General features: G+C 36.8%; 6 protein-coding genes and 1 non-coding gene across 7 annotated transcripts; 3 read left to right on the top strand and 4 right to left on the bottom strand.

Moving 5' to 3' along the window:
- Window positions 1-9,619: 9,619 nt before the first annotated feature.
- Window positions 9,620-10,018, top strand: LOC140058204 (uncharacterized). The gene has a single exon (XM_072103768.1). It carries the CDS (start codon window positions 9,620-9,622, stop codon window positions 10,016-10,018), a length of 399 nt encoding a protein of 132 aa, XP_071959869.1.
- Window positions 10,019-12,261: 2,243 nt separating this feature from the next.
- Window positions 12,262-52,475, bottom strand: LOC140058872 (uncharacterized). Its single transcript, XM_072104641.1, has 11 exons — window positions 52,463-52,475; window positions 47,656-47,726; window positions 47,446-47,533; window positions 46,775-46,899; window positions 46,352-46,456; window positions 45,548-45,652; window positions 44,564-44,668; window positions 39,941-40,045; window positions 39,192-39,296; window positions 37,923-38,027; window positions 12,262-12,508 (listed from the first exon to the last, which is right to left on the bottom strand). The coding sequence occupies exons 6-11, from the start codon at window positions 45,629-45,631 to the stop codon at window positions 12,383-12,385; spliced, it is 630 nt and encodes a 209-aa protein (XP_071960742.1). The 5' UTR covers window positions 45,632-45,652; window positions 46,352-46,456; window positions 46,775-46,899; window positions 47,446-47,533; window positions 47,656-47,726; window positions 52,463-52,475; the 3' UTR covers window positions 12,262-12,382.
- Window positions 32,369-32,440, bottom strand: Trnad-auc (transfer RNA aspartic acid (anticodon AUC)). The gene has a single exon. It is a non-coding gene; the product is annotated as a tRNA-Asp (tRNA).
- A 1,375-nt stretch (window positions 52,476-53,850) lies between the features above and the next one.
- LOC140059093 (uncharacterized) lies at window positions 53,851-56,925 on the bottom strand. The gene is made up of 5 exons (XM_072104930.1): window positions 56,675-56,925; window positions 55,227-55,391; window positions 54,925-55,004; window positions 54,619-54,752; window positions 53,851-54,308 (listed from the first exon to the last, which is right to left on the bottom strand). Exons 3-5 carry the CDS (start codon window positions 54,977-54,979, stop codon window positions 54,051-54,053), a joined length of 447 nt encoding a protein of 148 aa, XP_071961031.1. The 5' UTR covers window positions 54,980-55,004; window positions 55,227-55,391; window positions 56,675-56,925; the 3' UTR covers window positions 53,851-54,050.
- A 21,599-nt stretch (window positions 56,926-78,524) lies between these two features.
- LOC140058203 (DNA oxidative demethylase ALKBH2-like) lies at window positions 78,525-79,567 on the top strand. Its single transcript, XM_072103767.1, has 2 exons — window positions 78,525-79,159; window positions 79,525-79,567. The coding sequence occupies exons 1-2, from the start codon at window positions 78,525-78,527 to the stop codon at window positions 79,565-79,567; spliced, it is 678 nt and encodes a 225-aa protein (XP_071959868.1).
- A 10,518-nt stretch (window positions 79,568-90,085) lies between these two features.
- LOC140058202 (baculoviral IAP repeat-containing protein 8-like) lies at window positions 90,086-91,303 on the top strand. The gene has a single exon (XM_072103766.1). The coding sequence runs from the start codon at window positions 90,086-90,088 to the stop codon at window positions 91,301-91,303; it is 1,218 nt and encodes a 405-aa protein (XP_071959867.1).
- Window positions 91,304-97,586: 6,283 nt separating this feature from the next.
- On the bottom strand, window positions 97,587-98,312 carry LOC140058200 (caspase-7-like). Its single transcript, XM_072103765.1, has one exon. The coding sequence runs from the start codon at window positions 98,310-98,312 to the stop codon at window positions 97,587-97,589; it is 726 nt and encodes a 241-aa protein (XP_071959866.1).
- Window positions 98,313-129,857: the final 31,545 nt, after the last annotated feature.

Raw genomic sequence — 129,857 nt, 5'->3', positions numbered from 1 at the left:
CTTGTTATAAGTCCGAACGAACCTTCTGCAGGGTTTCCTAAACGCCCTAAAATCATCCGAAGGTAGAGTCATTTGTGTTGAAATGACCAAGTCTGCAGGTAGACAAAATTTGTGATGTCCCCTTCGGGCCATTGCCGTTGATTGCTTACGGCAATTCATTGGCGATAATCCTGAGTTTGTTTTGAAACTCGGATGCAGGAAGTTCTCATATATATATATATGTTTTGAAACTCGGATGCAGGAAGTTCTCATATATATATATATATATATATATATATATGAGAACTTCCTGCATCCGAGTTTCAAAACAAACTCAGGATTATCGCCAATGAATTGCCGTAAGCAATCAACGGCAATGGCCCGAAGGGGACATCACAAATTTTGTATATATATATATATATATTTATATATATGTATATATATATATATATATATAACTTCTTTCCCGAGGACTTAAATTCTGTCCAAAACCAAGGCAGGTCGGCGCACAACAACTATCTTTGGATATGGAGTCTTTCTCCAGAAGATTACGATTACGTGAACATTTTGCTGATTCAGATAGCAGCACCACGCAAAACGAAGGCAACGCTAACACATTTAAACCAAAAAGTTCCTGGAATCCACCTAAAAATCGTTGTCCCGCTTTAGAAACATTTATTCAGGCTATTGAGGAGGATGTACAAAACTACGTCCCGAGTCCAGATAAACGTGACAATCTCTCAAAACAAGAGAGGCAGGCCATTGCCAAATTGCGTCAGCGTAATGATATTATCATTAAACCAGCTGATAAAGGTTCTGCCACTGTTGCCATGGACATCATATTTTATGAAGAGGAGTCCTTAAGACAGCTAAACAATCCTCTTCATTATCGTAAACTTACAACGGATCCCACCCCGGAAATTGCGGATAAGGTGGCCAAATCTGTTTCTGTGATGGTAAAAAAACACTCCATCGATCCTAAGATTGGACCTCATTTAGCACAGGTCAATCCAGTTCCAGGCAGATTTTATTTCCTACCTAAAATCCACAAAGCAGGCAATCCTGGTAGACCCATTATTTCGGGCAATGGCACTGCTACAGAGAAAATTTCTGAATATGTGGATGATTTACTAAGACCATATGTGACTGATCTCCCTTCATACATTCAGGACTCCACGGACTTTATCCGCAAAATTAACCAAATTCAAAATTTACCTAATAATTCTCTTCTGGCTACATTAGATGTTTCATCATTGTATACTAATATCCCTCACGAAGAAGGAGCCGACGCATGTATTTTAAATTACATACAAATTCCAGGCAAAACGCCTACTAAAGCTCATTTACGAGAACTGATCATGTTGATTTTAACCAACAACAATTTTATTTTTGGAAATGACCATTACCTTCAAATTCATGGCACAGCGATGGGCAGAAAAATGGCGCCATCTTTTGCAAATTTATTTATGGGACAATTTGAGGCCAATTTTCTGTCCCTCCAACCAAATAAACCACTTGTTTGGTTTAGATACATTGACGACATCTTCATGATCTGGACCCATGGTGAAGATAATTTGGAATCTTTTCTTCTCAATATTAATTCAGCCCACCCAACTATCAAATTTACAGCTACCAAATCCACTAGTAGCGTTGATTTTGTGGACACTGTAGTGACCATAGAAAATGGTACACTCAAAACTGACCTATTCCGTAAACCCACGGATAAAAATATGTACCTGCTCCCTAGCAGTTGTCACCCCCGACACTGTACTAAAAACATACCGTACAGTCAAGCATTACGTATCAGACGTACTGTATCTGTTCTTCAGATTTAGATTTTCAGAATCGTACCGAAGAACTAACCGTACATCTCCGGAATATAAATTACAAGAAGGAATACATCGACACTGCTATAAAGAAAGCAAAAGATATTCCTCTATGTCAAACACTGACGTACAAACCACGTCAGCCAAAAAAATCGACCAGAGTGCCATTGGTCACAACCTACCACCCTAGGTTGCCTCCATTACGGGCTATTATTGAGAAACATATGCCCATTCTACAGTCCACAGAACGTCTCAGGACTGTTTTTCCGGAACCACCCATTATTGCATTTCGTAGATCTCCCAACCTTCGTGATATATTAGTCAGATCCAAATTTAAGAGTGAAATTAACTCTCATGACAGCCAAAATTTGTGCAGTCACCTTTGCGGCAAATCTTGCAAAACTTGTTCATTGGTTGATTCTACTGAAAAATTTGAGAGTAACCAAACTGGCCGCATTTTTCGGATAAGACAATCAATTAATTGTCTAACCAAAAACGTCATTTATCTCATATACTGTAATATTTGTGGCAAACAGTACGTCGGAGAAACAAAAAACACTCTCCGTATGAGAATGACACAACATAGATCAGCTATCAAAACATTAAAGCTTGATCAACCTGTAGCCGAACATTTTAATTCAGCTGGTCACTCGATTGCAAATTTCAGAGTTATTGCAATAGACCACAATGTCAAATGGAGCGACAAAACTCGCAAAGACAAAGAAAACCACTGGGAATTACTACTTAAAACCACAAAACCTTTTGGACTTAACATTAGGAACATACTCCCAGATCGGTAAAATTATTCCATTGACTACCAACATTTAAGTTTCAATATTAACCACCTTTTAAGCTGTTTTTTAGTCTCATTCCAAAATTGTTTATATCTCTACCAAGCTACCTTCTTTGTTTTCCACTCTTATTCAGACTCCACCCTGGCTCCCTTTGTTATATTTCTTTTTTTCCTGTCCACCCAGGCAGCACCTGCCAGCTTTATACTATGACGTTATCCAAATTCCTTCACTTGTACTGATGAATGGCTAGTGTTGCCCAAAAGCTCTGCTAACTTTTCTGGCTGTTTACTTTATCGTTTTGATTTAGCTTTTCGCTTTTTATTTTTGTATCTCCATTGAGATCCAGCCACTGATACCCACAGCATTGTCATTTTTTTCAGTAATTTGCCTTTGGATTTATATATATATATATATAATCCTCCATCTATTATCCGAAACATCCCACTTGCTATAAATAAACGCCTTTCTGACATCTCATCAGACAAAGATATATTTCATGCATCTGCACCCCTATACCAGGAAGCCCTCAAAGAAAGTGGATACAATCATCAACTTGAGTTCAATGCTGAACAGCAGAAGCACAAAAAATCACGTACCAGAAACATAATTTGGTTTAACCCACCATTCAGCAAAAACGTAGCAACCAACATCGGCCACAAGTTTTTAGCTATAGTAGAAGATTGTTTTCCTGCCGGCAACAAGCTCAGAAAAATATTTAACAAAAATACCTTGAAACTAAGCTACAGTTGCATGCCCAGCGTAGACAAAGTAATTAACGCACACAACAAATATGTGATAGCCAAAGAAAAGTCTACTGAAACCAACGCGAAAAAAAGCGGATGTAACTGCCGCAATCCCAATGAATGCCCGAAAAGTTAGCAGAGCTTTCGAGCAACACAAGCCCTTATATTTCTGATATATTTATATATATATATATATATATGTTTTAAATGTCCTGCTTTATAAGCAACCATTCCTGCTTTGTACCCTACAGATTTTGGAGGCGTGCCTTTATAACTATGCCTTATATAGGCATATATATATATATATATATATATATATATATATATATATGTGTATATATATATATATATATATATATATATAAATAAAATAACAGCAGAAACCTTGGTTACTTCATTGTTTTAATCACTACAAATTTGTTTCGTACGACCAGCATGTAGCTAGCCGCACTCTTCAGGTGAAATATAAAACATAAGTGACACAGTTGTCTCATAGTGCTTAATAGAAGTGAGTCATCAGGAAGTCGTATACAATAGACTATTGTTTTAGATAAACTGTTTGGATCTGCAATTTAGTAAAAAATTTTTCATATGTCTACAAGTAGAGACTAACTCGTTCTTACGATTCAGTGAGCATAGCTCTGGTTGACATATAATAACATACTTTTCATATATACATAAATTACATCCTTTATTAATATTTGAGTAAGGTTTGCATTTCTTTATAATTTTCCATTTAATTGAGTAATTTGTTTTAGAGTCTTTAAGTGTCCATATATATTTACTGAGTTCCGTTGCATTTCTTAGTTTTTCGTTCCGGAATGAAGACGTATGATTTCTGTATCTGGTTTTAAACTGGTTTTCAGTTAGTCCGACATATGTTTCTTCTTTTGATGAATCTTCTCTCTTTATTGTAGCTTGGTAAACTACACCTTTTGTTAGGCAGTTACCTGGGAGCGGGCATTCATTGGGATTGCGGCAGTTATAATAATATATAATAATATATATATATATATATATATATGTATATATAATTTGAAACGATAAAGATGAGGAAATCTGTGAGAATGAGAAAAAGACGCCCCAACCGAGACTCGAACTCGGACCGCCTGCTTGATATACAGATGTCCTAACCATTAGACAACTGGGGCTTTCATGGTATTGTTCAAACTCGATTGGATAGCGACTCTTTAACATTCTCAGCGTGGTACGGTGGAACATCACTAGTCCTCGGTTGTACGCACGCGCACCAGAGAACAAATTGATACGCCCTCATCTTTCAGTATTTTTATTCACGAGGCGGGATCTCCGAAGAGATGCTTTTATATATATAAACAAATCAGGCAATGAACATTAATTCTAAACCGCCCTGTGATATACTGAAATTTAATTAATTAATTTGAAACGATAAAGATGAGGAAATCTGTGAGAATGAGAAAAAGTCGCCCCAACCGAGACTCGAACTCGGTTGGCTGCACATTATGCAGATGTCCTAACCATTAGACCACTGGGGCTTTCATGGTATTGTTCAAACTCGATTGGATAGCGACTCTTTAATATTCTCGGCGTGGTACGGTGGAACAGCACTAGTCCTCAGTTGTACGCACGCGCACCAGAGATAAAAAATACTGAAAGATGAGGGTGTATCAATAAAACATTATATGTATATTACCTTATTTAGTGCTGTTAATGATGCACCTTGGTTCGTGAGATACTTCACTATTTCTAAAGTAGGTTCTTTTGAACGCATGTATTCACACAGTGGGGTGTTTTCGTCCTATAAAGAATTAATAATAATAAAGTTTATACAGTACATATAGCTTGTATTTTTTGATTGCGTAATTGTGCCATATTCACTTTGACGTGTGGCTGCTATATTTTATTCTGGCCAAACTACATTTTCTCCGCATGGTACTGTTAATACACTGTAAAACAATAATTCGGAATACACCATTGACCAATTACACCATATTGTCGTGACAATTTCTTTGGTATGTAAGTGTTAAAGATTGCGAGTACACCACAATTGAAAACAATATTCCTTTCTTTTGAGGTAATCTATTAAGGTTACACAATCGACATGGGTAAATTCCGACTTCCGATATAGAATTACATTACCCTCAATTTACAAGTTAGTGCGGAAGACATACGATGTGATTGTCGCGTTGCACAAATTTATTTTAATATTTTGATTTTGCATATAATGCCTAGTTTTGTATCAGAAAAGCCTACTGTTATGTTATCAGCCATGTGCTAAAAGAGAGGAAAATGTAACCTACAAATTTGGCCCCATGCAAGCCTAAACCGATGGGCTAACTGATGTACACGTAGATGAAGTGAAAATCATCAATAGCAGGATCACCACATAGTCCACAGAGTCAACACCGGTAGTCAATGGATCAACTTGGAACTCAGAAACTTGATAATCATCGTCACTGTCCCAGTCCTCTTAGTAACATAACAATTGAAGCTGGTGCGATAAAAAGTACATTTGACTTTGTATGCCGACATATTATTACGTAACTGAGATATGATACACTTTCGTTTTCGTTTTAGTGCACAAACTACTACTACTACTACTACTACTACTATTGACGTACGAGATAACGATGACGGGTATTTGACTTATTGCAACCGGCTTAAGCTCTGTCTACTATAGCAAACTTTATGTGACAAAAAAAAACACGTTATGTACACATTTATGGACGTGATGATGCCTTTAACTTGTGTATGATTGGCTAAACGACGTTTGTGCTGTGATATAAAGGACAGAGGAATTTGGTCATTAATAAATGGGTCGCGTAGCAGCCACATCTCTCTAGACGAGAAGCCACCTGAGCGTATTGGAAAATTTAAGCGAGCCATGGTAATTGACTTGACCGACCATTCGCTTCTTATGGAAGGAGTTCGTTCGACTTTACGGAACGCTATATCGATGAAATGGGTTGTTAATTTTATTCTTTTTTTGTTCTTCCATTTTCTATAGTTATTCTCTGGTGTGCTAACAACTTATCACTAACCAACAGAGTGCATATAGGAGCAGGGTGTGGATTACAAAGCATGGGCCAACAAGAGGCCATAGCTAAATACAAAGACAGATTCAGTAAACACACCCTTATCAACATCACCAATTGAACTGAATAACTCGTTAGAGTGTCTAGGCGAATCATCTTCCAAATCTGAATCTAATGGTATGAAAAGTAGACATAATAAGAAGTTCACTGTTGAACATAAGCAAAAAAAAAAAAACATGCCGCTAATACCATAAATCTAATCAATGAACCTAAAATCTAAGAGAAACAAGCAGAAAATTCTGAAAACAGGAATGCAAAATCAACCTCTCAACACTGATTCATAGAAAAAGCTTATTAATAGGATACTCTATGTTGAAGCACATAAAACAAGAGGACTTCAAAATATATCAGTTATTACAATGACAAGGGCAGTGATAACTTAAGTAAGAATATAGTCTAGACCTAAGCCATGTGGAAAATGTAGTTACAAATGATTGCAGTAATATTAATATTGATAATTTTGAAATTTCATCCCACTTTCAAGATACTGTATATGCACGGAAACCTAGGATATCCGTTAATGTATACCCAGCATTTGTCTTCAATATGGAATGTGTGTTATTAAAATAAACAATCCTACAGTTTACGAGACATGACTTCATCTTAATTTAGGTGGAGCTGCAATCCACCTCCGAAGCATACACATAACATTATCTATTCTTCACAACCCATGATTTATGAACATACACAACTACATGGACATCAAAACACTTACAAGTCTCTCAGCAGCAGGAAGCGGTTGCACATACTTATCAACGCTGTGAGTGATGCCGTAGAACCCAATGAGGGTGTCATAAGTGACAGATAATACTGCGTGAAGTATACTCAGAGCTCTGTCCACTTTTGAATGTGGTTGAAAGAGAAGAATACACTAATATGTCGGAGTTGTCGCATTATGAAGTGACAAAAGAGTTGCATCCACGAGGTTAAGTTGCCGAAGCTGAGAATATTTTGTAAGTCCTCGCATTCATTAGACAAACGTGAATCCTTTAATGTCCAGCCAGTGTATACAAAGAAAAAATATTTCCATCAAAATTATGCTTTAGGTGTTGTACTGGTGGTCATTTTTCAGCGCACTTCAAGACTGAAGTGAAATGTCATCACTGTAATAGCAAAGGACATGTATCCTGCCTTCCCTTCGACAAGCTAGCGAGTGTAGATGGCAAATGCACTGTGGTAGGCGGAGATGAAACCGTATGCAATGACAACTCTATGATTTTACCAGCATGGGTTAGAGGTAGAGGTAGTATATCCGAAAGATTGGTTTACTGTATCTTAGACTCACAAAGCAATACCTGCTTTATTAAAGAAGATATGGTTTGGTAAACTGGGTGTAAAATCTCATCTCACACAACTTATACTTTCTACCATGCATGCTTCATGTTCTTTAATAGATTGTATAAGGGTAGCTGATCTCGAAATAGTAAGCTTTGACAGAAAAAAGCAGACATAGCATACCACCTAAAAGGTCACAGATACCGACACCAGAGGTAGCGAAAAAGTGGGATCACCTAAACCAAATTGCTGATAAAATTGTGCCTCATATGCAAGATGTTCCAGTTGCCTTGTTGATAGGAAATAATGTGCCCTGTGTACTACGACCTCAGAACATTATTGCTGGTGAAGAAAACCATCCATATGTTCAACAATCTATACTTGACTGGGGAATAATTAGCACCCTTTTTAAACAGGAGGATATTATGTCTCATCATTTGGTTTCCTACATTACTAACACTGTTAAACATAAAGAATAAAATCACCAATTCACATTAAAGAAATGATGGAAGTTGATTTTTCAGATAGAAGTGTTGGTGTTCCCATGTCAGTTGACGAAAGACGGTTGATGAGTGAGTGAGTGGCAGAGCGGTTAAGACAGTGGAACCGTAATTACGTAGCCATAACATCGGCAGGGGTTCGAGGCTCACTCACTCCATGGTTCTGGTGGTAGAACGAGTCTTCTCGGATAAGGACTATAAACTGTAGGTCCAGTGTACACATCTAGCTCGTGTGCACTTTAAAGAACCTAGTACATCTTTCGAGACGAGTAGGGGGTTACCCCGGTGTATTAGTACATCACATCCACTGATCACCAACTGGGCCATCTGGGAGACCAGTCTTTGACTGAAGAGGTTACCCAGTATAAATATAAATTTCAATCAATCATTCTGAACATCCTGAGTGGTAATATTTGTCAGAGAAGTGACGGACATTACGAGATGCCCTTACCACTCCGTTCACCGAATGTAGTAAATCTTCCTGATAATAAACCATTGACTGTTAAACGATTCAACGGTCTGAGAAAACGATTTACAAAGCAACCAGAGTTCATGAAAGATTATTTTGGTTTCATGAAGGATGTACTGACGGATGTAGCGGAGTAAGTTCCTAAAGACACAAAGCCTGTTATCGGAAGAATAAACTATGTACCACACGGGAATATATCACCCAAAAAAACCTGGTCAAATTAGAGTGGTATTTGACTGTTCTGCCATGTATCAAGGTACATCATTGAATGAACGTTTGTTGCCCGGACCGAACCAAATTAACAGTCTACTTGGAATTTTGCTGAGGTTTAGACAGGATAAAGTCGCAATAATGGCTGACATCAAGGGAATGTTTCATCAATTCTTTGTTGCTAATGCGGATAGAGATCTCGTGCGGTTCCTGTGGTTTAAAGAAATTAATCTAAAAAAAGAAGTAATTTAATATAGAATGATGGTTCATCTGCTCGGAGCAACTAGCTCACCGGGTTGCTCTAATTTTGGTTTGAAAAGAGCTGCTGACGATGGTGAAGAATTATATGGAAAAGAAGCAGCAAACTTAAAAAAGAATGATGTCTACGTCGATGATGGTTTAAAGTTCCTGTCTACAGCTGATGAAGCAATAAGCTTAATAAAAAAAATAGTACAGGTATATGTGCTGAAGCCGGTTTGGGACTACATAAATGGATCTCAAATGATAGGAAAGTTCTTAGCTGTATTCCAGAAGGACAACGAGGGAAGTCATTATATAACATCAATGTGAAGTCGGACACTCTACCAATTGAAAGAGTGTTAGGCATATCGTGGTACATCGAAAGTGATGAGTTAAAATTTAGAGTGCAACTAAATGATTATCTCCTTACCAGACAAACTGTTCTCAAGACCGTAAGCTCCATTTACGATCCGTTAGGATTTATCAATCCTGTCCTCATTGTTGCAAAGATGGTTCTGCAAAGTTTATGTGCACAGAATCTTTATTGGGACGATCCTTTGGGTCCCGAAGAGCAGAGCAAATGGAAGAGATGGTGCAAAGACATAAATAACTTAAATACACTAGGCATACCACGTTGTTATAAACCAATCAATTTAGCAGTGACCGCAGAATGTCATCACATTTCAGATGCAAGTGAAGCTGCGTACGGTCAATGCTCCTACTTGCGATTAATTGATGGAGATGGAAAGACAGTTTTCTCATTTTTGCTTGGCAAGGCCAGGGTAACTCCTGCTAATAAGAAGATTACGATACCTCACCTTGAGTTGAATGCAGCAGTGTTATCAGCTCGAGTTAGTCATATCCTGAAGAATGAGATGGATATTAAAGGATTTCTTTTGGACCGATAGTAAAGTTGTACTAGGGTACATAAAGAATGTGGCTACACGGTATCAAATGTTGGTTGGCAATCGATTGCAACAAATTCATGACCAAACTAATGTTGATGATTGGCACTAAATCAATTCTTTAGATAACTCAAGTGATGAGGAAAGTCGATGGCTGACAACTCTCAATATTACTTCTAAGTGGATCAGTGGACCTAATTTTCTGAAGCAGGATGGCGAATTAAAATGTTTGAGACAAAATGCCGTCGAAGAAGAAGCAACAAAACTTGTTTCCACAGAATTTAAACGTTCATTTGCTGTCACAGCTGTAATTGCAAGTCAGAATGATGTGATTGGTAGAATAATTAAGACGTTCTCTAAATGGAAAATGTTAAATATTGTGTTTGCTCGACTTTTAAACCTTAAGACAAGATCAATGACCGCAGCAAAAATCAAACTTGAAACCAATGGTGTCATGAACAAGTTTTCTGGATACTTCATACCGACTGTTGACGATTTGCAGCTAGCAGAGACAATAATCATTCGTTCTCTTCAACGTGAACATTACTTGCAAAACTTTAATGTTGACTTACCGGACCGAGATGTGGCTAAAAGCAAGACATTTGCACTCAAGAATTCCCGTTTGTGTAAATTACATCTCATTCTAGACGAATCTGAAATTCTGAGAGTTGGGGGTCGAATACATTATTAATCTATGCCTATGGAAATAAAACATCCTATAATCATACCAAAATACTCACATTTAATGACTTCTCCTGTTGATCACCACCACAAGAAAGTAAACCATATGGGCAGAAGTGCCACGTTAAACACTCTAAGACAAGGTGGTTTCTGGTTTATCGGCGATCGAAGTATCCGCTGTCTCACAATACTTACGGAAATGTGTGACATGTAGACGATCCAGAGGTCAACTAGGTGCCCAAAAAATGGCCGACTTACCTATTGATAGACTGTCTGAATCGCTTTCATTTACATATTGTGAAGTTGATTTATTTGGGCCATTTATTATCAAAGAGAGAAGGAGCCGAGTCAAGAGATACGGTGTATTATTTACTTGTATGGCGTCTAGGGCTATACACCTGGAATAAGTCAACTAACTAGAAACAAATTCATTCATAAACTCCTTACGACGCTTCTTAAGCATAAGAGGTCCAGTGTACCAGATGCGATCTGACCAGGGAAAAAAATTTGTTGGGGCGATCAACGAGTTCTCCAAAGTGCAAAACTTTCTACGTGACCGGCAATGCAGATGGATACTTAACGTTCCCTTAGCAAGTCACATGGGAGGCGTATAAGAGCGTCAAATAAGGACTGTGCGCAGTGCGTTGACACCGTTATTGAGCAGCTGTACAGATCATCTGTGTGATGAAATATTTTAACTAAAAAATAGCATTAATAAAACTTACATTTACAATATTTATCTTAGTTTTGACACTTTTTGAATGTTTGTAATCAAATGTATAATGATGCGTCCGTACGATGTATGTGTTTGGGCGAGTTTTTGCCGTGATGTTTTACTTTGATATTAATCAAAGATGAATGATTTATAATTCGTGTAGGCCTAATGTTACAAAGAAGTTCAATTGGTCAAAGATACATGGTATTTTTTCAAGGGGCGAAAGCCTTTTTCTTCTTCACCTCTTAAACTTATTTGTAACATCGCACTCATAAACATTAATTATGTGCATACTAAAAGCTCGCCATGTGCCACATAATTGTCCATACAAATGAAATTAATTTATTTAGGTGTTGTTAGTGCGTTATTGAACAATTAGTAATGCAAACAATTATGCAGCAACTAATTATGATAGAAATAGTAAGTGACAATAAATAATAAACAGATGGTTTGAAATGTTTTGGTTCATGATATGCTGCAGACGTAGATCTATTTTTATGAATTGTCTGCGCATTATCTTACGGATCATGATTCTAAATCCAATCCTGTTATTATGGCTGTCTACATAAAACATAGTTCAGTCAATACAGTTCCATTAAATCATAATTTTAAGTAGTGTTCTTAGTTTGTATTTAATATGTTATTGTACAGACGTTTACTCTACTCTGGCGTATTTTGTACATTTGAGAATATTTGCGACAAAAATTCTCGGTGGGGACTCGAACTAAAACAGAACCCCCAAGCAGGGAGTTGTAAAATAAATACAATTATTTTAAAACTCCCTGCCCCAAGTTAGCAGGAGATAATGCACCAACAGAGTTGTAATTGCATGCAACTAATGTGGAGTAGCTTTGCGTCATAGAGTAATTGGTCAGATGTTTTGCACTACTCTGACGTAATTTATAATTTGAGAATACTTGTAATTCTCGGGGAAATATGTGCATGTCATGTGAATGTTAAATCTAAACATATCAATATTTTATGTGTATTACCGTATTTAATGCTGTTACTGATGCACATTTCTTCGTGAGGTACGTTACTATTTCTAAAGTAGCTTGATCTGTACTCAAATATACATGCAGCGGGGTGTTTCCGTTCTAAAAAACATAATCATAACGTTTATAGTTACACAATGTTTGTTTGATTTTGTTTTTTCATGTATTACTGATTCTTCTTATTGTATTTATTGTAGTAAAAGGAAATACAACATTCGGTCTGAAGTCTGAAATGTTTGTACTGTAGACAAAGTGTAATATATTTTAACATAATATAGAAATATAATCACATTATAATAATATTGGGGAATCTAATGTAATTCCGTGAGATTTTAATGCTCAAGTTGAGTTGACCCGACCCTATTTTGGCCGCCATCTTGGATTTCAAAATGGCCCCCAAATTTTACTCAAAACTGATAGTAGCTCCTATTTTAAACCACGTATGAACGTCATTTGTGTGATAACTCTTACAATAATATGATAAATCAGTCCAATGGTACAATTTATAATAATAGCATATGGCAGCCATATTGAATACCAAGATAGCCGCCATTATAACGAATATAATCCATGCATTTTATAGTCAGATTCCTCGTATATTTCCATAGGATTTTTGTGCCCAAAGTGAGATTTCACTTCTTTAATATGGTGCTAGGATACCAAAAATGCTAGGTAACAAATGTTCACGATTCCGTAACCATGGTAACAGCCCCAATATCAAAATGGCGCCCAATTGGCCCTATCTCCGTATCCATTTGGTCTATCAACAAGATATTGGTATCAAAATACTCGGAGCGTATATACTTATATTCATTGTAATGGAACATTTTGACGAAATGTAATACGAAATGCTATTTTTTCTGCACTATTGACCTTTGACCTTGACTTGCATTGTATCTAAAAAACGGCTGTTCATTCAAATTTAAAAATGGTCTCAAATTGCTGAGACCATACATATTTATATTTATTGTAATGAAACATTTTGTTAGAAAATGACCGGAAGTAAAGTTATTGACCTTTGACCTAATAAACATGAACTTGATGTATACAATGAGCATTTACAATACATTTATGATAAAGAATAAATTAATAGTATACAATCAGTTGTTTTTTTTTTGGCGTTGGTCGTGTCGATAAACCGAACTCATTTATTCAACATCAACAGATAGTTTACATAGTTTATGGTCAAGACACACAGAAGGCAAAGTGGCTTCTCTTTGTATTCCCTGAGCATAAAACATGAAACATAGACGGACGCATTACAATTACAAAAATGAAAAAAAAAAAAACAAAAAAAAACAAACAAAAAAACAAACAAAACAAAAACCAACAACAATGTGTTCCGAATATGAGCACTGTTTCTATAATTTACAGTATGATTCTATATATAAATTTACGTAAGGGCAAAATTCGGTAAATCGCGCGTTATTTCTAGAATGTTTACTCGATGGTATGTAAAGTTGGTTCGTACTTTCGGTACTGATTTTAACCACCTGATGTAACCCTGTTTACTAATTAAATTGAGTTTGATAATTAGTTATTGACGATTAAAACGAATTTAGGTTCAACGATTTGCCCCAAATAGGGGAGTTTTTAGATCGTGGTATACACTGTCTAATGGATGTCCGTCTTGAAAAATACCCGCAGACAATAATACAAGGATGCTTCGCATTTTCCTATCTCCTCCTACGATAGTTGCTTTTAATGACTGAAAACCGGTTGAACAGCTCGAGTACAGCATCATAATGTTGAAGACAGGCCGATTTTCTTTAACAAATTCTATTTTGATAGATTTAATATACATTTATACAAATGTATTTATTTGCGATGAATGAAAAATTCCAATCTCTGTTCCACAAGTGTCTATTCATTCAGGCGTCGTAAAGGCAAGTACTGTATACTCATAACAGAAATTCGATCCATTTTTTTTTTCAATCTGTGCTGCAGAGGTTGGATATAATTTTTTTTTTAACGGATAATGAGCTAGCGTTTTCAGTCGCCGTATATTATGTACAACTCTTTATTATTGCAGTTAAACCACCCACATCATCATCCTTCCCTCACTGGTGGCATGAGTAGCGTTGTAAAACCAGTAGAGGATATGCCTACGGTACATCACATGCCTTAAACGCAGAACAACTTTGTTGGGTAGGGTTGGAACCAACTTAAGTATGAATTGACTCTAAGAAACAATTGAAACTCATTAGGCCTACTAATTAAGTTGAGTTAGATAATTTAATATTTATTGACGATTAAATCGAATTTATGATTTTCCCTGAATAGAGGTGGTTTTCACAAATTGTTTTTGTCGTAGTCGTAGTGATGTATCGTTACATGTACTGTACTATTTCAATCGACTAGGACGGTGATAGTTTCAACAAAGTATTACATCGCAATATTTTACTGTGTTAGTGGTATATTATTTGTAAAACATGACAATAATAATAATAATAATAATAACTGGTACTTGATATAGCGCATGCATTATGCTGAAAGCCTCAATGCGCTTTACAAAGACAGAACAATTTAGAAAATTACAAATAAAAAAAGGTGGGTTTTGAGAGAGATTTGAAGATACTGGTGGAAGTAGCCTATTTCAATAGGCAACGTATTACGGATGCCGAAGAAAATGAACGATTTCCATAAAAGTTCGTTGAAGGATGAAACATATGGGCAAGAAGAGACTCAGATCTAGATATCATATAAAGTTGAATAAGTTCAATTAATATTTCGTTACTAAATGGATAAAGAATATATTTAAAAATTGTTCCTCTTTGCACCCATCCTCTTCCCCATCCCACCCTAATGTTACATACAAAACACAAATTAAGTTTGTTTAAATTTGACTTAAACAATTGGTCTCATTTTGTGACAAGTTTCTCTTTCGGAAGTAATTCCCAGGGTGCTAATTTTAGTTGAGTACATAAATCACAGTGTCTATTTATTCGTTCCTGTAAACGACATGTATTATTGTCCTGCGGTACGTACATTTGAAATCGCCAGTTTTTTAACGCTGACATTATTATGTATTCGAGAACCATTTGTGGGCACGACCTAGATGGTACGCGAGCGAAGCAGGAAATGGCGAGCGAAGCGAGCGTACCATCTAGTTATTTATAATTTACACAGTGCTACGCAACATCATTGATATATATATATATATATATATTTATATATATATATATATATATATATATATATATATATATATATATATATATATATATATATATATGCCTATATAAGGCATAGTTATAAAGGCACGCCTCCAAAATCTATAGGGTACAAAGCAGGAATGGTTGCTTATAAAGCAGGACATTTAAAACATATATATATATATATAAATATATCAGAAATATAAAGCAAATCAGGTAATGCAACATAGTTTCAATTACATGATGCAGTGTACCGCTCCAATTTGGACCACCGTCGGGTAAAAGCAGAGATCTCGCTCCTGATGTATACGGCTGACTTTGGCACCCAGCCGTCAGTCAGTCCCGGACATCCCCGGCGTCCATCTAGTCTGTACTGTGTGTGTATATCGATAGGATGTGGAGTGGACTGGTCCACAATTAGAGGGGTCATGCGTCTTAAGCGTTAAATCTAAAATATAATATAAGCATAATATGCATGCACTAGGTAACAATAATTTAAATGATCTTATGAGCTAGCAATATGTTTTAAATTATCATCTTTTTTGTATTATTGTAATTTAGTGTAGGGAGCGAGGTTATGTGATTTTGTTCTAGAGTAGACTGGAGTTTATTCCAGTAAGATGGTCCTTCAATGAAAATTGATATTTTACTTATTTCTAGTCTACGGTGTGGTATATATGTCTTATTTGCGTTTCTTAATGTCTTCAAACGATCAGTTTTAGGGTTTAAATCAATCAAGTTGTTTATAGGGACGGGAAGTTCATAGAGATGATATTTGAACATAAAGCATGCAATTTTAATTTTATATATATCGTATATATTTAACATTTATAAACTGTGTAATAGTGGTTTGGAGGCTGTTCTCATCGGTGAGTTTGTAATCGTTCTAGCTATACGTTGTTGTAATTTATGTATTTGTTCAAATTTTGTTCGATATTCATTTCCCCATATTATATTGCAGTAATAGAGGTATGGTAGGCTACATGCATTGTACAAATTTAAAAGAATATGTTTAGGAAAGACGTGTTTTACCTTGTAGATGATACAATGGATTTACCGATTTTATTTGAGATGTAGTTTATATTGGGTTTCCAACAAAAATGTTCGTTTATATGTATTCCGAGGAACATGACTGTGTGTTCTCTTTGTAATATTGAATTGCTAATTTGGATTTGGAAGGTAATTTCAGGGGTCATTTTTTGTCGTCGTCTACAAATAATGTAGTTAGTCTTATCGATATTTAAAATAAGTTTGTTTGTCATAAACAATTTATTCAGTTTTAAAGTTCTCATGAAAACAGTGGTATCATCTGCAAAGGAAATCACGTTTATTTTATCACTTACTATAATAATATCGTTGACATAGATAAGAAATAACAAGGGTCCAAGAATGGACCCTTGCCGTACTCCACATTTAATATGTTGGAGTGATGATTTGGTTTGATTTATTTGTACAAATTGTTTTCGTTCTTGTAAATAGCTTTGAATCCATTTGTAACCAGTTCCTCGAATACCATAGTGATGCATCTTTTTAAGCAAAATATCATGATTCATTACATCGAATGCCTTTGATAGGTCCATAAATACGCTAATTAAGTATTTCTTGTTCCCGAATGATGTGATTATGTGTTTTGTTAGTTCAAGTATGGCGTGGGACGTTGAGTGCTTAGCTCGAAATCCGTATTCATGGGGGTTTAAGAGTGCATATTTTGTTAAGTAGGTGTATAGTTTATTATACATTGCTCTTTTAAGATTTTGGAAAGGACTGAAAGGATTGATATAGGACGAAAATTTTTTAATTTCGTTGATTTTACCCTTTTTATATATTACCATATCAATTTTAAGTTTGTTTGGCACAGTACCAGAAACGAAAGAACAGTTGATATGAGTAAGGGGAACAGTTATATATTCTGTAATGGCTTTAACAATGCGAAGGGATATGTCATCGTACCCTTGACTTTTATTGCCGTATATGTTATTTATGATGTCAACTATATCTTGTTCCGTTAGGTGTGGTGAAAACTAAATTTGACTGGCTCTTACCCATATATTATAATGGATCAGTCGAACAGTTTATTTGTTTAATTTAGTTATTTCCAATGTTAACGAAATGCTTGTTAAATGAAGAGGTGATATTATCTTCCCCTGAAATGTCTTCCCCATCATGTATCAGGAAGGATGGAATATTTTGCTTGACCTTCTTATTTGAAATCACACTCGTTTTGAACTCCTCGACATCAAAATATTTACATTGTTTAAGAGTGTCAAGTCACATTTGTATTCTATATTAAATAAAGTATTATTAATAATAATAATTTATTTGGAAAACGTTTTTTGAACAGCGGCACACATAATAATGGTGCATCCTTAAAACAATTAAACATACAATATAAAAATATATGAGTATAAAAATAAAGGTAGACTAGATTAAAACAGATAATACTCAGATAAGACGGAAGTTCGATAAAACCAAATTAAAAATAAACTGTAATACTAATACCAATTAAATGCAACCCACATACATAACCTTGGACACTGAATTAGCATATCAATTAGTATATGAACAAAGGATCGATATACAGTACTTAGAATCTATGTTAATATGTACACACTCTTGATACACAGTGTCTACAAGCAAAACTAATAAGGAACAATAGGAACCCAAATTAGGGACATCGATAAACAGGAAAGCATAGATTAAATTATTTAAGCTGTGGTGAATTATTTGATGACTGTAAACAGAATTGATAAAAAACACAGTAAGATAACTAAACCAAATTACATACAATATAAAATATAAAAATCATTCAATAATGTTAGACTTTATACATTGTCTAAAGGCCCATGCTTTCTTAAGATATGATTTGCAGAATTTATCAAGAATGTTATGGGCTTTGTTTACCATATTAATCGCCATTGTTGGAATGAGAACAGAACAATCACCACCAAGTATAATCATTAAGATAACCTCTAAATTATTTAACTGGAGTGAATTCCATAAATCTGAAAGACCAGAATCATTAAGGTTTTGTTCCAATCATTCAAATTCTGAAATTCGCACTTTTTTTAGTACATTACAATTTAAAATAAAATGATATAAATCTTCAGATTCATCCTTACATAACATACAATTACCAGTATTATTCATATCCCATTTACTTAATCTACTTTCAAGTTGAAGAGTACCGTATTTGATCTTGCCTTAAATTTCAATTAAGCACCATGAAAATCAGTTTTAACAGTAAGATAAGTATGGAAGAACTAATGTGCGATATAAAGAAAATAAAATATTCGGTGCGAGAGCATGTTTTAGTCTAAATAAAATGCCAGTACTATACTATTGGATATATATTCTGTGTGATTAAACCATGTTAGTGTTTCATCTATAATTACGCCTAAACATTTAGTATTAGAGACCTGTGAAATAGTAGTATTGTCATGAAGGGGTTAAGAAAGACTGCGTATTATCACCGACCTTATTCTGTATTTTTATAAATGAACTCTCCAAAATGTTATATAATGAAAATGTCGGATGTCATACTTACGTTAGGCACAACAATTAGCTCTCTTTTTTGGACTGACGACGTTGTCTTGATTGCTAAAGATGAAAATAATCTGAAGAAAATGTTATCTATCGCTGAAATTTTCTCCAAAAAATGGAAACTTAACTTTAATTATGCTGACAAATCAAATGTTTTGGTTGTTGGTAAACGTTGGTAAACGTACTAATAAAAGTAAACATTGGCCTCTTGCAAACCACTTCATCAAAGAAGTAGATAGGTACAAATACTTGGGAGTGAATATTTCAAGAAACTTCTTCGAAAGTATACATGTTAATGATGTAGTTAGAAAAGGGAATATCTAATTGGATATATATATAGTTTATTATTAATGAGCAAAAAGATTTTAATAGGATTTATTTTGGTAATATCTTGTGGAAAACTATAGCACTACCATCAATTAACTGGCATTTTATTTAGACTAAAACATGCTCTCGCACCGAATATTTTATTTTCTTTATATCGCACATTAGTTCTTCCATACTTATATTATTGTAATCTTATTTGGGCAGATGCAAACAACTGCAATTTAAAAACCATTCATTTAAAACAAAAGAAAATAATTAGACTCTGTACAAACTCATCCTGGCTGGCCCATACTGCACCCTTATCTTTAAAATTAAAAACTTTTAACAATCTATGATATTCATAAATTACAAAAAGCAATTTTTATGTTAAATTTTGCTAATAATAATCTACCAAGTAATTTCAATACTTTTTAGGCTAGGGTAAAAAAAACACATTGTCATAGTACAAGAACATTAAATGATTTGCGACCGCATAATTTCAGAACAGACATGGGAATGAATACCATTAAACGGCAAGGACCTATATTGTGGAATGATATAAGTAATTTTATTTAGAACAAATGTACCTTAAGTTTATTTGAGAAGAAATTTATTCACAGTTTATTATCAACGTATCAGTAATATTATGTTATATTATTTAATTAGTAGAGTAACATTATTTAAGTTTACTTAAACAATATATATATATGTATATATATATATATATATATATATAAATCATACTGTAAATTATAGAAACAGTGCTCATATTCGGAACATGATCTCATAATCGCGTCGAGCATAGCTCATTGGCGAAAGTTCCATATTTTTTAGTTGTATGAAAAAATGTCTCTGGCTGGATTCGAACCTGCAACCTCTCGCTTACAGGGCGAGTATCATACCACTAGACCACAGAGCCATGTATGGTATTATCACAGATTTTCACCCACCAGATACATTCTCTCATACAACAAACGCCCTCACAATCAGTGGAGGCTTAACAAGTCAGAATAAATTCCAACTTTAATTCGCAACGGTTTTTTAAATAATATTGTCAGGCCCGTAGCCAGGGGGGGTTTTTATGGTTCGGGCGAACCCCCCCCCCCTTTACAGCGAACCCCCCTTAACCAACTGCGAACCCCCATCCCCGACATGCCCAATACCTCACCCTCATCTCCAAAAATCCTCCAAATACGTGCCCCACAGTACAAAAAGTTGTTTGTAAATTGAAAAATTCGTAAACTTGTTCGTGAACCTTCTTCTCTGTATGAGCGTCAACTAGTGATACGTGTCTGTAAATTTCTAAAAGCTGCAAATGAATTGCCGATTTTAACCTGAAAAATAAATGTTTGGTCCAGTGGTGGCGCCAGCAGGGGGGCTATTATGCACTTTTATGCATTCATTATTGCCAGCGATCTAACTTACTACTAAACATTAGCTAGGTACGCACTTGTCTGGCGGTATCCCTTTGTACAAATCGTTCAACGTTGGGTCGAGACGCGTGATATCAAGTTCCATCCAGGGACCAAAATGTGTAATGTAGTTATTTTCCAGGCGAAGTTTACCGACGGTTACCGAAGGGAAATACCGAAGGGAACACGGGTACTTTTGTCGGGGAATATAATATACAGTACCGTGGGGCACCTAAAATAAATTTTTCATCCATTTACTAAACAAAAAAACATGCCATTTTCGCTTAGCCAACATCTTATTTTAGCTAAGTTATTACAATGTCCTGTATTTCATGAATTTCTCACCACTCGGAGGTCCAGATGGTACGCACGCATACACTTGGGAAGAATAAACTTATTTCCCCGACTGAAAAAGGTCTACGCTTGCGTTTTTTAAGCCTCTAGGCCTGATGTTTCCAAAGTATAAAATGCAATTTTTTGAAGACCTGCAGCCTCTAGTTTTAAACATTTTCTTAGCTCAGCCCCAACAATAAAGCTGGTCATATTTCGAAGTACAAGAAGTGCATTTTCCGGGACCTAACATCTCTATTTTTCAAACATTTCTTAGCTCAGTCACAACCATGATAGGGACTTATATATTTTGTTTCATGTTTTGAAGTATAATAAGTCCAATTTCCGGGACCTCCAACTCTATTTTTCTAAATTTTCTTTCAACTTTTATTTTTTAAATTGAAAAATATGGATTGAAACAGTCATCGCGCATCGTTTTTTTGGACGCAGTATTTTATTTAGGCCTTATGCATTATAAAAAATGGAAAAAATGGCTACCCTAGATCTGATTAAAATGACCTCAAATGACGCTAGAACGCGTTGCTTCCGGGGGCTTCGCTCCCCCCCCCCCTCGACCCCCACCGGGGGCCCTTGGCGGCCCCAGCCTAGTGATGCTCGCTTCGCTCGCATAGCCCCCTCGTCGGGGAATGTAGCCCCCGCGTCGGGAAGATCCTGGTGCCACCCCTGGTTTGGTCCCTGCATGTAACATGATATTGACGCGTCTCATAGCGAGCTGGCGCACGAACGATTCGTACAAAGGACACCGCCAGACAACTGCGTACCTATTGTTTAGATCACTGGCAGTCAGGCAGCATGCATAAAGTATAGCCTTCCGACGTACATCAGTATTTATGTGCGACTATGAAGTATAATGTATCATAGAGGATAGTGAATATTAATATTTTACACTATAATATCTATGGTATCAAGTACTGTAGTTCACATTATGGCATCCGATTATTTTTTTCTAGACCACCAGCCGATACGTACTAAAATGTATCAATATCACCTATTTACATATTTATATTCCTCAACAAATTGCTGTAAATAAATATTATAGATAGAGCTAGCAAATAGCATTTGCCTTTACCCAGTGTGCTTTTTTCGGGGCTGCTCCTAGATATACGTTCGCATTGAACTTGAACGCAAAACAAAATACGGAGTAAATGATCAAACAATCGGCGGTTCCGCACAGAGCACGCGCATCTAACATACGGCAACAAAGAGTTATCGTCATTTAAATTATCGACGTGTTTGAGGAGGAGGAAAAAAGTACGATCTTTTTGCTCATTGGTTATATAGCATGCTGCACGAGAGTGTCTTTTCCGGCCATCTAGGGGTGTCATTTAACAAAATTCGCTTCGCATCAGGCTGGGGGGGGGGGTGTTGACCCAAATATTTAGTGTCCGAACCCCCCCTTGACAGATCCTGGCTACGGCCCTGATTGTGTATATGTAAATCAATGATGTTGCGTAGCACTGTGTAAATTATATATAAATCATACTGTAAATTATAGAAACAGTGCTCATATTCGGAACATGATGATGATACTCGCCCTGTAAGCGAGAGGTTGCAGGTTCGAATCCAGCCAGAGACATTTTTTCATACAACTAAAAAATATGGAACTTTCGCCAATGAGCTATGCTCGACGCGATTATGAGATCATGTTCCGAATATGAGCACTGTTTCTATAATTTACAGTATGATTTATATATAATTTACACAGTGCTACGCAACATCATTGATTTATATATATATATATATATATATATATATATATATATATATATATATATATATATATATACATATATATGTGTGTGTATGTAAATCTATTACATTTTTTATCTAAAAGATGATATTGAGATTTTATTACCATGTACTAGTAAAAATAAAAATAACTATATGTAATCTTCATGTTAACCTTCTTAAGAAGTAAGTTAAAAATTATCATTTTATGATCAAAAAGAAATATAATATCTAATTTTCTCCTTTATATAAATATATTATTTTATCCAAGGGGTTGCAAACACAAGTGTTCACATGTCTTGTTATGTATTGCACCTTTGTCTTGTCTTTATGTTGTCTGTAATGTCACTACACTAACGGGTGACCGGCTAACGAGCTTCGCTCTTACGGTTATCCATCCATATAAGTTGTTTATCTTATGTTCATAAATTGAAATGGAAAATAAACTGAAACAAACTGAAACTAAACATCAAAATAATCAGTTATAATAAGTTTATAAAATAATTTTCCAGACTTTACCACGGATACCAGTATTCCATGCTATTGACAAAAGACCATTACGCCAAACCGTGTCAATCGCCTTACGGAAATCCAGAAAGCCTAAGTATGCTAACTTATTTTCTGCATTACGCGTAGCCAATATGCTTTTAAGTTTAAATATATGGTCCTCACATCTATGATTTTTCCTAAAGCCTCTCTTGATTTCCGTAAGAATACTATTACTCTCACAACATTTTGAGAAATGATCACAAATAATATGATTGAAAATGTTAGCAACACATGACATAGTTATTTAAATCGTTCTTACTATCTTTTTTTATGGATAGGTATAATGATTCCTTTATTCCACTCAGTGGGAATTTTCTCTGATTTAACAAACTAGTTAAAAAGATCGTTTTAAAGACCGTTGGTGGCGCTCAATGTACATGTACATAAAAAACAAACGCTAAAAACTATAGATCAAAATGACGATTTTAGACAGAGATCATCATAGATTAAACTCAATTGTTAATTGTGAGTGTTATACAACTTGATATCAAACATCTTCAGTATTCATAGAAGTATATGTCTTTAACTTTGAAAGTAGAGTTTGTGCTAGCCCGACGAGACAACTTGGTTCTGACCAACTAACTAGCTGTATCCAGGAGAAAATCACATTCGTTAACCCTGTTACAAAAGGGCTAGATCTATACACGCTGTTTGCTTCAGTGAACACATTGACAACGGTAATTCTAAGACCGCTTGTTACTATGGAGACAGCTGACCAAACAATCCAACAACAGTACGTTAAACCAATATTCATAAAAAACGATGACATCATCAAAAGAAATGACAAATTCATAAAAGAAGAGGTAATATACTTCGCTATTAATGATGTAATTAACTGCGACCATTTAATTGGGGCGCAAAAGATTAAAAACCTATGGAGAATATAATATTGATTCACTGGCCTGAACATAAGAGGCAAAAATATTCAAGTATATGATCTAAACCCGTTCATAAATAATGACAATGGAATTCGAGTTCTAGTGAAAGACATTCCTCTATCAGTCAGAAACGATGAAATAATATAATCTCTGAAGAAACTAGGCTGCAAAATCCTAGGCGACATACAATTAATCAAATTTAGAATAAATGGAAAATTATCACGATTTTTGAACGGAGACCGGGCCGTTTTAGTAGAGCCTTTTAGGGAAGCCCATAGACTCTATGGAACTAGACGACAGAGTTCAGAAAACAATGCAAGAAGCGATTAAACGAATGGAACATGTTAGTCAAGAAGAATCTACAAGAAATTCAAGAGTTCCAGACAACTACAAATGAAAAAAAAAAACAAAAACAACGAGAAAAGAAACAAAGCCAACAGACATAAGTCGCGTGCTGAAATGCATAGTAATACCGGACCGACAGACAGACGAACAGACCGACAGACTGACCGACATAGTGAACCTAAGAGTCGCGTCTACGCGACTAAAAAGTAGACCCTGAAAACAAAAACACTGACAAAACAACCAAAAGTACGAAAGGCATGCGCCCAATAACCGACTTTGCAAAAAGTACCACACACAAACCAGACAAACCAGAAAATCCAGAAAATTACTATCAAGCAGCAATAGCTAGGCAGAAGTTTGCAGCTGCAAAAAGAAGGAAAGTGGAGAAAAAAAGGCTGAAAAGAAAGAGAAAAAAATCCGACTCCGTAAGTTAAAATATGACTTACTACAATCATTAACGTCGATATTTGTACGTTGAAAGCTCAATTAAAAAAATCTTGGGAAAAAAAATTAAAAAAATTATATATAAATGAAAGAAAATAATAACAAAAATAATTCTCTGCATTTAATTTCATTAAATGTAAGAGGTCTAAGATATCAGTTTAAGAAAAGAAAAGTTTATAAATGGTTAGAAGACCAAACAGTTGATATTGTTTTCCTACAAGAAACACATTATGATAAGAAAGATAAAAATTGTAAAGAAAACATATGGAAAGGCACGGCGTACCATACTGCTGTGGCACCACAAATAGTAGAGGTGTAACAATCCTATTTAAAGCAAATATCGAATGTAAATACATTGATGATGAGGGAAGAATGGTAGTTCTTTGTATAAAAAATGGGAAGAAAATAATTAATTTAATTAACGTTTACTCACATAACAATTTCAAAGAGAGAACGTTGTTCTTTAAAAAAGTAGAGACAAAAATCGACACTCTCTGTAATACAACTGACGATTATATTATTTTAGGTGGAGACATGAACTGCGTTCTTTTTTTGTCTTATGTAGGATCGACCCACTTTTATTTCTTCATCAATGTTCGTTTACAATGCATTGCACATGAGTAATGTAATGATACAATACAATATAATTGACATTAAGTAACTTTCAGTACATCTGATATCTCACTCCTACCATTGCATTTTATATATAATAGTATAAGGAAAGAAAAAAAAAATTCCTCTATGTTATACACTCTTTACACGTTTTTCAATCCTTAACAATGTACGTATAATTTACCACAGAATTCTTTATTTTATAACTCTTTTTATCTTTTTCATGCAATCAAAAAAAAAAGTTATATTTTACATAAATTACCTAAATATCAATTTTATAAACGTTAATTTTATACCTTGCTAAATTGTTACGGTCCATATCTGACCACATTTTTTTTTGCCTTTTCTTTATTTATTAAAAACTCACAATTGATTATACCTTCTAACTCCGCAGTGAACATTAACCATGGACATTTTTTAACAAGTCCTAGTCTGTTTTTGACTTTATTTTTATAAACACAGAAAGTTAAAATGGAAAATATTTCATTAATTTTGACATCATATTTTCCAAGTAAAATTGTCTCCCATGTAACTTCCTGAGTAAATGCAAAACATGTTTTCAGCATAGCGCAACATTGTACCCAGCAATGTTTTACTTCTTTGCATGTAAATAACATATGCTTTTCATTTTCAACCTCCTCATTACAATATTCACAATAATTACTGTTTGACAAATTCCATAATTTTAGCTTACACCTAGTTGGTAAAATTTTATGTAGCAACTTAAAATTAAAGAAAGCCACTCTTTTTATGTGCAACGTACTCTTAACTTTGTTTTTCCAACATAGATTCCAGTCAATAAAACAATTTTGAAGTTGGTTTTCCCATTTATCTTGTGCTTTTGGTATGCACGCTTTATATGCTACATCGGTAAAAGTGGAATATAATTGTTTGACAGTTTTATAATTTGAAGTAACATTAAAATTGTTGTCTATTGTATCAACCTCTTTATGTATATAACAATAGGGTTTCTCAACCACTATAACTTTCCAGTTTCTTGGAATAGCGTCAATTAGTGCCATATATTTTAAAAATGCATTTTCCCTTCGTTTCAACAGTGGAGTTATTTCATTAATATGCTTAAATCTAGACTGCGTTCTTGATAGAAAATGTTACCAAAGAAATAGTGTCCATTAGATAATATGGAGACATTTTCATAACTGTATATCACAATTCACATGGCGCAGTAAAAATACCTACAGATGATTAGACTTCGTGTGTGTCTCAAAACCACTACATAAAAATGGTGACATTATGTCAACAGATAATAAAGGCCCTCAATTTGTTCGATCACTTAGCTATTTCACTCAAATTGTTAAACGAAGACAACGATCGAGGACCTGGAATCTGGAAAATAAATAACAGTGTTCTAAACGAAGAAAATTACAGTATTGCTATAAAAAGAATATTTGAAAAGGATAAAAAAATAAGCGTAACCTAAACCCAGAAATATTATGGGAATATATAAAAATAAAAATTAAAGAATTTTCTATAAAATATTGTGTAAAAAAAAGAAAAAACGAAAATATTCAAAAAGAAATATTGACCAAAGAAGTAATCAATTAGATAGCAGTTATGATGAAGACATATATAAAGAACTTAGATCAAAATCAAAAGATCTCGAGAAATATACCAAATTGAAGAACAAGGTGCAAAGATAAGATCCAGAATAGAATGGTTTGAGAACGGAGAAAAAAATACTAAATTTTGTTTGCGGTTAAAAAAAACAATGCAAAAAGACAACATATTACTGTTATAAGGAAGAAAATGGTAAATATACCTCTGATAAAAAAAGAAATTTTCAAAGAACATGTTCTTTTTTATAAACAGTTATATGAAGACAAACAGATAAAAACAGAAAATATAAAAGATTAAAATGCAAATGTGAACACACTTTCACAATGTGATTTTGCAAAATGTGATGGAATCATTCTAAAAAAAAAACTCATGAACGCTGTTGATAAAATGCATCTAAACAAAAGTCCAAGATCGAATTTTATAGAATCTTCTGGAATGAAATTAAACACATTTTACGCAATTCTTTAAATTATAGTTACAATCAAAATAAATTATACAGCTCACAGCGAGTAGGAATAATAAATCTAATATTCAAATCAGGTGAGAGAGAAAATTTTAAAAAATGTAGGCCAATTACTTTACTTAACGTAGATTATAAAATTATGGCACACGCCCTTTCTAACCGAATGCACGACGTTATTGGTTTTATAATAAGCAACGACCAAAAAGCATATATAAAAGGAAGGGTCGGCGGAGAAAATATTAGATTAGTAGACGACTTACTAAATGTTACAAAAGAAAAAATATACCTGGTGCAATGATCTTTCTTGATTTTGCTAAGGCTTTTGATTCCATATACAGAAAGTTATTGCTTACAACACTCGGGAAATTCGGCTTCGGAATATCGTTCATAAAAAGGATTAACTTAATTTATACTGATACACGATGTAAAGTGATAAAGAATGGTTGGATCTCTGAGAGCTTCAAAATGAATTGCGGTGTTAGACAAGGGTGTCCACTGTCTGCCTTATTATTTAACTTAGTTTCCGAAATTATGTCAATAAATATAAGAGCGAATCCACTATGCAAAGGCATCACACTACCAAGTACAGAAAATGCTGCAGAAAAAATTGTTAAAATTGCCCAATTAGCATATGATACAGTAATTTTCACGCCTGATGGACATAGCCTAAAATATTTTTTTTATGAAATTCAAAAATTTTGTGATATATCAGGCTTGAAATTAAAATTTAAAAAAAAAAACAAATGACATTTGCATTGGATCAAGCAGATTTCTTGATTCCTCTCCATATAATATTTTTTGGACAAAAGAACCAATTAAATTATTATGAATTTACGTTGGTTACGACGAAAAGTTGTGTGAAAAAAATAATAAGGACGATAAAATTGTTAATTTGAAAAAAAAAATACAGTTATGGAAAACAAGACACTTATCTTTCTTTGGAAAAATAATAAAAATTAAAACAGATTTACAATTCTACAGTAATAAATGTACCAACATCTATCTTTCATATTGTTGAAAAAGAAATTTGTAATTTTTTATTTAGCGGAAATAGAGAAAAAATTAAAAGAATTAATGCATTAGTGAAGTCTCTAAAACAGAACTGGGTCAAGTGTTTGCTAACCCCAAATCTTGCGAAATGGAAATTTATCCCGATACCTTATATGTACCCAATAGGATGTACACTTAAGATTAGTAAAATTAATACTGAAAATCATACAATTTTAAAAGATATGCCATTGTACTATCAACAATTTTTAAAAGCTGTTGTGATTCTAAATAACAAATTCAGTACAGAACAACACACTGTAAAAGACATTAAAACTCAACAATTATGAGAAAACAAGTATGTAACATTGGATAGCAAATCAATGTACTTCTGCTCCTGGTTAAATGCTGGTATCAAAACAATCAATGATATAATTGTTGATAATGAACTAATAACATATCAAAGGTTGATTCCAATGTTATGTAATAGAGAAAACGGGTTGACTGAATACTTTGCTGTTATCAATGCCATATCGCATCATGGAAAACAATTGTTAAACCAGGAAATGTTGAAAATGAAATAGATAAAACCTTTGACATGCTTATATTTTATAAACAAAATAGATCATCTACGTTTTATAGATATCTTATTAATAGTAAAGTCTCTATCCCAAGATCACAAGTGAAATGGGAACAGGAATTTGGTGTCGATTTAAATTGGCACGCAATATGGTGTAGCCTAATAAAGTTTTAAACACCAAACATATAGTAAAAGTTGCCCAATTCAACTTTAATTTGTTACACAGAATTAAAACATGTAGAAAAAATTTAAACTATGGAAATTAGCTGATAGTGATATATGCCAAAAATGTAAAATAGAAGTAGAAAACAAAAAACATATGCTTTTTACATGTCATACAATTCAGTCTGGAGAAAGTTCGATTCAATGTGTTTTCCTGTTAACGAAACACAACACAACTGTTCATGTTGGACTAATTATAGTTTCTGGAAATACAAATTGCAAACTCATCAATTAATTAATCTCTGTTTTTTGTTTTTCAATATATAAATCATGTATAACATATAAAAAACGTTGAAAACGAAAATGTTTAAATAACGATATGGAACCTATACAGAATAGAAATTTTAAATTTAATTAAGAATGAATGGGCTAAGGTCAAAGAAAATCTGTCAGAATATTTTCAGTAAGCTTTAATGGAAATAAAGTATATTGTTTTCAAATTTTTTGTTCTATGATACTACCTACTCACTAGCGGCCTAACTAAAGTAAAATACAGTATATTTGAGTAGTAGTTTATTAGTACACTACACACTATCAGGCCATCCATATCCTCCTTCATCGTTACCGCGTGGCATCGTGCAGCATACTATGCTGGGTTATTGTACATCTGCACGATGCCACGGCTAACTGTTACACTTCCCACCCACCCTAGCTAGGTATGCACTGCGCTGCCACTAGGCCTAGGCCTAGCCTATTTCGGATCTCATGTCTTGCAACATCTGAAAATACATAATGTACTAATACTGTACATTATTTTTTTTTTATTATTATTATTTAAATATTATTCATATTTCATACAGAGAAAAAAAATTTAAAAAGGACAAAATAAACAAAAAGACGTGTCTATACCAGCAGTAAAAAAGATTAAGATTACAATAAATTAATAAAGTCTACCCATTTTTCTCAAAATCATTTGATTCTCCATTTTGCCTTGCAATATACCTTAACATCATTAAATAATTTCGTATATAAATAATTTAAAGCCTTAATACTTGGCAGAGTTTTACCAATTCTACATTTATAAATTAAATATTGCACAAAAGATGGCTACCCTTTGGCGCGCAGCTAAAACCTATCGGTAACTTGCCATATGATTTCCCGTTACAATTATGCTTTGTTATCGTTCGTTTTCCTTTGTTGTACATCCCTATTCTTATACGATAGTTTACAATACCAATCATTTTAAGTTTGTTTTCAGTTCACTTCTTTTAAGATCAGCGTGTATATCCGAGGGCTCCTATCTGAGTAATTGTAGCCTTAAAAGGCCTAGCATATTAATTATGAAAAACAGTACTGACTAAGCGTGCTGTTACTTCCGCATTCTATGTTGTTTGTGTGCACATGTGTGGTATTTATGTGTAGCTGTCAGGTGTTGTACGAGTTGTTCCGGCGTAGTGGAAATGCAAAAAGAAATCCGTATGCCAACCGTAAGTTGGTAAAGGGCTCCAGTAAAAAAATATATAATAATATACTACAGTGTACTAATACAAGTATTGCAAGTAGTCTTCAGGGTCCTACAGCTAAAGTATCACAAACTTCGACGGGCCCTTTAACTATGCGCCTGTGAGAGTGTACGAACAAATGAACAAAGGAGGCCTAGAGAGCGAAATACGTGATACGTCTGTACTCGACGGTGACCACACAGAAATAGTGTAATCTGTGTATATAAATTTCCATTTTATTACTTGACAGTTTTTATAGTTTTTTTATGCCCGTGTATATAGGTCTAATGTATTATATTTGTGTAAATTTGTTATCGTTCTTGGTTTTAATAATGTTATGCATTTATATTGTATGGGTATATTGTATATATGTATATATGTTTTATATATGTTATGTACTTCTATATATATATACGTGTGGATGTATTGATATTATATATATATATACAAATATTTGGACCTTCTCAATGAAGCCGTCAACCATGCTTAACCAGTGGAGGAATACTAACGACATGATGGAATGGTTTAAATGCATACAGGATAAGGAAAATCATTTGTTCATAAGCTTTGATGTAACAGAATTTTATCCTTCGATAACTTTGGACCTTCTCCATGAAGCCCTCAACCAAGCTTAACCAATGGAGGAATACTAACGACATGATAGAATGGTTTAAAGGCATACAGGATATGGAAAACAATCTGTTCACTATGCTTTGATGTAACATTATTTTATCCTTCGATAACTTTGGACCTTCTCAATAAAGCCCTCAACTTTGCTCAAAAATTCACCGATATTACAGAGGAAGAAAGGGAAATAGTAATCAAAGCCAATGATACACTACTATTCAACTACAAGACAGCTTGGTGCAAAAGGAGCACCTTATTCGATGTTACTATGGGTAGCTACGACGGTGCTGAAACATTCGAGTTAATTGGTCTGTTTCTGTTAGCCAAACTAGAATCCAAGTACGGTAATAACATAGGGTAGTACAGGGATGACGGACTCACGGCATTTAATGAAACTCCTCATGTTATTGAAAAAAAAAAGATCTCTGCGTCACAATCAAAGAACATAATCTAAAGATAACGATCAAAGCGAATAAGAAAATTATAAACTACCTAGATGTAATGCTTAATATCAACGATGGAAGCTATACGCCTTACTTGAATGAAAACAACAAACTACGCTACGTAAAGTAATAATGTGTTATATATATATATATATATATATATATATATATATATATATATATATATATAAACAAATCACGCACAGAACATTGATTCTAAACCGCCCGGTGATATACTGAACTTTAATTAATTAATTTGAAACGATAAAGATGAGGAAATCTGTGAGAATGAGAAAAAGTCGCCCCAACCGAGACTCGAACTCGGACCGTCTGCTTGATATGCAGATGTCCTAACCATTAGACCACTGGGGCTTTCATGGTATTGTTTGAACTCGATTGGATAGCGACTCTTTAACATTCTCGGCGTGGTACGGCGGAACAGCACTAGTCCTCAGTTGTACGCACGCGCACCAGAGATCAAATTGATACGCCCTCATCTTACAGTATTTTTATTCACGAGGCGGGATCTCATCACATTCTACTATCCGTTTCAAATTAATTAATTAAATTTCAGTATATCACCGGGCGGTTTCGAATTAATGTTCATTGCCTGATGTGTTTATATATATAAAAGTATCTCTTCGGAGATCCTGAAATACCATGAAAGCCCCAGTGGTCTAATGGTTAGGACATCTGCATATCAAGCAGGCGGTCCGAGTTCGAGTCTCGGTTGGGGCGACTTTTTCTCATTCTCACAGATTTTCTCATCTTTATCGTTTCAAATTAATTAATTAAATTTCAGTATATCACCGGGCGGTTTCGAATTAATGTTCATTGCCTAATGTGTTTATATATATATATATATATATATATATATATATATATATATATATATATATATATATATATATATATATATGTATATATAATTATTATTTATCCAAAGGCAAATTACTGAAAAAATGACAATGAGATACAAAAAAAAAGCGAAAAGCTAAATCAAAACGATAAAGTAAAACAGCCAGAAAAAATTAGCAGAGCTTTCGGGCAACACTAGAAAGTGAAGGAATTTTTATTACAGTATGTCTCATTGGATAGCCCTTAAATAAATTGTAAGATAAATTAATTTTGTTAACCCATGATGATTATTTTATTTTAATACTGTATACTAGCCCTATTACGAGTACTGTATACGACATTGGACGACAAATAGGCCTAACACAAATTACATTTTGTAAAGTAATTTCTCAATATTTATTTTCATAAATACAGTAACTATATTATATTGCACACATCATTTCTTTTTACATGCATTTACATGTACTACTGTATATGTATAAAATAGTTCAGTCGTGCAATGTGCATTTTAATAATGGCAGTACTGTAGTTTTCATAAGATGTACACAGAAATCATTTACCCGAGCACTACTTATAAATTAACATGCTGCAGCTGGTCAGTTGCATTATTTTTCTAGTAAATAAACTCGACCCAGCCAGTTATTTTTAATTTTTGTTTGTAATTTGTACACATATTTAATCTGAACGTTAATATTTTCAACCAAATCTGATCATTCTCAAATACGTACAGGTACAAACTAGTCAAAAAGATCTCATGAATAGATGTTGAATATAACAAACATGCATAGCTCTTAAAAATATGAGATGTCGTGTTTACTTCAATCTTTTCATAACAGTATTACTGACACAAAATATGAGAAATTTAAAAGTAATTAGTAATAATATACACCAGTATTATTATATACTATACTATATATCATTTTAAATTACGGTACTTGAAACACAAGTATGTATTTCAACATTGTTTGTACTGTACTATCATAAGAGATGGGAAGCTCAAATAATAAGTATAAGTACATTTATGTAAACATTTCTTATTACAAGAGACAGGAAACTCAAGTAATAAGTACAATAATTACACATATATTGAATAAAAGTTTATAATAATAATGAATGTATTTTTTCGTGAAGTGGAGAGAATATTTCATTCATTTAAAGATTAATTAACTCTCTGCCCTGTTAAATATAAGTCAATCATTCTGAAATATTATTATCTCCATTCAATTCATAAACATTAATTATTTACTTTACAATAAAGTATAACAGTCAACACTACATAAACTAAATAACTTGCCAATAGTTCACTGAAACCATGGTCAAGGAATGTATGTATCTTGAAATGTACACCATATTTTATGACCTTCACGTTTATGTAATTCTTCTGGCAATTTGTATGGACCACTGACCCCGCAACAGCATTGGGCTTCAATCCTCTTTGAATGCTCGCTGTATTCACACTATCTGCTCCTAAAATAGTAGTAACAAAATTATACAGTGAGTAACAAAATTATACAGTGAAAAACAAACTTTCATTTGTTTTTATAGTTCATTGAAGATGAAAATGTAATTGGGAAAAAAAATTATAATGTATAATGCCAGAGAAAAATGTAACTAAACATACCTTTCTGTCTGATTGATACAGATTTATAACTCTTCTCATCAATTGTTTCTCTGCAAATGATGCAGTACAGTACTGCATTGTTTAATAGTAGTATAAGATATCTAAGGTAAATGAAATAGATATCACAACAAATACATTAATAGAATATAATCTGTAGTTTACACAGAGGAAATATATATCGCATAGGCCTACTAGGCCTATAGGTTTGATAAAGAATAAATAGTATTACAGTACTTAGACTATAGAGGCCTAGCCTCACTACTGTACTATTAGCCTAAGTATAATTACTACATAAGTTATAATTAACTAGGCCTAGCTACTAAAAAAGGCAGGCTACTCTTATATTAATTATATAAACATTCCGAGGTTAAGATTTCAGTGCATAGCTGTGCCTACCAGGCTACCTAGGCATAGGCCCTATATTGTATATCTATTAGATCTGGTGTTTAGATCTAGACCATGGCCCAGTCGGGTAGCGGCTGCCTGACCTTTTATTAGACAGTATAGGATAGCCTAGCTAGGCTTACATATAGTAGCCCTATTTTTTGTGCTTAATTCCTAAAAAAAATGAAGAGAGGTTGGCCATAGGCCTATATAATAATATCCGAATTTTGTCTTTTTACGCCTAGTCAGAGTAGGTTGAAATGACAGTAAATATGTTAAGATCATGTTTAGTATCATCCCCTAGGCCTATATAATATCGGCGGTCTTCTTTTAGCTACCCGGGCGGGGTGCCAGCCACCGGCCCACCTCCCTTCGTCTCACGTGTTTGTACTGCTGTATGTGGTACGACGAGTGGAGGCCTACATCAGTACACGCAAATTAGCGTGACGTAACGTTTTTCAACAACATCGCGAGTAGATCCCCGCTCCCTATGCTATATCGCTCTTTACGTATCTACTAAGACTAATTTACATTGCCGCATTCGTTTAAATAGTTAATGTAAGATTAAATGTTGCTTTTAAAATTATGAAATATGAAAAAAAAAATGGATAAATTACCTGATTACAAGATTTAAAGTCATACTTGTTAGGGAATATCAGATTTTCCGTCGTAACAACAACACGGCACAAAACTTATTCGACCAATCAGAGACAACAATTTCTAACAATATTACTACGCCGAATACGAACATATTTTAATGAAATAGTGCTTTGATTTATTGTCTTTTTATCACCTTTCCAGTTTTCCGATTTTGGTAGACTTTTTGTATGTTTTTTATCGTAAAATTAACTTTAAGTTGAGTAAAAAAAACCTTTTGTTGCTATTTTGTCTACTTTTGGGAGTTGAAACTGTAGATTGTCTGGGCTAGTGAGTCAAGTCACTATTGCTGTTAGAATATCGCAAATACCTATGTAGTGTAGTGTCTCCATACTAGAAAGAAATCATATTCATTTAATGCATTCATATTTGTGTTATTTTAAATTAAGACCCAATGAAATTAGTTCAAGAATAATAATTATATTCTAACCAGTTTAAAAAATAGAAAGCTAAATTAAAGAACTACTATAATTGTACAAACTAGATGGTACGCGAGCGAAGCGAGCGTACCATCTAGGTCGTGCCCACAGATGGTTCTCGAATACATAATAATTTCAGCATTAAAAAGCTGGCGATTTCAAATGTACGTACCGCAGGACAATAATACACGTCGTTTACAGCCTATAGGAACGAATAAATAGACACTGTGATTTATGTACTCAACTAAAATTAGCACCATGGGAATTACTTCCGAAAGAGAAACCAGTTGTCTAAGTCAAATTTAAACAAACTTAATTTGTGTTTTGTATGTAACATTAGGGTTGAGGGATGGGGAAGAGGATGGGTGCAAAGAGGAACAATTTTTTAATATTATTCTTTATTCATTTAGTAACGAAATATTAATTGAACTTATTCAACCTTATGTTCCTAAGCAGTCTCTGAGATCTAGATCTGAGTCTGTTCTTGCCCATATATTTCATCCTTCCACTAAGTTTTATGGAAATCGTTCATTTTCTTCGGCATCCGTTTCTCTATGGAATGCGTTGCCTATTGAAATCCGTCAGGCTACTTCCACCAGTGTCTTCAAATCTCTCCTCAAAACCCACTTCTTAATTTTTAAATTTCTAAATTGTTCTGTCTTTGTAAAGCGCATTGAGGCTTTCAGCATAATGCGTTATATCAAGTACCAGTTATTATTATTATTATTATTGTTTTCATGTTTTACAAATAATATACCACTAAACACAGTAAAACATTGCGATGTAATACTTTGTTGAAACTATCACCGTCCTAGTCGATTGAAATAGTACAGTAGGCCCTACATGTAACGATACATCACTACGACGTGTATATGTTTATATAATGTAAAACAATTTGTGAAAACCACCTCTATTCGGGAAAATCATAAATTCGATTTAATCGTCAATAAATATTAAATTATCTAACTCAACTTAATTAGTAGGCCTAATGGTTTTCAATTGTTTCTTAGAGCCAATTCATACTTAAGTTGGTTCCTACCCTACCCACCAAAGTTGTTCTGCGTTTAAGGCATGTGATGTACCGTAGGCCTATCCTCTACTGGTTTTACAACGCTACTCATGCCAGTGAGGGAAGGGTGATGATGTAGGTGGTTTAACTGCAATAATAAAGATTTATACATAATATACGGCGAGTGAAAACGCTAGCTCTTTATTATCCGTTTAAAAAAATGTATATCCAACCTCTGCAGCACAGATTGAAAAAAAAATGGATCGAATTTCTGTTATGAGTATAAAGTACTTGTCTTTACGACGCCTGAGGGAATAGACACTTGTGGAACAGAGATTGGAATTTTCCATTCATCGCAAATCAATACATTTGTATAAACGTATATTAAATCTATGAAAATAGTATTTTTTTTAAAGAAAATCGGCCTGTCTTCAACATTATGATGCTGTACTCGAGCTGTTCAACCGGTTTTCAGCCATTAAAAACAATTATCGTAGGAGGAGATAGGAAAATGCGAAGCATCCTCGTATTATCGTCTGCGGGTATTTTTCAAGACGGACATCCATTAGACAGTGTATACCACGATCGAAAAACACCCCTATCTGGGGCAAATCGTTGTATGAATGACAATCGATTATATGACGTCATAATTGGCGAGACGCACTTAGTTATACCATGGAATAATTGTTTTTACAAAAACATATCGTTCATAGCATGTCTGCATAATATAGTTTTTAATTAATTTATTTTTATTTAATAACTGTTTTTGAATTTGTAATACCTACTTCTAATAAATAATTCATATTATATATAAAAGAGACGTCATAAATAGAATAGAGATGTTTGCATGAACAGATAATGTTTCATTAATACTGGCATAATAGACCTCCGAAAATTGTATGTTACCTTATTTCGTAACGTTACTTCTGCGCCGTGTTGTACGAGATAATCCACTATTTCTGTTTTAGGGTTGGCACATTGTAAATACTCATGTAGTGGAGTGTCTCCATACTAGAAAGAAATCATAACCATGTAGTAGTAAACATCAATTCCAACTGTAATGTAATCATATATTTTGGTCATGTCACATTGATAATGGTTATAAATTCTACATTGTTATGACAAAATCTTCTGAATGTACAAAACAATAAAAGCCAGCCAAATTCATTTGTACATTATTTACCACACATAGCTTGTTACATATAGCATGCCGTACAGACCAGCGTCAATGCAACAGTCTACTTGTCTACGCCTTTATAAAATAGGACCCAAATAAAATTATTTCAAAAGTCGATTATTATATTATATAAACCAACTTAAACAACCTAGACAGATAAATTAAAGTGCTACTATAATTGTAATACAATGTGTGAATTAATATTAATTGACTTTATGCAATGTAATATTGTTTCTAAAAATATATGTCGGTTATGGCATGTCTTCATGTCTTGTTTTATTCAATAACTGCTTCTAAAATTCGCAATATATAATTCAAAATAATTAATATTAATTATAAATTACGTATTATAATTGAAATAGAGATGTTTGCTGGAACAGATACTGTTTTCATAATAATGACATAAATACCACTATGATTGTATGTACATTACAACATGTTGTGATGTTACTGATGCGCCATACTATGTGAGACAAGTCACTATTGCTGTTAGAATATCGCACATACCTATGTAGTGTAGTGTCTCCATACTAGAAAGAAGTCATATTCATGTAATGTATTCATATTTTTTTAATGCTAAATTAAGACCCAATGAATTTAGTTCAAGAATAATAATTATATTCTAACCAGCTTAAAAAAATAGACTAAATTGAAGAACTACTATAATTGTACAAATGTGTGAATGACAATCGATTATATGACGTCATAATTGGCGAGACGCACTTACTTATACCATGGAGGTATTATTTTATACCTCCATGCTTATACTATGGAATAATTGTTTTTACAAACACATATCGATCATGGCATGTCTGCATAATACAGTTTTTAATTAATTTATTTTTTATTTAATAACTGTTTTTGAATTTGTAATACCTACTTCTAAATAATTCATATTAAATATAAAAGAGGCGTCATAAATGGAATAGAGATGTTTGCTTGAACCGATAATGTTTCATTAATACTGGCATAATAGACCTCCTAAAATTGTATGTTACCATATTTCGTGACGTTGCTGATGCGCCGTGTTGTACGAGATAATCCACTATTTCTATTGTAGGATTGGACCATCGTAAATACAAATGTAGTGGAGTGTTTCCATACTAGAAAGAAATCATAACCATGTAGTAGTAAATATCAATTCTAGCTGTAATGCGATCATATATTTCGGTCATGCCACATTGATAATGGTTGTAAATTATACATTGTTATGACAAAATCTTCTGAGTGTACAAAACAATAAAATTCAGCTAAATTCATTTTTACATTATTTACCACACATAGATTGTTACATAGCATACCGAACAGACCAACGTCAACGCAACAGTCTACTTGTATACGCCTTTTTAAAATAGGACCCAAATAAAATTATTTCAAGAGTTAATTATTATATTATATAAACAAACTTAAACAAACTAGACAGATAAATTAAAGTGCTACTATAATTGTATTACAATGTGTGAATTAATATTACTTGACTTGATGTAATGTATTATTTTTGTTTCTAAAACACATGTCGGTTATGGCATGCCTTCGTTTACTGTTTCATTCAATAACTGCTTCTAAAATTCGCAATGAATAATTATAAATAATTAATTTTAATTATAATGACAAATTATAAATGAAATAGAGATGTTTGCTGGAACAGAAAGGCCTGCTGTTTTCAAAATAACAACCAGTATAATTGTGTGTACATTACATGTTTAATTCATACTGGCATATTATACCTACTATAATTGTATGTTACCTTATGTTGTGATGTTACTACTGCGCCATGCCGTGTGAGACGAGCCACTATTTCTGCTTTAGGTTTGTCATTTAATAAATACACATGTAATGGAGTGTATCCAGACTAGAAAGAAATAAAAAAAAATGCAGTTTATAAATATCAATTCCAGCTGTAATGCAATCATATTTTTCGGTCATGCCACATTGATAATGGTTGTAAATTATACATTGTTATGACAAAAGTGTAAAAAACAATAAAAATCAGCTACATTCATTCGTACTTTATTTACAACACATCTGACTTGTTACATATATCATGCCGTACTGACAAACGTCAACGTAACTAACAAGCAGTCGACTTGAAAACATGTACGCTTGCAAAACGTTCTAGTAAATACTTTTCGTTCCGCGGCTCTAGCCAGTTATGTCCCAGGAGGACACATTCATTAATAAGCTGTTTCATAGCGGTAGCTTTAGTATCTAAGACTGACAGTTTTGTGAATTTGGAAACTCGACTATAATTTATAGGTAGCTGCTGGACCCAAAAAACGTCTGGGAGAAGAGAGTCTATATGAAAGCCTTTGCTGATAATACAGTATTATTGAGATGTAGACGGAAATCTGTAAAATCTTGATCAATAAATAATAACTTCGTTTTTGCTGTCAACCAGGCCGGTATTATAATAAGTCACTGTCAAATAATCATTCGATAATGGTCAAAACTTTATTTTGGCTCTGTCAACATAAAGGGAGGTATTTACAATGACTTTCTTTGACTTTCAATCTAGGCCAATGTTATAATAATACGCCGTCAGATATTAAATCATTGAAACAGTCCTCGTAAATGTTTTGTTGGTTATCAGATGCCGTGGGGGGTCCAATCAATTATCGTCAGAAGGTGAACAATCAGTCTACAGCAGATTATTAGGAACGCCTGCTCCATCAATTAATCCAGAAAAAGGTTTAAACATTATCTATTTGTTTATTAGCCTTCTCCTAACACAATTATATTTTCTTTAAAAAAAAAAGTTTTATAAGTGGTTTCAACATTTATGATAGTAATGTCACAGTTCTGTGTCTGGACGCAAGTTCATAGACCTACTAGTTATATTATTCATATTAACTGATACTTACTCTTCATTTACCGTAAAGTTCAGTTTTAATGAAATATATAATATAAATTGGCTTCGTAACAATTAATTAGTTTTGAAAAGGTTAGTTTTTTGGTGATAGGTGAAAATGACATGTAACTTCGTAATCAATTTATTTTTTGTGTATAAAGGCCCAATTACACTATGACGATAACGACAGACGATAAATATATAGCATGCATTTTTTTTTACATAAACCAAAAGAAATTAGAAAGGTTTTCGTTCTAAAAATAATGTTTTTCAAATTTCAATCAAATGACGTCATGATAAATAAAAACAATAAAATCGCTGTATTGTCACGATATTATTGGTCTTACTAATCATGACGTCATTTGATTGGACGTGTGAAAATATAATTTTCATCAAAGGAATTGTTTATATTTCTTTTGGTTTATGTATTAAAAATGCACATTTGTCTATTTATCGTCGATCGTTATCGTCCTAGTGTAAGGGCCTTATGCTGTAAATGTTCAATTAATTGATCATTCCGATTTTATTAGTTTGACACTTGCACAGTTGCTGTCTAATCGTTGTTGTGTAATATCATTTCGTACCATATTAAAATCATAAAGAGATTCATATTCCTTAACATGTGGCTGTGCATGGAAGTCTAGTCTACACAAACTCGGCCCTGAGCCTGAAAGTGTTGGTGAATTCATAATTATACTTAATATTATATATATAAACACAACAGGCATAGAAATAAATTCCAAACCGCCCGGTGATACACTGAAAATTATTTAATTAATTTTTGAAACGATAAAGATGAGGAAATCTGGGAGTGTTGAAACATTTCAATATTCATTTAAAAAAGTACATTAATTATGGTATTGATCAGTGCCTATAGAGGCGTAAAAACCCTCGGTCAATATCATGTAAAATGCACTGTGGAAGGGTCATTATTAAGACTGCAAAATTGGGCTTATCAACAAATAAATACTTTCGTTCAAAATGTAAAATCAAGGCTGAAAAATTGGGCTTATCAACAACAAAATATGTTATTATTAGACGCGATAACATCAAGGATAATCAGTATAATTATTAATATAGCCACTGTTACTAGTTTTATTCTACATGCTAAAGTAAATAAAAATCCACTAGAAAACAAGCAAGTCTGAATGTTATGCTTATTAGCCATGTTATGTTTGTTACTGTAGGCCTATGATTGTTTGCAATGTCCACATATTATTTCCGTGGGCATATACATAGTGTATCACTCACAAAAAAGACGTGTGAGGTTCTTTCTTTAGATTTTGAAGAATGATTTGTGTTACAGGTTGACACAAGAGTCAAATGCTCAAGATATTGGCTAACGCCATGGGACCCTTGGCTTATCAATGAATAATAAATATAGTACTACTTTCGTTCAATTGAAATCGGAATCTGACCGTTTCATTAAATTGGGTGTGATTAGGCCTAAACATATAATAATTTATTAAAAAGGTACAATAAAAACAAATGCATCAGAGGCGTAAAGAACCCACGGTCAATATCATGTAAAATGTATATGGTATAAGCACTGTGGAAGGGGTCATTATTATTAAACTGGAAAATTCGGCTTATCAACAAATAAATACTTTCGTTTAAAATGTAAAATAAGACTGCAAAATTGGGCTTATCAACAAATAAATACTTTCGTTCAAAATGTAAAATAAGACTGCACAATTGGGCTTATCAACAAATAAAATACTTTTTTTCAAAATGTAAAATTAAGACTGGAAAATTGGGCTTATAAACAAATAAATACTTTTTTTCAAAATGTAAAATTAAGACTGGAAAATTGGGCTTATAAACAAATAAATACTTCCGTTCAAAATGTAAGAAAACATTTTTTAAATATAATCCTTAAGCTCTGTCTATACTATCAAACTAAATATGATGTGCCCATATTATATAGACATGACGATGTCATATCACTACGATAATCGGGCATATCACTACCATATTTGGGCACATCACACTTTTTTTGTTAAACTAGTTGGGACAGTGTAGACACAGAACTATGTGATCGAAACATAAGTCGGAATTGGACTGACGCGATTGATTTAATTGGGTATTTTTATTAATGTAATGATTCATTAAAAACTATAATATGATCAATGGTGCAAAAAACCCTGAGAAATAATGTTATAACGCGATTTGGTGATAGCTTAGCAATAATACAACCCATATACTATTATTATAAATACCTATTACAAATCCATTCATATAACTTTTCATCGCGAACCGAAAATGTATAAATGTTATTCTACAGACAGTAATTATATATTCAAAAGCCATATTATTATTATTATCAATACCTAAATGCGATAGTAATAACCACATACATTATTCCCAATACAAATTTGTGCGTTTAATTCTACAGTAGAAAGAAACGACTGTGCTGACAGGCCAATGACATAAATCACAAGTAAAGTCCCAATTGTTCACTTGCGTTTTGATTGGCCGACCTATTATATTAGATTAATGAAGACTGTTCTTACAACTGTCCAGTCAAAAAGTTACGCGGCGTTTTTTGTAAGAAATATTTCTTGTTTATTTCGTACTTATCTATAGTATTTGATTTAATAAAAAAAAAAGAAAATTTAGGCCTTTATAAAATAGGACCTAAATAAAATTATTTCAAGAGTTAATTATTATATTATTTAAACCAACTTAAACAAACTAAACAGATAAATTGAAGTGCTACTACAATTGTAATATAATGTGTGAATGACAATCGAGTATAATGATGTCAAAATTGACTTTATGAAATGTAATATTGTTTCTAAAAATACACGTCGTTTATGGCATGTCTTCATTTCTTGTTTCATTCAATAACTGCTTCTAAAATTCGTAATATATAATTCAAAATAATTAATATTAATTATAAATTACATATTATAAATGAAATAGAGATGTTTGCTGGAACAGATACTGTTTTCATAATAATGACATAAATACCACTATGATTGTATGTACATTACTACATGTTGTGATGTTACTGATGCGCCATACTATGTGAGACAAGTCACTATTGCTGTTAGAATATCGCACATACCTATGCAGTGTAGTGTCTCCATACTAGAAAGAAGTCATATTCATGTAATGTATTCATATTTAAATAATTAAATTATAGTTCAAGAATAATAATTATATTCTAACCAACTTAAAAAAATAGACAGATAAATTGAAGAACTACTATAGGCCTAGTAATACAAATGTGTGAATGGCAATCGATTATATGACGTCATAATTGGCGAGACACACTTAGTTATACTATGGAATAATTGTTTGTACAAACACATATCGTTCATAGCATGTCTGCATAATATAGTTTTTAATTAATTTATTTTTATTTAATAACTGTTTTTTAATTTGTAATACCTACTTCTAATAAATAATTCATATTAAATATAAAAGAGAAGTCATAAATAGAATAAAGGTGTTTGCATGAACAGAATAATGTTTCATTAATACTGGCATAATAGACCTCCGAAAATTGTATGTTACCTTATTTCGTAACGTTACTTCTGCGCCGTGTTGTACGAGATAATCCACTATTTCTGTTTTAGGGTTGGCACATTGTAAATACTCATGTAGTGGAGTGTCTCCATACTAGAAAGAAATCATAACCATGAAGTAGTAAACGTCAATTCCAACTGTAATGTAATTATATATTTCGGTCATGTCACATTGATAATGGTTATAAATTCTACATTGTTATGACAAAATCTTCTGAATGTACAAAACAATAACAGCCAGCCAAATTCATTTGTACATTATTTACCACACATAGCTTGTTACATATAGCATGCCGTACAGACCAACGTCAACGCAACAGTCTACTTGTCTACGCCTTTATAAAATAGGACCCAAATAAAATTATTTCAAAAGTCGATTATTATATTATATAAACCAACTTAAACAACATAGACAAATAAATTAAAGTGCTACTTTAATTGTAATACAATGTGTGAATTAATATTAATTGACTTTATGCAATGTAATATTGTTTCTAAAAATATATGTCGGTTATGGCATGTCTTCATTTCTTGCTTCATTCAATAACTGCTTCTAAAATTCGCAATAAATTTAAATAATTAATATTAATTATAAATTACATATTATAAATGAAATAGAGATGTTTGCTGTAACAGATACTGTTTTCATAATAATGACATAAATACCACTATGATTGTATGTACATTACTACATGTTGTGATTTTATTGATGCGCCATACTATGTGAGACAAGTCACTATTGCTGTTAGAATATCGCAAATACCTATGTAGTGTAGTGTCATACTAGAAAGAAACCATATTCATGTAATTTATAAATAGCAATTCAAGCTGTAATACAATCACAATTATAGTGGTCGTAAATTCTACATTGCTTTGACAAAATCTTCTGTAAAAAACTTAAAAAAATCTAGACAGATAAACCGATAATGTTTTATTAATACTGGCATAATTAGACCTACTATAGTATTATTACCTTATTTTTTGATGTTACTGTTGCGCCATTTTGTATGAGAAAAGCTACTATTTCTGTTGTAGGGTTGGCATTGAATAAATACATATGTAGTGGAGTGTCTCCAGTCTAGAAAGAAAACATAATCATGTAGTAGTTTATAAATATACATTCCAGCTGTAAGGCAAACAAATATTTCGGTCATGCCACATTAATAATGGTTGTAAATTCTACATTGTTATGACAAAATCTTCTGAGTGTACAAAACAATACAACTCAGCTACATTCATTTTGTCCTTTATTTACAACACATCTGGCTTGTAATATATAGCATGCCGTATTGACCAATGTCAACGCAACTAAAAGTGTCCTTGAAAACCGGTACGCTTGCAAAACGACGTAGTATTTACTTTTTTATTTCGTGCTTATCTTTCGTACTTGATTGGATAAAAAAAATAAATTTACCCCTTTATATAAAATAGGACCCAAATAAAATTATTTCAAGGAATAATTATTATATTATTTAAACCAACTTAAACAAACTAGACTGATAAAGTGAAGAATTACTATTTATTTGTAATACAAATGTGTGAATCAATCGATTATAATACGTCATAATTGGCGAGTCGCACTTCAAAATGTGTTCATGGCATGTATACACAATATAGTTTTTAATTTATTTAATGTTTTATTCAATAAATGTTTTTGAATTTGTAATAACTAATTCTACATAATTCATAATAATTATAAATGAGACGTCATAAATGTAATAGAGATGTTTGCTGGAACCGATAATGACATAATAGACATACTATAATTGTATGTTACCGTAGTTCGTGGTGTTTCTGGTGCGCCATGCCGTAGGAGACAAGCCACAATTTCTGTTGTAGGGTTGGCACAAAGTAAATACTTATGTAGAGGAGTGTATCCAAACTAGAAAGAAATCATAACCATGTAGTTTATAAATATAGATTACAGCTGTAATGCAAACATGTTTTGTATTCATGTTACATTGACAATTGTTGTAAGTTCAACACTGTTATGACATTACTAAAATCAGTTACATTTATACTTTACGTTTAATAACATGCTAATCTTAGAAATCATGAAAAACAAAAGCATAAACAATTATTGTACAATCCTGAAGTAAATAATTGTTATAACTTTAATGATAAGAGAAAAAAGTGCATACATTGTTGTTATTGTCGGGTCTAGTCACCATTATGAATTATATGTATAATTATTTCTTACTAGATTGGATTTAGATGAACTCAATTATGCGTTTTTTTTTATTTCACGTACAAAAAATGGATCTTGACTTGAAACTGTCATTCTGACCGTCTAACTATTTGTCCAACCTTCTACAGTTCACCGATCTCATAATGTAGGAAAAACAATAACAGTAAGTACTGATGTATTTTGTCAGTAAGTTAATGTATTTAATTTGCAGCATTCGTCACTGAACAATTTGTTATTGATCCAGGGTATTATACAATATTCATTATATTTGAATATAGGTATAATATATAATGATTACAGTGGAGTGGAGCTGTGGTTTGGTGGTTATGATGCTTGGCTACCAATCTAAGGGTCCTGGGTTCAAGTCTCGTCATATGTCAGGGTTTTTTTCTCATGAAAATTTACAACTCCACTCCCAAAGACTTAATATTAAGTCTTTGTCTGTGTAGAGCATCTTGTGTATATGTTTGTCTTATAATGTTCTAGTGCAGTATATGGAGAGCCATCTCAATAGTGCTTTGCACTCATGGCAATCCTCAGGGTGCTGCACAGCTGTATTGTCATGTATTGTTGTTGAATAAAATAAAGAATAAAAATAAAAAAATGTATGGTCTTCTTGGAACTAATTCAATGACTATACGTTCTTATTAGTAATATTAACAGCCAGCCTATCTTTTGTTTACCTCATCTTTGTTTTTCAAAAGATCTGGATTTTTCTGACATATTATTTTAATTTGTTGCAAGTCATTCATCTTAAAAGCATCTTGTAATCTGTTACGGTCAAATATGAAATAAAAAATGAGTTACATCAATAATTAAAAAAATACAATGATAGCATTTATGTTTTTCGTAGTCGTTTTCATATAGTATTGTTCTTCAACTTTACAACTCACCCCGACATCTTAAGTACTATACTGAGTTTTCATAAAGCTTTTCTTTGCTGGTTTAATTTAGATTTGTTTCTCTGAAGAAAATATCATTAATCGAATTTAAATAATATTATTACAATACTAGTTTTTGATACAACAATAAAATATATGTATACAGCAATACTATAGTGAACACTAGTATTTAATAGTCAGTTGTCAAAATCATTTCAAGTACAATATATTGCTCAAAAAGAGCACGTGACATTCTGTTAGATACAGGACAAGAACCTAACGTGTGCTAAAATATTAATATGATTTATGAAAATTATTACAGAAAGTTTCTTCAGATGAAGACTTTTAATAATACATTTTTTTCATTTCTCAAAAATAGAGTTTACCTTAATACTTAAAAAGAAAATTAATAAATAGGGTTTATGGGGAATATTGCGTCAAAAAGCATGTACATGTTGTTTCTATGATTGTGCACTTTCCTAAACTATATTTAACAACATACAAACTTCTTTTTAAATAAAAATAAACTTAAAGAGGATCGGGTGAGAGAGGGTGATATACACTGGGACCACAACATCGCTAATCCGATAACAAAAAGCAACAAAGTATAACTTTATCTCCCTGTGCATATTCAATTGACTAGAACGTCCTCTGTAGTTTCTGCCTTAAAGTGGAGCTACACTCAGACTTTCTTAGCTTATATTATGTTTAAGTATGTTTAATTGAAAGTGATTACATAAAAAAAACCAGGAAAATACGGAAATATTTTCCAAAAACTCATTTCTAAAAAATCGGTCAGAAAATAGTGTTTTTTAACAAATTACAGTTTTTCAGTAACTTAGGGGTTATTAGTTTACAATACGTCGCGAAACGCGTTACACTTAGCGACTGACGCGTTTTAGTCGCTGGAACGCATTGTGGAAATGTCTTCCCTTTGTTAAATTATGTGTCGAAAAATTGGGAATAAATTTTATACACACAATACGATTTGTTTAGGCCTAAGTAATATTTCCGATAAGAATGTCAGTATAATTTACATGTAACCTCATGATTTTCACTGTACAACAACAGCATAATATTCTTATCGGATTGCTTTTAACTTTAAGCTAGGGCTAGGCCTAGCTAAGCCGTCTGATCAGCCTAGCTAGCCTTGAATTTTTGTCTAGAGGCCTATGTATTCATAGGCATGGTCGTTTCGCCCCATTTATCGTTCCTGGGTTTTCTCGCATATTAAGAATTGTGAAACACAAAATCCTATACAGAACAAGAGTAGTAAAGAATAGTAAAGCGATGTGCAAGCTTAGACCTGACTGAAAAGCAACTATTCAGGCACCCTATCATGGCCCATGGGTAGGCCAAGGTCGGGTGAAAGCAAAACAAACTTCACTGCTGTCAGCCTAGCCTAGCTAGAGGCCAAGCCACTAAGCAGCATCGGTACATACCTACACTCTAGTAGGCCTAGGCCTAGCTTTATTGAATATATAGCCACATCTTTCTCAAATCTCGTTAAATTTGACATTTTAGTAATAGTCTCATAATCACATTATTACACTGTGAAACATAATAGGGTCACATTCAGAATGTTTTAATATACTTTTCGCCCGTCAAAAATAACATCGCGACAAAATAACAGATTGCCAGCTGCAGTAGTGTGATTGTTAAAAATGTCACGTGATCGTACTCCCTAGCAAAATAAAAAACCCAATTGGACCCGAACGGGGGAAAGTGTCTATTTACGCAAAATTGCGCAATGTATACGTGATAAAAATACCAGAAATAGAAAGATCTGGAAAAATTACATAAATAGACATTTTACTTTTTTTTTTTGGTGAAGAAATGAATTTTTTAGGATTATTCAAATATACCCCCCTTTTGCATGTAAAAGAATATGAAATTACAAGGTATCCCCCCAAAACGCAAAAAGGCGTGATTTTCAAGAAAATCGTACTCATTGAAAAAAAATTCAAAAAAATATGAAGTATAAGGGATGATATTTTTAAATAATAGTTGAAATGTATGAAAAATAGTAATTTTCTGGGTGGAGCTCCACTAATTGAAAAAAATAAAAAATAATGAAGCCACTTAACTAAGTAAATCAACCCTAAAACGAGTTTTTACGGCCATCCTGTGGAAATCTAACGAGGAAGTTGTCTGATCGCGTTAGAAAACACTTTCTAAGACAACAGTTTCTATTATCATTATTATTATATAACACAATAATAGGCACAATTCAGCACTATAATCAAATTATGTTTCAGGTCATAGCATGGCAACAATTTACTCTCATACTAACATACGTGCATGTTGCGTTTGCAAGGATTTTTTTAAATTTAATTAAATTATTTTTATCATAATTATCTATAATTTGTGAAAGTGACAAAATAAAACAAGGACTTGACATAGTAGACGCTTTATTAAAAGTAAAAACACAGGCTAAAATTACACTGAAAATAAATGGAATAATTTCCCTGAATAACTTAAACAGAAAACTGTACATTGATTGAACCTTAACCTTACATTTAAATAAAAACAGAAATAAGAGCCAAAGCCAAACAGAGAAAATACATACCAACAAAAACATGTCTGAACAAAATAGAAAAACAACTCAACAATAACATAGTATCGTGGGCGTAGTGCCAAAACTGTCTATGTCCAATTTGAGCAAAAATGAGTTAGACCCTCTATTAGTTATGTTCTTGGATATACTTTCTCTGCCAGAAGTGACTAGGTCCACTCCCTTCAAAATAGGGGGCGTTAGACAAAGTAAATTAAGTCTATGTCCATAATTATATGATTTTGATTTATGCCAGAACTGTCTATGTTGGGACATGGTCAGTTCTGGAATGATTTTTTTTTAAATTTTTTTAGGACATAGACATATCTTTTACATTGGATTCCTGTATGCAGCGGTGGTGTCCATGCTGTCTCTTCCTTATTATCTTTTTCAAGTTGTTTCTCACTTCTTTGGTGAATTTTTGTGATTTAAATGAGCCAAAATAGTACTATGTCTGACTTTGATTATTTCCATTGTGTTTTTATTTTGTTTCGACCAGAACTGGTTATGTCCAATTTTGATGATTTTTGGCCCACCCAAGGGAAGAACGAGTATGAGGCCCAACCATCAACTTTGACTGAGTACTAGTAACATAATTCTTGAGTATTATTGTTTAGCCTAGATTTTTTGATTTGTAAGACATAATTAAACTTTGAAACCTCTTTTTCTCAAAACGTCAGTTTTGGATATAGACAGTTCTGACCACGGTATGATACATTACATTCGGAATGTCATTTACACTAGTATAATAGTAAGGTAAAACTAATCGGTAGCAGCTAAAACAACGTCAATATAATCCCACAACACTTCAACAGTATAATGGCTACGTTTACAAACCCATACATAGTTTAGGCTTGCATAAGCGTAGCTTTTTGTATAAACAACTAAAGTGTAGGACTATTGTGTTTGTGAACTCGGTGGTTTTCATTCAAAATAAAGAAGTTTCGCATGACTACTAAACAAACGAAAATGAATTCTTCTTTAGTTGTATTGATTGCTGTGTAGCATCATACATATATTTATAAAACAAGAGTTGAAATCATCATGTTGACGAATTATATATCATGTACTAGCAATAAAGCTCTATACTATGCAAATGCGGTTAACTTCTTCATTCCACAAATGTTTATTTTCTGTTCCGGTTTCCGATTTACTGAAACTATACAACACTATAAAGTTGACTATAAGCATGAGTACATTATTCAAATACATGCATGGAGGAATTAATAGGCCTACCAACCAAATCAAAATATACATCTGTTCTTAAATAATTTAATTTCTAACATGGTGTCACCATTTCAAGTACTGTTGATGATGGAAAAATAAATGTTTAGCTTAAAATTTACCATTATAACCTGATTTAAAAAATTAAATACTTTGATAATTTGTCTTGTTTCAGGGTTTAACCCCTTTTCAGTTGTTAGGGTATTTATATGGAATAATTATTATTCATAAGCTTCTTGGCATTTCCTGTTTGGCAATGATACCTTTACTGCTGAAGCGAAACGTGCATTGGCTAGGCTAGGCTTAACTTGGCTAAAACTAAGGTGATGATAATTGTTGCGCTTTTTGTAGAGTTCGCCTTAATACATTTGCAAAGAAATAAGTAGGCTTTTGGGGAACATTGCATACAATAGCATTTAAACGTAATATGATTTTGCACTTTTCTAAAACTGTATTTAACAAATAAAACATAATAATTTTAACAAATAACAGATAAACGTAAAGAGGATTGGAGGAGAGAGGCCGATATGCACTTTGGCCACAACAACATCGCTATTTGCGATATGGTACCGATAACTGTAGAACTGCACATTGATTGAAAATAATATTATACGTATTTATGAAATTGAAACTGCATTGTCACAATAATATAAACACACAAATGGCCAAACAGAGAATATACATACCAACAAGAGGCGAGGAAATAAAAAAAAACATGGATGAACAAAATTCAAAACAGTTTATGTGATTTATACTAAAAAGGTAAAGGTCCCGTATTTAATTCTGAACATGCCCCGGCATTATGTGGTAGGGTAGCCAATTCCTTTCTACGCCGCCTTATCCTCTCTAGTATTTTCAACCAGGTACTCATTTACAGCTTAGTAGACTGTGAGTGTTGGGGAATTTAACCCAGGTCTCTCTGTGTGACAGTCAAGTTTCCTAACCACCTGGGTGGCAGTCAAGTGTCCTAACCACTCGACTACCAAACTCCATTTATACTAGCATAGGGAAAACTAATCGGTAGAAGCTAAAGCAACTTACATATAACTTCACGACACTCAAACAGTATAATGGCTACGTTTACAAAACCCATACATATTTTAGGCTTTCTTGTGCATAACCGTAGCTTTTTGTTTAAACAAATAAAGTGTAGGACTATTGTGATTGTGAACTCGGTCGTTATCATGTAAAATAAAGAGGTTTCGCATGACTACCAAACAGACGGAAATGAATGAATATTTTAGTTTAATGATAATATACTTTGAGTAAATATCTATCACTGTATTGACTACAGTGTAGCATCATACGTATTATTTATAAAACTAGAGTTGAAATCATCATGTTGACGAATTATATATCATGTTTCAGGGTTAAAACCTTTTTTCAGTGAAATTTAGTGAATGTACTAAGAAAGGGATTGCAAACAAAGGAGGCACCTGACAAATTAGGATAAATATGAAAGAAACCCAGCATTTAATCAAACTTTCTCTATAAGCTATTACATTAAGAAGAAAATAAATAATGGACATTACAGATGATTTTCGTGTTGTAATAATAAATGATATCTAACAAAATGTAATTAATGATTCCGATCATCCTGTCAATAAATTCGTTAAACTTAGCCAAACTGGTAGACTGATTACTCTGAATCAAAACACTAAAGGCTGTCGATAATCATTCGTTTATTCAACCATGACTTTAATAGCAAATCTGTAAAATCTATTTAATTTACAATCACTGGTTACTACGCATTGTTTTGTATTCGTTTGTCTAATTACATGTAATCAACCAACGACAATTCATTTGTACCTTGTTTTTAAACATGACAATAAATAATATCGTATCGTATACTCTCTTAATGTAAAAGAGTGAAAATCCACTCTTTTCGAGTGAATTTTCACTCTTTTGAGGAGTGGTATTAAGGACCACTCTTCAAAGAGTGAAAACCACTCTTTGAAAAGAGTGGAACTATTCACTCTTTGAAAGAGTGGGAAAAGAGTGGAAAAAGAGTGAAATAATATTGTCACTCTTTTGATAAAGAGTGATAGTCACTCTTTAAAAGGAGTGAGAGCTCACTCTTTTATAGTATTTTCACTTCTTTGAAATGCAGTACTGTAGTGAAATCTTAAAAAGTACTTTAAATCTGCTGGTTCAATGTATAAAATATCTCTAACAATAACACGACCAAAGATGGATTATAAAATCAAATATTAATTTTTTATCATAGTGCAAAATTGTTACTACTACTGCTGTAGATGACAGATTACGCACACAGGATAAATGAAATAGAAAAAACTTTAATTTCACTAAAATAGTAGCATTTATTAATTAATAATAAAGTTCAATGTAATATAGCACAATATTTTGGGCAACTAAGTGCTTAAAAATTAACCAAAATCAAGAGAAAAGTATATTAAGAAAGACAATTTTTTAATTAAAGCATACAAAGATTAATACAAATTTGGAATGAATGTAAGGCAATCTTTGACTTTATACACAACACCAAACAAGCAATAGTAAAACAAAAGTTAAAAAATGTATTACGTACGTATTTTACCTTTGCGTTAAATGGCTGTAATATTTAAAGTTGCATTCTCTACGTTTTTTCGACCTAATTTAAGGTCACAGACTACATTTTATGTAAAAATAAATAATATATGATCCTATAAAAAGAGTAAAGGCAGCCAGGAAAAAAAACATTAAAAGTATAAAATGACTTAAAAACTAAATCAAAAGCTAACACTACTGCCGAACCAGCTTCGGTAGCACAATGGTCACAGACAAGAAAATATTGTTCCGGATTTGTGGAAGGACCAAGGGCTAACAAAAATGGTTGGGTGAACTTGTCACTCTTGTTTTTGGCAAACGTGTCTACACTGGTGCCAATCTGTAAAAATAAGAAGAAATATCGTTGTTCTTATTTGTTTAATCAAAATAAGAGAATAAAAAGTACATTTATTTTTGTGTACTTTATGTCAATAATTGATAAACCAGGTACATAAAATAAAAATGAAACTACGCAATTGATGAAACATAATAGGGCATTAATAATAGGACATTTGACAAATGTACTGTATGTGTGAATGAAACAAAACTTGTTAACAGCAAATTTATTTAGGCACAAAAGATGACTCAATTATTGTTACTGCTTGTGAATCAAGAATTATTTAAACAAGACCTTCTATTTTGTTACTTACTGGTTGATGTTGGATAAGGTAGTCAAGTGACTCCTCCCTACTGGCTCCTTTTGATTTTCCTTTGCCTTTCTTTGTACAATGTGCATTTGAAAATGGCAGCATCAGGGCTAAACCCTTTAGGGCACATATGTCACCTGTAAATAAACATACAAGATATCAGTACTATGTTTTTAGTTTATATACCTAACTTTTCAATTTACGCCATTTGACTTGTGAATAGGTATTGTAAATATTTAGATAAAGAATCGTCTTTTTAAAATGTGATACTGTGTACTACGCCTAGGCTGTGCACGCCAGCATACTTACAGTAAAAGAAAAACGTTCCATCTAGATAAAAATCCATCTGAAATGTCATCTCCATATGTGATCTTAAAATCAAGATTTATCTGTGGAAATATGTGAATAATTTCATTGTGCTAAGTTACATATCAAATATCGAGCGGTGTATAGGGGCCAAGCAGTAAGGCAGGGGCGCCACAAACCACAGCCATAACATTGGCAAGGCTCAGTCACTTCATTGTTCTGGTGGAAGAACAAGTCTTCTCGGATAAGGACTAAATCATAGGTCCAGTATACATACACTTAAATTGTCATTGTAAATATCTTACCAATCATGGCATGTTCTTTATTCGTGGAAACATTTCAAGCACTTTTGTTATTGTTGGATTTTTTGTTTTAATGATCGTTGACCTCATGGTGGCTGTCTCCTTAAAATATGTCCTTATCTGCGCAGTATTTTCACGGTTAGCTGGGTGATACTTCATCCATTCAATCTTAAATAAAAAATATTTATATTTAAGAAAACAAAATTAAAACAATTTAATACGGTATTTGACAAAAAGGAAATAAGAACTGCTTTCAAGGTATTTATACCAAGTTGATCTTTTCTTTATACTAGAGTATAATCATTTTTATCAGTTTAGACCACTACCAAATATGGTACACACTTAGCTAAGGGATCACCTTAAAGAGGTGCAGAGAGAAAGACTAGTAGTAATATCAACAGTGTGGTAAATTAAGATGATCCCTAAATTCTTTAGTCTTTACAAAGTGAGTTATAAACATAAATAACCCAACCTGTCATTCTTAAAGATCAAAGGTGTTATACTGTACTATAGTACTAATATAGACCTAAAATAGTTTGTAAGCATTTTTCTTCTGCCACACACTCATTTGTGTAGTCTAACTTAACTAGGCCTAGTATAGTTGTTTAAATCTTTATTTCATTCTCAGTGAAACAATGAATACTGTATTTAAAAGTTCCAACTACAGTACAGTTGGTTTCTATATTATCATTACAGCCAATGGCAACAGACAGCATCATTGGCAATCATGCATGAACATTTGTGTGAAAACACTAATTATAATTATAAAATTTGTTAAATGAAGTACAAATATATACTTACTACTCTATCTAGCCTAGAGCCTAGCCTATCTATAAGGCTAGGCTTTGTTATCATATCACTTTTGGCCTAGGCCTAGACCTACTTACTTAAAATAGGCCTAGTACTAATTTAAAGGTCTAATATGATCGTGCATATAATAATTAAAATCGCTAGCTAGGCCTTCCTTCCTATGCTAGGTTTAGCCAGGCTAGTAGTACAGGCTAGTAGTAGGCCAATAAAAAAATGTGGCCAATTAATTTATTTAGGCCCTAAAACAAATAATATTAATTATTAATTAATATTAAATAAATATTATTAAATAATTAATATCATCATAACATAAGGAGAATAGACAAGCCTATGCCTATTATAAGTAGTAGGCAGTTTGACAATTTCTAACTAGGCCTAGGCCTAACTCTAGTGCGGCCTTAAGTTATCATGCTATTTGCGTTTATTCCTCCTCCTGCAGCCGGACCGGTCTCCGTACGAGTACGTGCGAGTAAAAGGTAACAGGATGCGACCGGTCGACCGCGCCCTGCCTTCAGGCTAGAAGGATTATTATTTCAAAGTATACAGTAAATTTGTTACTGATGTTTCTTCCTCGCCTCTCAAATATAATATGTCTCTATATTATCAGTATTGTAAATAATCATCTTATTCAATATTCTTACCTTCAATCAGTTTAATTGTCTCATTTTAATGCTAAATTTCTGAAGAAACTCCTCCATGATGACGATGTCACGCGATGGTGGTGAAAACAAAATGTCTCCCCATCAAGCACAAAAATTGCGCCAAAATTGCATACGCGTCTCTGATTGGTTCACGCGGTCACTCTTTTTTCACTCTCGAGGAGCGAACTGCTTTCAGCTATTCGTATTATTTTAGACAATTTTAACCACTCTCGGGGAGTGAAAAATCGCTCTTTTAGAGTGAAAACAGTTTCACTCCCCACAACGAGTGACGTTTTCACTCGTTTACAATAAGAGAGTAATGCAGTTCCTCGCAGTAGGCCCATTGTTTTGTAACTTAATTTGACGTTTAGTGCGGCATACACATCAAACTTTATATGTATGTGTCGTCCTCAATAGACATAATTTTGTCGTCCTGAAATTGGCTTAAAAATAGCTGTTTTTTATGTCACTGGAAGGTAGTGCAAAAAGCCGAGACAAAAAAGAAAGCACACAACTCCAAACTGGGTGGAATATGTCATATATTGAATGACGGAAACAATTATGAACAAAACAAAATGGGCAGCCACATCATAATATTTATATTACAAATCAAGACACAGTATTTGTATTACAAACTAAGATGAGATGCTCAAAAATCATATAATTAGATAATCGTATAACATAATAAAAGAAAAACATATAACATCAAAGGTATGTTAAATGAAAAATACACATTTAGCAAAAGTATATTACAAGCTTTTGCACTACAAAGCAAAAGCTATATATCTGGAAATTAAAAAATAACAAACATTGTAAATATTGTGGCATCACTGAAGGTGAAGAACACATGTTCTTCATGTTCTTCAAATGTAAACAGATTAAACAATTTGGGAAAAAAGTAGGAAATATTCTTAAATCTGAATGATAACTATATGTTATATGGTATACCGTTTCTAATTTGTACTTATTTTCTTTCAAAGAAACTATATTTTTCAGCAATTAAAGTGCCAAATGCTTCTTAGTTGCCGCTAAATCACAAATATGCTAATCGCACATTAAATCAAACCACTAAGGTCTAAGAAAAATGAAAAATGTTCACCTGCATACCTGTATCAGTAAAATGATAAAAAAAATAGCCAGTAGTGTATTTTCTTCCATATTTACATCATTTCTTAGATACAATATAATTGTAGGCCTACATTAGTTAGTAAACAATGCACAGTACAGTTAAAAACATACAAATCAAATTTAAAACAAGATTTAAATTACAAACACATATATAATAGTAATAAAAACGTTAAAATGTTAAATATAATAAAAGTTAAGAACATATGATTACTAGAGCAACGATTATATTTTAGAAAAAAAAAACATCCGAATTCGTAAAATTACCGATAGCCAGTTAACGTTTTAAACTCTAACCGTTTACAGTTGTTTAATTTCAGTCTTACAGCAGCATTTATACCTAATTTGTTAAGTAGCGTGTTCGGTACGCCTTACAGTAAATTATAATATAGCGTGTTTTTTTATTTTGTATTTTCAACACATTCGACAAAATATACAGAAATATATTTATAAAAACCATAAAGCATTTAACACCCGGACAGTTGCCCACATGAAAAACAAAAGGCTAAAGGCTAGATACATGTTTAGTTAAATGAAATAACCCCAACTCCCTGAAAACATAGTGATTATGATGGTAATACATCCAAGTTTAAACTTTATAATAACACATCGTTAACTGTTTAACGGATGTCGCGGGTGAAAGTGTGGAGTTACCAATCGTATGTGCCTGAGTATACGCTTAGGTGTCATCGCCACTTTTAAGACAATAATGTACTAACTGTATTAAAGTTCAAGAATACAAAATGAATTTATTACATCATACCGAAATTAATCTTAAAAGCTACTCAATTATACTATACTACTGGATATTTTAATATACCTGTATTTTCTTTCTTTCTATATTTACCCATATATAAATTATACAATTGTAACATACAAATAATAATAACTACGGTATATCAAGCGAATGGCTAAAAATAGTTTAAACTAATCAATTTAAGCCCCTAAACATTGAAATATAAATAATCATATAAATAAATTAGGTCTACAAAAAGTAATATACATTTTTTTTCTCTCAAATATACAATATTTTTCTCTAATGAAATAAATAAATATCACTAAACAAACACATAGTATGTTTTCATTTCTTTTTTAAATTTTATATTGTTAGAATCCTTAAATCATTTGGGATTTCATTCCAGAGCTTTGCACCGCAATGGATCGTTGTCCTGTATTTGTTCTATATTTTGGTACATACAACTTTTGTCTAGTCTGAGTAACGTATCGTTATTGTATTTTCAAAACAAAGAAAGATAATGCGAATATTCTATTCAAACTAATATATAAGGGAACTAACATGGTGTTGCACTTATATGATTTATTGGAGAGCCTTGTTACTGGTAGTATTAAGAATAAATTAAAAATCAGTAACTACTTAAGTTGTTATAATATGTGGATACTAATAATAAAAAATGGTACATTTACTTGTTTCCTGATGGCTTTAATATAAGAAATAAAAGAAAACCAGAATTTGCGATTAGTTGAAGTAGGTTGTATTTAATTGAAGAAGAAAGTTTATATTATAAATCTTATTCTAAGACAAGATTATGGTGAACTGAGACAAAATTGTAGGCAAAGATTTTTGGGGTTTTAAAGAATGTATATGAGACGTTCTTTTCCAGACCACATACATCAAATCAACCCTCCATCATCCACCGCCTTCATATGCAAATGAACTTATATATGCAAATTAGCTATAAAACCCATATTTCCATCCCTTAAACTAATAATCCATTCAGTACAAATTGTTGTGGCATCCCCTATGTTTCATATCCAATGAACACATTTTAATCATTTGAGCAAAAACCACGTATTTATTTTTATTCATTTTGGTTTAGATAACCGGCTACCCTTTCTCTTGTACCACGAACAGTATTAACAGATCACTACTGACCTTGTGTATGTGATTTTATTTGTAAATTATATTATATTGACTGAAATGTAATTGTAGAGATACGAGATATGTTAGGAGTTTTGTTACAGTTATATTTAAGAACGATAATTAATAAATGTAATAGTTGAGGATGACTTAAGTTTGCATTTAATGACAACTTTAGGTTAAGCAATGGTTTGCCTGGTTGTAGACTCGATAATAGTGTTGTTCATACAAAAAAGCTACCTTTGAGTAATTGACCAAAATGTGTTTTTGTTTTCCATTACAAAAGTTCATGTGTTCATATGTTAAAAAGTTTAATACAGTTTATGTTTAAATGATGTTAGGTTCGTAGACGAGAGAGAATGTCAACACCAAGGCTGCTTCATGCCTCTAAGGGTTGAATGTATTATTAGTGAGATATAAGTTAAATTATAAAGAATTTTATATACAGGTTTAAGACGATTTACAGTTTTCATTTCAGACAATGTTTTCAAATTAAGTTTGTTTCCCATGATACCCCACATATTATTCTCCCTGCCCGATTTTGATTAACTAGTAAACGTTTGGATTTAGTTAATCAACAGTTAGACTAATAACATTACAATACTCAAAGTGTGGCCCAACTATTATACTGCTATAGGCATTAAAAAGAGTGTGTTTTGTGATAAATGGGTTGCTTTTTTAAACATTTATTCATGCCAGTTAATACTTTTTTACGAACATTTTAGAAGGTTTTATCTCGACTTAAATGTTTATCAATATATGCACCAACATATTATTGTTTACCCTAGATAATGCAATACCATTAATATTACCAGATAAGCAATTATTTACAAAACAAAGCCTTTGTTTAGATCATATTAACATGAATTCTGACTTTGAATGCCTAAGTTTGTTGCTCTCAAGCCAATTGTTTATATTTGATAAATCACTATTATAGCATGCAGTTATATCAGTTGAATTAGGGGAATATCAGATTGCAGTATCATCAGCATATAAACTTACACTGCATAGAGAAATACAATTTGGCAGGTCATTAATATATCAAGATGGCAAGTGTCCAGTAATGGAGCCCTGTGGCATTCCACACTTGCTACTTAAGTAATCAGATTTGATACCATGTATACAAGTAGTTTGAGTTCAATCACTTCAAGTTATCTCTTCAACCAGTTAATACTTTTACTACAATTACACAATTTTAATTGGTTGAAAAAATATGATCTACAGTAATACAAGCCTTTTTTAAGACAAGACATACATATGCCAATTAGATTACCTTTATCAATTTCATTAAAACATTCTTCAGTAATATTTACACGGGATGTTACTAGATGTGGAGTAATTTGGTTACGTTTGAATCATGACTGATTGCTATTTAAAAGATTATTTATACTAAGATATTAATGATAGAATTAGTCATTAGTCAAATACAGCTATTTTAGAGATAACATTTAACACAAAAATTAGACGGTAATTGTCTGGATTGCTCAGCTTATTTTAGTAATTTATTTTGATGGAATCATATCACCACCAGTTGGTTATTTACTGACAATGATCTTAGTTTTTCTAAAATAAGTTCATTGGTGGCTGATTGGAAGTTAAAAGAAATATTTTCCGGTATATCGTTAGAATGTTATTATAATTACAGTAGTTACTTGCCAATACTTTGTTCAGTTTGATGGTTATTTGGTCGGTAGTGTTGTTATGCTGTAAGAGCCATAATTTTGGCAGAATTCCTGATACAATTCATGAGATGATTGAAATTTCCTAAGCGTTGACTCGATTAGACTTTCAGCTTCGGCGTGACATTCTTTTTCGGTATGTTTGGTTGTATCATTTGTCCATGTATGGAATATTACAATGTCAAGGTTTTCATCTGTTGTCTCCTCAACTAGCTTCTGTACATCAGATATAGAGGTACCGCTTTTTATAAATACTTTCGTTGATTTAGACCAATGGATTTTTTTTATAGATCTGATGCGTTTGCACAGTGAGTTACTAAATATCAGAGTTTGTGTGGGTGATCTTGTCTGTGTTGGTATCTTTCTTGTGTTGGTGATTTTTCATGTGTCGATGATTTTTCTTTTGCTGGTGATCTGTCCTATGCTGGTGATCTTTTCTGTGCAGGTGATCTTTCTTGTGCTGGTGATATTTCCTATGTTGGGTTGATGAGCTTGTTTTTGTATCTTGAATATTTAGGTTACAATATACTGCTGTGTTTCTGGTTATTTATATTATTATATTTTCATGTTGCACATTTACTTGATCTGATACGATTTTGAATTGACTATCTTACGTCAACTATTTTAAAGTGACCGGTACCAATAAATCTATTTCACCTTTTGCACTATTAATTTGAGATTGAAAGACGTCATTACGTCCACACATTTCTCTCTAGGATTATGTTAGTTATGTAAAGTTTGCTCTTACTCCGCCGCGAAGTTCTGACAGTTGTGTATTTAGATCAGATAAGATTAGATAAATGCGCAATTTGAATAACGGGTAACTATCTCTTGTATGTCAAAAACATTGAAAACTCATGGGATAGACTTTCCATGCAAACATTACATCACATCAACTTACGGCAACGGCTGTACGGCGAAATCGTACATCATAATATGTACATACCTATTTATGTTGTCAAATATGGTTCTCGATATAGTTGTACTTTAAGAAATATTGTGCCACAGAGAGGCGGGTTTTGTACTTGATGATCCGTGTTTTCCTTTTGTCCTCTTTGAATATGAAATAATAATCAGGCGTACTTCACATGAACTGTCATAATATAAGCTTTCTCGATCACTAAAAAATAAATTAAAATAAAAATTCGTAATTTTTTAGAGTAATATGTCATCTTTGTGATTAAAGATAAAAACCATAGTTTTTTCGGTATCGTACAACAAAATCAGAAAGTTGTATGTCATCATACAGAATAACCTCAGAAGAATGTTTAGACCTATTAGTTCTTAATCGTGTCTAGTATATGCTATAGCATAATATCAAATATTGTATTTACAGTGACACATGGAAAAATATAAATTTAAATTACTAGAAAAAATGTTTTTGTTTACATCATGACGTCAACAAATTGAAACTCTCTGCCTGAATGATCAGTTCGTTGGCCCATGGAACATATATAGAACCGTATCTCCATATTCCCAATTTCTAATTATTTTCTATTTTTGGGAACCATTATTATAGTTCTTATCTCCTTGAATCACTTAATAACAAAGTTGGTAAACGTTGTCGTTATCATTATTATTTACTTACATCCATTGCTCCAGTTCTCTGCATTGCTAGAAGCGCTAAATATAAAGACGGGAATGTTTTCTCCTTCCCAAGCACACCCATACGGTGTATCTCTGACAACTAGCCATCCTTCATCGCCATTGCAAAAATTGTATAGTTTATGAACAAAAAATACTCGTTTCTTGCTATAGTAATGTAGAAACAAGAACAATATTATTTTCAGAAAATACGAGACAGGCTAGTTTCCCCCTGGACATTTTCCCCCGGACATTTGCTTCCCGGACTTTTTCCCCGGTATGTTGTATCCCGGTCCGTTTCCCTCGTGACATTTTACCCCGTGACATTTTTCCCCGTGACATTTTCCTTTATCATTATTCAAACACATTTCAATTTTTTTTTAAGATTGGGATCTGGGATGTATACAACTTTTCATGATAAAAAAATGTTATCAACTAGATGCCAACATTATGTTAAATGCTATTTGGATATTTAATTGTTCGTTTTATGCAATTTATTTAGTAAAAACTGCCGCATAAACAGTTTGCTTTATCAACCGGGCGCTACGATAGCGTGACCGGGCGTGTTGGTGTTTACGCGTTTTCACGAAGGATAGTTTAATAATATTCCTATATTTAACTTGTTTCTGGTAAAACAAATACATGTTAATGACATTTAACATTTTATCCTATTAATAACATGTATTTTATACTAATTTGTATCATAAAAACAATACTTAATTTACCGGGCGTAGAGTACTACGCGGCAATGATAAGAATAGACCGTGCTGAGTAAGGATTCGTTGATTTTTGGTGTTGCTGTGTTAGGCCTTTTTTTGTGAACGAATTTAGCATGTTAGTAAATAATTGTCTGTAAATAAAGTGAATGTACACTAGTTTTTTTAATAAATATGTATTATAAAATATATTACAATTGCAAAATATATTATCATAATTCTATTTAATGTGACATGTATAATACGGTATCTATTAAATCAAGTCTTATTTAGTATGTATACATCCGCCCTTATGAGGGCGGACATCACTCTCTGGAGCTCTCTGTTACAAATATCTCATGAAAAAATCGCGGAATACTCATTCTTGTGATATATATTCTTTGATAACGTTTACTGAACCGCGCGGAAGATTTTTTTCGAGCGGGCGGTATCAAACAATCATTTATTTAATGTGTTTTCAATAGTTAAAAGATAACACTTATTTTATGTAAAATATTATTACGCCCTTAATGTATTACTTTTTAGCTATATCTATTTTAAAATGTAATATTGATTATAACGTAGAATACATTTGCACTTTGGTGCAATTGTATTCGACAATTAAAGTTTATATGTAACCGGTTTTCTGTGCATGTCTTCGAATAGAGTTTTTATCCGCATTCAGTAGTCGTCCTAAATTCTGCACACAGGATGACAGAGCCATGAACACACACACACACGCACGCGCACACGCACCCACACACAAGAAATGAATAAATAAAAAGAAACAAACGTGATGTAACTTTTTAAATTTTTTTTATTTGTTAAAACGATTTCCGAGTTAACGACATTTAAATTCATAAACAATAAATACAGTACAATAATATATTGAAATTCTATCAATAAATAAAACATTAAACAAACTGAAATTTCAGTCAACCGTGATGCTGTATGTACATAACAATATGCACCACTAGCAGCAGATATTACAAAAGTATGGATTCACGTACAACGAACTAGGTTAACATTCACAAACAAATATATTATACATATGTATATTTTTCCTGCTTTATAACTAACCATTTCTGCTTTGTACCCCAAAGCGTTTGGAAGTGTGCCTTTATAACTATGCCTTTTCATATTTGATGATTTTCTTCACCTGATGATCGGCTATGCCCGAAACATAAACTTATATATTGAGGCAGTTTTAACTGATTTGATCTTGATTTTTTTTTCTATGTCCTGCCTATGATTTAGGTCTATAGGCCTATATATATTTAGTTAAAAATGTATACTTGTACAACTAATGATGAAAGGTATTATTTAATTAAACCAACAAAAGACAAATTATTGACAATGAAACTATTTTCTTTTCAATACGCGCATGACAGTACCACTAGAAAAAACCGTTATATCAAAAATGTTATTTTTGAATGGTAGAGTTGTCTCCACCATTCCTAAATTTTCGCTGCAGATAGTAAATACGTCATTGACGTAATCTTCAAAGAATAGATTTTGGAACACAATAACGCGTTTGCATCTATTCAAATACCTCATTATGGTTTGTTTGTCTTTTGTTGGCTTCATTCTGATATACGTGAAGCCATTCCATTTTAATATATCTGCTACTTTTGCCGTGTCACTGTTATGTACAGCAGAGCACGACAAAGCTATCAGGTAGTCTATATTGCTGTTGTTGTCGTTTTCGGAATCAAAGGCGTACGTTTCCTTAAAAGGCAGAAGTGTGCTTTGCCTGTGAAAGAAAACATGACGTAAATAAAAAATAATGATTTTCGGGTTTTTGGGGAGCATTTTCCTGCATGAACAAGAATAATAGTTGGTGAACCTACCATGAAAACACGCCTCTGGTTCGTTGAGGGCGTTTACAACGACCCGTCGAATGTAACGGTTGTTGCTGTGTTGATTCTATATGAAATCAAATATATATAATATTATATTATAACAATCATATGAGCAGCGTTAAATAGTATCGTTCGCCAACAATGCATTTACTTTAATTTACCTTTGTCCACGGTTTCTTCTTCTTTCGGGTTGAACGGGTGCTCTTCCGAGGGAACTCTTACGAATGTACTATGAATAAATTATATATATGTATATATGAATCGAATAAATAAACAAAAATGTAATGTCAAGAGAAGAAAAAATACTTACGGCATTATTGGTATTCTTGTTACTGAAATTATAAAAAAAAAAAGAAGAAAAACTGGTTTTATTATACAACTAATAGTACGTGGTGCTGGTGCTAGTTTGCAACCAATTAAAACATATACAAGGCTTCTCGGAGAAGGATTTACTACTGGATGTGTTCAGGGTACACATCTGATTCGTGCCCTCTTTGAATATTTATTTATGCCAATGAGCATCAAGTTTTTCAGTATGAATCATATCTATCTAAATATCTATATTATAAGTAAGAGACAAACAAACAAACAGACAGACGTACAAACTCTCTCACTTATAATATAGATATATAACGTTAGTATTGTATTTACCTTTAACACTATCTTTCCATTGTGAAACATTCTGAACTGATGTTCGTTGTACTAAAACCAAATTTAAAAAAAAAAAAAAAGTTGACAAACCACAATCATTGTCATTATGCGCTGCATAACACGGTAAAAAGGGTTACTAATTGGATACATGCAAACAAGCTATCACTAAATATGCTAAAAAACAATTTTATGTTGTTTAGTAACAAATAATATAGTATGTTACCAAAAGATATTATTTTCAACAATGTTCCTATTAATCAAATAACCAACACAAAATTTCTTGGTATATTTATTGACGACAGACTTGACTGGAAAGCCCATGTTAATTACCTTTGCAAATTATTATCAAAAAAAATGTTGGCATGATGTATAAATTGAAATCAATATTTCCTCAAAAAGTATTAAATATTTTATATTCTACTCTTATTTTATCGTACTTAAATTATGGTGTTCTTGCTTGGGGAAATGCTTCAAAATCAATTATTACTAAAATTTTATTAATCCAGAAACGAGCTGTCAGAATTATCTCAGGGGTAATTTTTCGTGCTCACACCCAAGATCTCTTTCAAAAAAAAAATAAAATATTAAAAATTGAGGATCTCTATAGATTTAATGTTGGTGTCATCATGTTTCAATTAACCGCCCGACACCTATAATATCCAGTAAATTCACTTAAAATAAACAATACCACACTCACCAAACAAGACAAAAAGATTAGTATCACCTGCCATTTACTCGAACTAAAATGAATACCCTTGTATACACTGGACCTAAACTCTGGAATTCTCTTCCTTTATCTCTTAAAAAAATCTCATAACTGTGCTTTATTTAAACGTCAATTTAAACTATTATTGGTTGAAGGTTCTTTGTAAATTCTTTTATTATTGATGTATTTGATATTTCTTAAATAATTTATATAATCTATTTTTTACTTGTTTTTTTTTTAGTTTTAAACATGTTAAACTTATGTGTTAGAGAAAAGATATTAGTTTAATTGTTGTTATTTTTTTTTTGGAGTTTCTAATTGTGTTATAATATTATTTCTATTTTATTTGTTTTGTTTTGAGGAGCCTATTCACAACAAGCTTTGCTTTCTTTTAGGCTCCTCCACTTTATATTTATATATTTGTAAAGTGAAATAAATAAATGAAATGAAATGAAAAGATATATTACAATATTCTTGATAATATCGAATCATGCCCTTGTAAAACTATGGTAACATTATTTCTTCTTGATAAAACAAAAACAACAAAACTAGTGACACTATAGAAATAATATTACGTTGCTAAATCAAACAATACACATTTATGAATTACCTTCAACATCGTCAGTCCACCACGGAGTCATCCACATTGTATGTTCTTGCACTTTACACTTAGCTGTTTGCTGAGACATTATCAGTTAGTATTATACTGCTTCACTGAAGTGTGTGTAGGATACTGCTTCACTGAAGTGTGTGTAGGATACTGCTTCACTGAAGTGTGTGTAGGCTATATATACTGCTGAACTTCTGTACAAAGTGAATTATGTGTGTATACAATTGAATCGTTGGCATTGAACGTTTCTAAATAAAAGACTTCCTTGCGAATTGAAAAGACGATGACCTTCAAAAGTTTATGCATAATTAATAGGCATGAGTATTATCTCCTGGTAAGTTGTACACTGTCTAATCGATGTCCACCTTGGAAAATATCAACGTATGTGATTGTGAATATATAAGAGTATATGTGTATTTTTAATGTTTAGTTAAAGTCGCGCGGTTGTTGAAAATGAGTAAATCTGAGAGTACAGCCGATGATCTACTGCCATGTGAATTATGGCCGGGCAGTCGAATTACGGACGATATTGTGTTTGGTGAACCCATGCACATCATGTGCGTCGAGTTGAAATCGTTTGAAATACCGACAAACTCGCTGCGCAATTGCTCCCCGCATACGTACATAATGATGATGGTGTTGTTGAGAAAAGCGTTACAGTTGCACTGCAACGATGAACAGCACGCACTGGTGTGCTCTCTTATTGAACCTAGTCGCATCGTGGATGAAACGGTTCGGGGTAAGGTGTCGTGCGGTTACGTGTTCTGGTTGATCTTCCCACGACGTTTGCACAAAATGTTACAGTACGTTGTCAAGTCCATACTGTTGATAAACAACGGATACCTGCCAGCATGGGACACAACATTCTTGACAGACGTCCGATGCGAAATGTTTTCCGACAACGATCTTGATGATGATGATGATGATGATGATGACGACGATGATGATGATAATGAACCGAAACGTAAAAAGACAAAACGTAAACGAAACGATTCAGCAACGGCGACAATAAAATATGCATTTAAACATTTCGATTGCCGATTGGGTCGTGGAACGTCGCAAATGAAACGAACCAAGATAAATAGCTATGTTCCACACGTGACAGTGCTCGGGGATTTTGAAAGAAGCATTGAAAAATATTTCTGTTTAGACATACCGAAAATCGAAGGCAATCGATTGCCCCCGACTGTTAGAGAACAAGATACAGCAGAGGCGTGGCAAAAGCGCGCAGATCTGTTTACACCAAAGACTCTTTTTTCGTCATCTAGACGTGCAACTCATCGACGTGAGCTGACACGTTTGATTGCAAATGAATCGAGTAATGCGCTAACTCTCGATCAGTTGATGACAATTGCCGACAAAGAATTGAATCTACCTCCGACTCTTAAACTGTCTTTGCAACAGATTGATCCGAGAGTTATAATGAACGAAGGCGATAGTCGTTGTGTAAGCTTCCAACATATGAAAGCGTGGATATTGGAACCTCACATGTACGAGGCGAATTATTTTTTGAAAAGACACTTTCCTGCACTTGAAAGTGATACGAACATTGGTAATACAAAATTGTTTGTTCACGCTATGCGCGATGATGCAGCGCAATTGGACGAAGACAAAATTTCGGCAATCGGAAAACTGTATGTAACCAACCAGAATCAGAACGAAGTGACCATAGACTCGAGGTACGTATTTTATAATCATCATCATCATCATCATCATCATCATCACCACAACACAAATTGTAGTGTGCGTGTTTTACTTTTGATTTATAATTGTTTTCGTTTTTTTTTTTTGTTTTTTTTTTTTTTCTTAATAGGCATTTATACGGTGAAAAATACACGGCAAAGAATCCGGGCATAGTGATGATGAGAAAGATTTTTCACAACTTGCAATTGACTCCGGAAAGATACCGTGACAAGACTGTCGGCAAAATTTTCTTTGACATGTACACGCAAGTGCATATGGGAAGACACGTGCAAATGAGCGAAGTAATAACGCAATCGTATGCCGATATGTGGGATACCGAGATGAAGGGTTGGTGTATGAACGCGTCTAGACACAGTGACGGCAGTTTTGTTCCATTCGTATACGAAGAGGAAACTGACGTGAAAATATCGATAGGTTATCGATATCTTTTGAACATGGTGGCTCTGATAGGTAATGTGGCCGGTGTGTCTAACGCTAAAGGTGAACTTTTGTACATTTTACTGTCGGCTATACGTATCGTATGCCCACACGATGCGATGGCCATGCACGCCATTCTGGTAGGACCTCCCGGTACGGGTAAAACGTCTGTGATGGTAGCCGCTAAATCTGTAATCGGTAACGCTTACTCAGACGACGTTACTTACCGAACACAGAAAGCCGTGCTCGTCGATAATGAGCGAAAGTACAAAAATTAAAAAAAAAAACGCTTCATGAACGAATTTGTGCCACCGTCGTCTGGATCTAAAAGCGATAAGAATCCGTTGTCAATTGAAAGCAGTCAAGAAGCGGCAATAATGAAAGAGGAACTCGATTCCGGCTGTACGCGCACCGAACGAACCGAGAAGGTAACGGATCCGAACACGGGAACCACTCGACACGGTGTTCGAACCGTAATCAACGTTTGCGATAATGCCACCATAATGGCCATGAACGAAAAAAACTTGTGTAACTCGTTAAACGAACGAGTTGTCACTTTTGACGTGGCACCCAGTGGTGTTGTCAACGTGCCCAAGAAAATGGAGGGATACGAGAAGGAATTGGATCGTTTAAAAATTCGAACGCAATTCGGCGCCCTGCGCCACAAAGTAATGGAACATGTACGGTTGGCAGAGTGCGGTCTGTATCCACGTCGATCGGAAGGGGATTCGTACAAAGACGATCGTATGCTACTGTTGACTTGCGATAGAATATCTGTCGAATTGGAAAGGCAAGGAGTCCGATTCGGATTCGCCACAGAAACTAGAACCATCAATAAACTCATCGACCTGGCACGTTTGTGCGCCTTTCACAATGCAGTGATTCAAGTGAACGGCTGTCCGTTACAAAGTCTGCACGCCAATACACCTCGATTACCGAACGAGAACACTTGTTGTCTCAATTCAAGAATCATAGCCAAACATCAACGGTGGCTGATGCAACAGGACATGAAGCGACTACACGACATGGTAATGTCCGAGGCGCAGCCGGATCCTGCTGATATTTTGTTTGCATTTTCGTTAATGTGTCCGATGCCACAGAACGAACTGATCATCATGAGAACGATAGCGGATCAGTTGATTGATCCTTCTCATGATCCCGTTCATCGAGATGGTGAAACTTACTTTGAATTGACGTGCAGGAGCGAAGAGGCGCTTCTGTCCATTTTAGAGCGCAAAACGGGTGTTGCTCGCAAACAATGTAAGGAAATATTGTTGGCTATGCACAGTGGACGGAGTAAGTTGTTTCGAAAAATGGACGATAACGGACAAAAACAGCTTCTGTTCAAATGTAGCGAGGCAACGGAAGCTCATCTTTCGTCACATGCGAACGAGTACCGTGAAATATCGGACGTGATGATGGCAGGAATGTGCAATGCAAAACAGTACAGGGGAAAACATTACATATACGTTATGCTCAATGGAAAACTTACACAAGCCGCACGCTTCTTGTCTCATTTGCCCGTCTTCGCTCGACATATGTACTGGGGCCAGTCAAACTCTCAAGATCCCAAATCCAGCATCAATTATCTAGGATCGGTGCCGAAAAAGTTTACCAACGAAGAAAGATACTGGATAAAAATAAATTTAGATTTTCACGAGACCCGACTGGCGTACGTTAGGAAACTCGCAATCCAATCGTGTGTGACTGGAGACTGCGACGAAAACGGATCAATTGCGGTCGGTGTTGACGTGAAAGAGATTGCCGACAGTTTAAGGGTGTTGAAATGCAGATCATATGACGGTAGCAGAGATAGACTACCGATGCCACCGCCGGTGATGAACAACGATCACACGTGCAGATTGGTATTGGAAACGTCGAACGCTCGAGCCTTTATGGTACACGTTAGCGTCTTTTTGCCACAACATAGACGTTTGAAAAAAATACTCGAATTGTGCACAAAGGTTGTGCTCGAAGATAAAAACGCGTGCCGAGGTAATCGAATACGCGTTCTGGTAAATGACGAGTTCGAGGCGGATGAGCTGAGAAACGGTGTGAATTTGCTAACAAACGACTTGAGACACTTGATCAATTCTTCTTCGATCATCTCGGAAACACCACCACCGAACGTATTCTTTCACGTAAATCTGTTGACGTTGAATTCATTGGAAGACGCGTGTAAGCATTACAAAGTGAAAGCCGGCGAATCAATGATCAAGAGTGTATTGGAAAAGTGCGTGTTTAAAAATATGACTGAACGTAAAACCATCATGTACGTGGATCGTAGTACAAGAGATGTGTTTCAGACGTTAGACATTCAGCAATTGGCCGAAAAGAACGGCGGTAGTCTACCGGTACACAAGTGTAAAAATCCGTATCTGACACAAACGCTTCGAAATCCAACAACCGAGGTAGTAGATCGTGATAGATTAAGATTCAAGTTAGAAGAACCGCAATTTCTTGAAGCCGAACCGTCGCACGTTCAACGACGAAAAGCATGGATTAGAATGTTGTCCGATGGTACGGAGATTAAACTGAGAGAACGATTTGGACACGACGTGGACACTTATTTACGCCACATAAGACTCGTAGAAGATGCAATTATAGAAAAGGACAAACTGCACGCATTCAGACCACTGGTTTACAAGACTGGTGAAAAGAAACTTTCACCGTGTACGTGCTCAAAACAAACGTTATGAACTAATAATATGTAAATATGTATATATAAAAAAAAAAAAAAATGATTTCATACCATACCCCCGTGCATTCATATTATGTTTATGGTCTTATATAAATTACATTGTATACGTGTGAGTTTTTTTATATATATATTTTGTGTGTGTGTGTGTTGCCAATAAAACGAATGAAATTTAGCCGTCTCGTTCTCTGTTTTAATCATTACACATGCAAGAATACCATTGATAAACGCGCACTTTATAATGATTATGTACAGATAGTATGTTTACTGAAAGAAATAACATCGCGTAATTATTATACACTTCTCATCGAATAAAATAAAAATGTATACTACCGATTCTAGGAAAAATTTTCCGATAAAGCGCCGCGCTGTTATCATGATGGTCTACCTGAATGCTTAACAATGAAGCGCGCTGATTATCATGATGGTCTTCCTGAATGCTTAACAATGAAGCGCGCTGTTATCATGATGGTCTACCTGAATGCTTAACAATGAAGCGCGCTGTTATCATGATGGTCTACCTGAATGCTTAACAATGAAGCGCGCTGTTGTTATCATTGACTTGAAGTTATATTTTCATTTAAAAAAAAAAAAAAAAAAAAAAAAAAAAAAAACTAACCATTCAGCTGGCTTACAATCTATCGATACCCTAACAGTATTAGTAATTTATCAAAAACTATATAGGGGCGCAATATCGGTAAATATAGAATCTATAGGATTGGATTTACGACTAGGCGCGTAGAGGAAGCTTGTTCAAATTGTTAGTATACCAAAATGATTATATATCGAAACGAATTACTCTATCACACATATTCGGGACAACAATTAAAAATATTTCTTTAAAGCTTTGTGACCGGTTCCGGTGACCGGTGTATACACTGACCGACGGTGATACAGACACACGACTAGGCGCGTAGAGGCAGCTGGTTGAAATTGTTAGTATACCAAATGATTATATATCGAAACGAATGATAGAATCGATGGAGATGAAATTTATAAAATACGCCTAATATATTAAACTATAATAATAATAATAATAATACACATTAAACATATTTATTAAAAAAATTAATTGACCCTGACTCTTTGGGACCGGTGTATACATTTACCGACGGTGTCGCTTATTTCCATCATATTGCCGAGACGGTTTTATTGAAACACTAAAGTAACTAACGATGGAATTACACCCGTTTGTGTGTTTCATGATCATCATGCGAAAACTCTACGCAAATTAAACAGGGTAGGAGGAAGAGGAGGCACGATATATTCAATACGAATTTAAAAGCGCGCACCACACATACACATCAGTGTAATCGACAATCATTCATCGGTTTCGTTGTTTGTTGACAAATCGCGTGTAGTTAACCTTAACTATGGTCAATAAAGAAGATGGTGAGTAAAAGAAATATTAAATATATATATATATATATATATATATATATATATATGTATCAAATCAATTCTCGAACCCTAGCCTAAGGCTACAGCGTTACATTACGAGACTCAAGAACTAACCATTCGGCTGGCTTACAATCTATCGATACCATAACATTATTAGTAATTTATCAAAAACTATATAGGGGCGCAATATCGGTAAATATAGAATCTAGGATTGGATTTATGACTAGGCGCGTAGAGGCAGCTGGTTGAAATTGTTAGTATACCAAAATGATTATATATCAAAACGAATTACTCTAACACACATATTCGGGATAACAATTAAAAATATTTCTTTAAAGCTTTGTGACCTGGTGTGTACACTGACCGACGGTGATACATGCACACGCCCTACCCGCATTTCTATTGTAATCATCGATAAAAACAATGCAGACCGATTATAATATTGTTACAATGCAGTGTTTTAATTTGGAAATTAAATTCCGTTTCTACATAGTCGAATCTAAATTAACAAGGAGAGAAGGAGAGGGAGAGAGAGAGAGAGAGAAACCTAAATAGAATTTAAAACATAGCATTTTGATTTTAAAATGTGATGATAGAATCGATGGAGATGAAATTTATAAAATACGCTTAATATATTAAACTATAATAATAATAATACACATTAAACATATTTCTTAAAAAAATTAATTGACCCTGACTCTTTGGGACCGGTGTATACATTTACCGACAGTGACGCTTATTTCCATGATATTGCAGAGACGGTTTTATTGAAACACTAAAGTAACTAACGATGGAATTACACCCGTTTGTGTGTTTCATGATCATCATTCAAAAACCATACGCATAAATTAAGCAGGGTAGGAGGAAGAGGAGGCACGATATATTCAATACGAATTTAAAAGCGCGCACCACACATACACATCAGTGTAATCGACAATCATTCATCGGTTTAGTTGTTTGTTGACAAATCGCGTGTAGTTAACCTTAACTATGGTCAATAAAGAAGATGGTGAGTAAAACAAATATTAAAAAAATATATATATGTATCAAATCAATTCTCGAACCCTAGCCTAAGGCTACAGCGTTACATAACGAGACTCAAGAACTAACCATTCAGCTGGCTTACAATCTATCGATACCCTAACAGTATTAGTAATTTATCAAAAACTATATAGGGGCGCAATATCGGTAAATATAGAATCTATAGGATTGGATTTACGACTAGGCGCGTAGAGGAAGCTTGTTCAAATTGTTAGTATACCAAAATGATTATATATCGAAATGAATTACTCTATCACACATATTCGGGACAACAATTAAAAATATTTCTTTAAAGGTTTGTGACCGGTTCCGGTGACCGGTGTATACACTGACCGACGGTGATACAGACACACGACTAGGCGCGTAGAGGCAGCTGGTTGAAATTGTTAGTATACCAAATGATTATATATCGAAACGAATGATAGAATCGATGGAGATGAAATTTATAAAATACGCTTAATATATTAAACTATAATAATAATAATAATAATAATACACATTAAACATATTTATTAAAAAAATTAATTGACCCTGACTCTTTGGGACCGGTGTATACATTTACCGACGGTGTCGCTTATTTCCATCATATTGCCGAGACGGTTTTATTGAAACACTAAAGTAACTAACGATGGAATTACACCCGTTTGTGTGTTTCATGATCATCATGCGAAAACTCTACGCAAATTAAACAGGGTAGGAGGAAGAGGAGGCACGATATATTCAATACGAATTTAAAAGCGCGCACCACACATACACATCAGTGTAATCGACAATCATTCATCGGTTTAGTTGTTTGTTGACAAATCGCGTGTAGTTAACATTAACTATGGTCAATAAAGAAGATGGTGAGTAAAACAAAATATCAATCTAGGATTGGATTTACGACTAGGCGCGTAGAGGCAGCTGGTTGAAATTGTTAGTATACCAAAATGATTATATATCGAAACGAATCACTCTATCACACATACTCGGGATAATTATTAAAAATATTTCTTTAAAGCTTTGTGACCTGGTGTGTACACTGACCGACGGTGATACATGCACACGCCCTACCCTTATTTCTATTGTCATCATCGATAAAAGCAATGCAGACCGATTATAATATTGTTACAATGCAGTGTTTTAATTTGGAATCTAAATTCCGTTTCTACATAGTCGAATCCAAATTAATAAGGAGAGAAGGAGAGGGAGAGAGAGAGAGAGAGAGAGAAACCTAGATAGAATTTAAAACATAGCATTTTGATTTTAAAATATGATGATAGAATCGATGGAGATGAAATTTATAAAATACGCTTATATTAAACTATAATAATAATAATACACATTAAACATATTTCTAAAAAAAAAGTAATTGACCCTGACTCTTTGGGACCGGTGTATACATTTACCGACAGTGACGCTTATTTCCATCATATTGCAGAGACGGTTTTATTGAAACACTAAAGTAACTCACGATGGAATTACACCCGTTTGTGTATTTCATGATCATCATTCGAAAACCATACGCAAATTAAGCCGGGTAGGAGGAAGAGGAGGCACGATATATTCAATACGAATTTAAAAGCGCGCACCACACATACACATCAGTGTAATCGACAATCATTCATCGGTTTAGTTGTTTGTTGACAAATCGCGTGTAGTTAACCTTAACTATGGTCAATAAAGAAGATGGTGAGTAAAAAAATATTAAAAATATATATATATATATGTATCAAATCAATTCTCGAACCCTAGCCTAATGCTACAGCGTTACATTACGAGACTCAAGAACTAACCATTCAGTTGGCTTACAATCTATCGATACCATAACATTATTAGTAATTTATCAAAAACTATATAGGGGCGCAATATCGGTAAATATAGAATCTATAGGATTGGATTTACGACTAGGCGCGTAGAGGCAGCTGGTTGAAATTGTTAGTATACCAAAATGATTATATATCGAAACGAATTACTCTAACACACATATTCGGAAAAACAATTAAAAATATTTCTTTAAAGCTTTGTGACCTGGTGCGTACACTGACCGACGGTGATACATGCACACGCCCTACCCTTATTTCTATTGTCATCATCGATAAAAGCAATGCAGACCGATTATAATATTGTTACAATGCAGTGTTTTAATTTGGAATCTAAATTCTGTTTCTACATAGTCGAATCCAAATTAATAAGCAGAGAAGGAGAGAGAGAGAGAGAGAGAGAGAGAGAAACCTAGATAGAATTTAAAACATAGCATTTTGATTTTAAAATGTGATGGTAGAATCGATGGAGATGAAATTTATAAAATACGCTTAATATATTAAACTATAATAATAATAATACACATTAAACATATTTCTAAAAAAAAAGTAATTGACCCTGACTCTTTGGGACCGGTGTATACATTAACCGACAGTGACGCTTATTTCCATGATATTGCAGAGACGGTTTTATTGAAACACTAAAGTAACTAACGATGGAATTACACCCGTTTGTGTATTTCATGATCATCATGCGAAAACCATACGCAAATTAAGCCGGGTAGGAGGAAGAGGAGGCACGATATATTCAATACGAATTTAAAAGCGCGCACCACACATACACATCAGTGTAATCGACAATCATTCATCGGTTTCGTTGTTTGTTGACAAATCGCGTGTAGTTAACCTTAACTATGGTCAATAAAGAAGATGGTGAGTAAAACAAATATTAAATATATATATATATATATATATATATATATATATATATATATATATGTATCAAATCAATTCTCGAACCCTAGCCTAATGCTACAGCGTTACATTACGAGACTCAAGAACTAACCATTCAGCTGGCTTACAATCTATCGATACCATAACATTATTAGTAATTTATCAAAAACTATATAGGGGGCGCAATATCGGTAAATATAGAATCTAGGATTGGATTTACGACTAGGCGCGTAGAGGCAGCTTGTTCAAATTGTTAGTATACCAAAATGATTATATATCAAAACGAATTACTCTAACACACATATTCGGGATAACAATTAAAAATATTTCTTTAAAGCTTTGTGACCTGGTGTGTACACTGACCGGCGGTGATACATACACACGCCCTACCCTTATTTCTATTGTCATCATCGATAAAAGAAAAGCAGACCGATTATAATATTGTTACAATGCAGTGTTTTAATTTGGAAATTAAATTCCGTTTCTACATAGTCGAATCTAAATTAATAAGGAGAGAAGGAGAGGGAGAGGGAGAGAGAGAGAGAGAGAGAGAGAGAGAGAGAGAGAGAGAGAGAAACCCAAATAGAATTTAAAACATAGCATTTTGATTTTAAAATATGATGATAGAATCAATGGAGATTAAATTTATAAAATACGCTTATATTAAACTATAATAATAATAATACACATTAAACATATTTCTTAAAAAAAAGTAATTGACCCTGACTCTTTGGGACCGGTGTATACATTTACCGACAGTGACGCTTATTTCCATCATATTGCCGAGACGGTTTTATAGTAACACTAAAGTAACTAACGATGGAATTACACCCGTTTGTGTGTTTCATGATCATCATTCGAAAACCATACGCAAATTAAGCCGGGTAGGAGGAAGAGAAGGCACGATATATTCAATACGAATTTTAAAGCGCGCACCACACATACACATCAGTATAATCGACAATCATTCATCGGTTTCGTTGTTTGTTGACAACGCGTGTAGTTAACCTTCATCGCAAAGTATAAAAATCGACCAGTATGGAGTTTTAGTTTCAAACTTTAATTGGAAGTTGTAGTGAATTCTTGTAGCAATAAAGTAATCATGAACGTCAGCCAGTCAGAAGATGAGTTTTATTTCGGCTTTCATTCACACACCGTATGCAGACCGGAAGATAACATGAAATGCGTTCGTGTACATCTGCTACATAGACTGATAGCAGACACTATTTTAAAACAATGTAGGAAAACACATTTATTCGATTCTCTATATAAGTTACGCGATGTGATCACTGAAGTAGATCACATTAGATGTGCAGCGTACGGTGATTTGGAGTTGTCATTCCAAATAGGAGTTCACACAAACATTGACGACACAGCGAGAAGTCCTCTGTGTTACTGGCCAAAGTTTCTACTCGAAATGCGTGAATGGATACACATTGCGACTGGTCATTTTTACAATATGGTAACTTTGACAAGAGCGGAGGATTCAGCGGAATGCTATCTTAATGATGTACAAAGGAGCAAAATAAGTCCTGTATGCATTATGTCTCTGGGACCTACTAGAATCTGTAGATTCGAACACCGCACCAACAAAAACATTAAACCTGTGAACATAAAAATGGAGCACGGTTCGATGCTGGTAATAAATTCTGAAACAATCAATGAATGGTCAAGAACTGTACCAAAGATAGATGGAATAGGAAGCACCAGCATATTGACATTTATGAACATTGAAAGGTATAGCAATATCAATATTACAACAAACAATGTATTGTAGTATTGAATTCTTGGAGCGGTAACGTTAAATCGTGAACGTCAGCCAGTCAGTAGAAGACACACACACACACATCCCGTATGCAGACCAGAACGAAACATGAACATATATCTGCTACATAGACAGATAGCAGACATTATTTTAATACAAATTCTAGGAAACTAGTATTTGGACGTTTATGAACATTAATTAATTTATTAATGCATCATGTAACAATTTGAATTACCTTTATTTTATTACAAAATACTAATACATTTTTCGAGTGTAAAACAATCAAGCATAGATTCTCTTTATTACTCTCAGTGTTTTATGTGTTTGAATAATGCAGTCCTGATCCTGATATAGCAGTAACACGCATCCGTATCCAATGATTACTTCGACCTCAATGACAGTGTGCGTCAATGTTTAAGCATTCAGTTTACACACAAGAGAGAACATACATCGCCTTATACAATATTATGTTCATAACCTTCTAGATCATTCCTTATACTTCTCACTCAATCATCAATTCATTATCCTTTTATCAATTCATTATCCCTTTATCGACAACATCGCGTTACAGAGCTTCTATAATAAAACTAAAATATACCCATTTAGAAACACAATAGGCCTATAATTATTGTCTGTCACGCGGCATATAACGCAGGTATATTATTTGTCAATAGGGGGCGAACTACTTATTGTATTCGTTATCAGGACTACAAAATACTAAACACGCCGTTTAAATTATAATAATATCAATTTCATTATCCCTTCATCGATAACAAATACTTTGTCTTCTATTAATATACCGTTTAGTATAACTTCGAATACACTTTTATTTGTTTTTTTTAATTAGGGTTCATTATCGAATAAATCGTGTTAGTGAACAACTATAACTAAAAGAATGTATACCGTTTAGTTTACAAAGTGACACGTTATGGTCAATTTTTTTTTAGAGAACATCGTGTTAGGGATAATAAAAGAAAATATGGCTAGTGTCACCACAAAAGGAGCCTTGTGTTGAAATTAAAATTTTATTATTATTATTATTATATTAATCTCCATTCTTTAAACTTTCCAAAAAAATATGTAACTTGCTTTATATTTCTTTCAAGGCAATTAGATATGACCCGATTTCAACAAATCACCTCCGAATTCAATAGATTACTTCCGAATTCAATAGATTATCAACAATTAGAAAGCAGCCTTTGAAGTTCAGTGGACCATTACATTGGTTCTATTCAATAACCACAACACATTCGCATTGGATACCATTAGTTATTATTACTGGATCTACATGAAATTTTACACACTTAAACAATGAATACGAATAAAGAATACACTTTAATTTCTTTCAATTTTATTATCATCTTCATATATAAAATCAACAATTAAAAATGCATAATTATTTTGATTAATGGATTATTTTGAGCACACACAATCTGTTAACATAACTCACTTCTACTCTAGATCATGATTAGGCCTATACAAATTCTTACACATTCTTCTTCGTTTTCAATAACTATCCTCGCCGTCAAAACCTTTGTCTATCCCCATCCAGTCTTTAGTATCCTCATCCTCAGGAACTGTACCAAAGATAGATGGAATAGGAGACACCAGCATATTGACATTTATGAACATTGAAAGGTATAGCAATATCAATATTACAACAAACAATGTATTGTAGTATTGAATTCTTGGAGCGGTAACGTTAAATCGTGAACGTCAGTCAGTCAGTCAGTAGAAGACACACACACACACACACCCACATCCCGTATGCAGAGCAGAACAAAACATGAAAATATATCTGCTATATAGACAGATAGCAGGCATTATTTTAATACAAATGCTAGAAAACTAGTATTTGGACGTTTATGAACATTAATTAATTTATTAATGCATCATGTGACAATTTGAATTACCTTTATTTTATTACAAAATACTAATACATTTTTCGAGTGTAAAACAATCAAGCATAGATTTTCTTTATTACTCTCAGTGTTTTATGTGTGTGAATAATGCAGTCCTGATCTTGATAGAGCAGTAACACGCATCCGTATGCAATGATTACTTCGACCTCAATGGCAGTGTGCGTCAATGTTTAAGCATTCAGTTTACACACAAGACAGAACATAGGCCTACATCCCCTTATACAAAATATTATGTTCATAACCTTCTAGATCATTCCTTATACTTCTCACTCAATCATCAATTCATTATCCCTTTATCAATTCATTATCCCTTTATCGACAACATCGCGTTACAGAACTTCTATAATAAAACTAAAATATACCCATTAAGAAACACAGTAGGCCTAGTATAATTATTGTCTGTCACGCGGCGTATAACGCAGGTATATTATTTGTCAATAGAGGGCGAACTACTTATTGTATTCGTTATCAGGACTACAAAATACTAAACACGCCGTTTAAATTATAATAATATCAATTTCATTATCCCTTCATCGATAACAAATACTTTGTCTTCTATTAATATACCGTTTAGTATAACTTCGAATACACTTTTGTTTGTTTTTTTTTAATTAGGGTTCATTATCGAATAAATCGTGTTAGTGAACAACTATAACTAAAAGAATGTATACCGTTTAGTTTACAAAGTGACACGTTATGGTCAATTTTTTTTTTCGAGAACATTGTGTTAGGGATAATAAAAGGAAAATATGGCTCGTGTCACCACAAAAGGAGCCTTGTGTTGAAATTAAATTTTTTTTTATTATTACTTTAATATTAATCTCACAATCACAAATTAAACCCTTTTGCTCTCTTTTTTTTTTTTTTGGACAAGACTGCTCGCCGGGCTTTATGAAAATTATTTTATCATTAGCAGGTTTGACAATAAGTATATATCTTCACCGAAAATTGTAGGCGCTATTAATCGCGTGCTAACAAACACCATACGTAAAAAAAGTACTAAACTTAAATGGATGATGATGTTTCAATTTCTACACTGTCCTGTTCCAAATTGCCAATGCTTAATAATAACTAAATTGAACACCGAGTTTTGAATTGTGTGCGTGTGTGTTCATTCACCGACGTCTTATGATTGAACCGGCTACAAGAACACTTCTGTCCTTGTCGGAGAGAAAGTGATTTTCTGTGTATTCATTGGTAAGATCGGCCCTCAAGTAAAACACCATCTTTTTCTGTATAACGGGCGTCCGATGGGGATCGGCAATGATACTTTCGATGAAATCTTTTGGGGAAAAAGGCCTCATATCGTCCGGGCTGACGATACAGAACCGTATTTTCTCCTCGCCATCACCACCACTGTCATCGTTTATCAATACTATATTGTCATCAAACGGTCGAGGTAGATGACAAGGAAACGATCTCGGTGACGCAAGTTCTCCGTCATCGTTATCGTCGTCCTTGTGATCGAGTGCAAGTTGACAAAGTACGTGAACGCTATCTTCAGGGGAATGAATAGGGCCACGAACAAAGTCTGATTTCTTATGACATAAAAGCAAAACGTTTGCACATTGAATGAATCGCGCAAAACATGGCGATGTATGATTCCATTTAACCACTCCAGCATTGTCGACAGTGACAACGTTCTGGTAATAGGATGTACATTCTCCGTGTTTGGGTTGTGGAGGTTGCCGATTACCTTTATTCGCGTCTATAACGTCATACGAGGCCAAGATAAGAGGATAGGCCGAGAGACGAGTTACGTAGCGTTCGTTCTGTCGGCAAACCACGTTGGCTTGAACGCCTTCGAATATCGATGCGTGCATGAAAGGTATACTGTGTCTAATGTGCTGAGTGACGCGGATAGACTCTTCGTACGCGTCATACGCTGGTTGAAGAGAAGCCATTTCGAGGCGTTGTTCTTGTAGGGGCGTGAGACCGATCACGGATGATCTGATGCGTACCGTCACCGGATCAAAGTCAAACCACATCAGTCTACCCAGGTGTGATGTGCAGTTGGCGAGAGCAAACATAAGCTGGGCGTCGTTTTTTACTTCGGGAACGGCGAACGAGAATGTTATGGCCGGATAGGCAATTGCAAACAGTCGAAGCGCCTCGTTTTGATCGCATCTTTGTTGTAAGGAGGCGTAACCGTCGTGTTCCGGAACAGGAAATTTCGGAATCCAAGTTTGCAGGTACTTGACAAAACGTTTTCTTCGTTTGCCGTCAACGCGTCGCTCAAAATTCGTAAGAAACCTGTCGATTCCTTCGATGCGTTTCTGTGTGATTCGTCTGCGTTTTTTCGGATACAAAGGAGCGATGGATTTGATGAGTTCGAAACTGCTCAAGAAGGAAGAAGCTTGTCGAAGCACGTCCAGGCACAGACATTGAATCGTCGTTTCAAAATCCTCAAACAGTAACAATCTTTTTCCGATTTCTTTGTAAAGAGTAGCGCGTAATTTTGGAAGATTGAACAAAACTGTTTCAAGATCGATGTAGACACCGTTCATAACTGCGTAGTTCTCTAGACCCATCTTCTCAGCTTCTAACGCGAACGTCGTGCGCTCTCTTTTCTTGGCGACTTCATTCAACGCTCTGCGTAGGATTTCTTCTTCTTCAACAGCAGCAGCAGCAGCAACACGCGCTTCGTTCAAATAACACTGCATCTTTACTGCTTCAAAAGTGAACGGGGTACGTCTACCACGCGCAAACGTGGCCGTTTCCCACAACAGAACGCTGGCCAGAATCAATTCGTCTTGTACTGCCGGACGATGATACTCTCTCGCCTTTGCAACGACATTCGATGGAGATTTTGAATGCCAGTTGTGTTGATTGATTCCATGCGATCGCATATGAAACCAAAACTGTTTCGATTGCGTCAGTATGTGATCTGATGCCGATGTTCTCTCGCATATGTTCGAGAGCAGCCGTCGTAGCGCGTGCACATTTTTGGTAGACGCGATGAACAGCTCAAATGAGAGTGCCAATAGAGCTACGTTCGGATCGCTTGTCATCGACGTGAACAGCTTCAACATTCGAGGCGTGTGCATAAAGTCTTCTTCTGATGATGATGATGGTGGTGGTGGTGATGGTGGTGGTGGTGTAATATGCGTGATGAGTCGACGTTTGTTTTTAGTTTTCACATTGGGACGGTGGTGGTGAAGATGATGATTGATGATTCTCGAAATTGTCGGATATGATCTGTTTACCCTACAGCCGTTAATCACAAGAACATCGGTTCTCTTCTCGTACGTCATATCGGTATCGGTGAACTTACCGACACGCGTTGGCCATTGGGATATCTGCGCCATCGACAGATTCGAAGCTAAATTTAGCGTCGGTCTCATTGCGACTCCTCGATCACGCAACGGATGCGGATTATAGTCTCCGAACACAACACCGTTCCAGCTTTGCTTTGTTATCATTTCGATTTCCATTGTGTCCGGTGTAACGTCGAGTGTAGGCAACGGTGGACTCCATTCATCACTAGGGGAGAAACGTTCCAGTATTATCCATTTACGTTCAACGATCAGTGCCGCGTACAAGTTCTTTGAATTTGTGTCTTGCCATCTGTAAATCGCCGACATTGTGCTGCTGCTATGGCTGAATTTCTACCCCTGTACAAGACGCAAATAACAACGAGAAAGTATGAAAGTTTACCGGCTGTAAACGGCAAGTACGGCGCTATTCGAATTCAAGAAAGTGGGAAACATGGCAAAGTGAAGACAGCTATAGAAAACGTGCACGTTGTGATAAAGACATTGTATGATTTCACGGCCAGTCACACGTCTACGCTCGAGCATGAAGACGTGAACTTGTCGGGAAACAAGGAAGTTTTGGTTCTTGCACACTTAAAACAAACGGACGCGGCTCGAATGTGTACGCCTCGTCTGCTCGAAGTTTCTTATCGGCGTAACATCGCAATATCAATCACAATGAGAAACGAAGGATGTAATCTGTACAGGCTACGCTATTGTTACAAGCTTCTGCCTTGCGTGAAAACGCTTTCGTTACATGTTTGCAAAGCGTTGACGTTTCTCGAAAACGCAGGTGTGGTTCACAACGACATAACAATCGAGAACGTGGCGTATAGTCGATTAGATAATCGATTTCGTATAATAGACTTTGGTTCTGCCGAGTTTACAAAGCCCGGTGCAAGCACGTTTGGCGTTTCTGTGAAAGAGAGACATGGCCATCGATGTTTGGGTATCGTTCGAACCGGTTCCATGGCGTCAAAGTACTTGCCACCGGGAAGTCGACTACGCTTTTCCGACACCGAACCAAACTATTCGTGCGTCAGGAGTGAGGAGAAACTGACAAGGATACCTTTCAGGGACATAAGTCATGTGATGTCAGACAGACGAGTGAAGATGTTGCGTCGAAATTCCGACGTTTACAGCGCCTCGATGAGTGTGGCTTTAATGTTTTATGATGACAACAATCGGAATAAGTTTGAGACGCAAAGCGACTATTGCGATTTAAAAAAGGACAAATTTGCGTACAACAATTTGATTAAGGTGTGTAGACATTCGGTAGAACTACGTGGTCCGATGAACGAACGTGATCTCCAGTTTTGGTACACGCACGTGAATCCGGATAGATCACTGACCGACGCATTTTCACTGTCGCATTGTTCCAGCAGCAAGAAATACAATTCATACATCGATAGATTCAGTCCGTTCTTGGGAGTCGAGTTTACGGACGCTTTAAAAGAATGTTTGAACCCTGTACCGGAACGTCGATGTGTATCGAAACTAGAAAAGGCGGCTTCGAAACAACACGACTCAACTGTATTGTTTGGCGGTAAACAGTTTTCGTTGAAACGCGTTGAAGATAGATTGGTGTATCTAGTACACGAACATGACATTTCGATTGGAGACATCAAATTTGGCAACGAAAGCCCGAATCGAAACGTTGTGGTGGTGGAACATATGCACATCATGTCAAACGATCGGAAACTGATCATGTCGTTTCTCATGTCGGCTCTCAGACTGAGTCAATATATTGCAACTACAGTAGAATTCTGCGTGTTCAGCGACGAGGACATTAAACATTTGTCGAATTCATTCGGCACCAACGCTAAATTAAAATTACACGATGGAATACGCCGAATGTATGTGAAAGTCAACGACGACGTACCGCTCATAGTAAGCGTCGAAAAATCCAGATCCGAATACAATACGGTGGTGGTGGCCGATGATGAAGAAGAAGTTTCATCTGCGAAACGACCATGTAGATGATTTGTTTTTATTTTTTTAAAATAAATTAGTAGTAGTAGTAGTAGTAGTAATTGCACAGAAAATGGATTGAACTTCTGTATACATAATTTTATGTATACTTTTTACGTAACAGTATAGCCATTAAAATGTTTTTTCACTCCTAATTTAAAACCGACGGTTTTCCGACGGCATTTTTTTTTATGTGCGACTTGTTTTATATATTATTTTGCTTACTTACATTAATTTATTGAATATTGTTATGTGTTATGATGTGGACTTTGTTCTGAAATAAAACGTGAATTGAATTGGATTTTATAATTATAGATATAGGGTGCAATACTTTGTTGTCACTGAATCATGGGCATTAGTTTTGTTTACATTGTATTTTATATAGGTAAAGTAAAAATCAATAAAAGTATTACGCAATTAACAAATCTTCTCTCATTTGTTTCTAAATAGAAAGTCCGTTACTATAAACTCGAATAAACTTTGTGTTATGAAAAACTCATATTCAAGACCTCCCTCTCAAGGACAGTGCCCATTTATTTGTTAAAGCATTCAACATGTGATAGTACGCATAGCGTTCGGTCGATAATGTTTTAGAAAAATAAAAGCCTTACTTCGACGCCAATGACAGCGCGCGTCAATATTTAAACATTCAGTTTACAACAAAGAGAGAACTGAAGAGGCATAACATGTCGTGCATTCGTCGCATGTTGTATAATGATGAGTAAATCAATTAAAATCTTTTTTTTTACTTCGGTAAGAAGTCAAAGCATTTGATTGTTTAACTTTTCAATGGGTATTCGTTCGATGTACATAATACATTGGGACATTAAAAATTTATGAAAAACTCATCTTCAAGACTTTCTTCACCAAGGGCAGTACACGTTTATACTCTCTAAGCTTTCCAAAAATATGTAACTTGCTTTATATTTCTTTCAAGGCAATTAAGATATGACCCGATTTCAACAAATCACTTCCGAATTCAATAGATTACTTTCGAATTCAATAGATTATCAACAATTAGAAAACAGCCTTTGATTACTTCGACCTCAATGACAGTGTGCATCAATGTTTAAGCATTCAGTTTACACACACAAGAGAGAACATACATCCTGTTATACAAAATATGTTTATAATCTTCTAGATCTTTCCTTATACTTCTCACTCAATATTATCAATTCATTATCCCTTTATCAATTCATTATCCCTTTATCGACAACATCGCGTTACAGAACATCACGCCGTCTTCTATAATAAAAGAATATTATACCCGTTTAAAAAAAACAGTATATTGTCTGTCACGATATAATAATAATAGTCATATTATCTGTCAATAGAGGGCGCAATACTTATTTTCTTCGTTATCAGGACTACAATATTAGTACTATACGCCGTTTAATTCAGTATCCCTTTATCGAGAACAAACACGCCGTCTTCTACGTTTAGTATAACTTCGAATACACTTTTAATTCTGTATACTGTTTAGTTTACAAAATACACACGTTATTATCAATTTATTATTCCTTTATTGAGAACATCGTGTTAGAGAAAAACACGCCATCATTTATATTAAAAGCATATATACCCGTCTAGATTACCAAATGCACTTTATTGTTATCGAATAGATCGTACTATAGATTCTGTTAATTTCTTTTATTATTGATTAATGATTGTTAGCAAGAAACAAAAAAACAAAAACAAAAACAAAAAACAGCACAGATTTTATAAGATAGAATTATTGTATTCATCAACATCACATGTATCTAAATGATCAACTAACTGAACATGTTCTATGATATTAAACTCTTTCAGAAAACGAGGACATTGTAATAATTCATCCAAATTACCGTCTTCTACAGCTGCATAATCATCATCATCACAAACTAATTCAAGAATATCGGGAGTATTAGAAGAAGGTAAGTAAGATTGTTGAAGTGACGCATACGTCTCTTGATATTGACCAATTATTTCATCAAGTCTGTTATTGTGTTTAGTCAATTCAATTCGCATGTCTTTCCCAAATCTGTTGCCAAACTAAGAACAGCAGTATCGATTTCTTTTTTTCGTTTCTCTTTTTCCATCCGCTCAAGTTCAGAAATAAGGCAATGATTCTTGAAAACTTTGTTTTCAGATACTTTCAATTGTTGTTTCAACTGCACAACGTGTGCTTCTCTTTGTTCAGAGTACTTTTGCCAGCGAGTGTTCATAACAATTATCTCTTTTAATTGCCTACATAAATCTGTATTTTCACGACTTAAATTTCGAACCTGTTCTTGCAACGTTTTACATTCATCTTCGAACTTTGATTCTGAATGTAAAATTCTAGCGTGAGCAAAACACATATTTCTTTCCTGTACCCATACCTTCTCTCTTTGCGCATATGCTTTTAGTTCATTTGTTATCTTCTTTTTCTCTTCAACAAACTGTTCAGTATTTGATTTTAATGTTCTTATTTCGGAGCTCAACGTGTCACGAACAGCGTCATCATTGTTACGCTGTGAAAAATAATCTCGTAGCTGACATTTTAACTTACTAATTACTACATCTTTCTCGTCGTCTGAGGATCTCATTTTAGTTAAAACAACAATGAGTTCGTTCTCTTTCCGTTTCAACTGTACACACAGCTTACTAACTTTTTTCTCAAGAACAGAAATGGTTTCTTTTGCTTCGGCAACCTGAACATTAAAAAAAAATAATAATAAATCACACACTCACACCACTATGATAATTTTAACGAATTCATGACAAATATTCTCACACTTAGTTTCGTCTTACCTCTTCGGAGCTAAACTTCTCGTCAAGCAATCTTTTATATCGTATAGCGTCATTCAACAAGCTTATTAAAATCGGTTTATCGTGACCAGGCTCGAATATTTCATGTTCTTTCAAATCAACTGATGAGTCCAAGTTGTGTTTGTGTAAGCGCCATTGTAGATGTTCAATACATAATTTATAGTTTTTTACCGTCTTCTCTAAGTGGTTCAACGATTTATCACGGTCTTTCAACAACTGTTCTAGAAGGTGTATACATTTTACACTTTTCTTCAACGAAGCGTTTTCGTCCTGTAACAAATCATCTGACTTAGGCATAACCTTCTCTGCGGTCGTTTTCACCAGATCATTGGATGAAATCATTCTGCACCTACACTCGTGTTTGACTTGCTTATGAATGAAGGAGATTACATTCAGTTGTTTCTATATTACAAGTTGTATGTCGAGTAAAAATTCATATCAAATCTACCGAAGAAAATACCGGCGCAAGAGAAATTAAATTAATCTATAACGGTATATTTGATCGATTAAATTGTTGTTATCTTTTATTTCCGACAATAGAACTTCGAACCAGGCGTTGACATTAGAGCAACTTTCCAGAAAATCAGCATTTTGATGACACCATTCTATGAACAGTACCTCTTTATCGATAACAATGTTGTCAAAGAAACGTTCTATATTCTCTCTATCCGGAGCCATCAAACATAGATCATGTTCGATCTGAGAAGGATGCTCGTGAATACATCCGTTGCATCCGTTTCTAATCATCGTATTCAAAATATCAGAGAATTGTTTAAAATATATCGATTTCAGATTTTCCACAACAGTGTTCATTTCTTTTGCGATCGAATCCTCCATCGTGTGTGGTGAATCTGAATTTACAAATTGCTATAATATATACTCTTCGGGCCACACACACACACACACACACACCCGCTCGCGCACACAGACAGAAATGAATAAAATAGTGCATACAGGCGCGATGGAATGTTATGAAAGACGATTGGCCACGTATGAGTTTTGGATTGCGGGACACGTGATATCGCCTACATCGTTAGCAATGTCGGGCTTCTTTTATACGGGGCAAGACGACCGGGTAGAATGTTACCGTTGTCACGGTAAACTTTCGAGATGGAACGCCGGAGCAGATGCCGATACAGAGCACAAGAAACACTTCCCGTTGTGCAAACTGATGTCATGTGGTAACAGCAGTCCTTTAATTGGCAGTAAAACACATTTGGTCGACTCAAACTCGCATATGGTCAGATTGTCGACTTTTAAAAACTGGCCATTTGGACACATCGTATCGGCGTGCACTTTAGCAAAGTCTGGATTTTATTACAGGTCATGCTGTGACGTAGTCGAATGCTTCTCTTGCAACGGTTTACTTGAGCGATGGAAAAGAGGAGTGAATGTCGACGAAGAGCATAGAAAACATTTTCCGTTGTGTAAGTTCATGTTATCCACCGTGGCCACCGTGGCGACCCCCACCACCACCACCACCACCACCACCACCAATAGGCAACGGGCAATGCATCCACAATACGCTCTTTTGAATGTTCGAAAAATGACGTTTACTACAGTATGGGCTACCGATCATACGCCGAACGGAATAGCCGAGGCCGGATTCTTTGCAATCAATCGGGACCAGGCAATGTGTTTCCATTGCGGCGGTGGACTGAAAGACTGGCAATTAGACGATAATCCTTGGATCGAGCATGCAAAGTGGTTTCCGTTCTGCAATTGGTTGAGAATCGAAAAAGGTTTTTCTTTCATCGAGACGGCTCTTATTTCGTCAAAAAGTCCGTTTGATATTGCAATGCGCTCTGAAATCGTTGTGAAAGTTTTAGAAATGGGTTTTGACATGCAACATGTATCGACTACTGTAAACGATCACGTGAAGAGAACCGGTGGAAACTTTACGTCTACCCTTGAGCTTCTGAACGCTGTCACGATTCCAGTGAACGATAAACCAACAGTGGTAGAAGAGGAAGAAGTGGAGGAAGAAGAAGATTTGCAATCTGTTGTGCGCGATTTACGCGAAAAAAAAACATGTAAGATATGCATGGACGCTGACGTTTGTGTTCTTTTCATTCCATGTTCGCATTTGGTCGCCTGCTGGTCGTGTTCAAACAGTTTGCTTTTGTGTCCGATTTGTCGAGGTAAAATAGATAAACGTCAGAAAGCCATTCTCTCTTAATCATTCGATTGACGCACACGACGGCAATGCATGGTCAAAAGAAGATTTTATCGTTTGGCAAATTGGATAATACAATCGATCCGTTGGTGACTGTGAACAGCCGAGGTTCTTTTGGCGTTGTCCATTCGATAGAGTCTGGTTTAGTTGAAAAATTACATTGTGGCAATCAGAATAGCAGCGATGCACGAGTACGTTTAACATTCAACAAGGAAACTTTCATTTTAGCTTACGCAAACTACTTTGACAGATTGAAACGGTACACGCCGCAAATATGTCAGGCAGTCGTCGATTCAGGAGTGACTCAATGTCTGCGCATGACAAACGAAGGTTTTGACTTGTTTACAATACGGATGACAATGCAAATGTTGCCGTGCGTGCTTACACTTTATCGACATGTTGGCGAGGGGCTTGCTTTTCTGGACAAGATAGGAGTCGCACATAACGACATAACCATCAGGAATGTGACGTACAACAGACGGCAGGGTCGATTCAAGTTTATTGATTTCGGTTCGGCCGAAGTACATCGTCGAAAAATGATCGAATTTGAATCGAGCAAAAAGGTCGGCTTATTTGGAGGTGTTGGATGCGTTCACGGAGAATCGATAGCCTCCGCGTACATACCATCGGACATGCCGATCTACACAATGGACGTTGACACTGGATTCGGAGGAGTGCGCAGCGTAGAAAGACTAGTGTCCATAGGGTATCGAGATATCAGTCACGTGATGACAGACAGAGTGGTGAAACTGCTGAATAGTGAATCGGACGTGTTTTCTGCCGCAATGACCATGGTGACGGCCACAATGTACAACGAATGCCAACAATTTGATGAGGTGCAATACACAGACATGAAAAGACTTGGAGACACTGGGCAAAAGTCGAAGATATTACACACTCTTGTCGGCCTCTGCAGACAATTTGTGAAGATAAGAGGTGGTATGACAAAATTCGAAACGGCTTACTGGTACACGTACGTAAACTCTGACATGAACATATGTAAGGCTCTGGAATGCCAGCCGTCCGATGAACTGCCTATACTGGATCGATATCGAAGTGTTCTCGGTGAACGTTTTATCGATCGGCTTGTTGACAATTTAAATCCAATACCGGAGAACAGAAAGTCGTTTCTAGTGTTGAAGAACGACGTTCAATCACAGCGCACCAACATCGAATCTATGGACATGTTATCGGTGAAGATGGTGGCGCAGAATGTCGTTCATTTGTTTTACAGAGACTTTCAAACGCTAGTTGGAGATGTGGTGTTTCAAGAAAGTGGCGCAAACATAACAGTTGATCATATGAACCTGTTGATTGACAACGCAGACGGCACGTTAGCGGTCGTGTTTGTTCGATCAGCATTGAATCTGTATCGAAAACCTTCGTCATCGTCGTCGTCGGTAGAGTTTAGAGTTTACAACGACAGAGAACGTCGATTCTTGGTGTCATTGTTTCCAACGCATTGACAAACGACAGACGGTCATTTAGTTGTCGAGATTGAAAAGGATTCGTCAATCATTCTTCCTCTTGGAGTGAAGCAGCAAACGGTCACCGATAGGGTTTTCAAAGAGATGTTAGGAAACGAAATAAAATCGATACACACGCCTATACGAGAAAACTCATGGTGCACGTCCAAGTCGAATCTACGTGTAAAACAGCTGCCATCAATTTCTTCCTAGTGAACGTGGTGTCGTCGCAGAACATTGCTCATCGATACGCGTACGACAAACGTGAAAAGACACATTCCATACACATGCGAGGAACCAAATTACAAGACGACATGGTAGAATTTCAATCGCCGTTATGTCGAGGATCCACCGCCTTGTCGTTTGCATCCACCGGCTCGACAAACATTACGACGAGAGGAAATTTCAACGTACGAACAAAAACGTCATTGAATTATCAATTTCATCAGACACTGTTATGGGGAAAGTTCAAGAGCGTTCCGATGCACACGTCTACAAATAACCTGAATCACGCGGGAAGAATTTATGGAATTCGAGACAATCCATCGGTTGTTGTGGAACGCCTCAAGTTGAACGAATCTCAGTCGGTGGACAGTAACGATCGTTTCCCATCCATCAAGTTTACAATCTCAAACGATCGCAAGGACGGAGGAGACGGACGCGATCGAAAGTTTCAACTGTTTTCACCGTCACTCCGTTGCAACACGCAATTTCAAACGGTCGATTCACTCAAACGTACCGGCCGCATATTTCTCGATACAATTCTAAGACACATCAACGATTTCGATTCAGTTGACTGTCGACTGTCTATGGAACATGAACTGCAGTACGGTAAACCGTTGACTGATCAGAAACTGTTGCAAATCAATGTAGCATTCCATTACATGTGCCGTAAACGATCTGGCAGCAAACGAAAACGCTATCAATTGAAATGACTCAAGCCGTTGTTGTTGTTGTTGTTGGTGGTGGTGGTGGTGGTGGTGGTGGAAAATGTGTCATGAACGACGTATTCATTATACAACTCGGATCATCGCTACTCTACAAGAGAAGAATGCAAAAAAAAAATCAAAAAAAAAAATCATATGATGATATTTATGATGAAGTAGAAAAAAAAAAATAGGAAAAAAAATGAACTTGGAAGCATGTATTCAGATGCCAGTGCATGACCTGTATCGTGTATTGGAACAACTTCACCAAAAAACTGACGTAAACAAACAATTAGTTTGTAGAGTAGAAGAGATTTTAGCAGAATACAAACACGAAAAACATTTACTTTCAACATTTACGAAAATGTGTATAAGAAATAAATAATAAATGTTTATGTAATACAGTGTTTTTTTGTTTGTTTGTTGTTGTGTGTATTATGGAATTGTTAAAGACAGTGTGTGTGTTGAGACTCGGACTTCCATCACCTGCCGTGCACGTTTCTTGGTCGAAACTTTTGACTGTAGACGATGATGACAAAAAAACTGAACGTTTATGGATGGCTAGATTAGACGATTTTACACAATTTATGGATCTATTTCGTACGCTAGACTCGATGCACGATTGGCGAATGTTCGTTGGATCGTACACTATAGACACTGTTGCAACGTTTCAATGGTACTTTGATGGTAAACGTTACGGTTCGGACAATCCTTACTTTGAGCTTCTCATGAGAATATTCCGACACTTGTGTTTATCATACAATCAGGGCTCGCAAGCGTCTGATTGTGCGCGCATTCTGGAGACGTGTCTTGATCAATTGTACGTAGGAGGTGACATACAAACGGGTAATCGGCCGAAATTTCTTAAAGCTCGAGTCAACGAACCGATTCGATGGTTAAACGCTGACTTTCTTACAGCCGTTTTCTCGTTGCAAACGATGAACGACATGTTTGTAGATCTTGCCAATCGATCTCGAGACTTGGTTTTTCTTGGTCAAGAGAATGAGGAGGAGGAGGAGGAGGAGGAGGAGGAGGATGACGGTAACCGGACTGTATTAGATTTCGAATTGGCCGACACTGACGTTCGAGCGTTCATTTCAGACGTGTCGTTGAATAGGCGCAATCTGTTACGAAATTGGTATCAGTATCGTAAGTACATCGATACAGTATTCTCGCAGTTTGTATGTCCGTTACGATTACTCACAGAAGTGAATGATCGCAGTACGGCGTTCACGTCAAGCGCCGACATATTTCAACCGAGTGTATGGAAACGATTAGGTGCCATTGGAATCAAGTTGCCTCCGTGCGTAACCGAATCAACCGTGTTACACGGACCGGACAGAGCAAGCACCGAGAGTGTGTTTTCTCTATTTTTGGGCCGGCACAACGAATGTGATGATAATGATGATTTGTGTATTGACGAGAACAAAATCAAACGAGACAGACTTAGACGTTGTCTGCGTACCGGTGATGAAGTCGTGAACCCACCATCGTTTATTGGCCGACGTAGACTGTTGGACAATGTTACACTCGGTGTAGAAGACATGGACGCAAGTTACTCGTGTAATTGCAATGTATTGTGAGAATAAAAAACCACAAAGAAAAAAACAAACAAGTTGTTTATTTATTATTGAATTTTATTTTTTTTTTTTCAAGCGCAGAAAGCATGTGCCCGTTTACAAAGGGCATCGTGACAGCGTACAATAAACAGTATTCTTTTATCTTCTTCTTGCACGCTGCTAAAAACGTGCTCGTTCTTTCTAACCTGACGTTCTTCTTGGCTCGTTGTGCATACAACTTTAGCGCAACAGTCCACATTTGTTGTCTGCTGCTGCTGCTCATATGTTTTCGCGCGAGAGAGATGCAATGGAACGTTTGCAATCATAGCGTACATCTTATCCATTCGTTCTTGTATACTTATGATATTGTTGTTGTAAGAAGAAGAAACGAGAACGCCCAGCACGGAATCTGTATCAATGCGACAACGTTTTCTTAGACCTCTTAGTAGATCGGTTGCGTCCACTGTCGAATTGCAACAGGCAGCAGCCAACGGATGATACGCCACTCCGTTATGTCGGATGTAGTAGGGCACTTGTCGATACAGTCCAAAGGCGATGCACATTTGCTTGTACGCGGCAGAGCTAGTCTCTTTCTTGGACACTCTACGCATCATTAACTCGTCTACTTGCTGCGAGTCTTTCAGTTTACAGACAAGTGTTTGCATGATGTCGATGCACGTATCTATGGCCGCGTTGCAATCGCGTTCCTTCAGAGCTGTTTCAACAAAGTTTTTATCCAGTTCTGTAAGTAATGGTTCAACGTCACATTTTAAGGTGAACATGCCAGTGGTGCTGATGTTCCCGTCGGCGTGCAAACACGCGTACCTTTTCTTCTTGTTGGTCAATAACAATCGACAGAGTGTCTCTCTGTGTACAAATTTCTGCCAGCTATCTCTGCCGCCGCCGCCGCCGCCTATAACCTGCGCAAATTTTTCTTCCAAACGTTTTCTGCTGCTGCCACAATCATCAGCTAGTTTCACAAACAATGAATCCGTGTCTCCGTACAGAACGCGAGCTCCGTTATCTTCGGCGAATTTCTTTAGACGACAAAGTTGCTGTCTGCATTTCGAGGTCACGTAGTTGTACAGTTGAACACTGCCGGTAATTACTAGACACCCTATGCATTCGTTGGCGGCTCGTTTGTAGGCAGTCGCGTGCTGCGGATGAGCATCTCGCCCCAACACCAGTCTCTTCATGACAGACGGCAAAAGACCTTCGCGTACGTTCCGATCGACAAAAGAACCGTCCTCACACATTGTTGAACAGTCTACATTCTTGTCTACTATAAAGCGTGGATAGTAGGATTTGAAATCGTACACTTCTACGTGTTCGTGAATATCGGGTACAGTTTCCAGTACAAGACCACCTTTAACGTCTCGCGTCGATTTTCTACGACGAGTGTTTGGAAAAACAGTTTGTCGACGTATAGCCTCGCGGCAAAGCAGGGATGAGAGCACCTGCGTTCTCGATGCGTTCGGGAACACTCCGACGAGTCTAGACACGTTCATCAGTGTATCAATCAAATTTTTCGATTCTACCTGTTTGCAATATTCTGGCAAAAGAGACGCGTCGTCTTGCATGGCCCCGTCCGATACGCTGGCCATCAACTCAAAACAGGATCGTCTACCAACGTACTCGTACAGGGAGTTTGGATCACAACATAACGTGCGCCCATCGTTCGTGGTGTCTAGACAAATGGGCATGCTATCGATCGGCACGTTCAATGTCTTACATCGTGCTCGTATGCTCGCTCTCACCCATTCTCCGTGATAGACGAGCACGTCAACTGAATCGAAAGATTTTATGATTCCAAGCAGTATGCTTCGTTCATTGTCGTCTGTTGTTGCTGCTTGTACAACACTCGTACCGTCGTAAGACAGTGCCGCAATGATTCGTCCGTATACGTTCAATCTAATGATCAAGTAGAGAACGGACAGTTTTACAGGATGTATTTTTTCGCATTCAAAGTGCACTTGCTCATCATAGTGTACGTTCGAAACGAATCCATGCTCATTCAACGAGTATCGATGCCATGCACATCCGTGTACACCGACTGCACACTGAGCGTCCAGATCGTCGTCGACAGATGGAAGATTGCCGAAAGCGTTTATCATTCTCTTTCTGTTGTTTGATACAACTTTTCTGTATTTTCGATTCGATGCTACGTATTTGTCACCTCTGCTCATTACACAGTCACCGCACACGTCATCTTCAACGTATTCGACGAATTCAACATTGCTTGTCTGCAGCGACAAACGTCGTCCGATCGGGTCTGTACAACGAATTGTCAATTTTTTCTGGCAGTATTTCACTCGTGTAAAGTAGGCATGCATGTTTAGTGCACGGGACGTAGAAAGAGTTTCTTACAAAGACCGTGCTGGGTTGCGGCCACCTGATTGCTTTTAATTGTTCCGTTGGCAAGAGTCAACATGGACATTAAATCGTGTTTTGTTGAATACGAATGAAACACTTTACAGAGTGACTGAATAAACTTATACTGACGGTCCAGGGTCGAATACGTAATGGATACGTCACGGCCTCTCGGCAACGATTGAGGCTGCACGACAATTGTTTCGTCTACTTGACAAGCTTGTATGAAAAAGAGTTTAGGTTTTCCGTTCAACGTTTCACATTTTTCGAAACAGTCGACGATTTCAGTGACATTGACAGTACCGTGAGTGAGAATGCACACGGCAATGCAATCTAGTCTAGAGTGATCGTATTCACTTAGACGTGTGAGCAACGTCTTCGTTTCTATGGACGTCAGATTGTGATTAACAGACAGTTGGAAGCCGAGATAATTGAAGACATTTTCAAGCGCTGCACAATCATCATCATCATCATCATCATAATTGTTGATGATTACTGTGAAACCGCGCGGGTTTGAAGTCATCTTGTACTCGTTCAATCCGCCATCATGGATAGAATCGATAAATGCATTGTACGCAAAACTACCTCGTGTTTCGATGTCGATCAACAATCGTTCACGAGCGTTCGTTTTAGATAAAATTGCATCCATCTTCTTGGTCGAATACACGCCTTTCTGTACCAATTTCTCCATTACTTCTCTAATGTTGTTTATGTTACGAATAAAATAGAGACGATTTTGACGCAATTTTTTCTTGTCTGATCTGTTCATTTTATTTAGTAATTTAACCACAAGTCGTCAGAGTGCAATCTGAACGTCAATCATTATTAGTATGCCTTTTTATGTGAATTATGGAATTATGTTTGCGCTCAGTTTGAAATCGCCACACGTTCCAACAAAGGCGCATTTGATAGCTTCCGATTTCAGCGGTACGTCGAGAACGATCACTAGCACTGCATCATTTCATCAAAGCCAACAGGATACGTATGAATTCAAACTTTGGTTTCGAACGTGCTCGCCTAAAGAGATTCGACGAATTGCCATCGCGTTAGAGCTTCGAGACGGTAGGCATAACTTTGGCGCACGTGTGTACAATTTCTGTGAAAACCAACGGTTGTACGATGACGGAGTTTCCATTGTTTTGACAGTGATAGAAGCTGATTTGTGTATTGACGAGAACAAAATCAAACGAGACAGACTTAGACGTTGTCTGCGTACCGGTGATGAAGTCGTGAACCCACCATCGTTTATTGGCCGACGTAGACTGTTGGACAATGTTACACTCGGTGTAGAAGACATGGACGCAAGTTACTCGTGTAATTGCAATGTATTGTGAGAATAAAAAACCACAAAGAAAAAAACAAACAAGTTGTTTATTTATTATTGAATTTTATTTTTTTTTTAGCAGTTTAGCAGTTGTTTGCCCAACATTTCTGTAAGTTTCTCGAGACTGTTTATACGTTTTTCAAATTCATCGTCTGTGGTGGTGGCTCCTGCTGCGGCGGCGGCGGCGGTGGCTTTAAGTTTTTTCTCTGGCGGTTCATTCGTTTTGTGTTTACGTTTTCTATTACCATGATCGTTCATTGTATTATTTTTGATTCGTTGTTCGACTGTTTTGAAGTAATCGTTGCAGACGTTAATCGTATTCTCGTTGTTTTTTGTCAACAATCGCTTGTGAATGTCTAGTATTTCGCTCAATGATGTAGCGTTTGTAACGTTCACTTGATCTTCCATTTTTGGAAAACGGCGCTTGAGCAAATCACCCAATTCGGTCTTGTTTGCCATGTTCAAGGTGGCATCATCGATGAGATCATTGGCGGCCTTAAACGAGGCGGCAACGTCAATACCAGGATCCGTGTCCCATCGATCCGTCACCGCTTTAAAGTCTTTCATTTGCTTATTGTATTCAGGTCCGAGTCTTCCCTCCATCGTTTCTCTCAAACGGAGTATAAAGTCACCGAATTGTTCACGCAAGAGATCCACCTCTTCCTTGATTTTTTGTTTGTCTTTTACGTTGCTCTCTTCCTTGTCTTTCAACAGCGAGAGTAGAGCATCGAGTTTTTCCGGTGGTAACGTGTTCGCCATATCTTTCACTACTTCCAATTCCGCCAGCAAATTTTCTTCCTTCTTCACAGACATTGCACCTTCTTTTTCCTCTTTTACTTTGCGACGACGTTTATATCCAAATCTTTTTTCTGCTGTACGTCTGGCGCTGCGCTCGTCACTACAGAACACGGCCACTGTACCTTTTCGTTGACCAATCTCCACGAGAGAAACTTCAACGCATTTAGTGTGATCGGCGCGTCTGTAGCTGAGTGACAGACAGTTTAGATGCTGTGAGAATGGACTGCGTAAAAACGGTTCATTCGTGATCTCTATAAGAACGGCCACTGCACCTGTTCCTTCTTCGTGTGCGTCTGGATGTGTATTGTCTCGCCACCAATCTAGAACCGTACCGATGCCTCCCGATGAATGTATTCCAACACCGTTCTTACGTGCTTTCACGTGTTTCCATCGAACCGGCAATCCGATGAGTTTCCATCGATCTATCACGTCAGGCGTTACATCATATTCTTTGTCAACGACCACCGCTGTCACTTCTGTCACCACGTATCCGACAACGAAACGTTTCATACCACAATCGGTTCTTCTTTTTAGTATTTCTCTTCTTCTTATTCTTCTTCTTCTCCTTGCTCTTAATGTAGCGCATCGCTAAGGTGTATCTTTCTGTTTTCAAATGTGCCAAATCTGTTTTATCATCTTCCTCTATTATAACGTTTTGAACGGTTAACGTTTTCTCTTTCAGATCGACGACAGCTTCCATGTCGAAAGACATGCACAACAGTTGAACGGTGAACCAGTCTATGTGTTTGACGTCCATAAACACCGCCACGTCATCATCGATCACGACCGATGAACAAAACGGAGCTGTGCGTTTTGCCACCAATGCTATGCTCGGATGTGTTTTGTTTCCAAACGATTGATGATCGTAGGGTATACCCAGCTTTGCTATTGCACAGTCGCATTGACTTTCACAAGAGAATCGTACCACACCTACAAGACGAGAACAGTCGATGCAACAATGCGTGCCATCTGGACACGATGCAAGTAGAATTCTCAAATCAAGACTCGATATATTACTTTGCATAACGTTCACTCTCATCGTTTTTGTTTTTGTTTTTGAAAATTTTCTGAATCTCGTAAATATGAATTCTCTAGTGTACAATAAAAGTACAACAATTTTAGTGTTGTCAAGACTCGACTTTGCATAACGTTTACCAAGATATTATTATCTCGAAGAAAGAAAAAAAATAAAAATAAAAATCACAAACAAACGTTTGACTTTCATAATAATATATGGGTCGCCTTGTGTCGCAAAAGCTATATTGCTATAATTAGCTTTGAAAGTTGGAATAGTCAATCTAATCACGATCTAGAGTAGAAGTGAGTTATGTTAACAGATTGTGTGCTCAAAATAATCCATTAATCAACATAATTATGCATTTTTAATTGTTGATTTTATATATGAAGATGATAATAAAATTGAAAGAAATTAAAGTGTAATCTTTATTCGTATTCATTGTTCAAGTGTGTAACATTTAATGTAGATCCATTAATAATAACTAATGGTATCCAAGGAGAATGTGTTGTGGATAGAATAGAACCACTGAACTTCAAAGGCTGTTTTCTAATTGTTGATAATCTATCGGAAGTAATCTATAAGATAAGATAATTTTTAAGATAATCATATCTTAATTGCCTTGAAAGAAATTATAAAGCCAGTTATTTCATATTTCTTTTATTTCTAAAACTTAATTCGTGAATAAGATTAATGACACAAATATTTAAGATATGATTTTTGGAGTAAATGACGACGGTAGTTGAGCTTCATGATTATCCGATATCTTATTCTCTGTGGCGAGTTTAGCAATAAACAAATCAACATCTTCGGTGACATCTTCAGACGTGTCCGAGTACCAGTTTACTAGACCGAGCTCGTACGGTTTGTTGTTGGCGTTAGTTCTCGAGCAATTTATACTCATATCCTTTTGTTTGTACAATTTCTTCACAGAGTCCTTTAATCGATCTAAATCCTGTTGGCACGTTACGGCAACATGATGTCCAGTTTTTGCATTGAACACGTCGTCATCATAATCGTCAACGTCTCCCTCGAAATTTGCTTGAACAAGTTTCATTCTAATCACGTTCAACGCGTCCGCATCGTGAATGGTGACACGACACGTGGGACATTCAACTCGGTTGGCTCTCGTGTCTTTGGCACGATTTCGTATCATCTCTCGAATGCAGGACATGTGAAATATGTGCGCACCGTTCCAATCGACTGTGCTGCATGCTGTAAAGTCTCCTCCGCTTGCAATTGTAGCACAAGGCAAAGCTTCGAGAGAATGACATCCATATTCGTACATGCATATGGCACAGGTTTCACGCTGTAATTCCACAACTTCTTTCGCGTACGACGAGGAGTTATCGTCAGATTCGTTGTATTCCATGGTAATTGATAGCCGACCGGACGGTGGTATATCTACAATTGCTTGTCTGTCGGATGGTGTTTCGTAGGCATCCGACTCGTTCACCTCGACAACTCTTCGGAACGGATCGAAACGAGAGTACTTTCGTTTCGCATACAGTCTGTTGAGTTGACCAGATTGATTAGAGTTGAAGAATTTGAAGACATCGGCAAATATGGCCACAACAGCTTTTCGACGTTCATCTTCTTTGTCGAGTCGTGCAACGTTTTGCAATTGACCAAAGCAGTATTTGAAGGTGGCTCGTTGACCGGCGTCACTGAGTCGAAACTTTGTTCTTGTAAAATTCACTATATTGTTCATGGCGGTGGCGGCGGTGGCTTGATCAAATTGTGAGTGTCCATGACACCGTCAACGATGTTTTTAATCTCTTTGAACGCGTCCAGTCTATGCACACGGATTTCGGTTGGTTTCAGGAGCACTAAACTATGAGACTCGTTATCGTCGTCATCGTCGTCGTCGTTGCCACGACCTCTACGCAATTCGCAATAACGATGGTCTTCTTTTTCATCATCATCATCCTTGTCTTCTTCTTCTTCTTCTTCATCGCTGTTGTTGTGAACGGCATCGGTGGTGGCTTTCAGTCGTTCTGTAACGTTTCGAATTGCAATCTCACCTTCGGGGTCCAATTGACGACTTGATAATCTAACTGCGTTCAGCATTTGACGTCTGGCGCTGCTCTGTAATGCCTCGCCGTCGTATGCCAACGTTTTGTTGGTTAAGCTGCTCATGTCCACTCCGTCGTTATTTTCAACCGTATGATTGAAATCGGTCTCGTTCATTCGCATTAGTTTCACCATCGGATTCTCGTCCACTGTTTTTTTCATGTTCAATATAAAGTTTGTGTCCGTTCTGTTCTCGTCGATTCTTCTTCGACTGATGGTTGTAGACGTGGCCATGATTGAGTTGTACCGATCTTCGTCAACGATAAATTGTTTGGCCTCTTGCATCGTTTCTAAACGCCATTGTTTCTGAGCACGGCACGCCTCGTCCAATACTTTCATTTTATTCCACATTTTCAATTCGTTTTCGATGATGTTCAATCGAAACAGATTTTCAATGTGTATCTCACAGAATTCTTTTGATCGTTTCACAAAATCCGGATGAATTTCACCGGCTGATAAATCTTCCAGAAAGGGATACTGTGCAAGTACTGCATGTTCGTTCACCAGCTCGTACCGTCTACTCGTGTCGGACGTGTCAATGTCGGTGGCTAATTTGATGTCGGCCGTCGTGTAAAGGTGTTCACGTTCCATGTGCTTGGTACGATTGTAGTCGTTTTTGAATCTATGATTGCACTTTCTGAGCCGACAACGCAGACGTAACATGACGAGCAGTTGTGAATCTTCGTCTACGCCGGCTGCAATCACCGTTCGACGCTCGGGCGGTTGATCATCTGCGCAAATTTCTTTCTCGAAAATTTCGGCACCGATTCTTACCAGCCGTGCTGATCTCTGATACCAGTCGTATTCTCTCAGATATCTCATGATACCACCACCACCACCACCACCGATTCCTAAACGTTTTAGCACCGTTCGAGTCAATGTACTGAATTTCATGTTACCGTGCCCTTGATCTTCGAGCACCGAGTCTATTGTGGACATGAGGTTTTCGGAAATGAGAACAATGGCCTTTGGTTCGCTCTTGAAAATATGACATTTCATTGTGCAGCACAACCGCGACAACATCAACACCGTCATCTGATTCATTCGAGCACTGGCCAGAGGAAACGCCTTGCCGTTCTTGACCATGTACTCGTTGAGCATACGCCAGTATTGTTTGGCCATTCGAGTGGACGCGATGGCCACCGATTCAACACGGCCGAAAGCGGCTGCTGAACTGAATTTGTCTAAAGAACTTGGATCGTGTCCGACGTCCGATAGTTTTCCTCTCAGATTGGCCGCTTTCATCTTTGCTGTCGATCGTAGCGTGTACACGGTGTATCGCTGCTGATGTTCAGATACCAGTTTGAATAGCGTGTCTGCGATTCCAGCACCAATTGGGCGATTTTTCGCCACACTCACCATTTGACTAATTGTGATACAGTCTTTTTCCAGCACGTGATCGAGTGAACGTATAAATTCGCGCATCGGCATCATTGTCTCCTCTTTAACTTTATCTTCTAGAATTGGCAATTCGGCTCTCTGATCGTTGCCAACTCGGTACACTTTCAAATGTTTGTCGCTGATGGATGGATAACACGGTCCGTATCCACCGATAGACGGTCGCGCGACATCACCGTATCGTAATCGTGACGATTTCACGGCCAACGGATAGCCCGTCGCCTGTGTGAGATATCTTTTGTGTCCACCTGACATTTTTTTTTTGTAATGTTTTTGTTTGTTTTTTTTTTTTAAAGACAAATACACTTAAATACTATCGTCGAGTCATGTTTCTGTGCGTTCTTCCTCCTCCTCCTCCTCCTCCTCCTCCTCCTCCTCTTCCGGTAGAACGTCTCTCGTCCGACACGTTAAGAAGACTCGAGTATTCGTAATCGTTTTCATCATCCATCGCTGTAGAATTTTTTGAATGCACGGTACTGGTGGAGCGCCAATGATGATAAACGCCGTATATCATATGGCATACAGACGCTACGACGGTGAGTATGAGTAGAACGCGGTCGGTGGTTGGCGTGAATGAAGAGCTGCAGAAAGGTTCGTTCATGTATTGCGTTGTCAAGTAACAGTACGGTATACTGTACGCCAAAAGGCCAAGCAATACGGCAGCGATAACTGGTACGGTGTGCAGCACCATGCGTTCCCATACGGCCGGTTGTTTGTATCTGATCAAATGTTTCTCCAACGTGAAACGAGTCATGAGATAAAGAAAGTTTACGATGATCGTAAACACATCTGCTCCAACGGCGTACAAAAGTGGACGACTGACAAACACAAAATCAATCTGACCTGGATGTCGTTCAACTCGTTCACTTTCGTTCACAAGAAATATGGCAGAAATCAACACGCCCAACATGTAAAACAGTTTCTGAAGATGCAAGACAAAATGATCGTGCCATGCTCGTATACCTTTCAGAGAGTATACCTCATGCATGGCATCGGTCAAAACGCTTGGAATCTCGGCCAATGTATTTCCAAACGAACGAAGGCTAATTTCGTCTCCGTACCCCATCGTTTGATCTATTTCTTCTCTATAATTAACATGGAATAAAAAAACAAAAACAAAACACTAATGGTTTCCAACAAACACACGCACGCACACACAAATTCTATTTATTTTATTTTATTTTTTTTTATTATAAATGTACAACGCATGAAAAATAAAAGCATAAAGCATGTTAAGTAATCGGCGTGTAAGGATAAGCAGAGGCGCTGGTCGCTCGTATACTGTTGACGGTAAGAAACTGATTTCGGTAACAAAACAGATTTGCAACAGACTGTACGTTGACAAACGATGGAAAATAAAGCGAGCGCGTCACATTGGGTCAGCTTCGCTTTCCAGTGAGAATGCCATGGAAGTCGGTCGTCAGATGGACGCTCAAGTTTGTTGCATGGCCAACGAGGAAGTGAATAAAGAGTTGCAAAAGTTAGACTTGGAGTTTATGAAGGCGCAGTGTGCTGTCACCAACGCCACCGTAGATAACGATGGTGATGCGTCTGTGGCAATCATAGATCTTGTGATGCAGAATCGTACGAGTGGAGATGCGGTGGTGGTTGAGTTTAAAAACACGTCCATGACCGTTTCCCAGCTGATAAAAGAACGTGATCTTGCTCCTCGAAAACGTAGTGTCGGCTTCAAACCATGTCTTTTGGATAGAGCAAAGATTCAGGCACAATTGGGCGCTTTGTTTATGGCCAACACGTACGCTTTATCCACACGTCCATCGGCAGTCGTCTTGATTCGATGCAAAGGCGGTCAGATGCACAGTGAATGCTACGAGGATTTTGACGAGAAAGAATTTCAATGGATCGCAGGATACAAAAGGTATAATTTCCTAAGGTCTATATCGCTTTCTAAGACCCGTTTTGATGAGTTGATCGTCCGTTCCACGACCTGTGGGCAGACAGGTTGTGGGATCGACGAGCACCATGCCTTCATCAAATCTAGCCGTGGAAACGTCCAATAGATTACGAAACGAAGACGAACTGTGTTCGTGTTCTCCGTAAAATCCCTTGTTGACAGACTTGAAGGCGCACGGCTCAAATTGTGAACTGTCGTAATACTGTCGACCTTGCATTGCAACGTTACTGTCTTCCTGTAAACCGTGATGACTGATGGGTTTCATGAACACGTCCACGTCGGCCTTGTACTGTGTCGGTGGATTTCTGGTGGATAGAAACGTGGTGTGAACACCTGTCGTTCTGCTGGTGTCGTTCATCCACAACGGATGATGAAGACCGAGTGTTATGTGCGCCTCTGACGCTCCGACCGTGGCGTATGGATTGGTGGTGAACTTGTTTGTGATTTCGTCGAGTAGATCCAGAGACTGGTTGGAATTACCGTCGCCGACAGATGCTCGACCGTTCAACTGCATTATGTCAGTAGACTCTGGATTGAACGAGGACGGAATGGGAACGGCTACAAAATCTCCGTGTCCTTGTCTTGTGTGTGTCTGTTTAAAATTCATTATCGAACTTCCCATGCCGCGCATGTAGCCTATTCCCGCTAGATTGTTTTGAACGCGTGTATTGTCGATTGGACTAGTGTCCACGTACGTAATTTCGATGCGTGACGTCGTCTTGTAGGAACAGGCGTTCGTTTCGATCGTGCCGATTTTTCCGTTACCCAAAAACATGTATCGATAATTAGGTCCCGAACGGCACATGATGGCGCTGCACGTTTTCTGTATGGGCATTCGAAAGAGTAAAAAGGTTGTGTTCGGAAACACATTTGCCTCTGTCAACATCTTGGTGGTGGTGGGATTCTGCAACATTGACAGAAACAGCAACGTGCTTGCTTTTACGCCGTTTGTCAGCGGCATTGAAACCACCGTTTCAACTCGATGCGAATAGTTTCTGTTCACAAACAACTCGCGTGCCGTTCTCGGGCAATCGGTCGAAAAATACGGAAAATGTGTCGTGACATCTTTCGCTTCATTCACACAGTTTGGAGTGGTGGTGGTGAAAAAAGTGCTCGTTGTTCCATCATTGCCGATCAGTCTACAGTTGACGTTGGTGTGATCGGATAAAAAGTGACAAAACGTCACGTTCTCTTCGTGCACTTTCGGTTTCCAATTCGTTTTGGTGACGGCGTAGATTCGTGGCGACAATAATCTGAGTACCACACGATCAAAGAGAATCTCTTTTACGCGACTTAAATGAATCCTATCGTCATCGTCATCACCATCATCATCATCATCATCAGCAGCAGCAGCAGCAGCATTTCTTCGGCATGAAACTTGCGCGGCTTTGGAGAAAAACCAAGAATGCGTGTAGTTTGGACATTTCTTTGTCAACGACATAATCATCTCGTGCAGTCGGTCAGTGATGGAAAGCGCACTTTCGATGGCAATGCACGTCTCCAATATGCGTTTATCTTCTTTGGCTTGAGTTTGGAAAATGTCATGAATGCGCGTGAGATATCGATGTCTAACGAAATGCGTCAATCCATCGTTTTTTTCAACGTCGTGTTTTAGCGTTTCATCGATTGTTAGCGGATCTTCGTCCATTTTCCTCAACGATAAGCACGTTTGCGCGTCCCATTTCAACGCCAAACAGTTGCGCAGATACTGAAAGCCACATTCGTAGAGTTTATCAAATTTATCTTCGGACGAGAAAAACTTTGCCATCAACGTCATGCCGGCTGTCACGTCACCACCTTCAACCGGTGATTCGGGAAGCTCACTGTGTCCGTACGTGATGGCCGGCATAAACTTTTTCTCGATCGGATTGTAGAAAACCTTCCGACTGGGTCGAAGCAGACACGATCGATTACTCAGATTCTGTTCCTGCAGACAGTCTCGATCAAACATTGCCGCCGTCATCTGGTTTCGGACGCGACACAGTGCGGGCGTATCGGTGAACATGCGTTGGTATCGAGATGTTTGATAGGTTTCGGGTGAATAGTATCCACTTCGTTCCATTACCTCACACAGTCGAATGGTACCGTCTATGCCCTTGTCTAGATCGGTGACTCGAATCTCGTTCCACGGAACGTTCGTGATGCGTTCAAAGTCCGGGGGTCTTGATCGACCGCGGCTTAACGGGATCAGTCCCGAGAGGACGTAACTCTTGAAACTTGCCGTCGTTTCGGAGAGGTTACTTCGACAGCCGTCGTCGTCGATGGAAGCATTTGGCATTGACATGACATATCGTTCGGAACCGTTGACGAGCATCGTTTTGTTCGGAGCTGGTGCCTGACATTCGGCACCCGTCAACACTTTGATGTCCGATTCGTCGAGTTCTTTTTGATCTTTCGTGCAACGATAGAAGACTTGTCGTGTAGGGCGATGAGTGGCATTTTTCAAAGGCAATTCACTCATCAGCGCCGGATGTACGATGATGGTGTCGGGTGGTGTGCACATGGTAGACGTGTTTCCGAATCTCAACGACTTGTCCAGATCGATGAAGGTGGCCAGTGGACCGGTTCGTCGAAGATTGAAAGACATGAATTCGTCCTTGTCCTGTCGAAAACGCTTGTAAAACATGTCCGATTTGCTCATTCGATCGTTCTGAACGTTACACAATTCCGCAAACGTTATGGTTGGCGCCATCATCATGCTACTGAACATGTCATGTTTTTGTGTTACATCCATTGAAGCGCTCAGTTGTCGTTCTTTTAGCATAAACAGCTTGTGTAGGGCCTCGTCGGTGCTGCGCTGTATCGCTTCGGCCGAAATGACTATTGCACCTCCTCTCATGTTGCCGCTGTACTGTCTACAGCTGGTTCTGGTACGCAGCGCCGACACGTCCGATGCTGCGGTGCATCGATCCAACACCACGGCCTCTGCCACTTTTGTCGTTATACTGAACGTGGACAATCCCCTGTATATGACTCGCGGACATAGCCATAGCGAATGATCGTTTGGATCTTCGGTGCACATGGAATTCATCAAAATTCTCGTTTTCAATCGTAAATCCTTCATCAAACATACATCTCGGTCAGTCACGGCCGCTCCTCTGTCCGAGTATCCAACATAGTCAGGATGACCGCTGATGGCTTGCATCTCATCGATCGGGTATAGATTGTCATTGTTGACCACATCTCTGAGATCTACGCAAGCACGACCGAGAAACGGTGCGATCGTGTACTTTGTGTCCATCATCATCGTCGTCGTCGTCGTCGTAAACACACACACACACACACACAGATGACACAAAGATGTTAATGGTATTTAAACGTTTGTTTGCAATATTATTCGGCCAGATTGCCAAGGTTTCGTGTCTCCGCACGCGAATCCTAACACGGCCATGCCAAACTTGCTTGTTGCAATGTCTCCAACACGTAACATATGACCCATCATATCGGCAAGATCATCTTTCGATTGATCGTTGGTGAAAACTTCGGCAACGTCTTCGCCCAAGTAACCGTTTTCCGGCCAATGTGCATCATCAGGAATCAGCCTATTTTTTTGAAACTTGTTAACATGTTTACAGATTGCAATAACAGACATTCTGGCCATCTCAAACTGTGCGTTGTTTGCTGCCTCTGCTGTACCTTTGTTCAGTGCCATGTATCTGAGCATACTGTCAATTCGCGACGAATCCGATGACGGATTTAGACCGTACGTGACCCATTTTAATGTTCTATATCTGGCCATGTGCTCGTCGCATTCACTCTGCGTTGGATATCGAACGCAAACTATTTGTCCGTCGAGTATTGTGCGAGAGCCGGTGTTGATATACTTGCAGTCGGTAGATTGAGTGATAACGGAAAATAGTTTATTGGACGGCCAGTCTGTAAGCTCTGTACCGGCGACTCCCAGTACCATGTATTTCTTCATGTCACTCTCCTTAATCAGACGCTGTCTTTCCGCATCGTCTACGTCTTTGTGATGTGGCGTTTCTATGCCGTTCGGACCCGGAACGAATCCAGTTTGATTATATGTCAAACTGTATATTCCCAGTAATACCTGTCCGGATTGAATCAATGTATTGTCCGATGGAGGATATAGTTTTCCACGTACGTCGTTCGAGCCCCTTTCAAAGTTGGCACTCAGATACGCTTGATCGACATAGAATGCTCGATTAGGTCCTTCGAGCGACGGTTCTTTGATACTTTCCATCGTCTTCATCATCATCATCATCATCAACATCATTTGATTCAAATATAGACACTAATAACGATGTTTTCTTACTTTGTTAGGCACGTCAAACTGTCGACACCACAACGACCAGCGAGTAATGGACGGCTTGGAGGAGGAGGTAATGTATCGACAGCTGATGAGGAACCTTCCCAGAATGGTGGGACTACAGGAACCGATAGTAGACGTAATAGGCAACGTGGAGCCTCTAAAAAAGTTATACGAAGAAGGAAAAAGATCCGTGTTAGAATCGTTGGAATTGATGGCACTTTTTATGTCTGCAAACCAAAACAGGCGAGCAAATGACGTACCCACGCTGATTGCATGTCGTCGTTGCAGTATACAACAATCGGATTATGAAGAGGACGAAATGTACTTTAAAGTGTGTTCTCCGAGAGAGGGTAGCGGTCTGCTTGTTTCACACGTAGAAAACACGCTGATGGCCGGATTGAATGAGAGTGAAGTTATTCAAAGACTGAAACAAGTCGGTCGAGAGAACGTTTACATGACCGTACCGCATCAGCCGAGAAACAACGCTCGTGTCGCCGATTTTCTGGACGCCTCACCGTCTGATCTGCCGGTTCCATTGATTACCTGGACCGAAGACAGCGTTTGGGTGCTTATGGCGTGCGTTTGTCTGTACACGCCGGACAAGACAATTGTACCGGGCACTGTACAGTTATTTGCCGATGACGGTAGTTTATATTATGCAATAATTGCACCGTTTGCGATCGGTAAACGGTACTCGCAAACGTTGCACACGAACCGAGGAAGTGTACGCTTTCTGTCTTTGGACAGTGGCAGACGTATGAAATGGGGCCATGGGCTATGTAAAATGTTTGGCATTCCACCTAGATGTTTTCCCGGCGGAGGCGAGTACAAACGAATGCATTCAGCGTCTGCATTTCGTGGTTCTGTTGAACATAAGATTAAACGGAGTATAATCGGTAGTTTTTCAACGTTTGTAAAAGACTGTTTAGAGAAAAACGAATAAATAGCACAAACAATTTCACTTTGACTGTCATTTCGATATCATGTCTACTTCGTTCATACATCCTAATCTGAAAATTGATTTCACAGTCTACGTGAGAGACATATTATCGGAATCCATCACTCCAGACATAATCAGCAGGTTTGTTTCCTACTTGTTGAACGGCGGTGATTTCGATTTGAAATTAAAGGACATTGGCGATTATGCTGACTTAATATTGCTCAACACGCGCATAAAACCAACGATTACCGATGACTTTTGAACGGTAGTAGAATCGAAGTTGCGTATGCTCCGTTGTGAACATGCAATACTCGATTTGAACCGTTTTGCCGATCGTTTCATGAAGCATTACGATTCGGAAAAAATCCAGGGTGTATATTGGTTACAGGTTCTCGCACCATGCCAACCGTTTCTATTCAATGACAATCTAAAGCAGCTACTGACGAAAACTTTCAACGACACAGATGAGACGATAGTATACGACCAACTTATTCAGAGCCTTTCGAAAATGGATGGAAAGTTGCTTAGACCCGATGCAAGTAATTGCGAAGTAATATGGTTTAAGATTTTGAACGGAGACGAGACAATGAAACGGCTGTATTTATTGTCAACCGTCCGTTTTACTTTTAATAAAAATGCCAAAGATGTGATATTATACCACGTGCTATTGGAACTCGGTAAATATCCAAAAGTTTTACACATTGATCAGGTTTGTGAACGTGAAATGGTATGCGGATCATCAAAACCCGAAATATTTACCTGTAAACACTCCAATTCGGTACGGATTAAGTATGGCACATGCAACGCAGATTGTCAACAGACAACAAAGAAAGGATACACACTGTGGCTGGATGAGGCGAGAGTTGAACGTCCACGTTCCGACTGGGAAGATGTAGAGTTGAAGAGGTTGATTGAACGAAGAAATTTGATCGAATCGAACATGTATGACAAAACTATATATGACGAGCGTCTTCGGAACATAGCGTCTGTTATGGCCGAACAAGTGTCTGAACATCACGTTCACGAATGGAAATCAAACTTTGAGCAACGTGTCAAGTCTACGCAGATGGAATTGGACAAGAGAATAGATTCAATTGAAAAATCCCTATTGTCAGACGATGCCATAAACGCGGAAAGAGAGTGTCAGTTTCACATACCAGTCCATTCGTTCACTTACAAACCGATTCGGCAGATACGTATTGAAGACATTTTTAGTGAACTTGTCGCGAAAGCAATTGACGAGGAAAAAGAAAACATACCAGATTGTTTTTTCTAGTACGCTTGACGTGGCCTACGAGAAGACAAAACAAAAACATATAATTATAACAATCGTTATCGTAGTATGAAGTGTTATCTGTTTGCGGTCGTATTGAACTCGGACAAGCATATGCTGTTGTCGGAATCGTTTTGTGGAACGCGCTACTTATGCAACTACAACGGTGAAAGTATAAAAGGAATCGTTCAATTTCGGCAGACAATGCAATATTTTTACGGACTGTTTGAGTCACCGTTTGTGATGGCAACACTGCACGTAAACGATGAAGATGTTGATCACGTACACGTTTTCAACATGTTTGTAGATTTTCTTAAGATTATCGGATACAATGGACCGCAAAATGATGTTGTCATGTTCAAAGATCGTTGTCTTTCCTATTGGAACCAACGACTTGTAGACCATATGAAATAAAATGAATATACAAACTAGTTTGTGTTGTTTTCTTTATTGTTATATCTCGTTTGATAAATAATACACTCTATCGGTCGGTATGCCGTAATATTTATTGCTATGATAGTAGTGAACGGATACTATGGGCTTCATCGGTTGTTTGAATGCAACATTAACCATTCTACCGACAAACGCTAAACTAGACTTGTCTTTGACGACTGCCGTTACGTTTAAATGATGATGATGATGATGATGATTAGAGGAGATGCGAATAACCCGATGATCGTGGTACACGTGTGATTCGATGTTGACGTTACATTCGTCAACAAGCAATCGCATTCTCTCGCCATTGATTTTCCATTCAACTTTGGCTGTACTTGGTACACCGATGAGATACAGGATGTTTGACGTACCTGTGACGTTCCATTGTTCGCTGTAGGTGAGTAGCTGTACACTCGATATGTTCTCGATGGAAAGGCGCGATGGCATATTGTACGAAATGATATCAATATGGTCAACAGTATGCCATAATACAGGCAATTTATATGCGCACAATTCAGTGGCGACAAAGGTCGGTGCATTGTCTTGTTTATGCAATTTTAATTCTTTTGAGATGGTAAGATTTTTAGCGGAGAAGATTACTTGAAGAAACAAATAATCGGTCGTGACATCGTAAAATTCTTGATAGTTTGTGTTTACGCGGACCGTAACCATTCTGCCTCGAGCGCAATGTCTAATCGTTAGTAAGTTATCGTTTACGAGTACTTTGTCATTTTCTTGTGTTGTAAAGTATTTTACAGTTAGATTGTACAGTTTTGCAATGACTGACTCGTAGTAAAAATTGAAAGTTACTGACTCTCCAAGTACCGGATGTAGACTAGACATTACAATCGAGCCTATCGTTGATGCGTCCCGATTGCATGGATGAGTCGCGTCATCATCATCATCATCATCATCATCATCATCATAATCGAGAATATGTGACGGATGATCGCATCTGTCTTTAATGTTCACTACACACATGCCGTCATCGTAACACGTTCCCGGTCGATTGAAATTCACGTTTCTTTTGTTGAAATAATAACAGTAACGCAAACTGTTTGAATCCACCTGCTTCGGACCTGTATTCTGCCACGGATTCGAGTCTTTACACACGTCGACCAAATGATCGATGAAAAGAGATGGGTTAGATGGTTCGTTTAAAACCTGCACGTGTGCCCTACCCCAATATGTTTTGTTAACAATACACTCGTAACCTCCCGTATCCCAGCGATTGGCATCGATAATTGTCAGTGTATGCTCGTGATAGTTGTTACAAGACGCCTCTATCGCTCTTGAATGTTCAATTTGCTTTCCGTTCCGTATCCACAGAACATTATTTGAGGACGTGGACGTGGTGCAACGTAAAAGTATCATTCCTTTCGGTTTTACAATTTGTATCGCGGGTGACAGTATCGCCGGCATTCTCTTAATGGTACCAAATTCTTCTGTCAATGTCGTTGCACACACGTTTCCGATAGTCAACGACGACGACGACGGTTTCACCTGTTCTTCTATTGTGTTTACCACTCGAACGTGTACAGATATCGATTCATAATCACTGGATCCTATGCACGAGTACAAGCCTTGATCGCGAACCGTGATCTGTTCCAGTAGAAGCGAATGTGTTTTGTTTGTTCTACACTGTTCACCTCTCATGGTACCGTGACGTTTCGGATCGGGTATCATCCACGTCACTAAAGTTTCTCTCGGAAACTGACATAGTAGATTCAACGTTTGTCCGATGGCCACGGTTTCGGCGTCCACCGTTATCGTTGCAATTCGAGCCGGTACCTCCCTTCTACACGGATCATCCGGAACGATGCAACACACAGAATATTTTGTTTCTAAAAGTGCACATAGGCTGTCGTATGGCCATGATCGAACCTTCCTCACTGATATCGTATCGTATCCACAGATGCGTACTTGATCAATAATTACATTTCTGTCTGTAGACGCTATTGCCAGTGAATAACTCGTCTCGAACATAGAAGAAGACGGTTCGGACGTAACCCTTTGGCTATTGCGTAACACTTGAATGCTTGAAAAGTTTCGAGAACCGGACGAAATGGTGATGGTGGCGACTTCTCGAGGTTGCATGATGTACGCGTCGACGACTTGTACGACAGCATCTTTTTGCGTTCGTGTCCACGTTCTACGCGATCGATTGTATTCATCGATGTAACACGAGTACGTTCCAGTGGCATCCTTTGTCATGGCCATTACCTTCAGCATACTTGATGTCATGTCCAACGTGATGTGGGCGATAACCATACCCACGTCACGCTTCGGTAGATTCCATCGTATGTGAGAAGCTCTTCTGCTGTCCGTTGTGCATCTCAATTCGAACGACGTGTATGGTCTTGCAACCACGTACTCTCTGTCCATTGTCAACGTACCGCGTGTAGTAGCACTACAAAGTAGAGTAATCAGGCAAAGTCGAAACATTGTCCCGTAGTTGCCTGCGCGCGCGCACACACACACACCCACACACACACCCACACACAAACAAAGTATTATATAAATACAAATATGTTTATGAATTTTGGTTCAAATCATGGCTTTCATCATCAACGTAAAGTCAGAAGATGATGAATGTCAATTGTTTACGCCAGAACAGAGTCTATTACAATGGACTGAGCTATGCGGGATGGTAAATGGTTGGAACAGATTTCGTCGAACTGCAATAATGAGTATCAAAGTACCAGTCTCGATGCATGTAACCGAACGGCTTTTCATGTTCATCGAGAGCGACGGTAAACTGGAATTGGCGTACAGCGACGCCGCCATGTACGTTGACGCGATGATACTTTCTTCGTACATGTTACTTTGCAATCGACTGTACACGGCCCTTTACGCTCAGGTGGAACGTGTAGTGCTTGGATACGTCAATGATTTTGACGTGTTGAACGTCAACACGTTCGCTAAACATCTTTCCGCGTGTACGGAAATGATTATCGACTACACCAACAGTTTGATGTCTTATTGTGAGCCGATGTTGTTTGCCTCCAATACTACTGATAATCGTATCGAAATGGAAATGAATTCGCATACAATCTCGGCTAGTGTAAACGGTAAACGGTTGTTTGGATGGAATATACAGAGGAGTGGAGACATGGAATGCAAGCTGCTTTGGTGGAAGATCATAACCGAAGACGCAACAGAGAATAATGTGTACGCGATAGTAGTGTACTGTCAAACAGTATTTGTCTGGGAAGGTACGGGAACGCATTTGCGTTTGATTACACTACTCGAGAATACGATTCACGCCGTGTACCAGCTACGTTCACCTTCTCCTCGACTGATTAAATCGTTTGTGATTTGCAAATATCCATGTACACATAGCAGATTTCAACCGAAAATTGTACCTCTTCCAGAGACAAACTCGATTTGGGTGGATGTATACTATTGTCATCCTCGATGTTACCGAAAAGGTTATAAATTGTGCTTGAGTGATGGTGAAATTGGACGTGTGAAAGTCAACGAAGTAATGCATGTCTATCAGAGAGAAAAGACTGAGATGTTGCTGTGTTCGTGTTATCTAACAAGAGACGGTGAACGTGGAATGATGGATATCGAAACGTTGGCACTGTCGATTGCTAACAGATTGAAAGACGTAGAAGTGATCGAAAGGTGGAAACGTGAGTACAGATATCGTATGGAAGAAATATTGTACGACATAAACAATCGAACATTATCGATTCAGTCTTCAGTGTGTTCGCGTGTCAAGGTGCCGAGAAAACGTAAAGTAGAAACGACGTCGTCGATACGTGACTGTTACAACGAACATTTGCATTTTAAAACATATTGCGTGTAAACACAAGAATGTCTGATCGGCAATACGCTTGGCTTCGTGAAAGACGAATGGAGTTGTTTGACGAAGCTTTACGGTACGGTGTAGAGATATTTCACTTGCTTCAATCATTTTCCAGAGTCATGGAAATACAGTCAAACCGTGAACAATTGCAGGCGTTTCGAAGATCGTTTAAATTTGACTTGATGAACTTGTTGGATATGCTGAAATATAGCATGATTATGAAGAAGAAGAAGAAGAAGAAGAAGAAGAAGAAGAAGAAGAAGAATAAGAGGAGGAATAAGAAAAAGGACAAAATTAGCGAATACAATAGACTAGTACATAAGATATGGAGATTAATTAAATTTACCGACACGAAATTATCTGAACATTTTGTAAAATCTAAACGATCACAATACGAAAAAAGACAGAAATCGTGCCGATTTTATAAAAGAATAAATCAAACATAGCCTATATTGTTGTTTTCTTTTTTTATTTATTTCTGACAATGACGAGGACGAAGAAGATTACGTCGACGACGTCCATGTACGTTTACAGTATTGTATACATTCCATAGAACATTGCGCAAACATTCGATAGCATCCGTCTGACCGTGTCCAAAGAATCCTTGTTTATTCGACGACTGATAACGTTGTCGTAATATAAAAAACGATCGGACGTAATTGTATACGTCCGATTGATTTCTGGAAGTCCATATCTCATTTCGGAAAGCATCGATGTCGGCGTGAAAATCTAACACTTCTCCTTGTTCTCGTTCTTTACACTCATGAGTCCAGTCGCCGTTATAGAGCAGAGTCTGAAACGAATAAGCGACGTGTCGATTCAACAAATTCTGTTGCTCCTCCATCGATGAGAATTTTCGTTGCTCGTTACATTGCTGAAATGTTTGTACGTCGTCGTATTCATGCATGGCATAGAAAACGTTCTTTAGTGCGTCCAACACGTCCGAATTGCCGTATCCAAAGTAGAGGGACAACGAAGACGTTTGGTAATCTTGATAGGACTCTCGGATACGAAGAAAACGACGTATAACATCGGCAGCCGTGTTACGTCCCCTTATTTCCCACATACTACTTCTCAATCGTTGTAACTCACGATGAAGGTTCAACTGTCTCGGATCGTAACCGCTAATCTCCCAAAAATTGACGAGATTCCAATGCAAGGCAGCCGATAGATATTCGAAAACTTCGGCACTGACATCTTCTTGTGAGATTTGTTTACGTTTTTCTATCAGATAGTTCATGTCCACGGTATTAGCGCCATTATGACGAGCGTAACATCTATGAATTTCAGATTTCATGATGTCCAATCGAACAGAGTTGCGTGGCCTCTCGTGTGACACAAAACGTCCTTTTTATAATATACAACGGAAATTTTTACAACGAGAGCTGTTACCAAATGTGCTGTTTTCACGATACGTGTCGTCCGTCAACGCTCCAATGGGGTTGTATGGCCGAAATGAAATTGTTTACGCGGTAGAAAAACCATCCGATCGTGATGATGTACGTCTGAATATGCGATGGCCGGAAAATGCCATGGTTTTGGACGAACGAAACGCCGTTAGATGTAACGTTCGTCTTAAAGAAGCCGTCATGGATGGATGTCATGCTGTAGTTCGTATGGTCTCCGGCAACCGAGTTGCGTGGCGCATACTCGATCCTAAACTGCACATAGCTTACGTTGGCGACTGCGATGAAAGAGGAGGAGGAGGAGGAGAAGCAGGAGAAGAAGAATATAATGGTGACGCATTTGAAGAAAAAGAAGAAGAAGAAAACCCATCATGGACTATACATCGTCGTCGTAGTCGTCGTTTTTATCGTGCTGGTGGTGATGGTGGTTGTGGTAGAATGTCGTATACAGACTATGACTTTTCGTTAGAAAAATCTCTTTGCGAACATTTCGGTGAACGTTACTACGACAAAACACTCGATAAAATGTACGTGTCTGCAATTGCAATACGTACAGGTGAACAGCCGGAAAAGTTGTTGAAATAGATGACAAAGAAGCTGACAAAGTGTCGAGTGTTTCCTACGAGCGGTTGTTGGTTATCGACCAGTAAGAGTTTCTACAGAACGACGGCCACGTGGAAGTATGCCGGACTTAAACCAAAAGAGCTGTTTTCGCACGACGGGAAAAACAACGAACGCCACGTTGTACGACACGATCCAATGAGATGTGAACTGTGCGTCGAAGAGCATTCGAGATGTTGCCGTCCGTCTCATCTATGTTATGGATCGACAAAGTCCAACGTGAAAGATATGCGTTTGCGCCAGGGTGTTGCCGACATAGTGCACGGTCTACGTGACGATGAAAACATAGACAAATTCCGAAATCTTGTCGATTCGTTTGCAATGCTCGTCATACGAGAAGAGAACACTTCACGATGATGACGCCAAAGACCGCCGTTGACCGTCTTCAATCTGATGATGATGATGATGATGTTGATGCTGCGTTTCACCGTTTCGACTAAGCAGAATCGCCACTCTATCGTCCACGACTCGAGAAGATTCTGATTCCGAGCACAGAGTTTCGGTGTCGAGAGGAAGTTTTACGTTCTGTGCCATCTCGTTGACTTTATCGTTGTAGATTGTGGCCAATGTCAACGTTTTCTTGTAATTCTCTTCGCTGACGTGAGGAGGTAGATTCAACAGTGTCGACTGTAAAGAATTGCTCAGACTGTGCGTGTCTATTTTGATTTTCATATCGTTCAGATTACCGTCCATCGAGTTTAGCATACTGAACATTTGCTCGTATTGTATTTTTTTTCGCATTAATGTACGTATCTCAACCTTTACGGTTTCCTTGTCAAATTCATCTTCAGCACTAATGTCTTCGTCGTACATACGATTGCGTAGACATATCATTTCGGATTGAATCTTTTGCATACAGTCTTTGGTGTCTTGCTTTTTGGCGTCAAGCAATCGAACGTATTCTTCGAGACGACTGTGGAACTCTGTTATCTTTTCACAAACTTTACTCGGATCTTGTACCTTATTCACCGCTGCTTCTTCGTTTTCATCATTATCATTTTCGTCTCCTAGCAATCGATATCGTCCACAGTTGCAAATCGTCGACATGATCCACGAGAACATTTTCAAAACGTTTCGTCTCTTTTCAGCGGTGGTGATGGTGGTGGTGGCGGTGATAGAAGGTCGAACGGTTGTCATGTCAAAACAAGGTGTGCTGAATCAAGAGATTTTCCACCTTAATAACACGTGGTACGTGATCGGCGCTAATCCAGTGATCGTAACCTTTCCCGAAAATAACTGTTTACATTACGCGGAGAGCGTATGTTATAGACACCAGCAGGCACCAAATCATAGTGTCTAGACACACGCCACATCATCGCAAATATCGACCGTTTGTTCGTCTCAGCAGCTTTTCCGATAGACTGATGTACGCGATCGAAAAACACGGATGGAAGATTGTTGGACGTTTAGCGCGTGTTAGAGGACTGAATAGTAGTAGTAGTAGTAGTAGTAGTAGTAGTAGTAGTAGTAGTAGTAGTAGTAGCAGCAGTAGTATCATCGATACATCTACATTACGATCAAAATACATATGGGTGTCAGAAGGACTTCCAAAATCAGTAGCAGAAAGAGACGAGGTTCTGTGCACAATCGTCATCCTTATCGTGATCGGCACATGTATAGCGTGGTCAGTACATCAAATTACAACAAACAATCGATGTTTCTCACCAACATTAGCAGCAGCAGTACACTCGATTAGAGACCATTGACTGGACGTAACGTTGTACATTGCATCGTATCCGTTGCTACACGAAACGTATGTTATGCACACTGGAGGAGGTTCGCGTACGCACCGTACGCCCAACAACGTACGCAGTTCTTTACAGCCAAGCGTACAATGAATCATAGTCGATGACGGTGGCTTACCTCGTATCCTCAACGAATCTCCTACCTTTCGGTAAACGCTCTCGGTCACCAACGTTAAACGTTCTCGGCTTGTGATTGTTTGCGTTGTATCTAAGACCACGACCGGAATGATCCCCAACACCACCGCCACCACCAGCACGTTGATGATGACGAGGTAATACAGGTGTTTTTTCATCACTATGCTCGTCGTCGTCGTCATCATCATCGCTACTTTCGCACAGTCCCCCGGTAAATACGTCGGTGAGCGTCTTGTCGAATTGTAACACGTTACTTCTGATGAGCTGATCAACGCTCAAAGGCCGGTCAGTGGGCAGAGGAAATGGATCCGACACGTATTCGTAGATAAACTCTATCGAACCGAAACAATTGTTTTGCTTGTTGTTGATGTCCAGCTCCAGCACAAGACTTTTATCTTTCATGAGAACGTAATTCGACTGTGAATGTAAAGTCTTTGTGACACTCACCAGCGACTGTACGACCGGAAAAGGAACAATGTACTCGTTCTTGTTACTACTCTTGAAGTTATCCTTGTCAAAATGATTCCTGTCCGAGATGGCCATCAACAAGCGACCGTTTGACTTGAGCGCTGCGTGAACAACGTTCTCAAAGTGTGCCGTGTTAATTTCGTCGATACCGTAACCGTCATCTTGAATGTACTTTGCGTATTCTTCAAAGTTTTCATGTCTTTTTGGCATGATGATTGACTGAGTGTCGTGATCGACTCTTTGGAAATCATCGATGACAACGCGAAAATCTCGTTCCACAAGATGTTTTACTAGAGACGTGCCAAACACTTGACGTACGTTATCACTCTTGATTTTGTTCATCATACTCGGTACGGCCACGTCGCAAGTCTTCTTGTCCGTCAGCGTTCCGTGGTACTCGACCCTCCATGCCGTTCTTACTCCTTTCTCGACAGTCTTGTCGGCCGTAACGTTTTGACGAATTACGTCGGCCGTACCCGCCCATGTGATGGCAGCCTTTTGGCAAAAGGCCGGCGTCATTAATCTGGTCTTTTTGTCGATCACCATCAATCGCCATCCGTACAGCGTTGACGGATCAAAGGTGCCTGCGTTCAATGTCACCGACACCTTATCGAACCGCCAAACACTACAGCCGGCATCAACATCGATTGGAAACAGCGCCCTCGACGGTTGACAGTCGGAATGCAGTTCAGTTTGTATGGCATAGTCGCCCGGTTTCTTTGCAGGACAAACGTCTCGCGATACGTCGTCTATTTTAGCAAAACATGAGTTTTGAAATTGAAACATTTCATGATGTCGACGAATGTTTTCGTAATCTCCATCATCACCTATCACGATATTTGCCATTTTCACACGCTTACACACACACACACACACACAAACACACACACACGCACACACATTTATACGTTATTGAAATAAAAGAAAAGAAAAACAAAAATGGTATTTGCTTTTGTCTTTATTTTTCTAATTTCTTAAAACCCGTATTTTTTTCGAAGTGAACCGTTGTTTCGTAGACGATCATCTATTCCGGAATCAGTGATGGTCATGTATTCGATAAAAAAGAACATTTTCCGCAAATGTCGATCCAAACTCTCCAGGTCTTTAGCGTTCTTTTCCACTCGATCCTTCCACGACTTTGCCGTCATCTGAACAATGTCTACTGCATAAGAAGCAATGTTCTCCTGAACGTACCTGAACGGTATCAGAGAATCTTTGTATCGAAAACAGAACATGTTGTTGTATTGTGCCAACAAATTGTGCCACTTGGTCAATGTCGTATCATCTTCTCGACAGAATGAATATATCGGTTTCACAACGTTCGACGATACTTCGATGAATGGAAATGCGTATCCTGACTCGAATATGTTAACTTGCGTCTTTACACCGACGCCAACGACATGCGTGTGAAAATCGGATCCTAGAAAGGAGGCTGAAATCAGAGTGTTGAGACTAGCGTATGGACAGTACAGCGTGTCTCTCGCCCATTTGCCTAGCCTGTAACACGAGGTGATCCTGGGCAGTTTGCGTACCAGTAGAGCGTCTGATTGAAGGGCGGTGAGCGTAAACAAACAGTCACTGTCACACGTTTCCATTAGAATGTTGGACGAAGGAATCTGTACGTTGAAGCGTAGAATATCGTGAAATGTGCCAAACAGTATGTCCGATTCCGATGATACGTTTCGATCGGGCAGAAAACTCTCGAAATCACAGCACCACTTTTCCAGCGTTGACGAAAGGCATGTGGACAGACGACACCAGTCTCGTGTCGTGCTGTCATCAAAACCGGCTCCGACGACCGTGTAAACGGCGTATTCGCGGTCGTATTGTCGATCCTTTTCGAACATTGATCGAAGAGCTTGAACGACACACGATTTGTTTTCTCTGCTACTGATGAACGATTCTATACTGCCGATGTAACTGCCGTCTTCTTGTCGACAAACAGACATGCCCTTTTCAGCGGCAATCGCGCACAGATTCTCGTCTACACTACCTAATTTGTTCACTTGGTTTTGAACTCCCTTTTTTTTAACGCTTCGTCTACGTTTCAATTCCACTGACTTTGCATACGGAGCTGCGCCGTCCACAAACAACAGCAGTGCCTTCAGCGCAACATTATCACTTTTCCGTCGTTGCACTTTTAAAACGTCATCCGCGCATGCCAGTGCGTCTTTGAGAAATTCTGTTAGCACATCTTGAACGGTGAAATGTTGATACACGTTCACCACACCGTTGTCTGTATTGCGCCAATTCTTACTTTCCAGGTTTCCGATAACGCTCGAGTTTTCGATACAGGATTGTAGGTCTGGAAAACATTTCTCAACACGAACTCCTATATTACGTTTAACGATCTTGTGAAATGTCTGCGTAGCGTCCACCATCACGGCCACAATATCGTTACAGTTTTCACCAAACGATTGATTAATCTTAGCATTACTGTCAATGACGTCAGAGAATTTTCCCTTGAGCCCCATGGCGATTTTATGTCTCGCGTAATACACCTACGACTGACGTATATAATAATTATTATTATTGTAACGTGGCGTCAAGTTACCAAGATGATACTTGATTGGTTCGATTGATTATGATGGACGAAATAGTATGCGTGAAATGCAATTTGTCGTCGTCGTCATCATGAACACACACACACACACACACACACACACATAAAACACATATATGTTTGTTTAAATTTTTATTTCATCGACGTAAATTTGAAAAATCAATTCTATGCAATTCTGAACTTTTTTCTTTCACCCATTGCAGTACATCAACGATAGCATCCATGTTCACGTAACTGTACTCGAACTGTACATCGGAATCGTCCAGTGTCATCTGACATTTCAATTCGTACTCTTTTTTCACGTCGATGATTTGAAAAGAGAATGATGTGATGTAGTCACAAAGTGTAATTCGACGATCTCCCAACGGATTTGAACATGTTAGGTAAGCATTCGATATGGTACATAATACACAATAGGGTCGTCCGTAGTAGTTTGACGCTCCTACGTCTGTTAGATTACAACCCATGATAATAGTTTTCATTGCGTCCACGTTCATGCATTCTCCCAACGTATAACTGTTGCCGTCGTCACTTTTTACGTATCGAGATACACAGTCGGCTGAAGCGCATCGACGAACGTTTGCACGCACGTCCGATCTGTATCCGTGTTCGTACCCGTTGAAATTGAGCATGTCTATCGTCCACTGATCTGGAACGAGTGATTCGTTCGGTACGTTGCGTACACGATCTAGAAAGTGTTCATGAACTTTCAGTTGCTTGAGTACTCGTCGTAAATTCAACTCGTACATTTCTGATGTTGGTCCTTCTTCTTCTTCTTCTTCTTCTTCTTCTTCTTCTTTCTGATATTCGTGTACGCTTTTTGTGAGAATGTCTGACTCACCTCTGGTCCTTTTAAGTTCGTCGACAATCTGTTTTATATCGCACGTAGACTGAACCAAAGACACGTTACCACCGGCGTTCATTCTCTGTCTAAATCTTGTGCCTGCACTGCGACTCGCCGCGTGACAAGTCGAGTCTGTCTTTTGAGCAGCAAAACATATCTTTCGCTCTTTTCGTTCTCTCTGAATTATTGGCGCAAAAGCACCATCTTGATCGTCAACGTTTCTTTTCATGTTACCGAATGAAACCTGAAATGCACTCACACACCTTTTTATGACTCTTCACACACAATTGAGTCACTGCACGGTATTCGTTGCTTCAACGACGGTTCTTTCATCGAAGAATAACGAGAACATACGTTTTCCATGAGTTTAGGATGGAATGCTAAAAAAAAAAACTGCGTTGGTCACATGAAAGGTTTGATGAAGTTTACGACCCATAAAGCGACGAGTATCATGACCACACACACTACAAACCATTTTATATAACAGACACATTGACATGTCTTTGAAAGTACCTTAAATGGTGCGGTAACAGTCTCTACGATCATGGTTGTTTCTTTAACGACAATGTAAACAACGTTAACGTAGGCAACGGTGCTGCTGGTGGTGATGATGACATGTACGTTTCTGTCGCCCTTTTTTCAATCCTTCTATTATCGTGTTTGTCTATTCTCGTGCACGACATACGCGTTGGCTTTAAGAAATTGTCATCGATAGACGATTTGCTCGTAAAAGACTTTAGTGACAGAACCAGCGCGAATATCTTATACTACGAAGACGGATGGAGGGAAGACAATCCGTTACTCGCAGTGATCTGTACAGCGGCGACGACACCGAGTCGATCGGCTCCAGTGAAAAGAAGAAGGGTCGGTTGGCTGGCAGAATCACTACTCGTAGGTCCGATAGAAGCAAAGTTAGGAGTGACATCCATCATGATGATAGACGTAACGACAAGTTTTGCCTACTCCTCTGCGGCATCCAAATCGTGCTCATAATTCTCGTGTGCACGATTCACGTTCATCTGAAACGTGCCTATCGCTCGTTGGATGATCACAAATGTAGACTGAACTTTGGCGACGTTGTCGTCACCTCGGACACGGGATATCGAATCGTGTCGGACGAAGGGCAATCGCTTCTGATGCGCTCCATCGATCGAACGTGGATGCCTTCCGAACCATGTCGAGGATCCGAAGATGATCATCAACAGTTCACGTGCATTTCTAAAATGTCATTGTACTCAACAAAAAACGCGTACGTGTTCACATTGTTCAACGACACAGATAGCGGTAATGTTATACTGGTGCAAGGACCCGGTTACGACGCTGACGACGACCAAGTACCCATCTACATGCGCACAGACTTGGACAGTGGCAAGATAAGCATTGGATATCCACCGGTGCCAAACGATTACGGACACAGGTTTTCAAACGATTCGATGATCTACGTTGACGGTCGTGTCGTGTCGCAGACAACGTCCAAGAATTTGTGAGCACATTTCGACGACCAACATTCCCTTCTCACATAACCTGAACGCAAGGTATATTGCAATTTCTGTCTGGATGAACGATGACATCGACCTGACATTTGGCAGAAACTTTCATTGGTGTCAAAGAAGAAACGATTGCCTCGTCTCGTCGTTCGCGTTATTTCCATGCCGGTGACACGTTGCACGTCGTCCACAATATTTCTCAACTGCTCTTCGGACAAAACTTCTTCGGTGGTGGTTGTTGTTGTTGATACATCTTTCTTTGGCTTTTTTACCAAATGTGACAGATCGTATGGTGTTTGACAAACGCTGTCGGAGCAGTAGTGCGCCAATGCTCGACGAACATCGACGCCTTCGCTGCTGCTGCTGCCTACACGACGCAAAAGTTTAATAGGTTTCGATGAGATTTTGTAACATCCCGGCAAACGCAACGATCTACCACCGGCGTAAATGAACAGATCGACGCATCTCATCTCCGGATAGACTTTGCACAAAGCTGTCATCATGGACGAGAGAACGTCAATGTTTTCAATCGGTCTCGGTAAACGTTGGTATACGTGTAAAGAAAACTTGTCGCTTCCTTGGCTCGAGTATACGTGTGGATTGTCGGGCAAATGGCCGAGCTCGGCCGAAAGTGCACGCTTGATGCTTTCGGCCGTTCTCAGGGCAGATTCATCGCTGCACTGAGGTCTGTTTGCATCGTCGATGTCGATCGGTATGTTGTGAATGTGGTGGTTTTCGTTAAACACTTCGCTGTACGACGACACGGGGCATGATTGAATACTACGCTCTAGTGCGGTCGGTGACGCAACCACAAAACTTCTACTGCCGCTGCCCGCTTGGCACATCTGAGATGCCAACACGGATATGCGTCTAGGTACATCGAGAGCGAAACAAGTCCACGCTCCAACGTCCCTACTGGCTGGAGGAGGTTGACACCGGGCGTACGTCTGTGCCACGGTATAGGCACGAGGAAGTTTAGCGTGACTGGCCAGCAGACCGACGGATGCGAATCGATCTGTGTTGTAATAGTTGACGATACGCTGTTGAATGCCGTTCTGATGAGTGAAGCGATCGACGATCGTATCATCATCATCAGTGTCCTGGTAACAACTGTAGTCCATAAATAAATTTTGCTATTTTCACACTGCTCTCTTTTGCCAGTATATTGTACTCTATAATCAAATCTAAATTGATCATGATCCATGCCTTTCGCAACTGTTTTATAAGAGCCCTAGGAACGAGTATGTGGTCTACATGTGAACCTCCTCCTCCTCCTACTCCTCCTCCAAATTCAAATCTTGGATAGAGAAGAAGAGGAACGTCTACTATACCACCACCACCACCACCACCACCACCGTCTGTTACCAATTCCTCCGCAACTACCTTGTCGCGAATAATGTGAAACGTGTAGTCGCAATGTTCACTGGCAATTCGCCAAGCTTCGCACGTTGATCTTTTGCATAGTACGTCGAATTCATCCTGCATGGCCATATAACCACGAACATCGACTCTATCGATTACATTCTCGTCACGATCGCAGGCGTCAGAAAAGTCACTGTCAAACGTCCAGTAGCGTCTCCACTCCAAGTACTTTTCTAACGACATGCTGTCAGAATACTATCTGGACGCGGATGCAATAGAACGCGAATATTACCAGCACAGAATCGTCGCTTGCAAACGTAACGATATGGTGTACGTTTACGAGTCTTTAGTCACATTTCAAACGGTGCCTGTACTTTTACCAACACCACCACGACTCAATTGGATTAAATTTCCAACGTTCCAGACGAGCGATGGAGTAGTTCGAAGAGCAAGAGAAATAGAAAGAGTCGGCTACGATCCCTATCCGTTCCTGGAATCTGTCGTTATGAATCGTCTATGGAACAGACTGAACGATCGCGTTCGTGTACTCACCGATTTTAGAAGTCATGCACACAAACATAACTTGGCGTCGATAAAGTGTTTCGATCGTCTCTTTGTCTCCTTCGTACCAGCCATCCACATGCATTTGTTCAACGTCGCACAGTCAACGTATAACGCACGCATACGAACGAGTATAACGCTAGTGGGAATAGTGTTGAGAGATTGAGGAAAAGGTGGTAGAGCCGACGAGTTTGTTAAAGCGTTACTGAAACCGTTGGTTCTTGAGACCGAAGCAGAGACGGGTATCGTGCAGTCGTTTCGACGATCATGTGGAATCTATAACCGAACGGTCAAGACAAAAAGGAACGTCGTCACAATTCAATCGGAGCCTATTTCGTGGACATTCAATTGGAACGATTGTCGATTGAAGCAACACGATCAACTTGTACTTTACGAACGTGAAGATGAACGGTTAAAGTGGACGTGCTGCATGTTTTTCGACAGACGAGTACCCATCGAACGTATTCCAATAAATCTTCTCATTTCACTCATTTCGGTGATACACATTGAGAAGAATGGAGAAACGATCGATAGAGGCCTCACCTCGTGCTTCACGCGGTCGTGTAATTCATTATTGTCTAAGAGAATCATGAGAAGAATTATTAAAAAAAATATATAAAACGATTTATTGTAGCTTTTTTTTAAATTTATTTTGTTCGTCCAAGAGTCATTATAAAAAAAAAAACACAATGTAACGCACGTCTTTGCTTTTGGTTTTATTTGTCACTACTACTACTACTACTACTACTACTACTACTACTACTACTACTACTATTTAATTTAGATTATGGTAAAAGATTTGTTTCATTTCATGAATCAAAGTAAACAATCCGATAAACAACATGTGTAATAGATAGATCATGAAAACACAGTTTCAAGATCTCTAGCGTTTATACCCGTTATCAATTCTTCACAATCACTATATATAAAAAAAAAAAAAACAAACAGCAGCACATCGATGATTCCAATATACGTACCAACTATTGAGTAACACAGTCGTCGTAACGGCAAACATGTTCGTAGTTCTATTGTGTAAATGCAACAGTAAGTTTAAACGTGCTAGGTAGTAGGTAGACACGGACACTGAGAGAATCCATCCCATACGTTCATGCACGCGTCACACGTAATCAAATGGTCTTCTTTGTCGCTTACCACCGTCGCTGACGATTGTGGTGAATCAACAAAGATTATTGGCGAATCGGTAATCGATTGGTCATTCGATGTATTACTACTATACGTTTCTTCGCATAACATTGGATCCAAATCGATATGGTTCAACTTTCTTGTTATCTCATGATCAACGATGTCATCATCATCATCATGATATTCCCGGGCGTTGTCGGCATGTAAACATTCTTCATTATTGTACTGCAACACTGGATCGTTTTCGTATTGTATTTCAGTCACTGTATCGTTGCGCGTGTACCAACAAGGACATTGACCGTTTCCGTCCCATGCCTGTAAACAATATTCGCATTGAAAGAGATCTGTCAATTCTGCCATATAGCTATTTTTCTTCTCTTCCTCAACGAACAGCACCTTTATACTATCGTTATCAATTGGCAAATCAATATTGTACAATCTTCTTGTCATCTCACCATCATCATCATGACATTCCCCGGCATGTAAACTTTCTTCATCACCAGCGTCGTACTGCATTTCAGTCACTATATAGTTGCAACAAGGACATTGACCGTTTCCTTCCCATGTCCGTAAACAATATTCGCATTGAAAGAGATCTGTTAATTCTGCCATATTTCTCTCCCAAACGAACAGCATCTCTATA

The sequence above is a fragment of the Antedon mediterranea genome, chromosome 9, assembly GCF_964355755.1.
Source record: "Antedon mediterranea chromosome 9, ecAntMedi1.1, whole genome shotgun sequence".
NCBI classification, from domain to species: domain Eukaryota; kingdom Metazoa; phylum Echinodermata; class Crinoidea; order Comatulida; family Antedonidae; genus Antedon; species Antedon mediterranea.
This window is presented reverse-complemented; position numbering and strand designations above follow the sequence as displayed.

Coding starts and splice junctions, on each gene's coding strand:
- LOC140058872 (XM_072104641.1), bottom strand. CDS start 45,631: ATGTATTTATTCAATGCCAACCCTACAACAGAAATAGTAGCTTTTCTC. Junction 44,669..45,547: donor CAGTAACATCAAAAAATAAG/GTAATAATACTA, acceptor ATTTCTTTCTAG/TATGGAGACACTCCACTACA. Junction 40,046..44,563: donor AAGTAACGTTACGAAATAAG/GTAACATACAAT, acceptor ATTTCTTTCTAG/TCTGGATACACTCCATTACA.
- LOC140058200 (XM_072103765.1), bottom strand. CDS start 98,312: ATGGAGAAATTGGTACAGAAAGGCGTGTATTCGACCAAGAAGATGGAT.
- LOC140058202 (XM_072103766.1), top strand. CDS start 90,086: ATGGAATGTTATGAAAGACGATTGGCCACGTATGAGTTTTGGATTGCG.
- LOC140059093 (XM_072104930.1), bottom strand. CDS start 54,979: ATGGAGATGACATTTCAGATGGATTTTTATCTAGATGGAACGTTTTTC. Junction 54,753..54,924: donor TGGAACGTTTTTCTTTTACT/GTAAGTATGCTG, acceptor GTTTATTTACAG/GTGACATATGTGCCCTAAAG. Junction 54,309..54,618: donor ACCTTATCCAACATCAACCA/GTAAGTAACAAA, acceptor TTATTTTTACAG/ATTGGCACCAGTGTAGACAC.
- LOC140058203 (XM_072103767.1), top strand. CDS start 78,525: ATGAACGTCAGCCAGTCAGAAGATGAGTTTTATTTCGGCTTTCATTCA. Junction 79,160..79,524: donor ACATTTATGAACATTGAAAG/GTATAGCAATAT, acceptor TGAATAATGCAG/TCCTGATCCTGATATAGCAG.
- LOC140058204 (XM_072103768.1), top strand. CDS start 9,620: ATGGTTCTGCAAAGTTTATGTGCACAGAATCTTTATTGGGACGATCCT.